Here is a 144,179-nt window from a genome sequence, read left to right on the forward strand (position 1 = left end):
TATTAATTTCAAATATAATTTATTATATTGATCAAATATATATTTTTTAATAAAATATTTATTAAAATTAAAAAAAAAAAATTAATCACTCAATTCACCATTGAGTGACCATATCTTAAGGACCAATACTATTTAATCAAATGCAGCACTAAAATCCCGAGATATATTCACTTTCAAAAAGTTCAAAAGTAATATGTTACTCTTTATTATTATTTTTTAAAATTTTATTAGAAAATAGAAGAAGAAAAGTGAAGGTTGAGTTTGTGCTGGGTGTAACATCGGATGAAGGTATGCCATCAATTGGGGTCGCACCAATTCTATTGTGAAACAAACTTTTGGGACCACCCTTGTGCTTTCTTCCAAGGAAATACAAGTCAGAGGTGCAAGAGGAAGCAGAGGAGGGTCCACCACGCTGCTGAAAGGTACCATTGTTGGCAATTTCTAGTTAGGTAGTGATGAATGATATGATGGCAGAGAATTACCAATTACGTCAAATATCTAAATTCTTGCAAGGGCAGGGTTTCAATCTCTTCTCTAGTTTTGGACAATTAAGCTACTATTCAGAAAGGAATTAAAACGAATAATGGTAAGTCTTGAAGTTAGATATATTTACTTGGTGAGGCCTTAATTATTATGATATATTTACTTGGGGAGGCCTTAATTATTATGATAGTATTTATTAATCAAAACATAGATAAAAAAAAAAAAGATATGAAAAGTATTTCAAATAAAAATAATTTTTATTTTATTTATTAAATTTATCTGTCAAAGTTTAAAAAAATAATCACGTGACTTTTTATATAAAATTGTCCAGATAAATTTATATTTTTTCTTTTCAAATAAATTTATTTTGTACCTTACAAATAAGAAGAAATAACTTATGTATCCCCCAATACATTCTAAAAAATTTAACAAATAATTTGCTAAAAATATTAGAATGCTTTATAGTTTTACTTTAATCATTTTATATCTTGAATAAATTTTTTTATAATTTTATCTTACTCATTTTAACAAATATTATCTACGTAGAATATTGAGCTTGGAATAACTAAATGAGATTCTAGCAAGATCCTTTTAACTCTTATTTTCGGACTTAGGGTAAGATTTCTTGGGCATAGACTGCTTTTTTAAATGGCCTAGCGATTGAGATCGTATGCGAGTTGGAACCTAAGGAGCCCTGGACTTTTGCTGCTATATAGACAGCGTTAGGTCGTGTTTGAATTTCGTTGCTAAGTTCTGTGATTTATCTCCCCTGCTGTAATTTTGGGATTGAGCTGCGGGGGCCATCAAGGTGAGGGATTTCACCTTTTGAAACCTAGAAGAGCAACTAGGTCACATATTGCACTTTTGCATATGGGACACTTGGTAAACTATATAGTTATTATTTTGTTTTTATTATTCTATCATTTCATCACTCCATTCTTTATAATAAAATAAAATTATGTTACTCTTTTTAGTTCAAGAAAAATAACAATCTTTATATTATATCTTTTACTCTTTTATTTTATTACATACATATACCATTTTATTTCTTATTAACCATTCTTTATTTTGGGAATGTAAATATGATCTATGTGCCAAATATCAAATTTACTAAAGACAAACTCAAGTTTAAGAAGAGGATGAACTATATGCATGTTCACTTGGGAGATTATTTTCAATTTTTGGGAGATTGTATAGCTCCAAGAAAAATAAAAGATAACCTCAAAACTTAAGAAACTAAATAAGTTTATGGGAGACTATCAACAATTTTAAAAAAAGGAAGAGGTAATCCTAAAGCTCGAGAGACTATTCAATCTCTAAGATACTGTCAACAGTTCTATAAAGAGGAAGAGATGACCTCAATGCTCGAGAGACTATTTAGTTTGTGAAAAACTGGGAAAGAAGACTAACGAGAAAGATTTCAGAAGATTAGAAGATTTCTCAAAGACCTCCCTCTTTCGTCTGAAAATCTCAAGCAAAACACAAATATGATAAATTTCAACATTCAAAAATCTCTTCAAGAATTCTATAAAAGATAGGCAATATCCACAAAAGTCCTAATTTTAATTGATCTTAAAATACTAACGACACTTATCATGAACTTTCAAGTTCATCAACAAATAGGAAAACCTATTATTCTGAAAAGATACACCACTACTACTAATTTAAAAACTCTACAACTTATTTCAGTATTCTTAAAAATTTGACTTAATTATCAGAGTATTTACATATGAACTATTCTGCACCCTTTGATTATGTTCTCTCTTACAAGATTGAGAACAAGCTGGTTAAAAATTTCTTGATTACAAATCTATTATTGTAGCATGGCAACAACATATACTTATATAATAAAAATAGATATCACAATTTCTGCTGATAACACCTAGAGATGCAAAATGTGCCGTGCTGAGCCAAATCATGGCCTGCAGTGCGGGCCTGGTGGACACGCCTGCTTTAAATTGATGTCTAAATGCACCCAATTGAAGTTCCTATGATTAAAGAGCCAAGGCCATAGTGGTAGATACCACTCGCTACATTTATAATTAAAAAAAGGGAAAGACGAGTTCTCGTGCCACAAATTAAGTGGTTGAATCATAATAAGTTGTGATTCGTATCAATAAATCATAAATTTAATTTTTTATTTTACATAATAAAATAAAATCTTTATAATTTATTTATTTTATTAAAATTAAAAGTACAACAATGAAAACTTGTATAAAGGCAGTAATTACAATAATGCAAGTAAATCAGAAGCCCTGCAATACGTTTTCAGCATTGAGCCACGTGCAGAAAGAAAGACAATTAATGGGTACTAACCAATCCAAACAGTATCTCTCCATAATCACAGGACAATTGCGTTGCATTGCAGTGACACGCCGCCGCCCTCCATGTTAGCCTAAAATCCTAAATGATGAAACTTAGGGCATTTTGGTACATGATTTTTTTTATATTTGTGAAAATATTAAGTTAAAATTTTATATTTTTATATTTGATATAATTTTTCAAAAAATTCTAAAAAAATAAGATGCTCCGAATTTATTTTTAATCAACTTTTCCACTAAAAATTTTTAATAGAGAGTTACAAATTTTGGATTTCTATATGAATTTAAAAAAAATTTAATAAATAAAAATATTAAAACACCCCTTTATCTTCTTATAACCTTATAACTCTTTTACGATTATTTTGTTAGAACTTCTTTTTTATAAATATATATATATTCATACAAACATATATATTATGTATATATATAATATACAATGTATAAAATATACATATATATATATTCATATAAACATATATATTATTTATATATATATATATATGATGTGTAAAAAAAATGATATTTTTTGACTTTTTAAAAAATTATGAGTCTTAATATTTTATATACTATAAGAAATTTATCATTTTTAAATAAAAAAATTAAATAAGGCTAATTTTAAAAAAATAATATGAATTTTCAAAAATATTATATTTAAACCAAACATAAGGATGTAAAATTTTTAGAAAAAAATACTTAACATTCTTAATAATATTTAAAATTAATTAAATATAGAATTGTATAAATTTTAAAAATTGAAAATTTATAAGAATATTATTAAAAATTATGAATTTTAAAAATTTTCCTCTACCACCAAACAACCCGAACTTTATTTAGCATGCGTTTGATTATAATGGTGAAATTTGGGTAGAAATAAAATGAATTATAGGGAATTAAATTGTAAGGAAAATGAATTCTTGAAAATTGAAAGTTTAAACTGTTTGATTGGTATAATTTTCTAACTAGAAAATAATGTTATTTTTCATCTTTTGATGTTTGATTAGTAATATTTTCTATAGAATTTAATCATTTTCTTGGCATTTCGTGTTTGATAGGCATTATTTTTCATAAAAAATGTATCATTTTTTTACAGAATTCAATGGTAAAAATATATTGAAAAACACTTAATCTCATATAAAAAAATCAAAATAATAATGTATTTATGTTAACTAAATCATTTTCTCAAAAAAAATGAAGTCATAATTTTTTTTTTCTAAATTTATTAATTTATACCTGATTAATGATTTTTTTTATTTTTTATTTCTATACACTTTTATTTATAAAAAAATTAAAAATAGTAATAAACACTCTATATTTATTAATTTGTGATGAAGAACAACAATAAAATAGAAATAAACCCAAACCCAGTCTCACCCTCTCTCAATCTCTCTCACCTTCTCTGTCTCTCTCTCGCCACTGCCGTTGCTTGGCATTTCTGAAAATGCAGAAGATCGGCCATGTCCGGCTCTACGATGCCGATGACAAGATTGTCAAGGCCTTGCCCAAGACCAATATCTTCGTCGTTGTCCATGTGCCCTACAATTAGATCCTCGCCATCGGTTCCTCCAATGTTGCTGTTGCCATCTGGGTCGGCCACAATGTTGTCGCCTACTATCTTGACACGCTCATCTTCATCGTTGCCATCAGTGACGAGCTCCTTACCATCGCCAAGCACAGTGGGTTTGGTTGCTTCAATTACTTGGAAAATTGGAGCTCATCTCCTCAAGAAATTTCGTGTAATACCCCGAGAGCCCAAAGAAGTTAGTATATATCGAGGATAGTGTAAGAAAGAAAACAACACCAGTTGGATACCTTTTGGGCTGAATGTTGGCAAAGAACTCCCAAGTTAAGAATGCTTGACCTGGGGCAATCCAAGGATGGGTGACCCCCCTGAAAAGTTCGTGTAGGCCCATCAGGGTAAGTTGTTCCGGATCTTCCTAACGTTCGATACGGGATGTTACAAATGGTATCAGAGCCGACTCTTGGCGAAGGCGGTCTGATGAGGGCGGGGAGTGGCGCCGGGGCTTGAGGGCCTGTACAAGGAGCGGCTTCTGGCAGGCTTCTAGGATGGCAGCCCCCAAGGGGAGAAGGTCTGGGACCAGTTGTAAGGTCGCATGACGAGGACGTCATGTGCTTAGGGGGGGAGAATGTAATACCCCGAGAGCCCAAAGAAGTTAGTATATATCGAGGATAGTGTAAGAAAGGAAACAACACCAGCTGAATACCTTTTGGGCTGAATGTTGGCAAAGAACTCCCAAGTTAAGCGTGCTTGACCTGGGGCAATCCAAGGATGGGGACCCCCCTGGGAAGTTCGTGTAGGCCCATCAGGGTAAGTTGTTCCGGATCTTTCTATCGCTCGATACGGGATGTTACATTTTGTTTCCTTGATTTGAAGAAAAAATAATCACGTGGGCATAAATGAAAAAAAAAATTTAAATAAAAAATCAAGTGGATTTTTTTTTTCCCGAAAAAAAGTGACTTTTCAAACGGGCCTTAATATAAAACGAGATTGGGAAGCAATCAGCACTGTTTTCCCACCGTCCGTATCGCCCATTTATTATTATTATTAAACTAGCAGCCTAATCTCGGCCCCACTCAGGAACAGTCCCACGTGCATAAACACGTGCACTTAAACAGAAAAATAATTAATCTTGATCTCTTTTGATTATGGATTCGAACCTTTCATGTATAGTTGTTTATATATTAAAAAAGTAAAAATTAATAGTCAATGGAAAATGCCCAAATTTATATTTTTACTTTCATATTTTTACTTTCATATTTTTTTGTATAATCACATAATTTTTTTTATTATTTTAATTATATTATTATATTTACATTTTCAAGTCAATTAAATCTTTTATATTTTGACATTTTTTCAAGTGTCAATTTAAATATTTTGTTATTTAAATTATACACTCGTACATACATTATTGAGTTATTTAAAAAAAAACAAATAAAGTGAGATTAGTTAGCAGTTAAATGTGAATTTTATTTGATTTATTAAGTTACAAATATTGTCATCAATTGTCTTCTTTTATTCTCACTCTGTTTTTTTTTTTTTACCAAACATATTATAATCATTTGAACATGATTAGATAAGAGAGTATCAATCAATTGAAAGAAATTGTCGCATAATCTATTTGCATTTTTTGCAAGATTACAAATTTATTAATAAGAAAACCCTAAATTTACAAAATTAGAAAGAGTAAGTTGAAAGAAATAGAGAGAGACAAAGAGAGATAGAGCTAAAGTGTTGACTCATCTTATTTTATTTTTTTTTCACATCAAAATATACGAGTTAAATTGATTTTAAAACATAGGTGTAAGTGTAGTTGAAATAAGAAAAAATTTAAATAATTATAAAAAAAATATAAAAATAAAAATATGAGTTTCACCATGAAAAAGAATTTGAAGTCTTAGTGGCTCATCCATCATGCCTAATGATGAGATTTCATATTAGATTTTCCCAAAGTTTTGTTTGGGAAATTTTATGAATAGAACACAAAATGCTGTCTCCTTTTAAGGAGAGTAGACAATAAAAAATGGAAAGAAGAGCAATGTAAATAGATGCAATAAAAGGATATTATAAATAACAAACTATTACACCATTTGGAAACAAAATACAAGCTGATCAATTGAAGGGCAAATTTAGTATTCCAAAAATTATTAAAGTCAAGAGATATCAATAAATTCATCATCTATTTTGACCAATTATAGATTGTATAAATTGTGACCGCATTCGAATTTATCCAAAAAGTAAACTAGGGAAAAAAATCACTTTCTTCAGGATTAGTCGAACACTTATATCATAAAAAAAAAAAATAATAACTAGGTCACATATTGCACTTTTGCATATGGGACATTTGGTAAACTATATAGTTATCATTTTGTTTCTATTATTTTTTTCATTTCATCACTCTATTCTTTATTCAAATAAAATAAAATTAGGTTACTCTTTTTAGCTCAAGAAAAATAACAATCTTTATATTATATCTTCTACTCTTTTATTTCTTTTTTTAGTGGAGATTACAAAAACTAACCATGTCTAAAAAAAAATAATTTTTTTTACCATTTTTCTGAAAAAATATTTTCAACTACCCAAATAAATTAATTACACTCTATAATTACTTTATCAGTTTTGACTCTATCTACTAATTTTGCAAATTTGTTATTTTATTTAAAACAAATTTTAACTTAACCAGTTTTGACTATGTCACATTTCCAGTTTAAATATCTTTTTTTTTTTTAAAAAAGGTAACTGTAGAGTGTAATTAGTTTGTTTGAGCAGTTATTTTTTTTATTTTAGAAAAATGATTAAAAATGATTATGTGTATTTGTTTTGAGTTAATTATGATTTCCCCTCTTTATTTTATTACATACGATTCTATTTCTTACTAGACCTTCCTAGGATCTCATTTAATTTTAATTTAATACTAATGTGTTAAAGATCAAATTTACTAAAGACAAACCACCTAAGAAAGGAAGAAGTATATACCTTTTCACTTTGGGGATTATTTTCAATCTTCAGGAGCCTATATGGGTCCAAGAAGAAAAAGAAGAGATAACCTCAAAATTCAAGAGACTAAATAGGTTTTTGAGAGACTGTAAACAATTCCAAAAAAAAGAAAAGGTAATCTTAAAGTTTGAGATACTATTTAGTTTACAGGAGACCGTTAACAATTTCATAAAAAAGAAGAGATAATCTTAATGCTCGAGGGATTATTTAATCTTCGAGAGACTTGAAAAGAAGACTAACGAGAAAGGTTCTAAGGACTAGATGTCTTCTTACAAACCGCTCTCTCAAGTTAAAAAGTCTCGAACAAAATGCGAATATGATAAATTTTAATATTTAAAAATTTCTTAAAGTATAGACATTATTCATAAAAGTTATAATCTTAATTGATCTCAAAATACCAACGATACTTATCATGAACTCTCAAGTTCCTCAACAATTGAGAAAATCATTCATGACAGGCCATTGGCCCATTACTATTTATTTAAGAGCTCTACAACTTATTTTAGCATCCTTAAAAAATTGACTCAATTGTCCGACTGTTCATACATGAATTACTCAGCACCTTTTGATTATGTTCTCTTTTACAAGATTGGGAATGACCTGATTAAGAATTTCTTGATTATAAATATATTATTGTAACAAGGCGACAACATATACTTATATGGTAAAATTTTAAATAAAATTAGATATCACAAATTTCTGCCGATAACACCTAGAGATGCAAAATGTGCCGTGCCGAGGCAAATCATGGCCTGCAGTGTGGGCCTACTGGACACGGCCTGTTTTAAATTGATGTCTAAATGCACCCATCCTAAGATTAAAGAGCCAATTAGGCCATCTTGGTACGTACCACTCACTACTCTTATAATTAAAAGAGGGAAGCCACGTGAAATGCAAGTAAATTAGAAGCCCTGCAATACATAGTCAGCGTTGAGCCACGTGCAGAAAGAAAGACAATTAATGGGTACTAACCAATCCGCTAAACCAAACAGTATCTCTCCATAATCACAGGATTAGGGACCCTCCATGGTAGCCTATAATCCTAAATGATGAAACTTAACTTCATTTAATTTAAAACGAGATTAGGGACACAATCTGCACTGTTTTCTCACCTTCCGTATCGCCCATTTATTTATTTATTATTATTAAACTAGCAGCCTAACCTCGGCCCCACTCACGAAGAGTACCACGTGCATAAACACGTGCACTTAAACAGAAAATTAATTAATCTTTATGTATAGTTGTTCATATATATTAAGAAAGTAAAAATTAGTCGTCAATGAAAAATGCCTAAATTTATATTTTTATTCTTATATTCTCTCTCTTTTTTTTTATACAATCACATAAATTTTTCGTTATTTTAATTATACTCTTATATTTATATTTTTAAATTAATTAAACTTTCCATATTTTAACATTTTTTTACGTGTCAATTTGACTATTTCGTTATTTAAATTATACACTTGTACATGTATTTTTGAGTTTTTTTAAAAAAAAAAGATAAAGTGAGATCAGTTAACAATTAGACGAGAACTTTGTCTAATTTGTTAAATTAAAAATATTGTTAGCAACTATTTTTTTTCGTTCTCATATATTCTCTTATTTTTTTCACCGAACATATTATGATCATTTGAACATAATTAGGTAAGAGAGCATCAACCCATTAAAAGAAGTTGTAAGCATTCATCTATTTGAATTTTTTGCAAGATTACAAATTTATTAATAAGAAAATCCTAAGTTTAAAAAAAAACGAAAGAGTAAGTTGAAAGAAATAAAGAGAGGCAAAGAGAGATAGAGCCAAAGTGTTGCCTCATCTCACTTTTATCATTTTTTTCACAACAAATGATATGAGTTAAATTAATTTTAAAATTTAGGTGTAAAAATGTAATTAAGATAATAAAATTTTTAAATAATTATATATAAAAATAAAAGTATAGAAATAAAAATATGGGTTTGGAAAAGAATTTGAAGTCTTAGTGGCTCATCCATCATGCCAAATGATGAGATTTCATATTAGATTTTCCTAAAGTTTTGTTTGGGAGATTTAATGAATAGAACACAAAATGCTTTCTCCTCTCTAAGGAGAGCAGACGATAAAAAATCGGAAAGAAGAGCAATGTAAATAGATGCAATAAAAGGATATAAATAACAAACTATTACACCATTTGGAAACAAAATACAAGCTGATCAATTGAAGGGCAAATTTAGTGTTCTTGAAATTATTAAAGTCAAGACATATCAACAAATCCACCATCTATTTTGACCAATCATAGGTGTGCAATTGCATTCAATTTATTCTACCCAAGAAATGACCAAAACTACTAATTGGAAATTTGAAATCCAATTGGAAGATTGTATGTTTGCATGTGTTATTGATTGTACAGAAATGGTAAAGCCCAGAAGGGTGACAGACAGAGAATGCTAGAGGTATTCAGATGCAAACAAGAAGCTGGATGAGACATACACCTTTGCTAATGTGGTGCCAAACCGCCAGGCCACGTACAAACGTTTCTAGGGATGCGTGGTGGGCTACCACATCATCACCGCCTTATTGACTTATTTGGCTATTGTTAGGCAAGTGAGGTGTGAGTGACTCATTTCTGAACACAGGACGTCTCAAGAGCTAAACACACAGTCACAGATAAAGAAAAGAGCATCTCGTGAGAGCTTTCCAGAGAGGCATACCTTCTCAAGGAATCTGATCCAAAAGCTCTTTACATCCAACTTTACTTTGCCAGCCATTTTTCCCTTCCTTCCTTAAAGTGTCATCCCACATATTCTCTCTGTTGAAGCAACCTATAAGTTCAGTTGAGAATAAGAATACATAGGAAACTAAAAGGGGAAGAAAGAGGGGAGAAGAACAGAACAGAACAGAACATAACAGATGTGTCACCCTGGTTTTCCTGTGATAAGCCTTCGGGAATTCTCATGGCAGCGGAGATGGGACGGCTTGACGGTGACCATGGCAGTCCACGGAAGGGCGGCACAGCAAGCACCAGAGGCTGTGGTGGAATCTGCCCCAAACGGTAGCGGTGGCGGGGGGTTAAAGCATTGCTTATGTTCACCCACAAGGCATCCGGGTTCATTCCGGTGCAGGCACCACCATGCTGAGTATGTATGGGGTGGCCGCAGCATACGAGCTGCAGCTAGGAGTAGTTAGTTAGCATGTTGTGAAGCTTGATCAAAGGAAGCATAAAAACAATATGGTAAGATTTGTTAAGTTGACATCCTACCGTTGCTGCAGCACCAAGATGCTTTCCTGGTTCTTTCCTTTCAGTATTTGATCCAATCTGTGACAAGAAAATTGCAACTTAATTCAAAATACTCTGCCACTAGAAAGTGTAAATATATTAGCAATGCTAACATCACAAACTCTGCAACCTTAGCTCTTTATAGCTCCCAAAATGCAGCACTCTTCAGTTATCTGAATTCTGCACTAGTTTGGCATCCGTTGGGTCATTGACGCTTGACTTTATAATGCATTGGAGGGAGCAAACGGCTTGGCCCTACGGTAAGGGTGAAGCCGGGTCAGGGTATCCTAGAGAAATCCTCGTCTACACTAGGAGATGTTTCTGCTCTGTATTCAGAAGCAAGAAAGACACAGTGCGTTAAGTGTTGCATGCACTAAAACGAATGGCTATTGATTGAGCAATATATACCCGTTGGATTAATATGCTTCACACCCAAATTTCTGCAGAATTGGACTCTTTAGTCTTTTAGCAACAACTTTATGCAGTGAACTTAACGATCCTGAAATAACCAGTCAGGCATGTATTGTTAACGAGAATATACAGTTCTATTAGCGATCTTCTTAATTAGGCAAAGATCATCTTCACAAACTATAATACAAGTAATATCAGTGCTGTGTGATTTGGAGAGAGGGGGGACGGGGGGAGCAGAATTTTCGTAAATCATATGGTAACAACTATGGTCAGCATACATCAATGATCAATCAATGCAAGAAAGTCCAACAAGGGCAGAGTAGAAGAAAATATAACTGTTTATATGCTCAGCTTAACCAGACTCATGCTCCTAGTTTTACGGCATATCTAGGTTGATTTTTGGGCTGCTATCATATTTTTAAACAGTCCCTGCAATCGAGCCCAAGTCATCTGGTTAGCAAAGTCATTCAGACCTTGAGCCACCAACCAACTCTGGTTTATATGAATCACATTACATCTAGAGATGTACAGTGGAGTGCAAGAGATGGCCACCACTCCAACACTAGCTTTGCATAATATATAAATTACTTTAGTGCGCGTGATAGTGCCGTACCTGAGATTTTGAGAGCTTAAGTCAAAATGTAAAAATTGACTTCCGAATCACATTTAAATTTTATTTTTTATAATAAAATATAAAAAAATAAACAAATATTCATTTAGACACATGGCGAAATAATGATTTATAAATATTCATATAGACACAAGGATAAAATATAAATAAATATTCATTTAGACATAAAGGAGAGAGAGTTCATTATGCAGATTTTGAGTTGGGGGAAATGATTTACATAGGTGTAAAATATCATTTAGACACAGGGACAAAACAGTCATTTTCTCTCAATTTTATGGGCCCTTAACATAATTGTAAGCCCTAAGGCAATGAACTCTTGAATTACACTATAAATCCAGGCCTGGCTCCTGGGAGAAGAAAGGTATATGCCCTCAGCAAGTTCTGAGCCAATTGAATCTCATAAAACGAACAAATCATTATCTAGCAAATTAGCGGTGGAAATCAAGTGTTCGTATCACAACAAACACATGAATGGGCCAAGTTCTATACATGCAGTTGGATGATTAAGTCCCTCTCTGTGCAATCTATAAACATGCACATTGAACAAGCGAGGGGTACATTCTTAATAAACCAATAAGAAATTCATATATCCCTCTCCAGTTTGATGTATGGCATGTTGGCATGCAGCGAGAGTTAAGGACAAGCTTAAACTAAGGTATAGCAAGCATAATTTACTGTTTCTCTCGTTCCTTCTCCTTCTTTGGAACATTCAAATCAGAGCAGCTCGTGCTTTCCCCAACCAAGAAAAGGGTGGGGAAATGACCAAGTATTCTCATCATTAGCGTTCATTAAGTCTCAATTCATTCGATCATCTAAAGCAGGATACATTATAACCAACCCTGGCCATCTCCAGGAATATGAAAATGTTCTGTTTCTAATCCCTTTGGCAAGCTTTTGTAAACTAATCCTCTTTGTGTTGGGATTTATATATTTATACAACTACAACAACAAGCAATGGTTGAAGAAGACGACACCACTACAACAAACCGAGAAGGATTGATGGTCGATTTAGATCGAGTCGCACCTGAACGTTGTCTGGATCGTACCAGCCCAATCTCTACCCTCGGCCCATGGCCCAATCTTGGCCTGCAGCCCCCGACTTGATCTCAGCCCAACCTTGACTTGATCCTGGCCCTGTGCCAGCCTGCATGCAGAAAAACCTCTCATTCTTTTATATAAGCTAGCTTGCTCATAGACCCAAGTATGTTCTTCTCTAGTCTACCAACACTTTGTCAATTTATTGTCTCACTTATTTGAGTGTGAGAGTACTTGCATGTGCCAGCCACCTCCCTATGGATCAATCGTCAGAGCCCATCCTCTATCACTGCAAGCTCACGTCCGACCATCCCTCTTTTGGGTCGGAAGGAACACTATCCTAAAATAGAATCGCCTTACATCGGCGATAAGCAGACTCCGCCGATCACCTTAGTAGGATAAAGCGATCTCTTCCGACAGAACAACAACCACAAAATACTGGAGTTGCAAGGTATTTGCTTTCTAGACGAAGGCTGGTCGAGGGTGGAAAAATGAAGGCTGACTGATGGAGGGTGTTTGATCGAGAGTTATTACAGAAGGATGGAGGTTCGGCTATATCCATCCGACTATATATATAGCCGAACCCGACATCGATGCAGGCAAAGTTGAGATAAGTCGAGAAAATTGTAAAACAGCTATAGGGAATTCAGAAAAAGGTGGAGAAAATTTGGAAAAAGCCTTCAGATTAAAGAAAAGAAAAAATAATATATATTATTAAATAAATTTTTAACAAAAATATATTATTTTATTCTTTTTTATCCTATTGATCAGCGGCGACGTGCGACCATGGGCTCGCCCACTCGCAAAATCTAAATGTCCGTGAGAGTCCAAACACACAAAAAATCTATCTTTTAGTGATGAATTTTTAAAACTTAAAGTTTCATTGCTAAAATTGGAGTCGCTAAATTTTAGCAACAAAAAAAATTTCCATCGCTAATCAGCAACAAAAAAAATCTGTCATCGTTGATTAAAAAAAAAATTAAATATAAATAAAAAAATATATAAATATATAAATTATATAAATTAAAAATTGAACGTAAATAGACCCTGCCATCCCCCCCGAATTTTTCCCGCTTTATTTATTTTAAAATTTTAAAAAAATACATTCCAAATATTTTAAAAAAAATTCTAAATATAAATAATATATATACAGAAAAATAATATATTATACTAAAAAATAAACATAAAATATGGTCTTTATATATATATAAATAATAAATAAAACTCCGAATTTGGAATATCCTACTTTCACGCAATTCACAGGGTTCAACACGCAATCGATATTTCACGATTAAGAGTGTAATACTTTTTGTAGTAGCGATCCTTATATATCATATTAACAATTGAAATATGGTCTAAAGAAAAAATCTCTATTTGATTGTGTTTCTTCTTATACCTATGAATTCCATTAAACCCATAAATAATACATTAAAAGACTCATTTAGCTCTTCCATTGTCAATAGATTGATTGTTTTGCTCCTATATTTTCTAAAAACAAAGAAGATCTCTGAGAGTTGTTTACTGAATCCGAAAAAAAGTATTTGGGTTCTCCTAATAACTAAAAAGTATAACATGTTTGAATCTAAATGGGGTTCGTGGCGGCGGTGGAGGAACTTGGTCGAAAAAAGAGGAATTCTAGTTATAAGATATCTAATGAAATTGTCGCTAGAATTGAAATATTATTCAAATTGAAGAATTACTTCATATATAAATAATATACTAAATAAAAAAATAATATATAAAAAATACTATATAAATTAATATTTATACCAAATAAACAAAAATATATATACATAAATAATATTTTTAGACTCCAACGTAATGTTAAAATAACAAAAAAAAAAAAAAAGATTCACGATTTATATGTTAGAGAAATAATTTTGTAAGTAAATAATTTTAAATATTTGATAGAAAATATCTTCAAAATCTAACAAATTTTGCAAGTAACTCTAAGTTTATTTGTACTAATAATTTTTGTATAGATAAACAATGATCGAGTACCTTTCATAATATCTGAATATGTAAATATATGTTTATGTCTTGTATCTAGATATATTTTCTTCTTTGTGTCTTATATTCGAATATATTTTATTTGTATTCGAATATATATATATATATATATTTAGTTTTTGCCTTGTATTTGAATATGATTTTCTTTGTTTGTTTTGTATTCAAATACATACGGAATATTCTGTTGCTAATTCAAACGGATATTAATTTTAATTTTAATATTTATTAATTTTATTTTGTTACTAATTCAAATGAAAATTTTATAAATTATTACATTAGCAGTTGAAATTTCAGTCCCCATTTTGATTTTAATTTGTAAGTTTATTTTTTTATTAATTTTGCAACTTAACGATAGAATATTTTGTCACTAAGTTTGAATTTAATTTGAATTTTTATAAATTTTACATTTAAATGTGAAAAAATTACTTTTCAAATGTGATTTTAAATTTAATTTAAATATTTTATAAATTTTATATTTTAGCAATGAAATAATTCAACCGCTAAAACTTATAATTTAATTTTTAATTTTAACAATGAAAGAATTCTGTTGCTAAAAGATTTAAATTTTAATTTTTTTCCATTTAATGATGCATTTGTTCCATCCATAAATAATTTTAAATTAAATTTTAATTTAAAGAATTTAAAATTTAATTTAAATTTGTTCTCATTTAGTGACGGAATTATTCGGTTAAAATAAAATTAAAATTTAATTTAAAATAATTTAAAGACAAAATTGCTAAAATATTTTAATTTTAATTTAAATTTTTTACCATTTAGCGGTGGAATTATTCCCTTAAATTAAGTTTTAATTTTATTTTTGTTTAGCGACAAAATTATTCAGTCGCTAAAAATTTTAATTTTAATTTAATTTTTTTTATTTAGTGATTGAAATATTCAGGGTTGAAAAAATTTAAATTAAGTTTTAATTTTGATTTCTTTTAGAGACGGAATAATTTCGTCACTAAATTAATAAATTTAATAAAAATTTTAAATTAAAAATTATATTTTAAAATTAAAATATAACGGCCCGCCTCCCGGAACCTTCTCGTGCACAAAAAGGATCCGTAAAATGGTCATTACTAAAATGATATAGAACAATAACATAACTACAACTCACACACAACCTTTACTAAAATTATAATATTTCTTTGATTATAACATCTCATAATCATCTTTACAAAACTATTCATCACTTGGGCCTACCTAGGCTTACATAACATACGTCAATCTCAAAAAAACGTAATCATTAACCGTAACATAAGTACAATGACACCCAGGATCTAGTTTTGGGAGAGTTCTGCACTTGCTATCCTGACTAGACGATCTGGACCCAACTTCGTGCGTACCCACCTGTTATTTCAGGATACTCTTACCTGGAATGATGTCAAGCAAACGTGAGTTGTGAGACTTAACAAGCTCATGAAAGAAAGGCTGAAGGGTACATACAAGACTCTTTTCATAACATCCCATGCAATTCATGCCAATGCAACGTCATGTCATGTCCAATACCTGCCTTACTACTATATGCATACACATATAATAAATTTCACATAAACGGTCCTTAGGGCCCACATAAAACATACACTGGCACCCAAGTCCAACACACAAACCTGTTAGCAGTCTTTTATAAGTTACCTCCATACCATTTCCTTTACATGTCCATTCTTGTCGCTCACAATATACTCTTTTGCTGTGGGTCTCACCCCAAGGTCTTTATGTCGCCGTGGGTCTCACCCAAAGGTCTTACCGCGGCCACGTTATAGACCACGCCGCCGTGGGTCTCACTTAAAGGTGTCAAAAGGGTCGGGCGGCCCGCGGGCTGCCTGGCCCAGCCCGTGACGGGCCGGGCCGAGCCCGGCCCCCATTGGAAGGCCGGGCTGGGCCAAAGAAATTGGGCCCACAGCCCGGCCCGTGGCCCGTTGGGCCCTTATGGGCCGGGCCCATGAGGCCCTTATGGGCCAATAAGGCCCTTATTGATTTTTTTTTTAATTTTGTTATTTTTTAGTAATTATTGATATTGGATACTAAAAAATTTAATTTCGCAATATATATAAATAATAACCATCAATTAATTTATTTAAAAATTTTAAATTAAATTTTTTATATATTTAAATTATAAATAAACATTCTCCTTTTTATATGTACATTATTTTTCATATCAATTCACAAGAAAAATTATAAGGCATATAGAATTTTGAAATATAAAATAATGAAATAATATTTAAAACTTAAGAATTAAGATAGAAAATATTTTAAAAAGAAACAAATTAATTTTTATATATATATTATTTTGATATTTATATATGTATATATTATATGTATTATTTTAAAAAAAATTATTTTAAAAAAAGAAAAAAAAAAGGGCCGGGCCCGCTAGGCCCTGTGGGCTAAGGGCCCGGCCCGGCCCCTTTGTAGGGGGGCCGTGGGCCGAGCCGGGCCCTATCAATGACAAAAGGGCCCGGGCCCGGCCCGTTTAAAAAGCTCGTGGGCCGACTCGGGTCGGACCGGGCCGGGACGGCCCTTTTGACACCTATAGTCTCACCCCAAGGTCTTACCGTGAGCCACACCTACCACCCCTACTAATCACCTATAACTACACATTTTCACCATGCAGTGCAACAATTAGGTAATGCAGCGACTTTTGCAGCATAAACGTGATGACAAGGCCCCCATAAACCAAGTATCAGGCCATGTTACGCCCACATAGGAATACACACATGCAATATGCTCTAAATGCACCGACTCACCTAGGGAACCCAAGTTGGCTCTTAGACTGACCGGGTCATGCAAATGCTCACACACAAAGTATGTCCCCAAGTGAATGCAACCCAAGTCCTATGCAGCATACACATCATGAGATGCACAAGCTAAGGCAGGAATCTGGTAGTACCAGCTCTTCTAGCCCGTCTAGCGTTTATCGTAACAGCCGATGATTGGCGCCCATACATCCAGTCATCAACTGCCACGACCAACGATCGACAGTCAGTGACTTTATACCCCATACCCTTAAGACATAAATAGACAACATTAAACTTAGTCACTTAAACTCATCATTTCGCTCACTTTATCCATAACAACATAGACACCATTATGTCATTCATGTTTTCGTCTCTTCTCATACACAGAAAACCATCTCCACATTCATAACAATTTATTAACATAATGCCATTAAACCATAATCAACTCTTCTAAGAACCTAGCTCCAATGAGTTCGGCATCATTCTCAAGGGAAGCGGAGCGATACGAGGCTCCGTGACGGTCGAAATGAATGACACCATAACATCACTGCTTAACTCATCCATTAACAATAAACCCATTAATAAAATATAAGTCATAAGGTGGTTACTACGCGGATTTATTATTATTTATGCGTAGAACCGAGTCACGGTGAGGGAGCGTTTAAAATATGAAAAATAGCGAAGACTCTTGCAGGAAATGAAGAACATGAGGAGAATGTTAGGAGCTTGCCTGTAGACGGTTGATTTCGGCCTCTCTTGTGCTTCCGATGCGAAGTAAAGCGTTTTGCTGCGTTTAATAGGACCATAGTTTAAATTAATTAAATTTGACCGCATAAAATTTATAATTTAATCATACAACGCTTCTACTAATTTTTACCCACGTACCCGATCACTTTCCATTTCAAAATAATCCCAAACCCTTTTATTTTTCCTTATTTATTTTATTTTATTTCCTTTCTTTTCTTTCTTTCCTTCTCTTCTCCTTCTGCTCATCCTTCTTCCCCGCCCCTCCTCCTGGGTGCCTTGCTTCTTCCTCTCTTTCCTTTTCCTTCTTTTTTTCCCTTTTCTTCTTCTTCTTCTTCCCGCGCATAGCTGCCTCGGCACACCAGTACGGCCGCACGCACCAGCACGGCCGAAAGCACCAGCGGCCACCAGCTGGTGCCTTCTTCCTCCAACTGCCGCCACCTTCGACCAGCGGCATCACTGGCTAGCCCCGCTTCCAACTCCGCCTCCCACGGCCACGTGCGCTGATGCTGTTGCCTGTGTCGTCCCTTCTCGTTGTTGTCGCTTTACTCAGTTGCCATGGCCGAGCTTCACTCGGCCAGCTCCCATGGCCGCCGCGCCTCTCTTTCTTTCTATCTCTCTCTCTCAGCTGAGCTCTCTCCCTCACCCGATCTCTCATCCCTTGCTCCCATAAGCTCTTTCTTTCTCTGTTTTAACTTCAAAGAATAAGGCACTGTTTCAATCTTGGCCTCCAAGCTATTCACACACACCACTCATACATACATATATATATATAATTAATTTAATTTCATTTAAATTAATTTGATTTATTTATTATTAATATGATTATTATTATTAAGATTATTTTTATATCTTATTTTTGCTAAAATAATTTTTATTTTCCTTAAATCCTCAAATGCTCAATACGGACCTCAAATATCGAAATTTAATAATTATCGTCTCCAAAATTTTGAGATATTACATTTCTCCCCTAAATTTCAAGATATTACATAAAATCACGAAAATTATTTAACGACTAGAATATCCGTCGTTAATTTTTAAAAATATTAAAAATTATTTAGCGATGGGTTTTTCATCACTAATTCAGTCGCTAAATTAAAAAAATTTATCTACTAAATAAACCGTCACTAATTCATCGTAAAAATTTAGCAACAATTACTCCGTCGTTAATTAGTGATGAAAAAATTCTATCATTAAATTCTATCATTTAAAATTAATTTTTTTTATAATAAAAGCCAAGTGCAAAGATTAAGTACTCTTGATATCTCTCTTGCACAACCAATGTGGGACAACACACGTATACACTCACATATAACACTTTGTTCTACAAAATATGAGCTCTAGTAAAGGTTATTCTACAAAATCTAACAAAATATGAGCTCTAGTCAAGGTTATTCTACAAAATCTTCCAATGGCTTTGGATTTCCCTGGATGCTCCAAAATTCAGGTTCCAACCAAAAAGCAATGGCAATCAGATATGGTTCCCAGTACAAATTTCATTTGGCCAGATATCTACAGATACTGAAAGCGATAATTCATTGTTAACGTTTACCGATAAATAAGGCTGGCAATGAGCTGAGCTACTCGTTAGCTGACTCAAGACTCGACTCGAAAATTGGCTCAATAAGTTAGCTCATGATACAAATGAGTCAAGTTTGAGCTCAAATATTTGGCTCATTTAGTAAATGAGTCGAACTTGAGGTATCATTAGCTCGACTCATTTGGCTCACGAGCCAACTCGATATATTTATATATATATATATTAATTTTATAAATTTATTAAATAAAAAAATATTTATTACTTAATACTCAATAATATAAATATATACTTAATAATTTTATAAATATATATTATATATATCGCATATATTATTTAAATATATATATACATAAAAATAAGGTAATAGTCAATTTCGACTCGAGCCGAGCTGAGCCAGCTCGTAGTCATTATCGAGCTAAGCTCAAGCTAAGAAAATCAACTCGAATCGAGTTATGAGCCAAGCTAAAATTAATCAAGCTGAGCTCGAGCTGGGCCTAGCTCGGCTCAGCTCGGCTTATTGCCAGCTCTACCCATAAACAACTATGAAAAGGAGGATTGAGTAATTGACACATACAAGATGCTTCTTCATCGAATCGGAAGAAAGTTGTTTGAATTAGCCTCGCGACATTCATTTCTAACACAAAACGAAATTCCTAAAACCAAAGTTCATACAGTCAAGAGAATTCAGAACAAGAAGCGGATGACTTTCGGCAAAAGCAAATTCAACGCATCGTGAATGACTTTCAGATAAAGCAAAAGCGTGGCGCTCACGTGCGGCTTCCCTCCGACCACCGTCTGACGTAGCTGATGAGGACGATCCCAGTAAAGGGTGTTAAAGTTCGCTCCGGCAAGGCATATTGACTCAGCGAGTCGGGCGAGCGTTGATTTTTTCTTTTCTTTTTTTTTTTTTTTTATGTGCTGAAATTTTGATTTAAATTAAAAATTCGATTTATGTAAGACCAAAAATTAATTATAGTTATTAAATATTAATAATAATATATTTTAATTATAATTTATAATAATAAATAATATTAATATTAATAATATCTAAAGTAAAAAAAATACATAATACATATAATATTATTTTAAATTTTATATTAAAAATAAAAAAAATACCGACCAAAGCTGTCTAATTCTATCCAAACCGAATAAATATCTATACATAAAAATCTAGATTGATTGGCCCCATTTAGAGTTAGATTTCGCCCCGTTACATATTGGAAGCTCATAACATATATATTAACAAAATACTTTGGGAGATAAATAAAAAATATTTGATATTTTAAATATTTTTAAATGTCAAATATCTAGGTAATTTTGGGAGATATATACAAAATTGTATTTAACATATAAAATTATAATTATTTTTTTATCAAACAATTAAAAATTAGAAATTTCTTCTAGCATTCTTTGACTAAACAACATGCATGGGAGAGATATATGTTTTCATAATTTCCGTGAAGTCCTTTTCAATATATATAGGGCATGTTTTCATTCAATTTCTTCCCTCAGTTTAATACAAATTTAAAATTAAAATATTATTTAGACACTTATTTATAATATTTTTAGTGATATTTATATATAATATAAAATATAACATATTATTAATATCCATTGGTGGACAGGGTATATGACTTATTCTGTCATCTTGTATTGATCATAAATCGTTTTGATCGTATCACAATTTAGTGTTTCCTAAACTATCATCCATTGCCTTTAATTCAAGAAATATTTGAAATAATATTATGTATTAATGTATTATATTGTGTTTGTGTGTGGTATTAAAATAAATATACCATATAATAATATAAAATATGATCCCAAATGTCAAATAATACGTCATGCATGAATCATGATACGACGATGACCGAGAAAAACAACCAATATTGCATTCATATTGATTTGCAGAGAGAAGCTTTAGACAAGTTCAGCCACTGAATATTGCATATGATCAGAAGACTAAATTAATCAAACAACACAATTAAGCTTGTATATATATTAATTTATTAACATATAACGTGTAGAACATACAGATCACACCGACGTCGCCTCCATACATATAGCCGAATCCGATGCCGGTGGAAAGAGAGCTAGGTGTTCATCATCGTGTGGATTCAAGAGGCTTTGGAGAAGGCATGGACTTGGATCTCTTGAACGCGGCAAGCGAGCTAGACCTGTGAAACCTGCACCTGAACGAGCCTTGATGAGTCGTCGGCGAACACAGGCAGTGGCCGCCGACGCCACCTTTCGGCGAACTCACCGCAGCATCCGCCTTGCTCTTCTTCGGAGACGCCTCGGTAACACTGCTGATGTTTCCATTGGAGGCCATCGCTCGATCGATCGATCTCTCTACGATCTCCAACGCAATCTAGAAATTAACCCCTAATTAATTATCATAAACCTAGCTTGGCCTCTCTCGCTCGCTCGCGCTCTATGTTATATATATGTGTGTGTGTGAAACGGCGATTTGAGTATCGAGATTTTATCCTGGAGCAGTACTGTGAGGTCAGGACTGGCAAAGGCAATCAAGTGGCACTGCTTCGCTCTCTATTCCTTTTGCGACTGTCCAACCATCCATGTCGGACTCTACACAAGGGCGCGACGTGAGTGGCTGCATGAAGAGATGAGGTTTCTCACGCGGCTTGCATGTACACGTGGCAGAACTTCAGTCTGAATCCATTGGGAATATAAATTTTTACGCCAATCAACGTCGTGTACTTCAGGGAGAGTTACTTTATCGCCATTAATGGGACGACATTTTAAATTTCGCACATGAATTTGGATTATTTGGATCGTGGGTCGGGTTGCGATTCGGATAGGGTTTGGACTTTTGGAAGCCTCAATATAACAATGGATTCTAATTGGTATGGCATGTTTGATTGAACATATTTTTTTATTAAAATAGTTATTTTTATTTAAATTTTAATTTTTAAAATATTTGATTAATTAAATTTTTAAATAAATTAAATTTTAATTTTTAATCATGTGATGACCTTTTTTCACTTTTGTTGAAAAATAAATTCTTGAAGGGAGGGGGGGGGGAGGAATAAATTTTCTAGTCAATTTGCACTCTCACTCTCGATCGCTTCTTCATCATTTTGTTTTGATTTTTGACTTTTTCAAAGATTTAGAAGCAAATTTGGAGCGAGAAAGGGGCTGTAAGCGAATAAGAGGTAAGGACGAACTGAGCAAGAGAGAGGGCAAACGAGTGAGTGAGAGAGAAAAACAGTGAGAGGTCAAAAGGTGAACGACGATGACGACAATGACAATGGCAATGATAGTGGCAACCAGGGATGACAGCAATTGTGATTGAACTTTCTAGGTGTATGTATATTTGATTATTTTTTTTAATATTTTATATATATATATATTTGATTTATTTTTTAAATATGTATATATTTGATTTATATATGCAATTAAACACTAAAAGTTAAAAAAATATAATAATTTCAAGTAAAAAATCAAGGCAATCAAACTAGTTTAATTGACATTTTTTTAAAATTTAATTATCCAAAAAATATTTTCTTTTTATGTAAATTCTATACTTATAATAAAACGCACCCTAATAATAAACAGAATCTAACTAATTCACTTTGACGAAGGGCTTTTTAGTTCTAGTTGAAAAGCAAGAAATAACTCAAATTTAATTTTTGGCTTAAATTAGGTCAGATTCGAAGAGTTAGGTATATTTGAAAATCTAACCCAAGACTATCAAAACAAGTACTAAGATGGCTCAAGTCCAAGCCAGATCCAGAGCTGATTCTCTCAGTTCAACCAAAAGATCAAATTCTATCATCCACATGATCTTATCTTGGTCTATATTTATCCTACAATTTGCTTATATCAAATTCTACAATTTGATTAGACAGTAGATTGAGTAGTGATCTATTTTTTTTTTTAAATTTGTATTATTATACCAATAAATTGGTTTAGGTTCACAGAAGGAATGGCGATTAATACTAATTTATTTTAAAAAATAAAATCAAATTATATTAGAAAAAATTCAAGTTAGATCGACTCAATCATACTCGTTCGATGTAGTCCTTAGGTCTACTTAACTCTATCAATGGCCATACCAGTTAAACATGTCAAATAAGTTGGCTCATTAGGCAAATTGTTTATTTAAAAAAAAAATTAAAACTAACATTTTAAATAGAAGAGTAATTATTAATATGTCCCCTAGATTGATTTTTAAGCCCCTTTACGGTTGTAGATGCAACCTGCTTCTAGGCCCGTTCCTGTGCTAGGAACAGCCCAATACCTAGGTAATGCAAGGTACTATATTTTCTCTTTTGAAAATTCTATTTGCAACCACAACCATGTTTTTGTTTTTGTTTTTCGTAGTCATTGAAAATTTTGATTTTTTTTTGAGTGATGTGATAACTCTCTAGCTAAATTTTTTCAAAAATATCCTCACACCTCAAAAATACATCCACAAATAAAATCACAACAGATATATATATTCATATATACACATAAACACATGCGCGCACACACATATATATATATATATTTACACACTTCACAACGCACATATACATATATATACGCACTTTGCGGCGGCCATGGCAGTCGGAGGTGCCAAGCTTCACAACCCACACATAGATATATACACACACGCACACGCGCACGTGCGCGCGCACACACACACATATAAAAAGCAAGCAGTGGCCATGACCGCCGAGCTTCAAGAATCACGCCCCCCCAAACCCCAGTGTTCGGGGGGCTTGAAGGCTCCCGAACTCCAGGGTTCGAGACCCTTAATGGCCTCTCGAACCCCAACGTTGGGGCGCATTGAAGGCCTTGAACATTGGGGTTCGGGAGCCTTCAAGCCCCCTGAACGTTAGGGTTTGGGGGGCGTGATTCTTGAAGCTTGATGGCCATGGTCGTTGCTTGCTTCCTATATATATATGTGTGTATATATATATTTATATTTGTATGCGGTGCATCTGTTAATGTATATACGTATATATATGTGTGTATGTTTATGTATACATGTGTGTTATTTTACTGTTATATTTTTATTTATTTTTTTATTTTCACTTGCATCGGATATGATATTTTTTGTTGTATTGTTTTTATATTCGATTTTTTGTTGTATTGTCTTTATTTTAGAAGGGATGGGTGGCGGGTAATTGATTGAGGGAAAAAGTGGGTGTGAGGGTAAAAATGAGTTTTTAAAAGAGGGTATTTTAGATATATTAAAATATAACTGCGAAGAATAAAAATGTGGCTCCGAATAGAATTTTCCTTTCCCTTTTGGCATGTTTAGTGACAATAATGCCCTTATTTGTACTAATTCGTAATTAATAAGAGTTATTACAAAAACTTTGATGGTCAGGGACTTGAACTTCACTAATCACTTATCAAAATAAGGCATTTTTTAAGTTTCCATTTATTGTTAATTTCATATAAAATTATTATTAATTTATGTATTAGGTGAATTTATGAATTAAGATTATTTATCACACTTATTTGTGAGTATTAATATTTTTAAATTTAATTAAAATTAGAAATTTGAACGATATGAGAAATGTAAAAGGCATATAGTCACTAAAATTCAAGAATTAATACATCCCAACAAAATTGAAACAATCTCATGAAGTATTAAAAACCACAAGACATGTAAAATTTAAAATTAAAAGTATATGTCGAACGCCCAACACACTTCAATTCAAATATCTAAATTAAAACATTATCGAAAGTCTATTTCGTTAAATATGATGTTAGGCTAGTGACGGTAAAATAATTTATTAAATTTTAATTAAAGAAATGATCGATCAATTTTACATATTAATTTATTAAATTACAAAATTAAAACTGACTAACCAAACTCAATTTTTTCTAAACCCCAAACCTCCGACATATCCCAAATAAACAAATCACATTTTGACAATTTAGATCAATTTGATTTTAACAAATTAAGCCATTTATACATTTTCTTTCTCCACACCTTAGTTGTTGTTATATCTACTAGTTGGAGCTTGCTATAGTGTACTTAATTCAAAATATAATTTGTTAGCTATTAATTACTCATTTAGGTAATATTTAAGATAGTATTATAATATTTTTTGTATCATGATATGAAATCATCAAGACAAGATTGAGAAATATTCTAAAATTCTTATCAAATTATTTGTTAATTTTTTAGAATATACTAAAAAATATATACTTCGTTTTTTTTATATGTAAGATTTAAAATATGTTTATTTAGAAGGGGAGAGATAAATATATATGAAAAATATCAAATAAGAATTTACATGATTTTTTATTTAAAAATTATCAAATAAATTTAATAAACATAATAAAAAAATATTTTAAATATTTTTTTAATTTATATCTTAATTAAAAAACATTTCGATAATTGATTAATTTGTGGGCTTCGTCCATCCAAATCCAATCCGACCTTATCATATGTTTGCATCTGACGTGGGCAATGACTAAATAGAAAGGGAAATGCCCATTGGCAGTGGCAAATTTGTGCCGCTGCCAGCTTGCACAGAACGATGACTTCGATTAAACTAAGAATAAAGCTAAATATGGTTAGATAATGATTAAACTTTAATAAATACAAAAGTCATTATCTTTAGTTCTTAAACACGATGATTTATTATTAATTAATATAATTATCTTTTTTATAATTATAATCTCTTATGTTTCTCAATATATATATGAAAAAGAAAACCAAGGAGAAGAATCGGCTATGGGATGAGGGCAGAGACAAACCGACTTACCAGTCAAACACTACAAAACCTAACGTTCCTCTCACTTCAAGTTAAGGCCGGGGTTTCATTTCAACGACAAACCTCTTTTTCTTCTTCTCTCTGGCGATCTCGCGAAATCTCTGTAAATAATTGATCGGATGGCGGGGACAGGCAACAAGAACATTCAAGCCAAGCTGGTGGGTATGTCTTCCCTTTGGTTAATGCTTCACTTCTCCTTCATTTCGGTCGTCTACTTAGCTAATTCAATTCGCGTGCTAACTATTTGTCTTGGGCTTTGGTAATTGCGCTTCAGTTGAATTGAATTAGATCGTAACTTGTTTTGAATCGAATTGTTACCTGCCATGATCGGACCAGGTTTTTTACTGTAGGATGGGACTTGTGGTGTATGACGGTAGCTAGAATCGTTGTTCTTGATCATGAATCATGATTTATTTTTCTATACGTTTATGAAGTTACTAATGTTGCTGGTCCTTGGAGTATGTCACACAGTTGTATGAGTTTGCCCCAGATTTGAAGAAGAAATTTACTTTTAAGGAATTAAGAGATCACATTAATGAAGGACGAAAGCCAGATGAAGAACATGACCTAAGGATATTAGTTACTGAAACGTTTTCTCTTCCCAGACTCCATTTGATCTTCTCTTGTTTCTATTCGTTCAGTTTAACGTCCATCAAGTTCACAATTTGGGGAAACGTATTAATCCTTGGAATGCTCTTGTTTCTATTGGTTGAGTTTGATGTCCATCAAGTTCATAATTTGGGGAAAATTATTAATCCTTGGACCGCTTTCCGTTCCAAGACTCCATTTGATCTTCTCTTGCTTCTATCGATCGAGTTTAATGTCCAACTAGTTCACAATTTGGGGACATTAAAAAATTATGAGGCTGTGATTAATCATCTTAGGTTATTTACCAAAAAGATAAGATGACTGGCCAACCTACACCCAGTTGGGCTTTCAACCTTAAGGTCAAGCTGGCTTGCTTTCCTTAATACATGAAGGAAAGCCATGTAGACATTTTGGGGGAATGCTTTTCTGGCAATTATTACAACCTTGGTTTTGAATGTGATTGATCAACTAATTCATAGCATGGATACTTAAAAATTTCTAACACTGTCAATCCTCTCCTAGGTGTTACTTGGAGACATGGGAACGGGGAAAACAAGTTTGGTTTTGAGATTTGTGAAAGGCCAGTTCTATGACAATCAGGTTTGCTCTGATTTTATCTTTAATCTGTTCTTCATTATCGTGTTTCCATCATGTAAGAGTCAAGAGATGAGTATGACCTGCAGGAACCAACCATTGGAGCTGCCTTCTTCACCCAGGTTTTGTCACTAAATGAAGCTACTATAAAATTTGATATATGGGATACAGCAGGACAAGAACGGTACCACAGCTTAGCTCCAATGTACTACCGTGGTGCAGCTGCAGCTGTTGTGGTGTATGACATCACAAGCATGGTAGCTGCCAAACTTCTACTAAATTTTGTTTTCTGGTCTCTTTTAATGTTGGCATTGTATAGGATCCATTTGCTAGCAAAATGGGAGGAGACTGAACTTTATGCTTAGGATTATATGGGGTTTTCCTTTAGATGCATAGTAAGGTTAATCTTAGATATGATAAGATTTCAGAAACTAAGGCCCCCTCGTGCTTGTCAATATAAAAGGAAAATTTGTTTGGGGAAAAGAAAAAGAAAATCATGGGCTGGATATCCTGACCATAATAAGGAAGATGTATTCCATGCAATCAATCATACATCACCAAATGTGTACTTGTGTGAATTTATATACAGCTTTAGTTAACTTTGTGTTTGTGTTTGTGTGCATGCGGATTTGCGTGTTTCTGCTCTAGCAGCTTGAAGTCTTCCTTATTTTTTTCCCCCTTGTCTTTTCTTCTTTGTCACAATTTAACTGTTGTTTATTTCTCAACGTTTGTTGAACTAAACTTCTTTTTTTAGGGCATAAGATGTTATACAGTGCTGGGAGTTCTGAGTACATCTAACAGTATTGTCATGGCTTACTGACAAAGTTCTTCTTCCTAATCCGGTTTGAATTAGGAAGCCACTAGCAAGAACAGAGAACAAAGAACAGAGAAGGATAATGAAGAAGAGAGGAAGAGAGTAAGAATAAGAGAGAAAGAGAGAGAAGATGGGAGAGATAAGAGATTAGAATTTCTCTTCAATATTTTGATAATCCATCCACGAGGGAATTGAGAAGCATATACAAGGCGCTAAAGGGGAAGATTCCCCTGCTGAGGTGGGCCCTACAACCCTCCATGGTTGTAACAACCTGCATCTACCCCTAACCTCTTGCACATGGCAGCTTATGGCTAGTAACTAACTAACCATAACATCAATTACAGGAGTAAAAGTAAAAAAATTGAAAAATATTGTAACCCATGGTCCCTCTCGTGACAATTTTCCCCTTCTTTACCAATTTTTTGTCCTCAAGAAATGCTGAGGAGATTGGCAGACCTTGGAAATTGCTTGAGCTGGTTAGGTAGGTACTCCCAAGTACTGCTATCTACCGGGCTATGCTGCCATTGTAGCGCCCCTTTCTCGGATAATCCCGCTAGCATAAGACATCCGAAAGGAGGTCATCACAAAAATGATATAGAACAATATAACTTAACATCACAACTTCTAACTTAGATATCATCATGGAAAGCCATAATATGAGTTTACATCATCCTGACACTATGACCCATACAAAATGAATACAAGAGCACTAATGGAATTAACAAAATAAAAATAAGAATCCCCTCTCAACATGCCCTTAGCAAAACTATTAACACGGACCTTTTTGTTGGGAACAGCTTTGTACACTACTAAACTTGGGCTCAAGCCGCACTAGATTCGCCCCCAACGATATCCTTACCCTTACCTGGAATGACAAAGATTAAACAAGGTGAGCCACGAGGCTCAGCAAGTATATAGGTGCAATAACGTAAGCAAGTATGGAGACATAAAAAGACCAAAGTAGAGTACCTCGATTCCATAGATACATACGTGAATCAATACATAAAATCATGATGCTCTTACTTGCCCACACCATAACCATCATGCCTTTAAGACACCAATCCATGCTCATGCATTATTTATATAATGATAGAAATACATGCGCCATATTGGCCCTCTAGGGCTCCACATCCATGTCACTATATGTGTGTGTATATATATATATATATATATATCAAAATTCATCAGCCACCCACAGTGGTGGGAGCATCACTTACCGGGTTTATGGCCGCCTCACCCGCGTTAGGCACTTAATGGGATATCCCATTACACACTTGTAGAACTTAGCTGTCCCGCCAGAATAATAATAAGAGGCGCAAAGATAATGGTAGTAATGCATCACACATGAGATTCCATGGACATGCTAACCAAGAACATTTCTTAACAACTTCCCAAACGTGATTATCATGCTTACTCCTGCAACTCAATTATATTTTTATTTCATGAATCCCATGTATATACATATATATATCTTCAATCCCATCCTAGCATTTTAGAGGATTGAGTGATATCAGAGGAGCATTTAATAACAACTTAGATCAACGATTATGCTTAATTTGGATTGAGGAAAGCCTTAATTGACTCAAATTGTAACCAAAGTATATGATATTATATATCAAATCAAAGTCCTCGAACACGAATCTCAATTTGGACTTCTACATCAAAAGTTATGGTCAAAACAGTACAAGGTGCGCAGTGCTGAAAGAAAGGGCTTAGTCGACTAATGGAAGGATTAATCAACAACAACAATAACAACATATCCAGCCTTTATCCCACTATGTGGGGTTGGCTACATGAATTCTAGACTTCCATGTATTTCTGTCTTTTGTCATATCTTTATTTAGGCTCATACACTTTATATCAAACTTTAATGTCTCTCTCAAAGTCTTCTTGGGTCTGCCTCTATCTCTTTTTTTGACTAATTGTTCCATTTCATCAACTCTTCTCACAGGAGGGTCTCTTGGTTTTCTTTTCACATGACCAAACCATCTTAGTCTAGTCTCTCTCATCTTCTCCTCGATTGGCACTACTCCTACCTTATTACGAATAACCTCATTTCTAATTTTATCTTTTCTTGTATGGCCGCACATCTATCTTAGCATCCTCATCTCCGCTACGCCCGTCTTTTGCTCATGCTGGTATTTGATTACCCAACATTCTGAGCCATACAACAAGATTGGTCTTATAGTTGTCCTATAGAATTTTTCTTTCAGTTTTAATGGGATTTTACCATCACATAACACCCCTGACTAAGGAAATTTTTAGTCGACTAATGCTTAGTCGACTGGACCGAGGGCTGGTACAAAAATTTGAGAAAACAGGCCTCTGCTGAGTCTAACTAAACCCAAAGATTAGTCGACTCAACGCACACAAAAAGCACGAAAAAGACCCGAAACACCCCAAAACGATCACCACTAGCTTCCTAACCCACAAATGCCATTCCTTGAAGTAAAAATGGGGTAAACAAACCCCAATGAAACACCAACAAGACCCAACTTCATGCCTACGAAAAGACCCACTAAGATACAAAAATGGAAACAACTGGACATTTTCATGGAAAAGATTACCATATTTACAATGGAAGCTTTTTGAAATGAAATGGAGAAGAAAGGAAGGAAATACTTGCACAACCCATGAAAAGAAAGTGCAAGAGAATTTGCCTTAAATGGTGCAATTCCAAAGAGATGAAGAGAACCTCCAAAATCTGAAAATCTCCACTTGAAGCTCCAACCAAGAGTAGAAAATTGAAGAAAATAGTAGAGAAAGAAATGAAGAGGAAGAAGAAGAGATGAGCGAGATGGAGAGCAAGAGAATTGGAGAGAGAGAAGAATAAGAAAGATTGTAGAGGAAGCAAGTGAGAATGGCGAGGGAATGGGCTACCATCCAACTCCAACCACCCCCTTCTTTTTTTCTTCCCAGTTTGCCCTTTTACACAACACACACACACAAACACCACTTTTAAGCCCATTTTAGACCTTTTGCCCATTTTATTTATTTTCCCCATTTCTTTAATCAACCCATATTATTATATACATGGGCGTAAGCCCAAATCAAGAGTCCACTCATATTAGGCCCAAGCCCATTTAGTCCACCACTTTGGACTCTTCTACACATTTAAACTCCATTTATATGGGTTATCAATTTTAATTTTACTTACATTTATCATCCCACGAAATTATTATTTTCATTAATTGCCTCTTATCAACACATAAATTATTTCCAACAATTAATTAAGGCAAAAACTCAAATGCCCGAAATAAATTACCAATAACGCCTAGATCCACTAATGGGTCGTTACGGCCATTTCACCAAGACCTAAATAAGATGAGCCCCTTGCTTGTATACCACCCTTCTCTCTAGTATGGCCTCAGGTTCCATCTTCTGGTTGACCTCTTTAGGAAGAATAGGCAGTGCAATGCTCACCGGTTGTATGTCCACTGACCTCTTTAAGAGGGAAACATGAAATACAAAGTGGATTTGCGATCCTTCTGGGAGCTGTAGACGATATGCTACCCTTCCCACCTTAGCCATTATGGGAAATGGCCCATAATACTAGGGGCTGAGATTAGACACCTTCCCTTGAGTAATGGACCTTATATGAGGGTACCTTAGTCTCAAATACACCTCTTCCCCAAGTGCAAACTCTCTCTTACTTCTTCTTCTGTCAGGGAATTGTTTCATTATATTCTGAGCTGATGCCAAATCCTGCTTCAATTGTTGTAACACCTTCTTCCTCTGCTGTGGATAGTCTTTAGTTGTTGCCACATTAGTTCCTCCCCCCATAGCAGGTAGAACAGGTGGTTTGTACCCGAAGAGGGCATCAAATGAGGACATTTTGAGTGACGTGTGGTGGTTAGTGTTATACCACCATTGAGACAAAGATGACCACCTATGCCACCCTTTCGATTAGGGGTGTCAACGGTTCGGATTTGTCCGGTTCTATAAAAATGCAGTAACCGAACCATTTTTAACGGTTCTGAAAAAATAAGAACTGTAACCGAACCATTAAATATATAAAACCAAACCATGACCAATCCGTCGCATCGGACCGGTTTCGGTTCTATCCAATTAACATTTAGCTTCTAAACATTTTCGCAAAAAATGAAATTACAAACAAATTTGTTAATTAAAATAAACCTATAACTTCATTAATGCTTCAAATCTTGAAGTAAAAGTAGAGCAAAATAATTCATAGACTACCTCATCAAATGAGATTACATCGACCATTTAGTATAGCAATAGCACATAAAAGTCTAGAAATAAAAGAGTTCATGAATAACAATAACCAACAACAAAAAAGAAGTAAACAAAAACTAGTAGATTAAAATTGCAAGTAATAATATATTTATGCGTATGTATATATATATACCCAAAAAATTATAATATATATACAAGTATAATATCGGTTCCGGTTCAGTTCGAACCACGGTTTGAAAAGAAAAACCAATAACCAAACCAAATATATTGGTTCTTAATTTTTCAGTACCAGAACTTAACCGTTGAACCATAAAACCAATCCAAAAGGCACGGTTCGGTTCGGTTTTGGTCCGGTTCACCGGTTTTCGGATATTTTTTGACACCCCTACTTTCGGTTGCAAAAAGAAAATACACCTTAAGTAGGTCTTTAGGCTTTGGTTCACCCTTTTGGTTTTCCCGTCAGATTGGGGATGATAGGCTATGGACATGTTCAATTTGGTCCCCATAGCCTTCATAAGCTCCTGCCACATCAAACTAATGAAGATTCTATCCTGGTTTGAGATGATAGACTTGGGGATTCCATGTAATTTCACCACTTGATCCAAGAAGGCTCTAGCCATCTCTTGAGCTGTATAGGGATGAGTCAACCCTATAAAGTGAGCAAATTTGGTTAGCTAGTCCACCACCACCAATATACTATCCTCACTCTCTGATTTTGGTAATCCCTCTACAAAGTCCATGGATGCACTAGACCATGCTTGGTTGGGGATAGGTAGGGGTTGCAATAGCCCCAGGTAAGCCGCTGTTTCAGACTTACACCTTGTAGGTGTCACAAGCTAGCACAAATTCCTTAACTTCTGTCTTCATCCTAAGCCAATGAAATAATTGCCTAATCTGCAGATAGGTATTTTGAATTCTTGTGTGCCCTCCCAAGGGAGACTCGTGTAGGGCTTGCATTGTTTTCCTCTTGAGATTTGCATTGTTTCCAATTACCATTCTGTCCTAATATCTCAACATACCCCCCACCAAAGTATATCCATCAGCCTCATTGACCCCCACATCCAATCTTTCCAACAACTCCTCTACCTTCTCATCAGCTTCATAGCTGTTTACCACCTCCTGGTACCACTTGGGGACCACCATGGTTATAACTGTTGAATTGCCTTCTTCATGGCACTTGGAGAGAGCATCAACTGCTATATTCTCCTTGCCCTTTTTGTACTGTATAGTATAATCTAAACCCATCAATTTGGCCATTCCCTTCTTTTGTAGTTGAGTTTGTAGTTTCTGTTGTAACAAAAACTTCAAACTTTCATAATCTGTTTTGATTATAAACGTACCCTCTTCCAAATAATACCTCCACTTGTCAACAACCATCAAAACCGCTATAAATTCCTTCTCATATATGCTAAACCCCATGTGTTTAGAGCTCAAGACCTGGCTTAGGAATGCCAATGGTCTTCCTTCCTGCATCAACACTACCTCAATATATGTCCCACATGCATCTATTTTTAGAACAAAGGGCTTACTAAAATCAGGCAGCTCTAGGACAAGAACCCTGCTCATAGCCCCTTTTAGCTTCTCAAAAGTTGCCGCTACTTCTGATCCCCAATTGAAACCCCCATTCTTTAAAAGATTTGTTAGGGGTTTGCTAATGACCCTATAGCCCTTCACAAACCGGCGATAGTACCTGATTAACCCTAGAAATCCCCTCAAAACCTTCACCATGGTAGGCCTTGGCCAAGACACCATGGCCTCTACTTTTCTTGGGTCTGTACTAACCCCATCCCTTGATATGATATGCCCCAAATACTCCACCTGCCCTTGACGAAAAACACTTTAGACTTCTTAATAAAAAGTTGGTTAGACCTGAGGATCTCAAAGGTGGTTCTTAGGTGAGCCAAATGTTGTTCAAAGGTAGGGTTATAGATAAGTATATCATCAAAGAATACAAGTATAAATTTTCAAAGATAGGGTTCAAGAGGGAGTAAACACTAAGCTTGAGTTGTGGAGAAACAATTTAGAATCTAAGGGATTTAAATTAAGTAGAAGGAAAATAGAATATATGGAATGCAAATTTAGTAAGAATGCAAGAGTGGATGGTGTTATAATAAAATTGGAAGACCAAATCATACAAAGAAAAGACCATTTTCGATATTTGGGATCAGTGGATATTTGGGATTAGTGATTCAAAAAGATGGAGAAATTCACGAGGATGTCACGCATAGAATTGAGGCAGGTTGGCTAAAATGGAGAAATGCATCGGGGGTGTTATGTGATGGTAAAATCTTATTAAAACTGAAAGGAAAATTTTATAGAACAGCTATAAGACTAGTTTTATTGTATGGCTTAGAATGTTGGGTAGTTAAATATTAGTATGAGCAAAAGACGAGTGTAGTGGAGATGAGGATGCTAAGATGGATGTGCGGCCATACAAGAAAAGATAAAATTAGAAATGAGATTATTCGTAATAAGGTAAGAGTAGTGCCAATTGAGGAGAAGATGAGAGAGACTAGATTAAGATGGTTTGATCATGTGAGAAGAAGACCAAAAGACGCTCCTGTGAGGAGAGTTGATGAAATGGAACAATTAGTCAAAAAAAAAAAGGTAGAGGCAGACCCAAGAAGACTTTGGGAGAGACATTAAAATTTGATATGAAGTGTATGAACTTAAATGAAGATATGACAAAAGTGAGAAATACATGGAAATCTAGAATTCATGTAGCCGACCCCACATAGTGGGATAAAGGCTGGATATGTTGTTGTAGGGTTCAAAAATTCTATTCATAAGAGACTGGAAAGTGGATGGGGCATTGGTAAGCCCAAATGGCATTACCAAAAATTCAAAATGTCCATGGTGTGTTCTAAAGACAGTCTTATGTATATCCTCGAGCTTCATTTTGATTTGGTGGTAGCCTGAGCATAGGTCAAGCTTAGAAAATAATTTGACATGGTGTAGCTCGTCCATAAGGTCTTCCACAAGGGATATATGGAATTTATCCTTGATGGTCATGGCATTAAATTGGCGACCGCTATGATCCATCTTTTTTCTTGACTAATAGGACTAGAGAAGCAAAAGAGCTTTGGCTAGGTCTAATGATAGATTGTTGTAGTATTTTCCTAACCATTTTCTCAATCTCAGTCTTTTGAATTGGGGGATAACGGTAGGATCTAATATTGATAGACTCAGTATTAGGTTTTAGGTTAATAGCATGGTCAAACATTCTGGTAGGAGGGAGGGTTGTGGGTTCAATGAAAAGATCCTCATACTCTTCCAACAATTTATTAATGAAACTCTAAATGGTGTACCTGATCATGCATTCCCTGGGGCATGCTGACTGTTAGGTAGAATTCTCCTTGTACTTCCTTGTCACCATGGCTCTCCTCTATGGCCACAATAGAGAATAGTTGTGCTAGCTGATTCCACTTGCCCCTAAATACCCTCTGTAACCTTTTCCTATTGATCATTTTGCATGTTCTAGCTTCTTTTCCCCTTGTTAACGTCTTCCTTCATTCTCTCTCAAAGGAGACCTCCATTCGATTAAAATCAAAACTAATGGGGCTTACCCCCTTCATCCAATCTACTCTAAGAACTACATCACCGCCCCCCAACTGTAGTAGTCTTAGATTTGCCTCAAACCTTTCCCCCTACATTTCCCAACAGAAGCTGTTGCAGGCTGATTTGCTTACCACCTGGTTCCCATTGGTTACTGTCACACTCAAGGGTGGTGTTCTCATTAGTTATCACTTTAATCTTTTGGCTGTGCTCTCATCAAGAAAGTTGTGGGTGCTCCCATTGTCAGTTAGGATCATAAGGTTACAACCTTTAACTTGACCTTCTACCTTAATGATTTGATTGTTGGCTACTCCTTTCAAGGCATGAATTGATATCTCTCCATTGTCCTCCCCAATCTCTTCATAGTCTTTCTGCTTTGCATCCTCCTATACTTCTTCATCCTCCCCTTACAACAGTAAGATTTGTCTCTTGCATTGATGTCCGGTATGATATTTATTCCCACATCGATAGCAAAGACCAGTTAGTCCCCTTTGCTTAATTAGTTTCCCTCCATAAGGGGCTGAACTTGATCCAACCACATTTTTCACCCCATTATTCCCTTTCACCATATCCGGGTTATAGCTCATTCCTCCTAAATTAGATGCCCCTAGAACCATCCCCTTCTGTTGCTGTCTTTGCTTCTTCATTAAAGCTTCCACCACCATCTCTTGTAGTTGGGCACTCTCAAATGACTGCTCCACAGTTTGGTGCCTCATCATTTTAACCATGGGTTGAAGCTCCTCACTAAGTCCATGTCACAACTCAAGGGTAGTTAGAAGGGTATTATTGTAATAAGGTTGTAGTAGTTAATATGAGGTATTTTGTGAGTTGTTAGGAGCACATGGGTGCTGTTTTCCAGATTTCATTTACTATTGAATAGCCTATAAATAGGCTCTAGTATGTAGAGAAAGATATGCTGAAAATAACATAGTGAATTCATATTTTCTCTCCTTACTTTCTCCCTCTCATTCTTCCTAATTCTCTCTCATTTCTTTTGATTCTGTTGTATATCTCCCTCCAATTCTTCTCCGTTTCACTCCTGAATCCTCCCCAATTCCTTCCTAGACCCTAGCTAAACCCTAAGGTCGTAACAAATGGTATCAGAGCTGGTCCTTCATCGGCTGTGATTTTGGTAAATTCGTATCAACTTGGTTTGAAACTCGGACGGCGATTTCGACGGTGGCTGCGAACATACGTGATCATGTGCAGTTGATTGAGGCGAGCGTAGTACTGTTGAATTTGGAATTAGCAAGGCTGAGACAATCATGCAGCTGTAGCAATCGCGAGCAGTTGCAAGCAACTCTAGCAATCGGCAGTTGCTGTAGAACTGGGAACGAATTGAACCCAGGCCAATTCAGTTCCAGCGATTCCAATGGAGAAATTGCCTCTCGACTTGAAAATCTAGGAGGTATTGATCGGTCGAGGAAGGTGAATCAGATCTTGGTGAATTCCGAGTCGCTAGATTAGGCGATTAGCGGAGGTGGTGTCCGGGTGGCTCTCGACTAATAATTGAGGCTCGGAATGGGATGAAGAATACAAGAAATGATTGTAGCAAGTAACTCGAGAGGTTGCTCCTGCATCAGAGATTAAGGAAGATTGCACAGAACAATGCCCTATGGAAGATCGATTTTCTGAGGCAGTTGATCATTTTAAGAGAAGGAATTCTGAAGTTAAGGATTGCTGAATTTTAATACAAGGAGGAGTTTCCGAAGGGATCCTTAGAGGCTGATCAAGAGACTACTACAAGCATTGATCGAGCAACGATTTAAACAAAGATTAAGGCATCGAAGAGAAGCCGATTGAAGCCGACATCAATTTCAACTGCTTTCAGTGACAAACTCAAATCAAGTAGGAAGAGGAGTTAGGTAGCGGAAGTTGCTTCAGAAGCAAGATAGTGGACGGTGATTGGGTGGAAACTCCGCTGGGGAATTTGATTCACATCGATCGGGGTAGAAAGCAACTAGTTGTAAGGCGGAACTGAACTCGAATTTGAATGGAGAAGCCGAGCAAAGCAAACGACGATCAGAAGTGAATCGGATTTGAAAGGCGAAGCTGAGGCACGATTGAAGCAGAGCCGTGGGCGATTCAAGAATTCAGGAGAATTTCAAGTAGATGTCGGTGATTGGGTAAGCAAGGACGCAGGCCTGAGGCGAATTGAAGCAGAGCCGATCAGTATGTGGTTGTCGCGATTTTAAAGGTGAAATAGACTGACAATTCCAATTGTGTGATTCCAGGTCCAACCGTTGCATGTGCAGTGGTTCTCGTGAGGTGAATCTGGAGGCTGAACCGGTTCAATCAAGTTCCGAAAGTATTTACACAACAGAAACGTTGTTATCCGAGTGGCGCAACGGGTTTTGGATTGGAAACGGATCTGGAAGGCAGAGTCAGGAGTTGATGTTGACCAGGAATTGTGGTAAATTAAGGTTTGAAGTTGAAGGCAACGCGGGGTGAGCCAGATGGAGTTCCGATCGGATGCAATTGAAAGGGGAAGGCGGCAGAATCAGGAACAAGTGGAGGATCAGATGGAAATGCTAGAGTTGGGAATCAGGGAGGAATGGATGGTTATATGGCCAATTTAGATCGAGCCTTTAGCGGGGTTCGGGAGGAAATTACTGGGTTCCGCCAGCAGATCAGCTAGCACTTGAACGCCTTGAACATGTTAGCTAGGCAACCTAATGTCCGCCTTCCGATGGAATTGACTCCCAGGGCTTCAGCGGTGCCCATTCTAACGACGCTAATGAATAGATAGAGATCACATGATCCGACAGAGGCAGAGGACAAAGTTGAGGCAGAGGAGGATAATTGGGACCAAGGGGTTGGCAGTAATCACTCCACCATTCCAGAGTCACAAATGGACATTCCCCCGTTTGAAAGAGAAAGACCTCAGTGGTGGATCCGACGGTGCGAACGGATGTTCTACCAACACCAAGTAGTGGAAGGGGAGAAAGTGGAAATAGCTGCAGTTTATTTGGATGGTGTTGCATACATTTGGTTCCAGAATTGGAGTTGGGGAAGGCTGGAATTGAGCTGGCCGCAGTTTGTAATTGACTTGTGTAACCGGTTTGGAAAAAGGACCAAGACCTATATTATCAGGGGAGCTTTTAAGGCTGTTAATCTGGAGATGCAAGAAGCTGATGAGGAAGAAAAGGAAGTGGAAGAAGGGATTGAAGAATTGGGGGATGGCAGTCCAACAGTTGGCGGCATCTCAAGCACCCCCACTGGTGCTGAGAATCCAGAGGCTAAAACCCTCAATATGACACCATTAAAGGAGGTAACTATGGAGGATGAAGTTGAGATGTTCGCTAGCAATCCGTAAGCCAAAGATCTTGGAATGGAAATGACCACCACAGCCTTAGATTGTGGAGATCTTAAATCTATTTCTCTTGAAAGAATAGGAATGGAAGGAGTTGTTGAATTACTTACTATGGACCAGGTAACTCCAACTGAGAAATCAGTCGACTGGGAGAAAACTTGTGCCTTAATAGAAGTGGATAACCAATGGAGGGCAATTCAAGATTGGTTAGAGGTTAAGGGAGGATGCTTGCATGATATTGATTACACTAAAACTTTCCAGCAATATGTTTCTGATTTGGAGCAATGGAGGAAGCAGAAGGATAAAGCGAAACAAGATGAAAGGAAGAAAGGGAAGGGATTCTTTGTTGAAGGGACCAAGACTCTTCTTGTTTTGCTTATTCATGTTTCCATTGGTGTGGCAGCAAGACATAATGTTGTTGTTGTTAAGGAGAAAGAAAAGAGAAAGTAAAAGAAAAGGGAAAAACAAGATAAGAAGAAGGAAAAACGAAGAAGAAACCAATGGGTGAAGATGGGCATTGGATAAAGAAATGATAGCTTGGTTGTAATAAGTTTCTTGGGGATAAGAAACCTTTCAAGGGGAGGGGAATGTCACAACTCAAGGGTAGTTAGAAGGGTAATATTGTAATAAGGTTGTATTAGTTAATAGGAGCTATTTTTTGAGTTGTTAGGAGCACATGAGTGCTATTTTCCAGATTTCATTTACTATTGAATAGCCTATAAACAGGCTCTAGTATGTAGAGAAAGATATGCTGAAAATAACATAGTGAATTCATATTTTCCCTCCTTACTTTCTCCCTCTCATTCTTCCTAATTCTCTCTCATTTCTTTTGATTTCTGCTGTATATTTCCCTCCAATTCTTCTCTGTTTCACTCCCGAATCCTCCCCAATTCCTTCCTAGACCCTAGCTAAACCCTAGGGTCATGACAGTCCACTCATGAAGCTTGACACAAAGTAAGCTTCCGAGAGGTGGGGATTATGGTTGATCATAAGGGATCTCAACTCTTCAAACCTCTGTAAGTAGGCTCCCATATCCCTAGTCTGTCTGAGCTTGTTGAATTTTTCTATAACGTCTATCATACTCCTTTCCCCAAAATGCTCACACAGTTTCTCAGAGATTCCTCCCAATTATAGTCTTCTCTCACCCCAAGGCACCCTTGAAACCATGCAACCATTACTTCACTGAAGTATGAAGTGGCTAAGGATACACTGTGCAATCTCGGGATGTTATACTAATTGAACATTCTCGCACATTTCCTCAACCACCACTTGGGATTAGTTCCTTCAAACATGGGAATCTCCATTCGGGGCATGGGAAACCCCAGATGATGGGGATTGGTTTGATCGTTCCTTTCTCTTTCCATCATCCCTTCTAATTCCTCCTTCGGATCTACCTCAATTTCAGAGGTTCCGTTCACCCTATTCCCCTGTAAAATTGGTTCAATCCTCTCTCTAGTCCTTTCTCTAGGGGAAAAATCAGGAGAGACCCTTATCGAATTCTGGTGAGTAAACATCACCATGAATTGTTGTATTTGGGCCCCCATTTCTTCTTGTATCTGCACGAGTGATCCATCCAACCTCCGCTTCATCCCTTTAATCAAACTCTCAATCTTGCGATCCATCGCCATGATCGCTTCATGATTCCAGGTGGTACCGATCTCCAGTTGATCGGCTTTGTTTTGGAATTTCGTCATAGTTGAGCAAACTTGCTACAGCAGTGACTCGAAATTCTTCATATGGGTTCCCTTCGCTCTGATATCAATCTGTCATGGCTTAAGCCTAACAAGGTTTTTCTTCCTAATCTGGTTTGAATTAGGAAGCCACTCGCGAGAACAGAGAACAATGAAGGATAATGAGGAAGGGAGGAAGAGAGTAAGAATAAGAGAGAAAGAGAGAGAAGATGGGAGAGATAGAGATTATAATTTCTCTTTAATATTTCGATAATCCATCCACGAGGGAATTGAGAAGTTTATACAAGGCGCTGAAGGGGAAGATTCCCCTGCTGAGGTGGGCCCTACAACCCTCCACGGTTGTAACAACCTGCCTCTACCCCTAACCTCTTGCACATGGTAGCCCATGGCTGGTAACTAACTAACTAACTATAACATCAACAGTAAAAGTAAAAAAATTGAAAAATACTGTAACCCATGGTCCCCCCCCCCCCCCCCCCCCCCCCTTCCCAACCAAAAACAGAAAAGGCCAATGGCCTCAAGTTTTTTTTTTTCCTTTTTGATGTCATAATAAAAAAAAGATGTTACATTTGATATGTCATCTTTGCTGTTTATGTTACTGTGGAAGAAGTTCAAACTTGTGGTGCTTTGGCTTCAGGATTCATTTGAACGAGCCAAGAAGTGGGTTCGAGAACTGCAAAGACAAGGTGAATTACTTATTTCTATAACGTCTATGTTGTGGTTGTCTTCTAATCTCATATAGCATGACTACAAAGCTTGTATTGTTTGGAACAAAGCTGTGCCCCTCAAATATTCTTCTTGTTGCTCTCCTGAATGTTTCCATCTCTTTTCTAGTGAATTTGAACTCTTAATAAAGTTTATAGTACTTGGGTGTTTTCTAAGGTCATTTTACCCTTCTTATTTTTTAATCGGTGGGGGAGGTCTTCCAAAATGTGATGGGTACTCTTGGCAATTTGCTAAACCTCAAGAGTGGGCAGTGTAATTGACTCAAAAAAATACCACAAATTTTTTAAGTTCATAAGAATTCTCAGTTCTAATTCTTGTGATTTTGAAAGAATGATAGAGATTAGACGCTTTACAGAAATAGTTCATACTCAATTTTATTTTATTGAATTGGAGCAAACTGTTCATTACTTTTTTTTTATATGTTAATCCATGTTCTGTTTCTCCTATTTTATTTGGTTAATTTCTTACCATGTCTGCTGTTAATATCGCACTGAATCTTTAGAGGCATGACCTGATTGAGGTCACTATGTCAAAATTGAAGATACAGATGCAATCACCACTTAACAGTCCAAATTTTTATAAATCAAGTCCATAAGGCTGAGAGAAACTTGTAAGCATTGAGGTAGGGGTTAACAAATAAGGTCATTGTGCGTTACAATTGTGATTTCTATATAGCTGGTTTGAGTAGATAATACATCTTCTTATGAACTAGCCTGGCAAGATGTTCATGATCAATTGATCTGGACTCTGATAAAACAGGATTTGCAAGGGCAGAGCCAAACAGCCTTTCATGTTATTGGTAAGGAGATGAACTTGGAAGCTTTTCAGTTTTTACTTTTTCCTTTTCTTATGTCTTTTTCCTTGAAATGTGTGGGGGGGGGGGGGGGGGGTGGTGGTTTGTGATTGGCAGTCGTACTCAAATTGGCTAGATATTATCAGAATCCCACAATAAGTTAAAACCATGGTGTTTCATATATGGTGACAGGCTCCACACTTGGCCTTCCTGACTTCTGAATTTGTGAAGCTTTTAAGTTCCGTCTACAGCTGCTTTTATGCTTTAATTAAAATTGCTACTCCTATTTAGCATGAAAAATTACATCTTTCAATACATTTAAAGGACATGACATTGAGCTCATTGTTAAAGTTAAGTTGGTGATTGTCTAGCTTGTAATGAAATTGTCTATTGCTGTTGTAGGAAACCCAAACATGGTAACATTTTTGGTGGCGAACAAGGCCGACTTGGAATCAAGTAGACAGGTGGACAATGAGGTGCTTGAACAGATTGTGTTTTTATTCCCCTTTGGGTTTAATTCATGATTATTTAGAACTTAAGTGCTATTTGTACATGGAGTTTGAACACTCTGTTGTACACTCAGCTTCACTGTATACATTCCATTAGACCAAGAGCACAAGAGTGTTTAGAACACTGGAGGTACAATGAAGTGAAGCTGAGTGTAAAATAGAGAGTACAAACTCCATGAACAAATAGATATTCATATTCACAATAAGCACCACATGCATGGTTGAAGGGCAATTTGATTGAGCAACTTGCCATCAAGAATGGATCTCTTGAACTTCAAGAAGGAATCTTATCTTAAATGTCTTCTGGTGATAAAGTTCCCGGGCATGGCCATTGCTGCTGGGAGCCATAATATGCCATACAGGGACAATTTACGATAACCTCTATTGGTGGTCGTTTCATCGATAAAGTTGCTCTAGTATAAAATGAGTTAGTTTTTAATTGGCATGGTTGCTTTTAGTTTAGGATACCAGAATATATGTATTAAAAAATTAAACATGATAGTAAATACAAAATATAGAGCATAGTGTATATTGTATAATATGAGATTATAAAATATTATTATTTAGTGCGCATTTGAGATTAAGTCCAATTTTGAGGGGGGAAAATGTGATTTTCTTTTCTCCCATTCATGCGAGAGGTTAGAAATGGTCTTTCATTATAAACTTTAGTGGCAATGGTAAAGATGTCTATTTTGAGCATGGGTAACACATGCATTGGTATTGCATAGCCTTACCTTACTGTTGTGACTTAATAATAGCGGGTGAACACTGGTACCATGAACCAGTGTACCCTGGTTTTACTGCAAATCTCTACTGTCTTTTGGTTTGTTTCAGCACTTGAAGGTTGGAGGTACCAAATTTCACTTGCGTTCATTCACTGATTTTATACACCACCAAACTCTGCAATTTGTTGAAGAGCTGATTCATTACTTTCACACATGCTTTAATTAACTCAATCAATCTGACGCACTTCCATATCTGGGGTGACTTATAACTTTATATTGCAGGCAGGAGAGCTGTATGCAAAAGAAAATAGATTGCTTTTCCTTGAAACTTCTGCAAGAACTGCACAAAATGTCAATGAGCTTTTTTATGATATAGGTAACTATATTGATTATAATTTTCGTGGTTTGAATATCTTCTCTCTGGCCACACTTGGTCTTCATGATTTCGTACGGGTTTCCTCTTTCTCCAATGAATGTACATTCTGTACTACTTACTGGTTCTTCAGTTATGTTGTTTCCTCCACATCAATGGCCATAAATAGAAATGACTAGTGAGTTAAAATTCATATAATCTACTCCACATGGTGGTATGAAGGCTTGATATCTTATTATTTCTCGGAATCAACGAGTTGGTGTGGCAATCTTCCTCCAGTGTATCAAGTTCACCCATAGTTTACATAAGGGTGTCATTTACTAGTTAGAGGCTTATAATCTACTGATCTCTTGCAGCAAAGAGATTGGCACAAGCTGCCCCATCAAGGCAGGGTGGAATGAAGCTGCATAGCCGATCACAAGAAGGGAGAAGAAGACTGTTCTGTTGCTCCAGCTGATTCCAGAACTCGGCGAACTACTTGTGCTATTTGTCGCCTAGCCAGTGTAAACTAAAATCAGACCTCACTCTTACTAAAAGCATTGTGTAAAATAGCTCAGGTTTTTTATGCTCACCCTTTGGTATTCTGCTATTTCTGCCTACAATTTAGTAGTTCTTCAAGAATTGAAATTTGCAAGTTCTTTATGTTCATATGGCTGATTGAAGAAGACAAGAAACAACTCTGGTAGAAATTATGGGTCTTATGAATCCTCTTCTTTTTTCTTTTTCTTTTTTTCCCCCCTGGGTGTAGCAAGGAATTGAACTGTTATAAATCTTTGAGTATAGAGCTTTTTTAGGTGAGTTCTTATAATTTATACTTGTGCTATCCAGATTGATTCTTATGAGTAACCTTTCAAGTAAGTAGAGTAGGGTAAATATTTTTTCCTGTAGCTAATGGCTAATATTTAGTCAAACGACTCATCTAGAAAAATGGAACATTTGGGGTACTCTCCACTTTTCTTTTTTTTATCATTATTCTGGGAGATTTCTATCCACTCTTGAGACTCAACCTCTTTATTTTAAGCTTAAACATATTAGATGGAGCAAATTGAATGGAGAGATAAATGGTGGGTCTTGTCTTGCCCTGAAAGTGACGTTTCTTTCTCAATGTCTAGAGAAGGCAAACAGGAAGTAGTCTGTCGTTATTCCAATTTCCAAGTGTGGACGTTAAAGTTCACAAGGTCATTAGCTGTATATGTTGATACGTAAATTTGGACACTGGATTGTGATATTTTAGTGATATTTATTTATGTATTAATATGTTATATATTTATATTAATATGATATAAAATATATAACATATATTTAACACAATTATTATAAATAAATATCTAAATAGCATTATATATATATATATACACGTACAAAAGAGAGTCTGAAGAGTGCATTGGTACCGACAAACGAGAACCATAGAAAACAGAGTTAGAGAGAGAGGGGCAGGGGACAAGTCTTCAGTGGGGAGAGAGGAGTGGCTTCGGTTAACGAGCCATGGTCGCGCCTGTCCTGCAACCGAAAAGCAGCTCTAACCAAGCCCTAGTGTCCCCCACTATTCACCTTGCTTGGCACGCTCAGTTTACCTGGAGATGATGAAGACACCCCACTGTGGCTGATGCACGTATCCAAATGTAGAGTGGTTATATTAGATGTTATGATATCATGGTTGCATATGTAGAATGTTTTTGATGGCGGAGTTGTAGATTCCGAATAGGGGCTGGATGCAGCAGCCTCTTCTGAGTTTGTCTACAGTGCTCCACATTCATTGCCACTCATTGCTCATTCGTATTTCTTTGACTAAACACAGTCTCTTGACAGCATTACCAAAACAGAGAAGTTATCCGATAATCAAATTTGCGGGACTAGTCTACTTCCTTGGTGGTGAAAAGGTCTAGTTTATATTTGTAGAAGGCTACCTAATATTATATGCACACAAAGATATAGCTAAACCATAACGCCGTGCTAGTATAATGAGGTAGTATCATATATAGTTGCACTCAATATTTTCTTACTTGCTTGGCCGGCTAGCATCATTGTCGTACATTGGGTTGCATATGTACACAAAATCGTCCACGCCGCAAGCTCTGTCGTTGCAGCCACTGGCACCACCAGCACCTTCTTGGGGAGGCATGATTCTGGATTGGCAAGTTTTCGCCATGTCCACTTCCACTTTGCTGATACCTGCAGGGAAGAGAATGCTTCTTGGAGCCTGGAGGAGGACGCCTTGCGCATAGAGGCTTCCGAGAGGGTGGCTTGCAGCTGGGTGGTTGGGGAGTTGCTGTGGCTGGGGGGAGGAACAGTTCGTGTAGGCGGCGGCGGCGGGGATGTTAGGCCCCCGGCGCTAGCGAAGAAGGAGAGAGCAGTAGAGCTCAGCCAGCAGTAGCAGGACCAGAGCTAGCACTATGACAAGGCTCACGGCCATTAACAGGATTTCCATAACCATCACTTCGGATTTATCCTTTTGCTTCCCTGAAGCCACCCTCTTCTCCTTCTAGGCACTGCAAATAGCGGGAACCAAGTGGAGGCGGAAAGGCTTTCATTTTGATACCCAAGGGTAAATTTGTCTTTTCACTCTCAAATTACAATAATAATAATAATAATAATAATAATAATAATAATAATAATAAACCACTCACAGTAAAGCATCAATTATCTTCTGCCGTGCTGGTCACATAGTTGGGTCGAGTCCTATTCTTTAGGTCTGGGTAACGGGCTTAAAATTTAAAATGGGCCATGAATAACTTAGTATTGGATTGGACACGTATATGTATAAATTAATTTAAATACCATAGTGGGATGAATAACTTAGTATTGCGTTCTGTACAAATAGCATATCTCTTCCGGCTATTCCCAATATTATAGTGGATGACTTGACCCTGTTTGCCACCTCCTTGGGCCATGTTAGGGTCTTGGACTCATGTCTTGGTCCTTCCCTTTCATTGCATAAATGTGGCATTTTGTTGCATAAAAATAAAACATAGTGGGTGGGCACAAAAATAAATCAATTATTGAGAATTGCACTTCACTATGCCTCATTCTATGCTCTCCATTAGATTAATTGATCACCAATTCCGTCAAATACAAGAAGCTAAACAAAACATTTGAAGGAAAAGAAGTGAATAAAGTCAGTGATCATGATGAAAATCAATTAATCAATTGGGTTACTGATGATTGTAATTTAATCATCATCAAATTAATTAATTAAACCATGCGTGCACATGGGTGCGGGGCGGGGATTAACCAATGAACTGATGATAATGCCTACCAAAAACACCTCAAGAAGGTGATGAGGAAATTGAACAAGAAATTCTCTTGGTGATGAAGCAACTGGTGCTGGACCATTCTCTCCAGCACGGCGTTCTGAGGGAGCAGGTCGCTGTAATAAAGCAAGGTCGTCACGGCTGCCGCCGGCTCGCCCACCAGAGACGCCAGCAGCCTCACCAGCGACCGGAACATCAACGTCGTCAGAGGCTGCAATGACACGAAAACAAGGCCATTGTTAGATCGCATCTACTGTTAATTTGTGATGAAAACTGAGAGTTGAAGATTGATCAACTGCTACTACTTGCCATGGAATTTGCAGGGAGAGAAAGAGAGAGAGAGAGAGAGAGAGAAGCAGTGGGATGAATAGTTCTGACAATTACCTAAGAAAGAAATTAAACTTTTGAGCTGCAGTTCAGACCTAACCTTCTCCCATGGGAGCAGGGGGAGAAGGTGGTTGGTGCAAGGGGTAGTTGAGTTGACTAATAAGGGCCAGTTTCAATTATATATGATATTGTCCCAAGCTGATCAGTGTTACATTAATTATGTTATTATTAGTATGATTTCAGACTCTCATATGTAATTTTCAATTGAATAACTTTGATTAAAAATAGTTTTTATAGTGTCATATAATATGATTATATTATATATCTACATGCTTACGTCACAACAATATTTTTATTATTCTTGATAGGGCAATTTTTAATTTTTGTTATCCATTTATTTTAAAAACTATTATATATTTACTGTTGAGAACAATACCACAATCTAATTCAATAATACGTCCTCTTATCTTATAGTATTCATTGGTGATTCGGGTGAGGTGAGGTAGATTTGATTATAGAAAATTGTTTAGCAAATTGATTAAAAATTTAATTAAAAATTATTTAATAAAACACTTAAATTCATCTAATGCACCCCAACTTTGAACTTTTAGGCTTCAATACTCACTTACCTAATCTAAAATTAGATATTTGACTAATCTAATCCAATAATACGTCCTCTTAGACCTAGTTGAACCAAGGGTTTATGGGTATAAATGAATTAAAAATATTTTGTAAGGTGAAGTGTTAGATTAATTTTTATATTTTAATTCGAGAGTCAAATTTACTCTCATATTTTTAAAAATATCAAATAGTCCTCTATATTTTTAAATTTGGGGCAAATAAGATATAAAAATAATGACTATAGTAACTCAGATCTTGTAATTGTAGTCACATTTATAAAATTTTTTGTAATTGAAAAATCCAACTTTACCTGGATAAGATGTAATTAAGAACCCCAACAACAAAGCATGTGTAATTTGGTCGAAGTTACAATTTGAGTTTACTTTGGGAGATTAGGAATTGATTTAAAATAAACTTAACTTCATCAATAAATACTTACAGAAAAAAAAAATTCATCAATAAAAATAAAATATATTATTAAATAACTTTTAAATGACATTCATTAATTAAGGTCGTAAGCGAACTAATATCTGCCATAAACATTTAGTGTACAAGCTTGATTTGAGTTTGTTCATACTTATTTATTAAGTAAATAAATGAATTTGAACAAAAGTCGATTCAATTCATTTATGTTCATGAATAAGTTTGTTCGTAATTTGTTTAAAACTTATTTTTTAATTTATTAAGAAGAGTATATATATACTCTTTAGATGAATTAGGGTTTTTTACCCCAAATATGTTAGAATTGTTATAAATATTTAAATTTGTTTTTTAAACTTTTAAATGTGTAGTTGTTTTGAAATAAATATGCTTTAAATTCATGCATTGTGCTACCTTAATAGGATGTTTTAATCAAATAATTGTTTAACACAAGTTAGAAATTCTTCTTAAAGAAAATATTTTTCATGTACGATTATAATAATTTATTCATGAACGAATGGATTTAATAACTTATTTATGAATAAATTTGATAAATTATTCATAAATAAACTCAATAATTTATTATTTATGAATAAATTCGTGAGCAAACTCAAATAAGTCGAACTCAAAACCTAAAAATTTATTTGTATATCAAATTTGAACATAGAGCTCGATTAAAAAAATGAGCTATTTTGTTTATAGCTCTAAAAAGCAGGGGAGAAAATATTTTTTTTTAACTCCAAGGACCAATTTGTTCAGCCGCCAAATGAGATTTGTGTATCAGGAAACGGTGTTCTTTGTTTTATTTGAAGTATAGTTCCAGTCAGGGCAGATCATGCATGAGTCCAAGGATAGTTCATAATTAAAAATAATTTTTTAATATAAAAAATTATAAATTTGACTAATAATTCAGTTAAAAAAAAATTTCGATCCACCCAAAATTTGTAACGTGTAATTTTATATTTCAAAAAAAAAATTTAGTCTCCCTCTATATAGATTTCTGGATCCATCTCTGTTCCAATCTTCTTAGCTTTCTTGCTAGGGCTCTTCAATGCGGTTCTTGTGATTTCTAGGTTGTGAAGTGTCGTTGCTGCAGGAGAATCAAACATAGCAGACATGGCTTGCCCAAAAACTTGCGGATATAGCTGGTAATAATCTAATAGTTTAAGAAGGCTCTCGCTTGTTTAAAGTTCAAAGATTCTTTGGATTGAAAACAAGATTATGTTTATTCAATCTTACTTAGATGATGTTGATGCGACAGAATCAGGAAGCAGTGGATTGCCCGATTCCAGGAGTATTTGGGATCTTGCCTATGATGTGGAGGACATCATGGCCGCGTACTTCCCTAAGCTATCATCACATGGAAGCAACATCCGGAAGGGGCCTCTTGGATTTATGTTTCTCAACAGCCAAATCTAAATGAGCTCTTGAACGATATAGCAAGACAAATTGGCTTGACGGAGGACTGCAACCGCAATTCCATGGGTAATTTATTCCAATTTTTAAGCCAAAAAAGGTATGTGATAGTTACTTGATGATATTTGGCAGATTGAACCAATGGAATTGTTTACAAAGTGCCATCCTTGTTAATTCCATGAACGGCAGTAGAATCACCATCACTTCTCGGGACAAATACATACATAGGTGTATAAATCCATGGGCAAAATTTTCTACATGAGTAACAACCCTTAGACCAAGAAAATAGTAGAAAACTCTTCTTTAAAATGGTCATGGCTGCCCCACACAATGACAAGGGTAGCAATCTTTCACAATTGGAAAATATTGGTGAGAAAATGGAAAAAAGATGTGGTGGCGTGCCAGTTGCCATGGTAGTTACAGCAGGCTTATTGTTATCAAGAGAAAGAGCCAAACATGCATGGCAAGGCGTGTTAAAGAATATGGGTCAAGATGAAGACCAATGCAAAAAGATCTTTGCTTTGAGCCAAACATGCATGGTACGAGCTTTGCATTAGGGAGGCTAGAAGTGTTGCTTTTATTATCGTTGAACTTTTCGTATTTGGATGGATTCCCAAATTTGGACCAACATTCGATCTATCTCAATATATAAACCTTCGTAAGCTACTTGTGCGGCTGTGCCCATACTGGATTTTCCACGATATGATAAACTTCCCCCATACCTCACCGAGCTTGGCCTTTGGGACACTGGACTGAAAATAGACCCAATGGCAATTCTGAAGAAACTACCTCAACTTAAGATCCTTATTTTAGACTTTTTAATTCATACCATGGCAAGGAGATGGTATACTCTGATGAAGCTGACAGCTTTCCTCAACTTGAGGTATTGAAAATTGGATTACTGTTTCTAGAGGAGTTCGTAGTTGAGGAAGGGGGAATGCCAAGACTCAAGGACCCTATCCTCATTGAGTGCTTTAAGGAAATAAAGGGGGTTCTAGATAGGATGATTAATACAATCATGATTGCCACGGGAAGAGGTCAATAACTTTTGTCCTGTTTCATTGGTATGCTACTTGAAGATTTGATTACAATAACTAGAGATGATCTATGATATTTGTTCCTTCACAGATATTTCTACTCACCAAATGAGACAATGAACCTCAAACAACCCTAACTCCTAGCACAAGTTTATGGCAAGATCATAAATGCAAGAGGATGACTAAGGTAGCTTGGGACACTAATGATAAGTTTGATTGGGAGGAAACTCAAACAGTTGAAGTCTAATGTAGATAAACTACTTTCATATTTTAAACACACCTCACTACTACACTGAACTCTCTACCAGACCAAGGTGGAAATATGAAGAAAATTTAACTAGGGTTTAAAGAAACAAATCATAAGGTTCAAAAGATGGTAACAAACTAAGAGAATGGGGATACTAAATTGTACACAATCATAAGAAGACAAATTTGAAGCATATTTATACATCTAGCCCCTGTTGAGATGTTAGTTAGCATACAGAATGTGATGAGCAAAGGCAAGAGGCATTCCCAATAATAATGACATTGCAAAATGCAAGACATTCACAAGCTTAGCTTAAGCTTTTAACTGTCCTATTTGAACATTTTCTCCATATTCTGACGATCAATATCCCAACAAAGTTTCTATCTACAAATCATTCTCCTATTTAGAGGTTAAAAGAGCACTGATACCTGAATTTGAAATTTTTGACTTCCAAACTCTGGCTTTTTGAAACACACACAGAGATTCAGACCACTTAAATTTAGTATTTAACACTTATTAAAAACAATATTATTTCAACAAATTTGTTGGTAATGTTAAACTTTAAACTAATGGAAGAGGTTAGTTGAAACACACACAAAGAGAACCTCAAATTTGAGTAGAAAACAAGAAATTTGAGTAGAATTTACTTGAATTTTTTAAATGCATAAATTAAAACATAAATATTTCATTTCAAAATAGATGTGAGAAGTAGAGTAGAAAACAAGGTTGAATAGACATATTAGGCTTAGTTTGGCTATGCGTTTCTTAAGAGAGCTTTTAACCTTTTTAGTTTTTAAGTTGGTTAAATTTTTTAAATTAGGTAGTGTTTAAACTGATAAAATATTTGGATAAATATGTTTTAAGTTATAGTTAAAAATTATGTATTTGATTTGTAAAAATTGATAAACTGTTAGAACTTAAAAAGAAAGACTAAAATAGACATAATATTGAATAATACAAATAAAATTTTAAAAAATATTAATTTTTAATAAAATAATTTATAAATTGATGTCCAATTGCTAAAATATTTACAATTACATGTTAATAAATTATATATAATTATTAAAATATATTAATACAATACTTTATGTATAAATTTAGATCTAATTTATACAAATCTTTAGAGATAATATATAAAATTCCTTATTTTTATATGTATATATATATATATATGAGAATTTAATTATTTACGGCTCTTCTAGTCCTAGCCTCCTTTATTAAGTGAGTGAGTAAATTTAATATATACTTATTGAATTTTAAAACTATAACTGTTTACTCACTGAACTTTAAATTGTTATTACTTATTCACTGAATTTTGCTTAACGTTAACCATTCATCACTCGTTATAACTCCGTCAGATCTTGCAAACAAAAAATGCCCACGTGGCTAATGAAATTTGATGTGACAAGGGTAAATTTAACATATCCTCACTAAATTTTAAAAATATAATTATTTATTTATTGAACTTTGAATTATTACTACTTGCTCACTAAACTTTACTTAACGTCAACCATCTATCACCCGTTACATTACTGTATGATCTTGAAACACTCGTTATATCATTGTCTGATCTTGAAACATATTAAAAGCTTTTTGTATGCCTTTGAGATCATTTGCTTCTCAAACTAAAAGTTAAAAACTAAACCAATGATTTAAATTAAAAAAAGCTATTGATGCAAACCAGAAGCAAAAAAGAGGTTTGCTTAGATTTTTTACCTCTATTCAAACAATGAAATTCACAAAAATGTATTTCATAATAAGATCAAGAGCTAAAAACTGATTATAAAAATTGTAGTTTTTGGTTTGTAATGGAGGTAAAAAAATCTAAGCATATATTTCTTTTTACTTTTGTTTTGTATTAGTAACTTTTTTAATTTGAATAATTGGTTTAGTTTTTGGCTTATAGTTTGAGAGCAAGTGATATCAAATGCATACAAGAAATTTTTAATATGTTTAAAGATTAGACGATAATATAACAGGTTATGGATGTTTGATGTTGAGTAAAGTTCAGTAAGTAAATAATAACAATTTAAAGTTCAGCGAGTAAGTAGTTACATTTTTAAAGTTCAGTGAGTGTATGTTAAATTTACCCTTACCACGTTAGATTTCGTTAGCCACGTGGGTATTTTTCACTTGCAAGATTTGACAGAGTTATAACAAATAATGGATGGTTGACATTAAGTAATGCTTAGTGAGTAAATAGTAACAATTTAAAGTTTAATGAGTGTATATTAAATTTACCCTTAAGGGAGCATATGTGTGTATATATATATATAATTATGTATATGTATATGATTCATCTAGATTTGATGACGAGGAGATTTGACTTGCAATGTTGGGCTGGGACGGCGACAGTGCTAGGCGGGGATGACGACTGTGTCTTCGTTGAGATCTGATGATGGCGTTGGGAGGCAACAACCATTTCTTTGTCGAGATCCAGCAACGATGTTGGGCTACGACAGTGCTAAGCATCTTGCGGTGATGGGCAACGATGACTACTGTTTATGGATGAGGAGATCTAGCATGTCGGTAATGGAGAAAGCGCTGAAGGGAAGATGGGAGAAGAGGGATAAGAGGTTTAAATATTAAAAATGTAGGAGGGTAAAATTGTAAATGAGTTGGTCAAACTGCATAGCTAGGTCCAGCTCAAGGCATATGCCACTGAGGCCTATGCCTAGGTCCCCCAAGAAGGTGGGGCCCCAAAATTGATAATTAATTATTATTTTTAAATTTTAATATTTTTGAGATGAAAAATTACTAATTCTATTTTAAGAAATTTTTTTAATTCATCCTTTGTTTATTTTGTTATTTTATTTGAAGGAGGAGGGTCCCCAACTTCTCAAGTCCACAGATTATTTTCCAATATTAGGTAATGTATAGTGAGATGTCATTTAAATGAGAAAACCCCAAATTTCTTAAGTCTACTGATATTTTTTCAATGTTAGGTAATGAATAATGGAGTGTAAACTAGTAACGCAACAAAAAAAAAAAAAAAAAAAGACAAGGAGTGACATTATTTTAGGTGGTCAATTTGATAATAGGCAATTAATGAAAATAATAATTTTATGGGATGATAAATGTAAGTGAAATTAAAATTTATAAGCTCTGTTATTCTAGGACTATGCGGAATGACCCTTAGATGATATATGCCTCTCTCAACACTCTCAAATCCACCCAGCAATTATAGGAATTGAAAAACAAAAACATAAGCAATAAAAAAATAGAATGAAAATAAAACAAAAAACAATCAAACCACAAGTAGGCGCGAATTTATCCTGGTTCGGTTTCCTTTGAGGAAACCTATATCCAGCCTTCAAAGAGCCCTCATAGCAGTCTTTATTTTCAGAAAGAAGATCAGTACATCACAGCCCTCATAGCCCACAAACCCTGAGTACAACACCACACTGTTTCCCCAAGAAAAAACCCCAAGACTTGCAGACAGTTTTCCTTTCTTGAACAATGCCTTGCACTCATAATATAAAGGACTAGAGCACTTATAGAATAGTTCTCTCTCAGCAGGCACCTTGCCCTCTTATTTATAGAGGAGGTGGACACACTTAGGCAACTAACTAACTTAGGGAAATTACATATTAATCCCAACAAAATGTACTAATTACACTTTAACCCTTAGCTGCCTAATTTCTTCAGCCGAGACTACTCCTTCATGTTCCTTTCCGGTTCTGCTATCTTATAGGACAAAACTCGAGGCAAACTTCAACAAGCTCATATAAATGGAGTTTAAATGTGTAGAAGAGTCCAAAGTTGTGGGTTAAATGGACTTGGGCCTAATATGAGTGGACTCTTGATTTGGGCTTAGGCCCATGTGTATTATAATGTGGGACAATTAAAGAATTGGGGAAAAAAAGAAAATGGGCAAAATGTCTAAAATGAGCTTGAGATGTGTTGTGTGTATGGGTTGTGATAGAGGGCAAATTGGAAAAAAAAAAAGAAAGGGGTGGTTGGAGTTGGATGGCAACCCACTCCCTCTCCATTCTCTTTTGCTTCATCTATAATCCTTATTCCTCTTTCTCCTCATTCTCTCTTGCTCTATCTCTTGTTCAGTTCTTCTTCTTTCTCTTCATTTCCTTCTTCTATTCTCTTCATTTTTTGCTCTTGGTTTGAGTTTCAAGTGGAGATTTGTAGATTTTGGGGTATTTTTCATCTCTTTGGGGTTGCACCACTTAAGGCAAACTCTCTTGCACTTTATTTTCATGGGTTTTGCAAGTATTTCCTTCATTTCTTCTCCATTTCATTTCAAAAAGCTTCAATTGTAAATATTGAAATTATTTCCGTGAAAAATGTCCGGTTGTTTTGTAGGTATGAAGTTGGGTCTTGTTGGTGTTTCATTGGGGTTTTTTTTTACCCCATTTTTACTTCAAGGAATGACATTGGTGGGTTTGTGTTACAACCCAATTTTTAATAAGTCATGATCGGCACTAAGCCTTAGGCTTAGCGGCCCCACCGTGGATTAGTAAGCCTCTTCTCTAGCTTAATTTAGTAAAAACATTAATATTACTGACAAAATATAGAGACATGTATTAAAATACTATATCAACTTCCTACAAAAATCTCGATATTTCATATACAACAGATACAAAAATGAATATCCATGATCTTGCTGTTATAAGTACATATACAGTCTCATATTGCAGGCTTTTGGCACAAATGTGTACCACAAAAATAAAGTACAAAAGAATAGACTCAACAATAAGTGTGCGTCTCCACAGAGCATCCTATATCAAATCAGGAATCAAAAGAGGTTTAACATCATACTAGAAGATTTGCTGGTCTAGTATTCAAAAGAAGAATTTCTTGAAAATATTTTTTTTAAAAAAAAGGTGTTGACATATATTTTTGTAACACTCCGCATTGAGGGATAGGAAGGACCAGGACAACTTACCCTGATGAGCCTACGTGAACTTCCCAAGGGGGTCACCCATCCTTGGATTTCCCCAATCCAAGCACGCTTAACTTGAGAGTTCCTTGCCTATATTCAGTCTAAAAGGTATCCAACTGGTGTTGTTTCTTTCCTTACTTATTCTCGATATATACTACTCTTCTTTGGGCTCTTAAGTTATTACACATATCGTGTCATCATCATGGGGCCCATAACTGAGGGTTAACTCTTTAGCTCTTGCCCTTCAACAGCCAGGAGCCCCACTGCACTTATGAGCCCCTCAGTGGTTGCACTTTGGGTAACCGATGTGGGACGAACTCGGTGCATCCACACCATCCCTCCCCGGTAGGTGTGGTGGGGCTCTATCGGCCCTTCCTTTATCGGGGGTTGTAGGGACCATTAGGGATAATTCCCACAGCCGACGGCAAATGGTGACACATATTTTTGTAACACCTCGCATCGAGCGATAGGAAGGTCCGAGACAACTTACCCTGATGGGCCTACGCGAACTTCCCAGGGGGTCACCCATCCTTGGATTTCCCTAGCTCAAGCACGGTTAACTTGGGAGTTCCTTTCCTACATTCAGCCCAAAATGTATTCAGCTGGTGTTGTTTCATTCTTTACTTATTCTCGATATATACTACTCTTCTCTAGGCTCTTGGGGTATTACAGACATCGTGTCATCATCATGGGGCCCACAACTACAGGTCAACTCTTTAGCTCTCGCCCTTCAATGGCCAGGAGTCCCATTGCACTTATGAACCCTTCAGTGGTTGCCTTTTGGGTAACAAATGTGGGATGAACCCAGTGCATCCACACCAAGGGGTGAGTCTTGTGGACTCGCGAGTATAAGGTATGCCATGCCCATTAGGAGAGTATGCAACAAAAATGATAGGACGAACATCAAGGATACAATAACATAATAGTAAGATGAACAACGAGTATATGTACCATAAGTTTACATAATTTGAGGTTTAAAGAAAAAAATAGTGTAGGAAAAATAGGTGTCTAAAGATAACCTTCATAAGTTGCTCACCTAACCACCTAAGTCTCCTATACTTTTTATATGCGATGCATTCACCAAATCTAAGGACACACTAGTAGAAACTGGCCTAGCGCTTATACAAACTTGCACACAAGTACATATATTGGCACATACATCATCATTACACTATAATACTATAATAGCTCACGTGATAGCAGTGTTGAAACATACTATTCATGTCTCTCTTGGCCTTGGCATGCCAAGCCTCATAGTACCATGATCTTTTCCTGCTTTGAGTTACCAGAGAATCTACTAATTAGTCCTCTAATAATGCAAATGATACCCTACTTAATGCATAAGTCATAACCATTTATCATTTCATGTGGTGACCAAAATGCACCATATCATTCAATATTTCACATATTCAAAGACAAGAAATTAGTTAGGGTATCACTTATAATCTTTCTGCTTATGTCCCTCCCAATAGGATGAAAATATTTCATGCATTTTAAAAACATTTAAAAGTGTTTTTCCATGATCCACATATAAAAATCATATACAAGTTATGCATGGAACAGTATATTCGTGCACAAAATAAGGTAATCATAACATATCATATCTACTCGCCTGGGAAGGAATAACTCAAGTCCGAATCTGGGGAGAAGATCAAACGAAATCCTGGGAATCCAATTCTACAATAAATAGAATAGGGTGGTCACTTTTGGGTAATAAAAATAATGACGTAATGAAAATTATCGAAAATCTTAATCATTGCCTAACACCTTGAATCCGTTATTTTATACATTGGTCTGCATAATATTTGAATTTGGCGCCATTGAATTCGTCGAGCTTAGCCATCAACTACGTCATTATGCCCCACCTTACATGCTACGTGTAAGTATATAGTGGAACTGCACACTCACTTATAGGCTGTAATAAGAATAATATATATATATATATTTCTATATTCACCCATAAACTAGATTTCTTTTAATATAGATAATATTTAATTTTTTTCTTTTTCAAAATACATATATATTTATATTTATAACTTAATTGGTAAACTTTTAAAAGCGTAATATTTAATTTAATTAGTGATTTAATAGATGGCTTAAGAAAAAGAGATTTGCAATGTGTTAGCCTCAAAATAAAATAAATCCATCAGAAATCAGGATTCGGGGTAAATCTAAGTCATCATCATAGGCTAGTCTAGAACACACTCGGAGTCAGTCTTGCTTGGTCTTGAATCATCTAATAGGGTTTTGTCCTTAGAACTCCGATTAACAAAGTGACTTACTAGTCATATCGCCAATTCCAAGAGATCTAAAGAGAACCCAAATTAGACTGACGTTGATATCCTGAGTAGGACCAACCTAACCAAGTTATCTTAGGTTCACGGATAAGCGACAAGCAGGGAAAACAAGTCGAGTGGGCCAGCCCAAGGGTTGCCACAACTAGGTTAAACCATACCCAACACATTGGGCCATCTTGTAACCCAATTTGACCCTGCCATTCTAGGTCAACACCTTACTCGATCTGCCCAAACCCCAAAAGCCCTCTTTTTTTTTCCTTCTTCCCGACATTCTGCTGTCACCGGTGACCGTCGCCCGTGACTGTCGCCGGTCGACATGATATGGCCGACCAGCATACCGATTTGAAGCCCTCGCCACAAACATCGACATATCTCAAAATGAGAGCCACCAGACGGTGAGATCTTAGCAGATCTAAAAATTAATTTTCGATTAACATAGGGATGCATTCTGGCCATCGCTGTTCACTATTCGCCAACCACACTTTTTCGACGATCGAAGGCTACCACGAGGTGCACTACACCAAGGGGACCAACATACCCAAAAATAACAAAGATCGGACGGTTAGATTTTCGTAGATCTAGGGTTTAATTTTCAGCCAAAAAATAGAGACTAGCTGCCAGTTGCCGCTGGCCACGATGGCCAAAGATTTCTGGCGATCTGAGACCATTATCCGACACCCTCGACTATTCTGACCAACATACCCCAAAAGCAACCAAATCCAACGGTCAGATCTCCGTAGATCTGAGTTTAAACATCCAACCAAAAACCCAATCACGCCGATATGTATACATCTCGTGAAACAATAGAAAAACCATCGAGGATTAAACCAAAACACTTACCTCTTTGTAGATTGGGGGCACTTAAACGGTGGAAGTGAAATTGGACGCAAGATCAACTGACCGGATAGCGAGAAATCGACAAAAATTCGAGAGAGAGAGAGAGAGAAAATCCAATCTGGGGGCTGCCCGAGCGCCCCCTCCTCCTTTTATAGTTTTAGTTTTTTTTAATTATTTTTTGATTTATTTATTTTTATAGTTATTTTTAATTAATTAATTTATTTATTTAGATCTTTACAGCTAGGAAGCTAGTGGTGGTTGTTTTGGGTCCATTTTGTGCTTTCTGTGTGCATTGAGTCGACTAATCTTTGGGTTAAGTCGACTCAACAGAGGGCTGTTTTCTCAGATTTTTGGCCAATCCTTGACCGAGTCGACTAATCAATCTGCTCAATCGACTAAGCTTTAGTTGACTATTTATTCCATTAGTCGACTATGCCCTTTCTTTCAGCACTACGCATGTTGCACTCTTTTGATCATAATTAAGATTTGTTTTTTTTTTTTTTTTGTGATCCTAACTTGAAAAGGTTTGATTTGGCGTATTTTGGGCACAATTTAGATAATATTTGACCTTATTAATACCTTGTCAAACACAAGTCCTAATTATTAAGATAGGATGTTTAACCATTGAATAAAAGATTAATGGCCATGATTAAAGTTATTTCTATGTGAATTCATGAGTGATGGCCAAGTCTTAGAGGATATATAACATTTATTGGAAAAAGAGTATGGGTGGTATATTGATTATGGGAATCGTTATGGAATTGAATCTCAATGAATGACATGAAATCATAGTAATGATTATACCTTGAGCTCATGAATGAATATGTTATTAAAATATTTAAATAGGCATGACGTTCATGATGTGTACATTCTTTAATGGAGTATGCATGTCATATTTATGTGAGACCTCGTGAGAATTTCATGGCATTATTATTTGTGCCCTTATTATTATTATTTTGGTGTGGCATTTATGTTCAGTGGATGAGAAAAGAAAAGGATATCCTATGGAACACCTGACGTGGGTGAGGTGGCTGACTGCACTTTCACCCTGCAATTAAAACACAATAAAAATACATTAAAACTTTTATATTTTTTTCTTTATTTTGGTGAGAGGTTTATATTCGTCAGTGTACGAGTGCAGTTGTAGTTCAAATTTAAATTTATATTTTCTAGATTAGTCTAGGTCGTCCACTAAGAGATTTATTTATGGCAAAAGAAAAAGAATGTCACACACACGCACACGCATTTGAAATGGCAACAAGATTTTTTTATGACTTTTTTAGACAACAGATACTAGGAAGTAAAGCAAGACATATGTTGAAATAAATACTGGACGTGAGAATATAAAATTGGATAGCACTTGAGTTAAGATAATTTCAGCACCAACCCGTTGATTCCCAAATTTTAGCAGAAAAGATTAGCGACATTAATTTAATTTCAGATATGAGGGTTTGCTATTAAATGAAATTAGAGATAATGATAGTTCTAGTTAAGCAATCCCCATACATGATATGCGGGATTCTAATTTAAGCAACCACCATAAATTCAATTGCAATTAATACACAAAATAACTAAATTAATCATCCGAATTTGGGTATGATAGCATTTCCAGTTCTAGTAACTCTCATACATGGCATGAAAGTTCTAAATTAGGCTTACGCTCCAATCCAAACCTAGTGATTTCTCAATAATTAAAACACATTCACACTGAAATTTAAATTAATATTACTCATTTAAAGCACAACTTTCTTTGGGAATCATTGGCGTTGGATATTGTCCTTGCCTTAACCCAAGATTAGATTTAGCTACTCATTTTCATTTAAAAGTTAATTGACAAGAATTTAAATGGCATAATTTAAATAACATAATTTAAATAACAAGAATTAAAATAGCATAAACTAACCGGCTATTTAGGCGGTGGATAATTAAAAGACAATAATTAAAATTACAGAAATTTAAAGGTAGAAATTAACTGGCCATTTAGGCGGTAGATAATAAAGTAACAATAAATGACATAATAATTTAAAAGAAGAAAGAAAGGAAGTAAGATTACAAGAGAAAACAAGAGAGAGAATAAGAGCAATTCTCTAAGAGAAACTCTAAGAACAAAACTAAACTTTGATTCAAATAATAACAACTTCTCACAAATGCACCCAAGTGAGCTATTTATAGTTCATAAGATGCAATACAAACCATACAATTATTCAACTAAACATAATTATATCTAATGGGCACTCACAAAACATTCACCTAACTTGTGGAAGAAAATTAGGTAAAAGACAAAAAAATATAAAAGACTTTAGGTGATGGACTACTCATAAGAATACAAAAGATTTTAGGTGGTAAATCACTCATAAAAAAAAATACAAAATAAAGAAAAGTCTTCTATAAATTGGGCTTTGTTGGGCCTTTGATTGGTCTTTGGCCTTTCTTATGTTGGATTCTATTTGATAGTTAGGCCAAGTGCACTTGAAATATCCTCTAGACTCCATAGTTGGCCCATGGATTTGAGCAACAATAATGGGTAATCCAACGTCTTCGATTTATGCCCCCTAATTAATTGTAGAAGTCAACTTCCTTGCTTTATCCTGTAATAATATGTAATGCAAATAATTATTTATTTTAAGTATAATTATAAAGCCAAAATGGGGATATGATTCATTAAGATTTAGGAAATATTGACCTCTCATCACACCCCCCAACTTGAATATTGCTAGTCCCTTAGCAATCAGATTGTACACCAGCCATGATCTAATCGCAATACTTGCATAAATATAGAAATTTCAAATTCGAAACCAAAATGCGTAGAGTAGAACATTCAAAATAAGTTGAACATTCAAAATTAGATTTTTGGTTAAAGGACATACAATCTTAGGAATATCAATCAGGATGACCAATACACGGACTTACTCCCTCGAAGTTTTGACTTTAATCCTTACTGTGAATTTTCCCTCCAATAAAACGATTCCTCAGGTGTACACATAAGGAGGTGCACCGTTATAAGAGTAAATGTAGAACGAATTCAAAACTCGGTGTCATCCCAAATACAAGAAACGTATTTTCATGAAAGAACAAAAAAATTGACATAACTTCATGACTGGAATAATGCCCTAGATAAATAACTTCTTAATTTAAACATAATTCCCTACTCCGAACTCGAATTCTGAGATCACATGATTTATAGCATTAAAAGGGATCAGACTGAGTTATAATGGGGTTATGAGGTTAATATAGGTTATCAAAGAAAAGGATAGAGTATGCAAATGGTGTGCTGGGATTTTTTTTTTCAACATTTGTGTTGAAACAATTATGCTGAATAGCTAAGAGAATTTTTTTTTTCATTTTTTTTTCTTATTTTTTTCTCTCTCTTTTTTTTTTAACAAGAAAATAGCTAGACAGACTAATTCCCAAAATCACACCAGGTTGGACAAAATTCATATGGTTATGGGTTAAATGAGGGTAACGAAAGAAATTGTACTACAAATGACTCACATGGGCTAGCAAGGGAGGTTAATATAAAGAAAGAAAAAGGTTAATAGGCCCAAAATAAAAGAAATTAATCCCCCTATCATGCTTCTACAAAATAATGTTACTCAGTCATCTAATTTAGAATTTGAAACCAGTTAAATTCATCCGTTATCATACTAGACATTCAAGGCGAATTGATGTTTTGAAGCCATTGAAAAGATGAGATAAACAATAAAGCATATTTAGAGTAAGTGTTATTTTATTCAGAATTAATGGTTATTAGGCTTAAACACTTACTTGGGTAATAGTCTCTACTTCTGTTGAGGGATCATACAGTGTACTAATCAGCTAATTACTATCACCTTTGACTTTATGACCGATAACCAATTTTTTTTTAAATTTTGAATACCCGATGAATGCAAATTACTTGTTCCAATGCATATACGTTTTCAAATAAGAAATCAATGCATTCATGTTTCGTATTGCAGACTTAACCAGCTATCAGTGCATAACTCCAAAGCTTTAGGAATAGTGTTATTTAAAACACAATTTTTTTGTTTTTTAATAAGAGCAGATAAAGATAATCAATTCACACAAGACTACAAGCAAATAATAGCAAACTCACAGCTAAACATGAACAAAATAATTCATAATTAGACCTTACACCCCTCAACTTGAATTGCAGTAATAAAATAAGGTTGTTAGGAATACCTGTAACTCCACAAGTTCATAGATTTACTGTGAACTGTTAGAACTCAAATAAACAAATGAGCATAACATATATTTATATTTTCACATAAAAAAAATTATGTAAGTCATAAGATAAACAAAATGCATCTCAAGAGTACAAAAAATACTCCTTACTAAGCCATTTTATCATAGACTTGCTTAACAACATTCCACAATTTTCTTTTTTTTTTAGAGAACACATGATAAAATAAAAATTTCATGCAAGTCATAGGAGATGCGTCTCAAGAGTACAAAAAGTACTCCTTACTCAACCATCTCATCATAGATTTGTCTACAGGGATAAATCTAAATTAATCGGACTCCTTTGGCGCTTGTTTCTGATTATCTTAGAGCAATATATCCGAGGCTCATAAGGATCGTACTGTAGAACATAAGCGTGTAATTTCTCTAGCAGCTCATTAATGGTGTATGCAGAAATGAGAATCTTTCTTGCTGAAAGAGAAATGAACTTTTGATCCACAGCCTAATCAAGAAAAGAGAGCAACCCATCGAAAAAATGGTTAACATTTAAAAGTCCAATAGGTTTGGTATGGAGATTACTCTTGGTCCAGGAGATTATACAAAAGATTTCTTCAAGTGTTCTAAAACCTCCTAGCAAAGTAATGAAGGCATGTGACTGATAAATCTTATAAGCCATGCACTCAGACATAGAAGTCGTTTCTATAAGTTGACCGCGTGTAATCCCAGAAATATGTGGTTCAGCAAAAGGGATTGGCATTACACCTACCACATATGATTTTTCAAGATGTGTAGCTTGCGAAATACAACCATTCAATCCACGACTTCTCCCTCCATATACCAAATTAATTTTTTTTTCTCCCAATTTTAGGCCAAGTTCGCTTGCTGTAAGTGTGTAACAACTATCCCTCCCGAGTTGAGAGCCACATAGTACACATATGGTGTTGATTCGACGAACTAACTAACCTTCCATTTATATTTGTTCTTTATGCATGCCCTGAAAAGAGATTTGGTGATCAAAAGTAGGTATACAAAAATTCAACAAGAAATAAACACAAACAAAAATTATGCATATGTACAAATAGTTGTGATTGTGGCTCACATCTTCCTCTGATTTTACGTCCAGAAACGACTTAAACACCTTCTATGAAGTGGGGATAAGCTTCCCATCCAATTTTCTTAAAGATTGGCAAACATGGTCGTTTTTAGTCAGATTCCCAAGACTATAGCATTGGTGGTCACTTATGAACTGGGTCCATAAAGCAAGAAGTTCTCTTTGCACTATTCCACACGGATGCGTCTCAAGAGTCAATCGGATATCATCCAAAGACTCCTTACTCAGCCCATCCTTTATGAAACTAATTTTGCCTTCTCGATTTATGGACGTAAACCCCACAGATTTGCATTGTGTGTTACATGTCCAACGAGCACATTTGTGACAACCATTCACTCTTTTTGCTCTTCGTTTCATCGCAAAACTACTCTTTCTCAAACTTGAAAAATGCTTAAAACTAGGTAAAGTTTCGCCTAGTAATCGAACTTTTGCTTTAATCAACCAGCGAATATCTTCAGGGATGTTATTATACATCAACATTCTAAGTCTTTCACACCTAACGGCATAATTTTTTTTCAAATCATTCATTGGGAGAGATGGATAGTAATTGCGAATTTTTGAGAGTTGAAGATCCATTTTTTTTTTATTAAAATACAACTATAATAAAATAAAACTAAAAATTATGAATCTTGCAAAATGAACGAGAGTACCTGATCGGAGAACAACACGAAGGAGATGAGACTGAGCTTGCTTGCAGAAGTGTGGCTTACTTCATACAGATATGGAGTCTCTTATAGAAAAATGGGCATCACTATTCTACACTCGGCTCGAGGCATGCCATAATTGTAGGGTCAGGCTTGGCGTCTCTTTTTTCAACGCTTGGTGCCTCATTTTTCAACATTTGGCAGTGTGCCTCTTCCTTTATAGGATAGTGTGATTGCACTACCCGAGAAAAATGGCTACCACTAGCGTCAATTCTATCTCTCTCAATTCAAATTTTTTTTTTGGGGCCGAATAAAATCATATATACCGCACAAGACAATATTATCAAGTCAAACAAAATTATTTGCACAATGGATCAATTTCAAACACCAAGAAATCAATTCTTAAGTATACCTTACCCCTCAACTTGAATTGCGCATTGTCCTCAATTGGCAATAAAATGATAGAAGATAGGTATACCTGGCGATCTTCAATGCATGAACTCGTATGCAATAATTTTATTTAGACTGCTAACAGAAAAATACTATTTAAGTAATGTAGAAAATAAACAATTTATATACATATTTTTATATACTTTTTTTTTTTTTTTACTATCTCAAATCTAGAGACATCCATTTAATCTAAATGGAAATGTGGTCTTTTAACGTCTGATTCCCAGACGACATAAAACTTCATTTACTCATTAGATGATGATGGATCATCCAAATCTACAACTCCTTAATTCTTCTCAACATTACCCTGGTATGATTTCAATCTATGACCATTGACTGTAAGAAGTTGTCTTGACTCCAGATTTTCTATCTCAAAGGCCCCATATTCTTAGATGGACTTGATTACAAAGGGCTTGACCCATCGAGACTTTAATTTTCTTGGGAAGAGATGCAATCGAGAATCGTACAAGAGTACCTGTTGCCCTACCTTAAAGCTTTTTCGAATGATGTGCCGATCATGCAACTCTTTCATGCAAACCTTGGCCAATCGTGCATTTTCAAATGCCTCGTTCCGAATTTCCTCGAGCTCATTCAATTGGAGCTTCCTAGGGAGGCCTGCTTCAGTTAGACTCTTGTTGATCTTTTGAATTGCACAATATGCTTTATGCTTAATTTTTACTGACAGATGACAAGATTTACCGTATACTAGCCTATAGGGAGACATTCCTAAAATTGTTTTGTAAGCTGTCCTGTACGCCCAAAGAGCGTCTACTAGTCTTAAGGATCAATCCTTACAATTAGCATTAATAGTCTTTTCCAATATGCGCTTAATCTCGCTATTGGCTAACTCGGCTTGACCATTGGTTTGGGGATGGTATGGTGTTGCAACCTTGTGCAGTACACCTTATTTTTTCATTAATCCTGCCACAACTTTGTTACAAAAATGGGAACCCCCGTCACTGATGATTGCTCGTGGCATCCCAAATCGACTGAATATATTTTCTTTCAAAAATTTTACAACAGTCCTATGGTCATTTGTTCTAGCCGGGATTGCTTCGACCCATTTGGACACATAGTTAACAGCAAGTAAGATGTATTCATGACCAAATGAATTAACAAATGGGCCCATAAAATCCATACCCCAACAGTAAAAAACTTCTAACACTTAAATCGAATGTAATGACATTATGTTTCTCCTCGACAAACTTCCTAACCTTTGACATCGATCGCAACTTGAACAGAACTTGTACACATTCTTGAACAATGTCGGCTAATAAAATCCACTCTGAAAATTTTTTGCAACTGTTTTCTTAACAGAAAAATGGCCTCCACATGCAAGAGTATAACATAAATTAATAACACTTTGTTGCTTATGATCGGGTATGCATCTATGGATGATTTGGTCAGGACAATACTTGAAGAGGTAGGGCTCATCCCAAAAGAAGGTTCTGACTTTTCTAAAGAATTTATGCCTATCTAGCTTACTTCAATGGTCTGGGATAAGACCAGTTGCTAGGTAGTTCGCAATGTCGGCATACCAAGGGACAACAAATGATGCATGAATAGCATTCACTTCAAACAATTGCTCATCAGAGAAATTGTCATGGATTGGTTCATCAAATTGTGTGAGATCTTGACCTGGAATTCTTGACAAATGATCAGCCACCACATTCTCTACTCCCTTCTTGTCTCTAATTTCAATATTGAACTCTTGTAGGAGTAAGATCCATCGGAGGAGACGAGGTTTTGCATCTTGTTTTTTGAACAGATACTTCAGAGCAACGTGATTAGTAAAAATGATCACTAGTGACCATACGAGGTAAGATCGGAACTTATCCATGGCAAAGACAACTTTTAGTAACTCTTTCTCTGTAGTGGTGTAATTCTTTTGTGCCTCATTAAGAGTTTTGCTAGCATAGTATATCACATGAGGTTTCTTATCTTTCCTTTGTACTAACATAGCTCCTACCGCGTAATCACTAGCATCGCATATAAGTTCAAATGGGAGGGACCAATCAGGGGATTGAATGATAGGTGCAGAAATGAGTGATTTCTTCAACTTCTCAAAAGAAACTTGACACTCACAATTCCACTCAAAAGGTATGTAAAGGGCTAAGAGGCGGCATAAAGGTCTAGCTATGCCACTGAATGAAGCGATAAATCGCTTATAAAAACCAGCATGGCCAAGAAAAGACTTAACCTCTTTCATGTTCCTTGGGGCAGGTAATTTTTGAATTGACTCAACCTTAGACTGATCAACCTCAATACCCCTGGAAGAAACAATATGTCCCAAAACACTTCCTTGAGTAACCATAAAATGACACTTTTCCCAATTTAGCACTAAATTCGTTTCTTTGCATCGGACTAGAATTTTCTCCAAATTTTCTAGACAACTCTCAAAACTGTCTTTATACACTAAGAAGTCATCCATAAAGACTTCTACCACATTCTCAAATAATTCACTAAAAATACTCATCATGCATCTTTGAAAGGTTGCAGGGGCATTGCACAGACCAAATGGCATTGGTCTGTAAGCAAATGTCTCGAATGGACATGTGAACGTGGTTTTCTCCTGATCCTCTAAGGCAATTTCAATTTGATTATATCCAAAATACCCATCTAAGAAGCAGTGGAAGGCATGTCCCGCTATTCTCTCTAACACCTGATCCAAAAATGGGAGAGGAAAATGATCATTTCTAGTCACAGAGTTGAGCTTCCTGTAATCTATGCACATTCGCCATCCAGTCTGGATGCGTGTAAGAATGAGCTCATTGTTCTCGTTTGCTATCATAGTGACTCCTGACTTCTTAGGTATAACTTGAGTTGGACTAACCCATTTGGAATCAGATATAGGGTAGATGATGTCAGCATCTAAGAGCTTCAACACCTCCCTCCTAACCACTTCCTTCATGTTTAGGTTTAACCTTCTCTGTATCTCTCTCACCGGCTTTGCATCTTCTTCCAAGAAAATTCTGTGGGTACAAATTAAGAGACTAATGCCATGCAGGTCTTCTATAGTCCAACTTAGAACTTTTTTATGTACCTTTAACAGATTCAACAATTGTTCCTCCTGTTGAGGATTCAGACTTGATGAGATCACCACCGGCAAATATTGTCCTTCACCTAAGAATGCATACTTAAGATTGTTTGGCAATGGTTTCCTTTCAGGTGCAGGTGAGCAGCTTAAGACATATTCAGTTTTCTCTCGAGAGCAATTTTTCTGCTCCAAAAATTCTTTCAACTCAAAATTTTCCTGAACAAATTCACAGTTAATATACTTCTCACTTAATGTCTGTATCAGATTAGTTTCTTTAGTCTCATTCTCCAAATCCGGTTGTTTGGAAACCCTAAAGATGTTTGTTTCCAAAGTCATATTTCCAAATGACAATTTCAAGATTCCATTCCTACAGTTGATGATGTCATTTGATGTGGTAAGGAATGGTCGACCTAAGATGACTGGCACAGGAGGCTGAGGCCCCTGATGTGGCTGGGTGTCCAAAACGATGAAGTCCACTGGAAAGTAGAACTTATCGATTTGTACTAGAATATCCTCCACAATTCCTCATGGAACTTTGACTGATCGATTAGCCAACTGAAGGGTCACTCTAGTGGGTTTGAGCTCACCTAATCCCAACTGTTGATACACACTGTATGGCAATAAATTGACATTAGCTCCTAAATCCAAGAGTGCCTGATCAACCTTTTGACTTCCTATGATGCATGAAATGGTTGGACAGCCTGGATCTTTGTATTTGGGAGGAGTTTTCAATTGGAGAATGGCGTTGACTTATTCGGTCAGGAATGTCTTTTCATGCAAATTTGTTTTTCTTTTGACAGTGCACTGATCTTTTAAAAATTTTACACATGAAGGTGTTTGTTTGATTGCATCCAATAGCAGGATGTTGATCCTCACTTGCTTAAACACTTCATATATATCTGCATTTTGTTACTCTTTTTTTCAAATGATTCAACATTTGTGGGAAAGGTGGTTTGGGCCTGTATTGAATTTCTTTGCCATCTTCTTTTTGTTTTCCATTTTTCTTATTTTTTTTTATTTTTCTCATTTTTCTCCACGGTGGATTCATGATCTTTTTGTTCTTCCTCTTCAGCAGCAGGTTGGTTTATCCTAGGATCAGTTGGTTTTTCAATTATTTTTCCACTTCTTAGGGCAGTCACTGCTTGCACTTGTTTTTGAGTGTTGGTTTCACTATTTGAAGTTTCTACTTGGTTGGTTTGCCTAATTGGATTAGGATTAGATTGGGATGGAAACCTTTCGGGTTCTCTCACACTCAATGCTTGTGTTAACTTGGTCAACTGGTTCCTAATATCTTCTATGGCTCTGTTTGTTTGCTCCTGAGTTTTGTCAACTTGATTATTGATTCCTGTTTAGCTTTGGATGAATTGATACAGAGTGTCCTCTAAAGGTCTCCTAAGAAGTGGCTGGTAGGTGTTGGATTAGAAACCTTGATTTGGTTGGAAAGATTGTTGTGCAGGAAAGAGTGGCTGAGAATGATTTGCAGAATCATTTCTCCAAGAAAAATTTGGGTGGTTTCTATTGTTGGGATAATATGAGTTGTAATTTTGGTTTTACCCGTAATAGTTTCCCCCTTGATTTTGGTTGTGCCTACCCCCAAAATTGTGTGGGTGTGCATTATTTGTTTGTCCATACAATACCTCTTTGAAAGCAGGTAATGTAGGACATTCCTCAGTCTTGTGATCTGTTGTGTCACAAACTGCACATTTTACTTCCACTTGATTAACAGACCGTGTTCTTTTGGTTTCCAAACTTTCAATCTTTCTTGTCAAGGCATCTATCCTACCATGCAGATCATCACTCTCACTCAGTTGGTACCTACCTCTGGACTGTGGATTTTCTCTTGAGTCATTAGAAGATAGTGGTCCAACCTCCCAGTTTCTAGTGTTTTCTGCTAGGGTATTAAAGAACTGGAATGCTTCATCTGGAGTCTTATCATAAAACTCACCATTACACATGGTGGACACTAGCATTTTCAATTGAGGACTGAGAGCATCATGAAAGAAACTAACCACTCTCCATTGTTCAAAAGCATGGTGTGGGTAAGCATGGAGAAGGTCCTTAAACCTCTCCCAAGTTTGAGCAAAGTTCTCATTGGGTTTGCACACAAAATTCTGTTAGAACATTAGGTTCTATGGCACACACCAAGAGGGGGGTGAATTGGTTAAATTAAAAAAAAAAATTCTTTTAAGATGCAAAGATACTTTCATATGGTGAAGTATAAAAATAAAATCTTATCAATGAATAAACAAAGTCAATAGAGTAAAGATGCAAACGTAAAAGAGAAAAGATGAAGAACAGTGAAGACACATATTTATAGTGGTTTGGCTTTCCAAGCCTAGTCCACTACCTTAGCTACCCACTAAGGATTTTCAATCAAATTCACTATCAACCCCCTACTCAACTCGAGTAGGTCATCTAGTCCGTGACTAGGAAAAACTTACAAACCTCCCAATATAATGGGCCCTCTAGCTTACGCTAGGACAATTACAGTAATTGTGAAAATGAGAGTCTAAGAGTACAAACTCTTAGTTACAAGCTCTCTCCAACTGATAAATTTAGGCTTACAATGAATGTAACAATGTATACAAAGCCTCAGAAATGTAAATACAGCGAGAGAAGATATTGATCGCTCGATGTAAAAATGAAAGCTTGGTGGTTGAAGATATTAAATGTTTTCCAACAGCCTTCAATCTGTTCTCCCAACCCATATTTATAGTAGATGGTAGATAGATCCAAAAATCCGACCGTTGTGGTGGTTGGGCGAGCATTAAATGCGCAAAAAACTAGCCGTTATAAGTTTCTGCAAAAGATATAGTCGACAGAAGAAAATACATAGTTGACTATTTTTACAAGTAAAACAAGACATAGTCGACAGACAAAAATGCATAGTCAACTATCTTATAACACAAATTTTCTATAGTCGACAGACACATAAATATAGTCGATAGATGTAAAAATATGAAGAGGATTTTGAATTTTATGAACAAAAATAGTCGACAGATGAAAAACCATAGTCGACTATCCTTACCTGATAGTCGACAGATGCCTTAAATAGTCGACAGATCAAACCAGTATAGTCGACTATCCTTATGCATAGTCAACTATCCTTAACAGTATAGTCGACTATTTTCAGGCATAGTCAACAGAATGAACCACATAGTCGACTATCCATTTTGAAAAAATGAAAACTTAACAAATCCTCATTTCGATTCTTTTGAAAGCAAGTTGAGATTATTAAAAACATATTTATTTTGAATCTAAACACACTCAACCACACTTCAACATTTCTCCTATATAAATTTTCATAACTTTTCTTCAAGGAGATTTAAAGATTGTTTTTCACATTCATGTAAATTGATTAAAAATAAACTTATCCATAAAGATTTACTCATAAAGATTTAGAGATTGATTTTCATATAGTCATTATCAAAACCACTATTTTATTATCCAAGACTAAAATATCAAATTCATGATTTTCCTTTGAAGGGTGGCAGTTCTATTGGCTGGGAAATATTTTTTCAAAAATGTCGTTTGCATTTCCCTCCAGGTTTTTATAGACCTAGGTGGAAGAGTGCTCAACCACATCTTAGCCTTATCCTTGAGTGAAAATGGGAAGAGTTTCAATCTTATGACATCTTCATTCACTGTATAATCCATGCAGGTGCTACACACTTCCTCAAACTCTTTCATATGAGTGTATGGGTTTTTAGAATCCATGCCATGGAAAGTTGGCAACAGTTGGATGGTGCCAGACTTGAAATTAAACCTATGATGGTTGATGGGAAGAATAATGCACGAGGGAGTTATTTGTCTAGGAGGATAAAGATACTCCCTAAGGAGTCTGATCATTTCCTAATCAATGAGATCAGGATCACCGTGGTCACTACCATGTGCAGACATAATGTGTGCAAGATGCATGTTCTCGTTGTGTTGAGACATCAGTGATTGGTATTCTATAGTTCTACCTGACCTCAGTATCATACACCATATACAAACAAAAATAAAGTAAAAAGAACAAAAATAAACAGAGTTACCGAATTTATCAGGAGATACTTATTCTTTTTTTTTTTCTTTTTGTTTTTGCCTCAATCTCCCCAGTAACGGCGCCAAAATTTGACTGCACTCTCACCTTGCAATTAAAACACAATAAAAACACATTAAAACTTTTATATTTTTTTTCTTTATTTTAGTGAGAGGTTTATACTTGTCAGTGTACGAGTGCAGTTGTAGTCCAAATTTAAATTTATATTTTCTAGATTAGTCCATGTCGTCCACTGAGAGATTTATTTATGGCAAAAGAAAAAGAATGTCACACACACGCACATGCATTTGAATTGACAACAAGATTTTTTTTGATTTTTTTATACAACAGATACTAGGAAGTAAAGCAAGACAGAGGTTGAAATAAATACTGGACGTGAGAATATAAAATTGGATAGCACTTGATTTAAGACAATTTCAGCACCAACCCGTTGATTCCCAAATTTTAGCAGAAAAGATTAGCAACATTAATTTAATTTCAGATATGAGGGTTTGTTATTAAATGTAATTAGAGATGATGATAGTTTTAGTTTAAGCAATCCTTATACATGATATGCGGGATTCTAATTTAAGCAACCACCATAAATTCAATTGCAATTAATACACAAAATAACTAAATTAATCATCCGAGTTTGGATATGATAGCGTTTACAGTTCTAGTAACTCCCATACATGGCATGAAAGCTCTAAGTTAGGCTTACGCTCCAATCCAAACCTAGTGATTTCTCAATAATTAAAACACACTCATACTGAAATTTAAATTAATATTACTCATTTAAAGCGCAACTTTCTTTAGGAATCATTGGCATTGGACACTGTCCTTGCCTTAACCCAAGATTAGATTTAGTTACTCATTTTCATTTAAAAGTTAATTGACAAGAATTTAAATGGCAAGAATTAAAATAGCATAAACTAACCGGCCATTTATGCGGTGGATAATTAAAAGACAAGAATTAAAATTGCAGAAATTTAAAGGTAGAAATTAACCGGCCATTTAGGCGGTGGATAATAAAGTAACAATAAATGACATAAGAATTTAAAAGAAGAAATAAAGGAAGTAAGATTACAAGAGAAAACAAGAGAGAGAATAAGAGCAATTCTCTAAGAACAAAGCTAAACTTTGATTCAAGTAATAACAACTTTTCACAAATGCACCCAAGTGAGCTATTTATAGTTCATAAGATGCAATACAAACCACACAATTATTCAACTAAACATAATTATATCTAATGGGCACTCACAAAACATTTACCTAACTTATGGAAGAAAATTAGGTAAAAAACAAAAAAATATAAAAGACTTTAAGTGGTGGACTACTCATAAGAATACAAAAGACTTTAGGTGGTAAATCACTCATAAAAAAATACAAAATAAAGAAAAGTTTTCTACAAATTGGGCTTTGTTGGGCCTTTGATTGGTCTTGGGCCTTTGGTTGGTCTTGGACCTTTCTTATGTTGGATTATATTTGATAGTTGGGCCAAGTGCACTTGAAACATTATTTAGACTCCATAGTTGGCCCATGAATTTGAGCAACAATAATAGGTAATCCAACGTCTTCGATTTATGCCTCCTAATTAATTGTAGAATTCAACTTCTTTACTTCATCCCGTAATAATATGTAATGTAAATAATTATTTATTTTAAGTATAATTATAAAGCCAAAATGGGGATATAATTCATTAAGATTTAGGAAATATTAACCTCTCATCAGTGGCCATATAGCCTAGTAGACGATGCTCAAGTCAATGAGTGGCTAATTGATTTTTTTATATATATGTATGCATACATGCATGTGAATGGATGGCTTTGAGAGCCGAGGTGATCCATGTAGATGGAAGGCCATGTGGGCCTATGCGATGTATGGGGATCTAAGTGATTATGAGAAATGAAATGCTACATAAATCCATAATGATGATAGTATGGAATGGTGAGTAATGCTATGTTGCCCACTGCTGGGCAACATAGCATTGCTGATGGAATGGTATTAATAATGAGAATTGAATAATGGGTTTAAATTGTATTTGGGGAGTCGGGTGTACTTTATTTCTGTTATTCATTCATTCATTCTTGGATCCATTATTATATATATACTTGCTGAGTCTTGTGGCTCATCTTGTTTAATCTCTGTCATTCTAGGTAAGGGTAAGGAGATCATTGGGGGCGAATTTAGTGGGGCTTGAGCTCAAGTTTAGAAGTGCATAGAGACGTTCCTAATAAAAAGGTTCGTGTTAGTAGTTTTGTTGAGGGCATGTTGTGAGGAGATTTTTATTTTGTTAAATCCATTAGTGCTCTTGTATTCATTTTGTATAGGCCATAGTACTAAGATGATGTAAACTTATATTATGGCTTCCACTGAGGATATCAAAAGTTAGAAGTTGTGATGTTGAGTTATATTGTTTCATATCATTTTTGTGATGACCTTATTTCGGATGTCCTATGCTAGCGAGATTATCTGGAAGAGGGCTGCTACAACACACATCATAATGCACAAGTTCTAAAATATCATATTTTCTTCTAAAAGAGCCACTAAAAGAAACCCTATGTTGCTTACCATATAAACAATGATCACATCGGTTTAGAGACATACCATTGGATAAGGGAATATCTGTCTTCTTACCTAGAACTTGCAACCCTTTTTCACTCACGTGACTGAGCCTCTTGTTCCATAGATCAGGAGAAGAATCTTCAACTACATTTAGCTCACTTTTACAAGCTTTTGCATAAGTCTTCTAGAGCATGCAACAAGCTTTTTCTCTAACAATAATCAAAGTCCCTTTTGACAATTTCCATTTTAGATCACTAAAACTGTTGTAATGACCCAGTCTATCAAGAGCCAAAATTGAAATTAGATTGAGGCACATATCAGTAATATACCTCACATCCTTCAACACCAATGAGCAACCAAGATCTATTTGTAAATAAATGTCACTAATCTTAACAATCTTAGATTAACTGGTATTTCCCATTTTTGTGATACCAAAATCATTTGCTCTGTAATTAACAAATAAATCTATATTTGAACAAACATGGAAGGAAGCACCACCATAAAAAAATCTATGCAGTACTAGAATCATCTACGTGTATGCATTAACCTTATACAGAAGAGAGCACATCTTCACTGATAGTTACAATAGCTATAGTGTTCTTACCATCCTCATTCTTCTGATTAATGTCTTCTTTTTACTCTCTTAACCAAATCCGACAATTTTTTTAATATGACCTATCTTTTCACAATGATAACAAACTGGCCTTTTGTCTTTTGATTTTGATAAACCTCTTGATTTGATGCGACTTCTATGCCTTTTATTCTTATTTCTCCCTTTGTCCTTTACAACAAAAGCATGTGTATGATCTGATCCTATGCGTACACCTGAAGACTTTCTTCTTGATTCTTCATTCTGCATATTGTCACAGAATTCATAGTCAACACATCATCTGGAGCAGAGTTACTAATAGTCACAACAAAGGTTTCCCAACCATTTGGCAAAGAACTCAAAGCAACAAAGCATGCAATTCACCTTCAAGGGTCATACCAATAGTCTCCAACTGATTTATGATATTTAGGAAATTGTTCAAATGCTCTATCATGCTATGTCGTCTCTGTATTTCATGTTGACCAAGTCTCTAATCAAAAAGGACTTTCTTAAAGTAGTCTTCTTCTCAAACATAGACTCCAATTTCGACCACAATTGATGTGCATCAATCTCCTCTGCCCTATGATGAAACATGTTGTTATCCACCCATAGTCTTATAGGTCCAATGGTATTTTTGTGCTGTTTATACCAATCATTTTCTGACATACCTTCTAGTTTAACCTTATTACTCTCAATAGGATCATGCAAATCTTTATAATAAAGGATATCCTCTATTCCAAGCTTTCATGTTACCCAATTATGATTGGTAAATCTAATCATAACACTACCAATCGAATTTTCTATTTTAATCCACACAATTCTACCTTACTCTGATACCACTATCGAGAAATATTCAATACACTAACACAAATATATTTTCTCTTTACCATGTGATTAAAATAGGAATTCAAGACAATCACTACAAGTAATAAAATATTAGAATAAATAAAGGCAACACAATAACACCAAGAATTATCTAACGTCGTAAAACTCCCCAATTTGAAGGGAAAATTGACAGCACAAACCAACAATTATACTATCACCAAATAATAAAAGACTATTTTTCTTCTCTAGATTTTTGCCCAAAATCAAGAGGTAATCCACAACATACCTTCAAGAAAAATTCTCGACAACCACATATTTTATCATTTATGTAATAATAAATGGAACCCAAAATAACGGTAAAAAAGAAGAAATACTCACCAAACACATGATAATAGAAAGCAGAAATTGAAGTAGAAAAGTGGCAGCTTCCTTCTCCAATTAATCAAGCAAGCAGCAGCTTCCTTCTTTCTCCAATTGCAGCGGCAGGTTCTCCCTTTTAAGTGCAGCGGCGGATTCCCTTCAATTAATTAAAAAACCCGTCCGTTCAAGCATCTATATATATATATATATATAAAATATATAATAAGTATGGACTGGACTCACTTATTAATATTAAATTAATATGGGCCAATGGCTTAATGGGCCAATGGCTTAAGCCCAACAGAATACGGCACATTCTAACTGCCAGTAGTATTTGCTGTCATAGAAGTGGACCTTGAATTTGACGATAATGGCAAGGTGGCAAGTGATCCCTTATGTATGAGTTCATGGGTACTTCCAATTAAACTTAAAAAACTGAACCAATTCTACATTTTAAACGAAGATTCAAATTAACAAGCAGTAGAACCATTCCAAATCAATCCCATTTAAGTTGGATTAGAAGAATAATTCCACTCAAACGCTTGACAAAAGGACTTGTCATCAATGTCACACTGTCAGTTTTAACCCGTCATTTAAATAAATATTAATGAAATATTACAAAACTAGTATAACAAATCGGGCAATTCTTCTGAAGTTGTGAAAAGGGTATGAAATTATCTGCCCAAAAGCTGGGAAAATCATAAACCAAAATCCTTCTTTGAGACATTCCATCAAACAGGTGATAGGCCAGACGAAAATGGTTAGATATAATCCATGGTCATGTTTGTGCAAGCAAAGGTAGCTCTAGCAAAGATAGGGCTTGTCGTATTTCAAGTCTAATACTTCAATAACATACCTGTGGTTGACTCTGATAAAAAACTTACCTTTGATTTTATCACGATCATTTAGATATTTTTTTGGAAGTAGTTTAAATTTAGAGTGAGTGTCAAATAAGTTATTGTATTTTATTTTTAAAACTAAGTTGATCACAATGTTTTGAAAATGGCTAAATAAATTATTTTATTTTAAGAGCACAAATAACAAGTGTACGAGTCATGTTTCCAATTGTGTATAATTATTATGATCAGGGATACACTTATCATTGTTAATAAAAAAATTAAAACACTCTTGATGTTAAAAAGACATTTATTGTAATAGCTGTGATTCAAAATCTGAAAATATAAAAGTTTTTTTTAACACTTTTTAAGTAAAATAGCAAAATTAATCCATAAATTAAAGTACAATCATTTAGTTGGGATTGCTTCTTCATCTCTTATGTTTTCTACTATAAATTTGTCTCTATTTAGTATCGCTGTATCTAACGTTTCTCATTTGGCTTTGGCCTATAACCTGTTTGATACATTGCCTCAAAGAGAGACTTTGACTTACGATTTTCGAAATTTCTGACAAATAACTTTATAGACTTTTTGCTGGATTAGGAAGCATTTTCATCAATTTTTTCTTAAGAGATGGGTTGCCAATTGACAGTGTGATATTGGTGAAAAGTCTTAATTAACTCAACTTTTATGGATTTGTTATAATTCTACTGATTATTTATTTAAATCTGGGTCCGATATCTAGAGTTGGCTCAATTTTTAAGTCTAATTCTAACTTTACGTCCCGCAAACTCCGACCTAAGATATCAATTGCAAGGTTGCCTTTGTGGCAAAATTCAGGGCCCACACTTGATGGCATCTTGATGCAAGATGCCATTTTGCATCAAGATGCCAACAAGATGCCATCTTGCATCAAGATGCTGGCATCTTGATGCCATCATCTTGATGCAAGATGGCATCTTGTTGGCATCTTGATGCAAAATGGCATCTTGATGCAAGATGGCATTGGCAGCTGTCGGCGTTGCTAAAGCGGAGATTGACTTGATAAATATTCTGGTCTTCTTGTCTTTGTTAAAAATTCCGGGAACTTGCTGGTGGGCTTCTTGGAAGCCCTATTTTTGATACTACACTTTCTTTCTTCTTCCGGGCGATTGAAGGTTGTTGCTTCCGGGAAATCTAACATGGCAGAAATTCTTATTTCAGGAGTTGTCCAAAAACTTGCTGATGTTGCAGGTGATCGAATAGCAGAAGAAGGCTCACGCTTGTCTGGGTTGGAAGAAAACATTAATTGGATTCGAGATGAGATGAGGTCTATTGAATCTTTGTTGGAAAAAGCTGATGAAGTAGAGTCAGTTAGCGGAGGATTGGCTGACTTAATCAGGAGCGCTTGCGATCTTGCTTATGATTTGGAGGATATCGTGGACGAGTACGTCCCTAAGCTATCATCACTTAGAACGAATGACTGGAAGGGGCATCTTTGTTGGCCTTTGAAAGCCAAAACTGTTCGTGACTTTGCGGTGGAGATTGAAGAAATAAGACGCAGGGTTGAGGATATCAATCGCAGGAGATGGACTACTCAAGTCCAAGATGCAAGTGGCTGTCCTGGAAAACAGGGATGGGATCCAAGAAGAACTTTTCCTCACACTGACGAAGTAAATGTTGTTGGTATGGACAAACACATTAAGGAATTGGTGGCCAAAGTGACGGATCAAGATTCAGAGCATCGTGTGATCTTAATTACAGGCATGCCCGGTGTAGGCAAGACAACACTGGCCAGAAAGGTATATAATTCTGTTCGACGAATGTTTGAGTGTTCAGCTTGGATTTATGTCTCTCAACGACCAAACCCAAATGAACTTTTACATGATATAGCAAAGCAAGTTGGCTTGACCGACGAGGAGAGCAAACAGGACTTGGAGGGTAATTTGTTTCGCCATTTAAACCTAAAAAGGTATGTGATAGTAATTGATGATATATGGCACACTGAACATTGGGATGCTTTAAAAATTGGCATTCCTGTTAATTCCATGAATGGCAGTAGATTAATCATCACTTCCCGATCCAAAGATATATGTGTGCGAATTGGTGGGCAAATTTTTTTACATGAATTGCAACCCTTAGACGAAGAAATGAGTAGAGAGCTCTTCCTCAAAGTGGTTATGGCTGCCCCACAAGACAATGATGAAGATGGTGATCCCTCACAATTGGAAAACATTGGTGAGAAAATACTAAAGAAATGTGCCGGTGTGCCGCTTGCGATAGTAGTTATAGCAGGCGTGTTGTTATCAAGAGAGAGAAGCATACAAGCATGGAAAGGGGTATTAGAGAGTATAGGTAAAGATGAAGACCAATGTTCAAAGATATTTGCTTTGAGCTACAAGGATTTACCTTCAATCTTGAAACCCTGTTTTTTATACTTCGGTCTATTTCCAGAAGATCACGAAATTTCCACGTTCAGACTAATCAATTTATGGGCAGCTGAAGGATTTATACATGGCAGTGGAGTAAGGGCAGTCGAGGATGTGGGGCAAGATTACCTAAATCACTTAGTTGATAGAAACCTAATTCAAGTTGTCAAGAGGAGGTTCAACGGGACAGTTAGACTTTGTCGTATTCATAATATCTTGCACGACCTTTGCATTTCGAAGGCTAGGGAGATGAACTTTTTTAACTCTCTCAATGTAGTAGCCACTAGGGCAGATTGCCCTGCACCACGCAGAGTCACTGCCTATAGAAATGATGGTGGCAACTTTGTTTTTCCAAATTATCAAGCTCCAGACCTTCGGGCTTTGTTATATTTTGATGATTTGTCAAGATATAGTGGGAAGCAGGTTAAGCTTCCTCTTAGAGGCTTCAAATCTCTTCGGGTGCTAGTAATAAAGTGCTTCACTCCGCTGAGGGATATTATGAATGAAATTGTGAAGTTAATACACCTGTATCACCTTGAATTGGGAGGGTGTATTGTGGAGCTTCCTCACGCCATAAGCAATTTGAAAAATTTGCTGAACTTGGATCTACATGAATGCCTTGAACTCATCCTCCCTAATGTCATCTGGAAAATGAAGCAACTAAGACATATTCTATTACCTCCTGAATGTTGGGCTCCTTCAGTCTGTGGGTTCAACTTGGATATCCATTGGTTCCATCCATCTGAAGTTTATTTACCAGACCTGCAGAGCCTCTATGGATTGCCTGTCAAACTTTTTGAGGTCAATTGGTTGCACAAACTTGTTAGTTTGAGAAGACTGAAAGTCTATTTTACAACTGAGCATATCATTGAGGTATTGTCAAGTGCAAACTCCCTGTCACAGAGGCTAGAAGAATTACATTTATTATCGCCATACGATACAAAAGATACTTATATGGCACAGGGATTATCTACTGAATTTAGATCAACATTGGATCTGTCTACATATGTAAACCTTAAGTTACTTGTGTGCCGGAGCCTCATGGTGGATTTTCCACGACATGATAAACTGCCAACATGCCTCACAGAGCTTATCCTTGAGTACACTATGCTGGAAATGGACCCAATGGTGACTTTGAAGAAAGTACCTAGACTTAAGATCCTTATACTTGGAAGGCATTCATACCTTGGGAAGAAGATGGTATGCTTTGGAGAAGCTGACAGCTTTCCTCAACTCAAAGTATTGAAAATTAATTCAGGATATCTGGAGGAGTTTGTAGTTGAGGAAGGAGCACTGCCCGAACTCAAGGACCTTACCCTCACTGGCAGCATACCGAGACTGAGAGTTCCAGATAGAATTAGAAATATAATCTTGATTGACCCAAACATATCAGGTCAGTAACATTTGCTGTGTTTCATTTGTATTCTTTTGATTATGGATATGTCTGTCCAATTCATTGGTTTACTGTTTTAATTTGTTTCATGTACTTGGAAATTATGCATTTTCCCCAAAAAAATATGGGGCTGGCTTTGTCACATGCACACATGTAAACTCCATCAGACGACTTCGTGTATACAAGTGAGATACGCGGTGATCCGTGACTTCATTTTGGAAGGTTTAAGTCCTTACCCAATTCTTTTACTCTTTCAATTATGCTTTCAAGAAAACAACTTAGAATAGATATTTATACCATGGATGATGGGCTTCACATGTGGTGATAATGCCATAATTTGATTGAATTTGTGATGTCTCACAGGTGACAGCATCATCTAAAGGATGAATATATGGGCTCTTGATCTTTATCCTGCTTGCTCAAATCTATTCTTGCGACATGATGTCTTCCGTTTGATTGCTTCTCATGAGAAGGAATGGTATTTGCTTTGTGATTTGGTATCTTGGTTGCTGTATTACCCTTAGATGCTGTCTGAATTTAGGCTTTGATGAATGTTCAATAAATTTACATATACTGATATCTTCGAACTGGTCAGTAGTCAATCAGATGATTAGTCCTGTATTCATAATTTAAAAAAAAAATACAAAATATTAATTGTAACGCTTTCCTCCATATTTAGAAAAAGTCCTGAATTTTTCATGAATTTACCAAGGGCTTATCTAAATTAAGATTGATTATTATTTATTAATAAGGTTGACGCTTATTCTCGTAAATACAAAAAATAATTTATTTTTAACTAAACCCTAAACCCTTAACTTTGTATACCAAAACCTTATTCTGGCGTCTTAGGCCAACTGAACAGATGACAATTGGACTCACAAAGTAAATTAAATTTGGATTCCATATTTGGTCCATTTGAGTTGACATTTGTCAGCAATGGGCTGTAAAATGGCTTGATGGCTGCTTGTTTGCATCCCTCCGCTCATATGACAGCCCAATACTACTTTCATCAAAATAGAAATGGCAACAAATATGTATTTGAGTATTCTATCATATATTTCTTTTCTTATACTCACACATCACACTCATGTTCTTCTATTAATACATTTGATTTTTTTAAGTAACATTACTCTAAGCACAAAGTTTCTTAATTCTAACAGTAACTTAATAATAAATGTGGGTTCACAAATTATGCCATTTGATACTTGGGTAAACTCAAACTAGGTCATCCAATTGTTCGGTATCAAAATCTATTGCATGATGATTAAAGTCTTGCCCAGTGGAATTAAAATGGCTAATAGTTGAATTTTTTGTCACTTGCCTTTTAACTTTAAAAATGACTAACACTGAAAGCCCAAAACCAATGGACCCAAATACATTGCTTAGACGTTGGTTGGTCGTTTGAATCATCCGATGAGATTGCAAGTGGAGTCACCCAAACAACTTATGTGGTGTGTATTCATCATCTAATTTTATTTTTTTTCTTTTAATTTTTTGGTTAAATAATAATAGTAAAAGTAAATTTCATACACTATCCTTAAGATTTGATTAAATTATATCGATTATTTATTTATTTTTTAAAAATGTCATCTTGTCTTCCCTTAACATTAAAAAAATATCCAAAGAAACCATTTTACCTTGTTCTTATACTAACCCAAGCATTCTTTCTCTTCCCCGTTTCCATCTTTTTTGTAGAACTTTTAAACAAATTGCAAATGGTATGTAGAATACTTAGATCGCAGTGGAATAATCAAATATAATTTGTCTAATAACCTCTATAGAAAAAAATTATAAAAGCTTTTTTATACGTCCACCCTTTATCCGCCCAAGGCTTGAATAGTGATACTGAAGACAGTATATGAGTAATCAAAAACTGATTTTGATTGTCGTGTATTTTTCATTAGGTTCTATACCTATTTATAGGTATCACACAGATATAGATATGTATATCTCTTTAGGAATTTGAATCTAATTCAAATTCTAATTACTTATCCCATTATATTGTTAAAATTCAAATACTAATGAATTTGAAACAAATTCAAATTCATAACATTTATCTTATCATTAGGGAACTTATCCTAATGTAACCACAATTATAACAATCTCTCACTCGGGTACATGGGATAATGCTCAACTTATCTCCTCATACATGACGTCAAGGGGTGTGACCTTGATGATAATTATAAGAGTACTATATCAAACAATCACCAATGCCAATATAGTACTGCTGCAAAAGAAATAAATGAGGGCAATGTCATCTATGCATTAGATAATAAATAACACATCTATCAAATGCTTCCAATCTCTAAAGAGTAACTCTGAACAACATTTGATCATCAATCGAAGTTCTTGCACTTATAACCATCACACAGATGATCGTCCAGACTATGAGATGCAAAACTTATATGATGTATAAATTATCTTTCCTAAAATTTGAATCAATCTATCTCTCGGTTCAACCATTTGCCCAATCATGGCCCACCTAGCTGCTTTCTTGCTGGCCAATTGGGTGACATGCTAAAGTAGTGTAATTGAACCTCAACTTCATGAAACAATTTTAGGTCAGAAGGCATATTTGAATAGGGTCCCACACAATGACAGAGAGAGAACAATCTTGTCACTTCCCTATAGCTGTCGTACAAGCGCATGCTGTATGATGTGCATGCTACGGTGGAGCTCCCATTAATCAAGGATGTCATACTCAAAACATCGTACAGATGTCGGCCTAGTCACCACATAGGCACTAGCCTAAGCCACTCAACTCATGAGTACTCACATCCTACTATTCTCAGGCTTAATATGGAATTCAAAATATATCCATATTCGATTTCTTCAAATAAATTTCATCTTAGCCATATTAAGGCAACAATAATGACCTTGAATATCCCTTATGTATCAAAGCACTTACATTGACCACATAAGTCCAAGAGTAAGCTGTCTCATCCTACACACCATACAAGTGTCAGGGCGATTGTCCGCATGAGATGACTGATCCAAGCTTGGTGACATTCACGAACATGTACAATTATTTCAATGTTTTCCATATTAACAACACAATGTCATATAATGAAAACAGAAAGAAGATAACAAATATCCATTAAATAAGATAACAAATATCCATTAGCATAAATCAAGATGAATGTTGTAAACAGTGATTAAATACAGAACTCAAATTCTACGTAATCCCATACGTTTCACATGAGATTCAAATACATTCCTACTTAGTGGCTTTCTCAATGGGTCAGCCAACATTTCAGTGCTAGGAATATAACTCAAGATCACTTTCTTGTCCCTGATTAATCCTCTAATGTAGTGATATATTTTTCTTATGTGCTTTCCTTTATCATGGAATTTGGAGTCATGTGTGAATTGCATCGCAACTGTGTTGTCCATACAAATCTTAACAGCTTCATCAGCCTCAACTGTTACCCTAAGCTCTCGAAGGAAAGCACTAAGCCAGGATGCATGTCTTCCATCTTCTGAGCTAGCCACATACTTTGCTTCCATGGTCAACTGAGCAACGCAATCTTGCTTCTTGCTTCGCCAAGAAATAGAGCCTGCACCAAGAGTGAAAACATATGTTGATGTGGAGACACTATCATCTATATCTCCGCTAAAATCAGCATCAGTGTAACCACGTACTTTTATGTCTCCACCTTGGAAAACTAGGACATAATCATAAGTACCGCGTAGATACCTCATGACTCTCTTGACAACTTTTCAATATTTCTCACTTGGATTACTTTGGTATTTGTTTACTAGCCCAATGACAAAGCAAATATCAGGACAAATACACTTCATTAGGTACATGAGACTCCCAACAGCATTGGCATATGATTTTTTTTCCATTAGTTTCCTTTCTTCATCTGTTTTAGTGCACTGACTAGTACTTAAGGTGCAATCTTTATCAACTAGAGTATCAACAGGCTTTGAGTTATCCATATTAAACCATTCAAGGATCTTATGAAGGTAAGTCTCTTGAGACAAACTCAAAAACCTCCTTGAGCAATCCCATGAGATCTTAACTCTGAGGATATAACTCTCTTCCCCTAAATTGTTCATCTCAAAGATAGAGGATAGCCATTCCTTAATGGTGTTGATCATCTCAAAGTTGTTTCCAACCAATAAGATGTCATCTACATATAAGGATAAAATAAAAAACCCATCTCTTGTCCGTTGGACATACATACAATGGTCTTCCTCCATCATGGTCAAACCTATGGAGGTGACGGCTTCATGAAACCATAGATACCATTGTCTAAACGAGTGCTTGAGACCATATATGGATCGTTTGAGACGATACACTTTGCCCTCCTACCCTTCAGTAACAAAACTGATGGGTTGATCCATGTATATCTCCTTGTCTAGTTCTCTATTGAGAAATGCTATCTTGATATCCATTTGGTGTAGTTCAAGATTTAAATGAGTGACGATGGCTAGAATCACGCGAATAGAGTCAAATCTCACCATATGAGAAAATGTCTATAACAAATCTACACCTTCTATTTGGGTGTAGCCCTTCGCCACCAATCGGGCCTTATACTTGTTGATCGATCCATCAGCTCAGTGTTTGATTTTCAAGACCCATTTGTTACCAATCGCCTTTCTATTTGATGGAAGATCAACAAGTTCTCACACCTTGTTCTTATCCATCGAGTCCGTTTCCTCTTTCATAGCTATCAACCATTGATCTTGGTTTGGGGAGGTTAAGACTTCTTCATAAGAAGTCGACTCAGTGTCATCCGACATGGCACACATAAGTACCCTTCCCTCAATATCATCGAAATAACGACGAGGGATATGCCGACGTTTGTTGCGTCGAATTGCTTGAGTCTCCAAGATACTGTTTATGGGTTCACTCCCACTAACTACAAGAATCCTCCCATTGACCAAAGGCACTTCCTCTTGTAACTCATACAATTGGGAGTCCTTATCAACCTCACTAATTCTTGGGAACTCATCCTTAAGAAACTTTACATCTCGAGATTCTATCTCAGTCAAACCCTCACTAGGATGTTCACCATACATGATGTATCATTTTGAACTCGCAGGATACCGAATGAACACCTTTTTACTGGCTCTTGGTCCAAGTTTTCCATACTTGTGGGACATGGTATGAACATACCTAACTGATCCCCAAGGTTGCAAGTGATCCAAGTTTGGACTTTTACTAATCCATAACTTGTAAGGGGTAGAAGGCACGAACTTGCTTGGAACACGATTAAGAATGTAGGCTATAATCATCAACGCATCTCCCCAGAAACTAATAAGGAGATTTGCCTGCACCAACATCGATCTAACCATTTCCAACAAAATCCTATTCCAGCGTTCTGCAACACCATTTTATTGCGGAGTGCCAGGAATTGTTAGTGTAACAACCCGTTAGTAGGTCTAGAAGTTTATTAATATTTTAATTATGGAAAATATTTTTGTGTGTATGAAATGATATGTATTAATGAGATGGGCCAATTAAAATAAATGGGTTTGGGCCAAGTGTTTAAGGCCAATAAAAGTAATGGGTTTAGAGGAAACCCATGGGCCTAAAATGAATTGGGCTTTTGATTGGGTTGGGCCATTAATAAAGTGGGCATTGGCATTATATATGTGCATTATATTGTGTGTGTGTAAAATTTGTGAATATAGAAGAAGGGATAAGAAAATGAGAAAAATATGGAAAATGTTAAAAGTGGGCTTAAGGATTTGTTGAGGCCCTTTGAAATGGGCCAATGAAATGGGCTTGGGCCCATGTGTTTTTATGAAGTGGAATGAAATAAATAGAAAAGGAAATGAATAAAGCCAAAAGTAAAAAATGGGCTTGCTTTTTGAATTAAGAAGAGGGTAAAATGGTAATTGGCATAATGGGTTTGATAAAGAAAAGAGAAAAGAAATGGAAATGTTGCAAAATGCCCAAATGGACCCTTGATATTTTGTGTGGTGTGTGTGTTGGGGAGGGGCAAAATGGGAAATGTGGTGGGGGTAGATGGAGTTGGCGTGAAGGCCACTCTTCTCCCATTTCTCTTCCATTTTTCTTCTTCTTCTTCTTTTTCTTTTCTCTTTCTTGGGTTTTCTCGGCAGTTTCCTCATCATCTTCATCTTCTTTGCTTCTCTTTTCTTTTCTATTAAGTGTGGTGGAATCAAGCTTAAGGTGGGGAGATTTTAAAGCTCTTAGAGTGCTTTTCTTCCCTTGTTTTTTAATAAAAAAGGCAAGCATCCCTTTTCTCTCCTTCTATATTTTAATGCATAGCTATGTCTTCATGTGTAGCTCGATTGTATTTTTGCATCTCAATGGTGTTTAAAGAGTTTGAGTTAAATGAATTATTTTTCATGTTTTCCTAAAGTTGTGGGTCTCTTCTCGAATCATTTTGGGTCCCATTGATGGTTTCGTTGGGGCTTAATCACCCCATATTTTTCTTTCAGGAATGACATTGTGGGTTTAGAAGCTAATTTGAGAGTTATTGGAGGTTTGGTGGCTCTTATTGTTAGTGAGCAAATATGGGAATGAAAAGAATTTTTAGCAAATGTTAGGTGATGTTTGTATCTGTATCCATTTTGAACGGATCTCTTCTCAGATTTCCTATGCTAACAGGTAATCCGGGAGCGGGCCCTGATATTTAGGTGTTGAACTATACCTTTTTCCTCACACAGACTTCTAAACTGATTAGAAAGATATTCATGGCCTCTATCGGTTTGAAGAGTTTTTAAGCTCTTATCCATCTGATTTTCAACCTCATGCACAAAGCATCTGAAGCAATCTAAAACTTCTGACTTGTGAGAAATTAGATACACGTAACCAAAATGTGAATAATTGTCTATGAAGGTAATAAAGTATGATGCACCATGACGTGCCCTCACATTCATAACTAACTCCAAAGGACAAGATGCACGTGAAGCCTTACCAAAAGGTTTCCTCTTAGCCTTACCAGCTAAGCAAGACTCACACATAGTGAGTCTCACTTTACTGAGAGATCCCAATAGACTTTCTCTCGTCAGCCTTGCTATCATTTCTTAGCCCACATGGCTAAGTCTTTGTGCTATAAATCACAATCAACATTTACAATGAAGAAGTAGAAGAAACTAAAGCAATAGAATGGTTATCATAAACATGATCCAAATTAAGTTTAGAAAAACCATCCACTGAGAAACCACTACCAAAGAATGTATCATCCAAATAGATGTTCACGCCAATATCATAGAAAAGAAAAGAATAACCTTGTCATAATAAACATGCTATCGATAATAGATTACACCGAACTCTAGGAGCATACATAACGTCCTTTAGGAGTAGAGTCTTTCCATTCTTCATCTTGAGTTGGAATGAACTAACTCTAAGAACTTCTTCTTGTGTGCCATTCCTAAGCGTGACGTATTGAGTTCTCGCTAGCACCCGGTGGTAATCCACAAACCCTTCTTTCTCAACACGTATGTGTCGTGTTGCTTCTGTATCCACAATCCACTCAGGATGTGAGTATGCAACTAATGCATGCGAGAAAACATGAATTAAAGGGGAATAAGAAGATAAATGTACCTTCTTCGACTCTTGACAATCTCGAGCAAAGTGACCATTTTTCTTACAATTTTAACATATTTCAATTTGGACAAGTCTTTCTTTCCACGTGCCCCATTTTTTGGCCTTCTTGCTCTTGCCAATCTTAGGTGTAGGACCTGATGCCCTCTATCCTTGTCTCTTGCGTTTGGACTCGAAGCCCTCACGCCTGTCGACTTTGGCTACAAAATCCGTCGTACGATTCGCTTCGATGCACTCCACCTCAAGCTCCAAGTGACGTGAAATATCATCAAAAGTTTTGATATTTTCGTTGTATGTCATAAGGAGCTTCATTTAAGACCACTCAGGGTCAGGCAAGGATCTAATCACCCCTAGGAGTTGCTGCTCATCAGTAAGCGCTACTCTCGCACTCTGAAGATCTCTGATAAGTGAACACATCACTCTCAAATGCTCAACCATGCTGTGCCTCGGGTCTTTGACATACTATTGAAATTTTAGTTATAAAGCATGAAACTTTGTTGCAGATGTCTAACCAAAAGTGATCTTCAACTTTTGCCACATTTTCATAGTAGTCTAGTAAGACTCAAACTAGCCCATGAGATCAGCCTGCATGCTAACAAGCATCACAAAATGAGCATAATGGTCCCTCTCTAGCCATTTGTCATAGGCTAGCTGTGTCTCCAAGGAAACATTTTCCCCTTGCGGTACGGGATGTGAAGTCTGATTAGTGGTTAATTTTGTAAAAAAATTGTTATAATTATACCCTTCTTTTGATCTTAAAAATGGCTTAAATTAGATATTAATATATATTTTATGGTTATATACAAGTTTAAATTGAAAAATGAATGAAATGAAGTTCTAAAGTAAAATTTTTAAAAAATAAAATAAAATAATAATAATAATAATAATAATAATAATAATAATACATATATAAATATATATAATATATATACATCAATACATGCGTGCATGTCATATATATATAATATAATCTAATATATATATATATGTGCCATGTGTAATACATATATATAATATATAATTTATTAATAACACTCAATTACTTGTTTGTAGGCATGAAGAAGGTGGGTTTGGAGACTCAAATTTGATTGAAGAATGAATAATTAAAGCTCATGAAGAATTAAAGCCTATGAAGAATTAAGCCTATGAAGAATTAAGACTCAACTTGAGTAACCCATGGAAGACATCATTTGAAGAAGGCTTAAGGATTATTTTTAATCCTAATGAAGATCAAAAACCCAATTGTAAAAATTTATTTTTTTATTTTTAAATATCTATTTTATGAGTGCTTTATTAGGTGTGTTTTTTTTTAGCTAAAATCAATTTAATTATTTGGTGTGTCTTATAGCTAAAATCTATTTAACATTATGAGTGCTTTATTAGGTGAGTATTTTAGCTAAAATTCATTTAATTTTATGTGTGTATTATAGCTAAAATCCATTTAACATTAAGTGTGTGAGTGCCCATTAGATATAATTATGTTTAGTTGAATAATTGAAATTGTGTGGTTTGTATTGCATCTTGTGGGTTATAAATAGCTCATTTGATTGTATTTGTAAGTGTGATTATTATTCTTGAATAAAAACTTAATTGTTTTCTTAGAATTCTCTCTTTGAGAATTGCTTTTGTTCTCTCTTATTTTCTCTATTATTTTCTCTTGTGATCTTACTTTCTTTCTTTATTATTTTGAATTCTTATGTCACTTATTATTACTTTATTATCTATCGTCTAAATGGCCAGTTAATTTATACTTTTAAATTTCTGTAATTTTAATTCCTATTATTTCAATTACGCCATTTAAATTCCTGTCAATTAACTTTTAAATGGAGATGAGTAACTAAATCTAATCTTGGGTTAAGGCAATGACAGTGTCCAACGCCAATGATTTTCAAAGAAAACTACGCTTTAAATAAGTGATATTAATTTAAATTTCAGTATGGGTGTGTAGTAATTATTAAGAAATCACTAGATTTGGATTGAAGCGTAAGCCTAACTTAGAGTTTTCATACCATGTATGAGAGTTACTAGAACTGGAAACGCTATCATACCCAAATCTGGATGATTAATTTAGTTATTTTGTGTATTAATTGCAATTGGATTTATGGTGGTTGCTTAAATTAGAATCCCGCATATCATGTTTGGGGATTGCTTAAGCTAGAACTATCATCATCTCTAATTGCATTTAATAACAAACCCTCATATCTGAAATTAAATTAATGTTGCTAATCTTTTCTACTAAAATTTGGGAATTAACGGGTTGGTGCTGAAATTGTCTTAATTCAAGTGCTATCCAATTTCATGTCCAGTATTTATTTCAACCTCTGTCTTGCTTTATTTCCTAATATCTGTTGTCTAAAAAATCATAAAAAAATCTTATTGCCAATTCAAATGCGTGTGCGTGTGTGTGACATTCTTTTTTTTTTTTTGCCATAAATAAATCTCTCAATAAACGACCTGGATTCATTCAGAAAATATAAATTTAAATTTGGACTACAACTGTACTCGTACACTGACGAGTATAAACCTCTCGCCAAAATAAAGAAAAAATATAAAAGTTTTAATGTGTTTTTATTGTGTTTTAATTGCAGGATGAGAGTGCAGCCAAATTTTGGCGCCGTTACCGGGGAGATTGAGGCAAAAAGAAAAAAATTATAAATGAAAAAAAAATAAAAAAAATATATTTAGATAACTATTAGTTACTAAACAGTGCAAGAGACTACGGTCAGGTATGATTATTGAAACATTAATTGATTCATTAGCATCATTATCTGTCATTGAATTGTCATTTTCATATTCTTCATGTCTTAGTATTTTAACATTTATGTGTCTTCTAATGCATTTGGCCATCCCGATCCTAGTGAGGGGAGGTTTTCTTTTAACTAGAGTTAGGGGGAGAATTCTTATCTGTCGAGTTACGACCCAGATTTTTACACTAATTACCCCAGTTCCTATGATCATTGGAATTATCCTTGGAACGATGACTCTTTGCTCCAATCTCATGAACCTTTCTCTCTAGTATTTCACCAATTCTAGTTAGAACAAGGGGTTAGATCTGATACTTATCAACCTCAGGATGAAAATTTTTTAGATGACACCCTTCAGGAGTTTATGCAAGGTCAAATGTGTTATAATGCACAAGTGGCCGAATTTCAAGAACAAACCACTAGGGCCATAGGTGACATTTTAGAACAATTGATTGAGCTTGCATAGACCTCGAGCGTGAGTGAGCCTGGTGAGTTTCCAAACTAACCCAATCAAAATTCTAAAGAGGGGAAATCGTCATTTAATGCACCCATAGGTCAAGAGTTGGTCCAATTTACATCTATCCCTAAGAATGATGAGCCAATTGAGAGACTTGATGAACCTATGATGGTACAAGCAATCATAGAAGAAAAATTGAATCAAAATGATGTGAGAAAAGAATAAACCTGAGATGAAGAAGAGGCTAAAATTCGAGAGCCAAAATGTGAAGATGTCATTAGTTTATCCACATTTAAGCCTAAATTTCTATCTTTTAGGCTAGTCGATATTATTAGGGATCAAATTAAACCAAACATATGTGAGGTGTTTGTGCAAATATGTATATGCATTCATGAGAAAAATCAATTTACATAATTTTGAAAATAACTTTAAAAGTGGTGTAGTGAATGGGAGATATTATACGATTAGGTGGGCAACCACTCATTTGATCCTTAATTGGAAGAAAAGAAAAAAAAAAACTCTAAAAAAAATAAAATATAAATATATAATAAAATAATTTTTTTAGATATATATATAAAGAAGTATATATATACATATAAGTTGTTCATTTTCTGCATTACTTAAATATTGTTTCTCTGTGTGCAGTCTAAATAAAATTTTTGCATACGAGTTCATCCATTGAAGACTGTCAGGTATGCCTATCTTCTATCTTTTTATTGTCGATTGAGGATAATGTGCAATTCAAGTTGAGGGGTAAGGTGTACTTAAGAATTGATTTATTGGTGTTTGAAATTGATTCGTTATGCAAATAATTTTGGTTGACTTGATAATATTGTTTTGTATGGTATATATGATTTTATAAAGCCCCTAAAAGATTTAAAAAAATAATAATAAAATTTAAAATAAAAAAAATAAAAAAAAGATAGAGAGAAAAGGGAGACAAAATTGACGCTGGTGGTAGCCATTTTTCTCGGGCAGTGCAATCACACTACCCTATAAAGAAAGATGCACACTGTCAAATGTTGAAAAATGAGGCGCCAAGCGTTGAAAAAAGAGGCACACTGCCAAATGTTGAAAAATGAGACGCTAAACGACGCCAAGCCTGACGATGCAATTATGCCATGCCTTGAGTCGAGTGTAGAATAGTGATGCCCATTGCTCTATAAAAGACTCCATATCTGTATGAGGCAAGCCACCCTTCTTAAGCTCAGTCTTTTCTCCTTTGTGTTATTCTTCGATTAGGTACTCTCATCCCTTTTGTAAAGTTTATAGTTCTTTACTTTCTTCTTATTATAGTTGTTTTAAAAAAAAATGGATCTTTATCTCTCAAAAATTCGCAAGTATTATCCATCTCTCCTGCAGAATGATTTGAAAGAAATTATGCTGCTAGGTGTTAAAGACTTAGGCTGTTGATGCGTAATAACATCCCAGAAGATATTTGTTGGTTGATCGAAGCAAAAGTTCAATTAGATGGCAAAACGTAACCTAGTTTTAAGCATTTTCTAAGCTTAGGGAAGAGTAGTTTTGCGAAGAAACGAAGAGCGAAAAGAGTGAATGGTTGTCACAAGTGTGCTCGTTGGACCTGTAACACACGATGCAAATCTGTGGGGTTCATGTTCGTAAATTGAGAAGATAAAATTAGTTTCATAAAGGATGGACTGAGTAAGGAGTCTTTGGATGATATCCGATTGACTCTTGAGATGCATCCATGTGGAATAGTGCAAAGAGAACTTTTTACTTTATGGACACAGTTCATAAGTGACCACCAACGCGATAGTCTTGGGAATCTGACTAAAAACGACCTTGTTTGCCAATCTATAAGAAAATTGGATGGGAAGCCCTATCCCCACTTCATAGAAAGTGTTTAAGCCGTTTCTGGACGTAAAACTAGAGGAAGATGTGAGCTACAATCACAACTACTTATACATACGCATGATTTTTGTTTGTATTTATTCATTTTTGAATTTTTGTATAGCTACTTTTGATTGCTAAACCTCTTTCCAGGGTATACAAAAGGAACAAACATGGAAGGCCAATTAGTTCGTCAAATCAATACCATATGTGTACTTTGTGGCTTTCAACTTAGGAGCGATATTTGTTACACACTTGCAGCAAGCGAACTAGGTTAAAAATTAGGAGAGAAAAAAATTAATTTGGTATATGGAGGGGGAAGTCGTGGATTGAATGGTTATGTTTCACAAGCTGCACATCTTGGAAAGTCATATGTGGTAGGTGTAATGCCAATCCTTTTAGCTGAACCACATATTTTCGGGATTACATGCGGTCAACTTATAAAAATGACTTCTATGTCTGAGCACATGGCTTGTAAGATTTATCAGTCAGACGCCTTCATTGCTTTACTAGGAGGTTTTGGAATACTTTAAGAAATCTTTTGTATAATCTCTTGGGCCAAGAATAATCTTCGTACCAAACCCATTGGACTTTTAAATATTAACTATTTTTTCGATGGGTTGCTCTCTTTTCTTGATCAGGCTGTGGAGCAAAAGTTCATTTCTCTTTCATCAAGAAAGATTCTTACTTCTGCATCTACCATTGATGAGCTGTTAGAGAAATTACACGCTTATGTTCCACAGCACGATCCTCATGAGTCTCGAATAGACTAGTCTAAGGCAATTAGTAACAAGCGCCAAAGGGGTCCGATTAATTTAAATTTATCATTGTGAGGAGTGCTCTTTTTTAAGATGGCTAAGTAAAGAGTACTTTTTGTACTCTTGAGACGCATCTAGTTATTGTACAACTTACAGGATTTTTTTTGATTGTGTTCCTAAAAAAAATTAATTAATTTAAAAAAAAACTGTGGAATGTTGTTAGGCAAGTCTATGTTAAAATGGCTAAGTAAAGAGTACTTTTTGTACTCTTGAGACCCATTTTGTTTATCTTATGACTTGCATGAAATTTTTATTTTAGTGTGAAAATATAAATATAAATATATATATATGGTATGCTCATTTATTTGTTTGAGTTTTAACAGTTCACGGTAAATCTATGGACTTGTGGAGTTACAGGTATTCCTAACAACCCCAGTTTATTATTGTAATTTAGATTGGGGGTGTAAGGTCTAGTTATGAATTATCTGGTTTCATGTTTAACTGTAAATTTGCTATTATTTGCTTGTAGTCTTGTGTGAATTGATTATCTTTATCTGCTCTTATTAAAAAAAAAATTGTGTGTTTTAAATAACGCTATTCCTAAAGTTTTGGAGTTATGCATTGATAGTTGGTTAAGTTTGCAATACGAATATGAATGCATTGATTTCTTATTTGAAAACCTATATGTATTAGAATAAGTAATTTGCATTCATTGGGTATTCAAAATTTAAAAATTGGTTATCGATTATAAAGTCAAAGGTAACAGTAATTAGCTGATTAGTACACCGTATGATCCCTCAACAGAAGTGGAGACTATTACCCAAATGAGTGTTTGAGCCTAATAACCGTTAATTCTGAGTGAAATAACACTTATTCTAAATATGCTTTATTGTTTATCTTATCTTTTCAATGGCTTTAAAACATCAATTCGCTTTGAATGTATAGTATGATAGCGGATGAATTTGACTAGTTTCAAATTTCAAATTAGATGACTGAGTAACATCGTTTTGTAGAAGCATGATAGGGGGATCAATTTCTTTCATTTTGGGCCTTTTAACTTTTTTTTTCTTTCTTTACATTAACTTCCCTTGCTAGACCATGTGAGCCATTTGTAGTACAATTTCTTTCGTTACCCTCGTTTAACCTATAACCATATGAATTTTGTCCAACCTGGTGTGATTTTGGGAATTAGTCTGTTTAGCTATTTTCATATTTAAAAAAAAAGAAAAAGAAAAAAGAAGAAAAAAAAGTGAAAAAAAAAGAAAATTTCTCTTCGTTATTCAACACAATTGTTTCAAAATAAATGTTGAAAAAAAAAATTCCGACATACCCTTTGCACACTCTACATTTTTTTTGACAACCCGTATTAACCTTATAGCCCAATTCCAACCCGGTCTGGTCCCTCTTGATGCTATAAATTATGTGATCTCAGAATTCGAGTTTGGAGTAGGGAATTATGTTTAAATTCAAAAGCTATTCATTTAGGGTATAATTCCAGTCATGAAACTATTTCAATTTCCCTATTCTTTCCTGAAAATACATTCCTTGTATTTGGGGTGACACCGAGTTTTGAACTTGTTCTGCATTTACTCTTATAACGGTGTATTCATTTATGTGTACACTTGAGGAATCCTTTTTATTAGAGGAAAATTCCATAGTAAGGTTTGAAGTCAAAATTTTAAGGTAGTAAATCTGTGTGTTGGTTATCCTAATTGCCATTCCTGAGATTGTATGACCTTTAATAAAAAATCTGATTTAGAATGCTAAATTATTTATTCGATTTTATGCATTTTAGTTTCAAATTTGAAATTTTTACATTCATACAGTTATTGCGAATAAAGCTTGGCAGGTGTATAGTCTGATTGCTAAGGGACTAGCAATGTTTAAGTTGGGGGGTATGATTAGTGGTTAATTTTGTAAAAATTTTGTTATAATTACACCATTCTTTTGATCTTAAAAATGGCTTAAATTAGATATTAATATATATTTTATGGTTATATGCAAGTTTAAATTGAAAAATGAATGAAATGAAGTTCTAAATAAAATTTAAAAATAATAATAATAATAATAATAATAATAATAATAATAATAATAATAATAATACATATATAAATATATATAATATATATACATCAATACATGCGTGTATGTTATATATATATAATATAATCTAATATATATGTGTTATGTGTAATACATATATATATAATATATAATTTATTAATAACACTCAATTGCTTATTTGTAGGCATGAAGAAGGTGAGTTTGGAAACTCAAATTGAATTGAAGAATGAATAATTAAACCTCATGAAGAATTAAAACGTATGAAGAATTAAGCCCATGAAGAATTAAGATCCAACTTAAGTAACCCATGGAAGACATCATTTGGAGAAGGCCCAAGCATTATTTTTAATCCTAATGAAGATCAAAAACCCAATTGTAGAAATTTATTTTTTTTATTTTTAAATATCTATTTTATGAGTGCTTTATTAGGTGTGTTTTTTAGCTAAAATCAATTTAACTATTAGGTGTGTCTTATAGCTAAAATCTATTTAACTTTATGAGTGTTTTATTAGGTGTGTATTTTAGCTAAAATTTATTTAATTTTAAGTGTGTATTATAGCTAAAATCCATTTAACATTAAGTGTGTGAGTGCCCATTAGATATAATTATACTTAGTTGAATAATTGAAATTGTGTAGTTTGTATTGCATCTTGTGGGCTATAAATAGCTCATTTGATTGCATTTGTAAGTGTGATTATTATTCTTGAATAAAAACTTAATTGTTTTCTTAGAATTCTCTCTTTGAGAATTGATTTTGTTCTCTCTTATTTTCTCTATTGTTTTCTCTTGTGATCTTACTTTCTTTCTTTATTATTTTGAATTCTTATGTCACTTATTGTTACTTTATTATCTACCGCCTAAATGACCAATTAATTTATACCTTTAAATTTTTGTAATTTTAATTCCTGTCATTTAAATTATGTTATTTAAATTACGCCATTTAAATTCCTATCAATTAACTTTTAAATGGAGATGAGTGGCTAAATCTAATCTTGGATTAAGGCAAGAATAATGTCCAACGCCAATAATTTCCAAAGAAAATTGCGCTTTAAATGAGTGACATTAATTTAAATTTCAGTATGGGTGTGTAGTAATTATTAAGAAATCACTAGATTTGGATTGGAGCGTAAGCCTAATTTAGAGCTTTCATGCCATGTATGAGAGTTACTAGAACTGAAAACGCAATCATACCCAAACTCAAATGTTAATTTAGTTGTTTTGTGTATTAATTGCAATTGAATTTATGGTGGTTACTTAAATTAGAATCCCGCATATCATGTATGAGGATTGCTTAAACTAGATAGGCACATATATTAATAAGATTATGTGTAGATTAGGTGATTAAGCGTGTTAAAGAAGAAGGAAAGGTTCAAGGTTCGAGTTGAGGGACGGGGTAAGTTAGAGTTAAGAGAAGACCTTGTAAGGGATGTGAAGAATCAATTTATAGTGATTTTTGAGATATTTTTAAGTTTCACAATAAACTTAAATTTATAGTTATTTTTGAGACATTTGTAAAAAACTTAATACATTTTTGGGGCACAATTACACGCGACATTATTATTAGTGTCATAATAGTTAAAATATTCTAATAATTAAGGTATTTTTAAATATCTCTTAATCTAAAATTTATTGTAGTATTTGTTGAGACTCAGATTTATTTACTGTTAGAATTAAGTACCTTTGTGCTTAGAGTAATGTTTCTTAAAAAATCAAATGTATTAATAGATGAATATGAGTGTGAATGTGAGTACAAAAATAGAGACGTGGTAGAATACTCAATACAAAATTGTTGCTATTTCTATTTTGATGAAAACAGTATTGAGCTGCCATATGAATGGAGGGACGCATAGAAGCAGCCATCAAACCATTTTACTGCCCATTGCTGACAAATGTCAAACTCAAATGGACGAATTATGGAATTCAGATTTTATTTACTTTAGTGAGTCCAGTTGTCATTTGTTGAGATGACCGAGTTGCCCTAAGGCGCTTGATTAAGGTTCTAGTCCGCAAGGGCGTGGATTCGAATCCACATTATCTGTTATCTTTTTCATAGATTTAGACAAAAATAAATTATTTTTTTGTATGTACGAGAATAAGTGTCCGCCTAGTTAATAAGTAATAATCAATCTTAATTTAGATGAGCCCTTTGGATCTAATATTCATTATAGATTAGGGAAGATGAAACAAAAAAAAAATAAAAATAAGAAACAATTAAATGTTGGCTTAAAGTTATAAAATATCAATGCTATAAGTATGAGGTTAGACTTTTATTTGGTTAATTACAAAAAATAATAATAATAATAATAATAACTTTTAGTTTATCTTTAATTTTAAACTTAATTTTTAATTTTATCAATTATGCATTAAACTTTTCACCTTTACTTTTTGTTGTAATTGTGATATGAAATTCAAATTTGTTTGTGATTGAAACTCCTGATTTTGATCGTGATTATGATTTTGAATTTGATTGTGATTAAGATATTGTTAAATTCAATTCTAAGTGAGATTTATCTTTTTTGGAGGAATATCCTTATTAATCATCTTCTAATCAAGATAGAATTTTTTGTATACATCCATAGATGATTTTAGGTCTACAAATAGGTGCTCGGGTCACATTAAATTTAACACAGTGTGTGCCAATATCACTTTTGTACTACTAATATTTGGTTAGTGATATTTTATTTTTTTTACCCATGATTTTTTTCGATTTGGGTTTTTCACGTAAAATTCCGTGTTTTAGTACGTAATTGATTGGTTTGATTTTTGTTTGTTTTCGATCCAATTTCATAACAAACTTGTATCAGAGCCATTGGATCAAACCACCAACATTTGACAGATCTTAGCCGTTGGATCATCATCATCATCTTCTTTTTTTTTTTCTTCAATTTGGGTTTCAAGCAGCAGTCGTCGTTGCCGCCAGCACTAGTTGTCGCCTCTGCCAACGTTGCTATCATCATTGACCATGCCCGTCGTCACCGTCGATTGCCCCGGTTTGACCTCTATTGCCATGAGTCGCAGTCAACCGCCCTTATCACCGTCGTCCTCTGCATTACAACGTTTTGTTTGGTTATTTTCGAAGCCTCCATCGACGATCTGCTTCTCCTCTGGCCGCCCATGCCTTTGACGTCGCCAATCATTAATGTCCTCATTTGGCCCCTTTGCCTCATCTTGCTTGGTCGATCTTTTTCTTTTGCATTCGCGACCGCTGTTCGATCTCCCTCCCCCACTTTCCATTGAGCTCCCTAATGATTTGCCATCTTTGTCGTCCTTATTCATTGTAACACGCTACTTTTTCGGACGTGTTATAACTTAAGACAATTTTGGGATAATAAATTTTTTTCTATTTAAAACTATGACTAAACCATATCATTTCTCATATCCATCCCAAAATTTTCATACATCTATCTCGAAAGAGAATAAATATCAAATGTGGAAGCTAGAATCGAACCTTAACTTTAATATTAACCATAAATATGGTTATACATCATCATTCCTCAAACGTTAATCATAAATCAGATCTTACATCATGGACTTTCAAAACTTTCAGAGTTTAAAGTAGCAGAACTTAAATACATGGGCTACATATTATACATTCAATTCATCATACATTTTGCTAAGTGACATTTCATGCTTCATTCATCCTCGTTTCTGCTACAATCCCCATCTGGAACGTTTGAATATTCCAGGGACAAAGCTCAAGTTAGATGATGAATCATCTAAGTAATGGTACAAAAAACCATATTTCGTGCATGGATGAAAAATGCAAAATATCATTTTCCATTTCATTTCGATTTGAGTCGACTACACCCAATTACTGCTCCTCATTTTTATAGCCTTCTTTCTAGACCAAGGTGTATGGGTGCACCATTGGTAGAGCAGTGGTGCCAGTCTATAATCCCAAACCCTTATATGATGCATGATCAGTAATATCATCGTGAACATATACACATTTCATCATTAATACATGTAAATACAATTTACATGATACATAGCATATCAAGTCATGTTAACATGATAAAAATCATAAAATTGGGTTTTGAATCGAACCACTTACAAATCAAGCATTTTTCATAATACTAAATCTAGTTGAGTAGTACCACTTATCTTCTCAACCTTATCGGGCTACCTCGATATTCGCACATTACCTTGAAATACGTGTATCTACTCGATTTGCGTACCCACCTCAAGATTCGCACAAGTCACCTCAACTTAAAGCTCAAAGCACTCTAATTATCACATTTATTTAAATAAGCATTAAAACCTATTTTTTCATAATTTCTTGCATTTTCTTTATTTTTCTCTGTATTTCTTCCTATTTTTTCTCAATAAATCCAAATAAATACATTCTTAACTATTTTCTCCAATCTTTTTCCACAACAATTCCTTATATTCAATGAACTTCAAAGGAAAATTCTAAAACTTACCTCCAAGCTTCGTTTGCAAGCAAAATAAGGTTGGTCGTTACGAAAATTGAGAAATCGGAAAGGCAAACATCAAAACTTTTTGCACAACCCTTGAGAGCATATTTTTTTTAGGAATTTTGTCATTTTTTGCACGTTTTTCGAGGCTCGAATGTGCCCTCAGGTGCCCCCAAGAAGAAGCCCCACGTGCCTGCTGGTAAATGGCCGCGAGTGAGCCCACGCTCCAACCTTTTTCCCTATCTCGGGCACACCAGAGATGCTGGGTTTCTCCATCAACGTTCTCTCCTCGCTGATTCGATCCAGATGGCACAAGTCTCGGCCTGAAAGGAACACCAGAAGGCCTCTGATTTGCCGGCCAAAGACTTGGCCTTACCATCCGCCTCTTTACTCTGGTGAGATTCGAAACCCTCTCAAACCATCACGAAAATACTTCAAAATCTCCAGATTTGATCCTCATCTCATGGGCAACAAAAGCCCCTTAATTTGGTCCCTCAATTCGTTCAAAAAATGGGGTCGATTTGAAGCTCCAACTTCTTTAAAATCCTCGGCCAAGCTCCTTTATTTATATTCCAAATCGAGTCGCAAAACGACCAATTTCTCATAACCTAAGGCCACTAATGTCTCCCTTTGCCCTATATTCGTCCAAAACCCACCAAAAGCAACCCCAAAAATTGGATTTAAGCGGCCAACTTTTTGGCCACTTTCGGTTGAAAAGTTTGGCCTTTTTCAACCATGCCAAGGCTGATTATCAGCTAAGATCGGTCCGGCCTTTCCTCGAGGTCCCTTGCCACTTTCTCGAGACTCTCATGGCTGAATTTGGTGATGGAATAGAGCTTGGTCGGCCATGGCTTCCAAGCTCTTTTGGAAACTACACTATCACCCCCATCTTATTTTTGAATTTCATTTTTTTAGCCCTTTCCACAAGGTCCCTGGTTTTTCCAACATTTTTGTTGAAACCTTTACATTCTAAATTTCTCATTTGACCCTCGAGATTCCAGAAAATACATCATTTCAACCTCCCTCAGAAAATTTTAAAAATTACACTTTGGCCCGGACTTATGCTTTGCTTGTAAAACCCCCTTGTTTCACCCAAAAACTACTTAAGGGTTGTTTATCAAGCCCACTTTGACTCTTTTAAGGGTTTTGTTGACTTTTCGAAAGTCCCTTAAGACAATTTGATTTTTCAGCCCAAATCATAGCTGTATTGAAAATCGTTTCTAATCCAATTTTTTTCGATGCCATAAATTATGCCTCGAAATGCTCGTTAACATCTTCTCATTTTCCTTGGATATCTCGGCTCCAGGGCACTCCCTGCAATTGATTCGGTCATTCATAATGGTAAGAATTTACCCTATAACCTCAATTTATTTGTAAATTTTATTTTTGCCCCTAAGATAATTTACTCTTGAGTCATTTAAAAAACTTGGGATATTACATTCTCCCCTCCTTACAAAAATTTTGTCTTCGAAATTTGTCATATATCCTAAATCTCCAAATTCCATACTCGAAATTAGCACTTGACTGATCAAATAACTAAGGAATAACCTACCTGATTACCTTATTTCAAATAATCCTGTTGTAGCTCTTCACAGGCGATCACATATCCCAAGGAAAACTATATCGTTTATAATCATCTCTCAACCACAAGACCTCTAGCACGTATATCCTATCCGAAACTTGAGACTGCCATCGCGCATATCAGAATTAAAACCCTTGGGTTGACTATGCTCAGCAATCCCTAGACAAGTACACTTGTCAACCACGCATGCCTTTTGAATTTCACTTTTAAAGCCCATAACCATATATCTCAGTCCTTGGGCCACGAGTCTCAACCTGAGCTCTCATTCAAGCTGATACACACATCATCACTTTTTAATTTTTTGCTTTTCACTACGTCATCCAATTGATATCTTTATATATATCACTTCTCTATTGCCAATTTCCCACGACATCGTTTATCATGCTTTGATATTTTTCTATCCTTAGCACATAAATCCATGATCTAGGTATATCTTGACTTTTTATCGAATTGATCCCCAAAGAAATATTTTACGTCATCAACTATTTCATCAAGAGATCCTTAAAATTTAATGATAGATTTTATTTATCTCTAAATCTTCATTTCGTAATTTAACTTTCATATCAACCGAAGTCTAACAATGTCTTTCAAATCTAGTAATACTAGTATCCTTGCATCGTTTGCTCATAACATTTGTTACTTAGTAGCCATACTACCTATTCATCCATATAGCCATAACTTAAATAAGTCCTCACACTTTCCGAAGTGATCCTCAAATAACATTTTATATCATCAGATTAACCATTTGATCCTCAAATTGTTTGAAATAATCCTTGAGTGATAACATTTCATATCAACCGACTCTAATCATGCTCAATCCTTAAGGCACCATCTCATGCCAATCATACTTTATCATATTAAAATCATCTCATCTCTTTCATTGCATTTGACCATACTTCACAAAATCTATTATTCTAATCTTAATTGACAGATCCATGCATCATGGTTTAACTACACATGTGACCATTGGCTCTGTTGACCTCTAGTCACTCATAGCATAGGTTCATTTGCCAACTTGCAATCTCTTAATTACTCAACCAGACTTGATCCTTGACTCCAAGAAATATACGTCGGGTAGCTCACCTTTCCTTAGCGTGATCTATACCTAATCACCTATTTGTGTTGCATTAACATGCAACCCAATCCTTTGAGCTATCACAAACCCTCCCTACATTCAATAGGTCATTCTCCCCTGACTCTCTTCACGGGTCTTGACATGGACATGGACATGACTTTCCAAAGTGTCCCATCACAACCCTCTGACAACAGCTTGCCAAACATTTTATTCGGAAACACCCTAGCATTCTAGTTCAAAACCCATGTTGCTCTATGTTTCAAAACATAGGGTCGGGACTACAAATATCCGAAAAGCCTCGACTTAACTTTCGCTTGTCTAGGTAATTTTCTTGTCAAAATTTTTGGAATAATAATTTTTTTCCTTATCCTTTTTCCTTTCTCTTCCTTATTTTCTTCTTTATTTTATCGTTCTTCTCCTTCTTCTTTCCTACATGCACGTTGCATCCAGTCGCCTCTGCACACCAGCTTGCCGACTGCCACTTGCAGCTCTACCACCGGCCGTTTCCAACAGCAGTACGATCTCCGGCCATCGCCACCTCCTGTGACCGTTACTCGCCATTGGGTAACCATCGTAGCCACCAGTTGTCGTCGCTCGCCTCTACTTGTAGCCATCTCTGACCAACGATCAGACCCATAGTCCTTCTGCCGCCGTCGCCATGCACCGAAACTCCTTTGCCATCGGCCGCTGTCGCTAGATCAGGCTTGCTACTACTGGGATCCGACCCTCCATCAACCACCACTGCCCATTGCTACCAGATTTGAAATCAGATCTGGGTTGATCTGACCCGATTAGGTCCAACCCGATTAGATTTGATCCGATCAGATTTGTTTAGTATTCAGATCCATCATGCCAAGATCCATCAGGCTAAGACCCCGATGTCAATGCGGTGCTTTCATAGTCTTGCATACCCAATGCACAAGTGTTAGATCATAACCCTTTGACAACAGCTTGCAAAACATTTTATTTGGAAATACCCTAGCATTCTAATTCAAAGCCCATATTGCTCTATGTTTCAAAACATAGGGTCAGGACTACAAATACTTGAAAAGCCCCAACCTTAACTTTCGCTTGTTTGGATAATTTTCTTGTCAAAATTTTCAGAATAATATATTTTTTAATTTTCATTTTCCTTTCTTTTCCTTATTTTCTTCTTTATTTTCTCTTTCTTCTCCTTCTTCTTTCCTACGTGCATGCTATGGCCAGTCGCCCCTACACACCAGCCCGCCGATTGCCGCTTGGAGCTCCATCATCGGCTGCCTCTAGTAGCCGTGCGATCGCCGGCCATCTCCACCTCCTGCGGCCGTTGCTCGCCATTGGGCAACTATTGCGGCCACCAGTTTTTGCCGCATGCCTTTGCTTGCAGCCATCTTCGACCAACGATCGGACCCACGGTCCTTCTGCCGCTGTCGTCGTGCACCGAAACTCCTTCGCCATTGGCTGCCATTGCTAAATCAGGCTTACTGCTGCCCGGATCCGACCCTCAATCGACCACCACTGCCTGTTGCTGCCAGATTTGAAATCAGATCTGGGTCGATCTGACCCGATTAGGTCCGACCCGATCAAGTCAAATCTATTAAGTATCTAGATCCATCATGCCAAGATCTATCAGGCCAAGACCCCGATCTCGATGCAATGCCTACATAGTCTTGCATGCCCAATATACCTCACAGTGCTTCTTTACCCCTTACTTCAGCCATGAGAAAGAGGCTATTGATTTTTCTGCCATCGACATAGTTTTTAGTGCCAAAAATGCCTCCATCCTCCTGCCTGGAGTTCAGGCAAGGGACCGATCTAAGGCTGTTGTTACACTCATTATTGAAGCTCTAGCTCGACTTTAAGATCTTGTTTATGGCTACGTGTCCCATATTCTTGCCCTCCAACAACATGTTAATGATCTGCAAGCTTACCTGATTTTATTGTAGGAACTTGCAAACCATTATACATATCCTCAACCACAACCCAATCCATTTCTAGAAAATGCCTCACTTCCTAGTTTCTCATAGGCTACTTCTTTACCTTACCCCGCTGATACTAATAGTAGCCAGTACCCACTCCGAGACGACGACGATAAACTTGGACTCATCGTGTTCGACAACAATCGTCGACACTGAGTATTGGCAAGATTATTGGTTCTATGATTTTACTTTTTTTTTTTTTGGTTTGTACTACTTCATGGTTTGATCTCTTGTAAATGTATTGAATATATGGAATGGATGTTATGTTTTGGGTACTCTAATGTCTCATTCCCTTGCCTAACCCTCGATTGCATATCAATATCCCAGCCTCTTGCAATGATTCATCAAATCGAGGTAAAGATACTGACTCTTAATTATCACCTCATTTAAAGCCTGATAATTTACATCCTCAGTCAAGCCACACATAACTAAGCATCGAATAACCTCAAGCTATCACTAGCAAACTTATTTATCAAGAAATAATTCCAACACATCCTGGTATTTTTCGCATGACCTCATTTTTCTTATGGTTTTTTACTGACCGTAAGTGCCTGTACCACATATTAATAGGCTTCTTATATTCATAACTTCCTATCATCACCTTAAATGATTGCCCCAAGATTTCTCACAACTATCGAGATAGTAGTCCATAGCCATACCACTTGCTAATGGCACACCTCGCACCCCAGTCCATTGGAACTTGGACCCTATACAAGGTACAAACCCTATTGTGTTGTTCCAGATCTTCAACATTTGATCATCTCCTATGCCATTTACTATGACGCTTTGGTCGACGGGTCTCTCCCGTACCTTACCACAAGTCATGCATCAACCCTTTGCAGTGGGTCCCTAGATCCAGACCTGTTCATTGTGAACACCAAACTAGTAGTGTTGTCACGTTGCAAGGGTTCATTGTCCCGTCTCTGCGAGTCACTTTGGTAGCACTACTATCATCTCTTTAACTGGCGTAACTCACACACCATTACTTGACCACCTTCGATCTCTTACTCGACCCAATCCTTTGGATCTTTAATCTACACATCACTCTTTCAAAGTCAATAAATGAACCTCAAAATATTTATCATCTAATCCTAACTCAACAGGTAGGCTATGTCACATCAGACAAACTATCCATGATTCAATCATTCTTGATAACTACCAGTTCCCTATCATTCATCCTAATAATTTCGACTAATGACCTCAAATCAACAGTCTCTAAATCTCATAAATCCATATTCATGGTTACTGATTCATCCTTATGTCCGAACCATATTATCGAAGCCTACTTTTCATCCGACCAATTGCTCTATCGCTTAACAAGGTTAGAATCCTCAAATCAATAACCTCTAAGAATTCAATTGACAACCCCGAATCTCCAGGTAGGGATTTCATTCCACGAAACATCAGTTTCTTTTTCCTCTTAGTCTCTACTTTAGGTTATTACTAACTGGCTCTAACCGTATTAGATCACCATAAGTCTCCAAGTTGCTATTCCTTAAATCTCCAAATAGGGTTATGTTATGAGAATCCTCAACTGAAATAACACCTAATCTCCAAGTCAATTTTTTTTAAGTCTCTAAATAAAATTTCGCTGACACGAACTATATCATAGTCCCACATGTTGACACTAAACTAAACATACATGACTCCTTCACGTGAGTCGTTTCCCTCGAGGTAACTTTAGCTCAATTCCTTTTTCACCTTATTTCATTATCCATCATCAAAATCAAATGTCGAAATTTTCAAATTCTATTCTCCAAAAACATTAATCAAACCACCCTAGGTTTATTATTTCCTAGGATCCTCGATTTACGCTAAATTATTCCTAACTCGATTATTCTCAATTTCCACTAGTACCCCTGAGTCTCCAATCAAGATTTTTACTAGTTCGCTCTGATACCAACTGTAACACCCCACTTTATCGGGTGTGTTATAACTTAGGACAATTCTGGGATAATAACTTTTTTTTCTATTTAAAACTACGACTAAACCATATCATTTCTCATATGCATTCCAAAATTTCTATACATTCATATCGAAAGAGAATAAATATCAAATGCAGAAGTTAGAATCAAACCTTAACTTTAATACTAAGCATAAATATGGTTATACATCATCATTCCTAAAACATTAATCATAAATAAGATCTTACATCATGGACTTTCAAAACGTTTAGAGTTCAAAGTAGCAGAACTTAAATACATGGGCTACATAACATACATTCAATTCATCATGCACTTTGCTAATGTTGTGCCATGAAAAAATCAAAGGAAAAAAGAAAAAAGAAAGGAGAAATGAGAAAATTTTCAAACTCGCTGAGAAGTCACTTCGTCGAGAGCTGATAACCGCAAGGTGGCTAGATGATAGCTACAAAGGCTAGCCCTACGGTAGCTAGCTAGGCTGCCCCGCAGCCAAGGCTGGCTGTGAGGCCCAGTTGCCTACGATAAACTCAAGCTTCAAGGCTCAGCTGCCTTGCGACAGCTTTTGTCGCGAGGCTGAACTGCCTCGAGGTAAGCTCAGGCCGCGAGGCCCAGCTACCTTGCGGCAAGCAGCCACAAGTGGGCTCGCGGCGGCTTCATGGCTATTTCCCCTTATTTTTTGGTTAAATCTGACCCACTCAGTAATCGACACGTGTCAGCACCCGTCATCCTTGAGAATCATGGTCTATAAATACCCAGCTACAGGACATTGAGGACTCCCGACTTTGGTAAAATTTAGACATTTTGAATGCGTCTTTACTATTTTAATAGACATTGGGATTCGAGATTGATTTTGGCATCGAAGGGTCTTCGCGGGGGAAGATTCCCGTGAGCCTTCTAACTCATTTTTCGAGCATCAATAGGGCCAAATCCTTGCGGCGAAGCTACTGGCGAAGGCAAAACCTTGCAGCGAACCTAGCGGCAAAGGAAAAACCTTGCAGCAAGACCTCGTGGTGAAGACAAAAGCTTGTGGCGAGACCTAGCGGCGAAGGCAAAACCTTGTGGTGAGATCTCATGGCGAAGGAAAAAGCTTGCTGCAAGACTTAGCGGCCAAGGCAAGACCTTGTGGCAAGAGCTAGTGGTGAAACTTTGTGGTAGAACCTTGTAGCGAAAACTAATGGCGGAACCTTGTGGCAAGAGTTAGTGGCGAAGCCTTGTGGCAGAACCTTGTGGCAAGAGCTAAAGACAGAACCTTATGGCAAGAGCTAGTGGGGAAATCCTTGCTGGGAGCATCCTAGCGGCTAACTCCCTTGAGACAGCTTCTCTCATGGCAATCTAACCTCACTCGACACCGAGCTCGAGCGGACCCCACATCACAAATTTTAATTGTTGTATTTTGGCAACAACAACTAAGTGTCATTTCATCCTTCATTCATTCTCGTTTCTGCTACAATCCCCATCTGGAACGTTTGAATATTTTAAGGGCAAAACCCAATTTAGATGATGAATCATCTAAGTAATGGTATAAAAAATCATATTTTGTGCATGGATGTAAAATGCAAAATGTTCTTTTCCATTTCATTTCGGTTTGAGTCGACCACACCCAACTGCTGCTCCTTATTTTTATAGTCTCCTTTCCAGACTAAGCTGTATGGGTGCACCCTTGATAGAGTAATGGTGCCAATCTATAATCTCAAACCCTTATGCGATGCATGATCAGTAATATTATCGTGAACATATGCACATTTTATCATCAATACATGTAAATGTAATCTATTTGATGCATAGCATATCAAGTCATGTCAACATGATAAAAATCATAAAATCAGGTTTTGAGTCGAACCACTTACAAATTAAGCATTTTTCATAATACTAAATCTAATTGAGTAGTACTACTTGCCTTCTCAAGCTTACCGGGCTACTTTGATATTCACGCCTTACCTTGAAATACGTGCATCGACCCGATTTGCATGCCAACCTCAAAATTCGCACAAGTCACTTCATAAGCCTCAAAGTACCATAATCATCATATTTATTTAAATAAGCATTAAAACTTGTTTTTCCATAATTTTTTGTATTTTCTTTATTTTACACTCTATTTCTTCCTATTTTTTCTCAATAAATCCAAATATATACCTTTGTAACTATTTTCTCCAATATTTTTCCACAACAATTCAATATATTCTAAGAACTTCAAGGGAAAATTCTAGAACTTACCTCTAAGTCTCATTTACATGCAAAACGAGGCTGGGCATTGCGAAAATCGAGAAATCGAAAAGGAAAATATCAACACTTTTTGCACAACCCTTGAGAGCATATTTTTCCAGGAATTTTGACATTTCTTGCACAATTTTCTATGCCCAGACGCGCCCTCACTCCCCTAAGAAGAAGCCCCACGCGCCTACGCATAAATGGCAGCGAGTGAGCCCATGCTCCGGCCTTCTTCCCTGACTCCAGCACACCAGAGATGCTGGGTTTCTCCATCAATGTTCTCTCCTCGCTGAGTCGATCCAGATGGCATAAGTCTCGGCGTGAAAGGAATACTGGAAGGCCTCCAATTTGCTGGCCAAAGACTCGACCTTACCATCTCTCTCCTTACTCTAGCAAGCTTCGAAACCCTCTTAAACCATCAAGAAAATGCTTCAAATTCTCTAGATTTGATCCTCATATCATAGAAAATAAAAGCCCCTTAATTTGGTGCCTCAATTCGTTCAAAAAATGGGGTCGATTTGAAGTTCCAACTTCTTCTAAATCCTCGGCCAAGCTCCCCTATTTATACTCCAAATCGAGCCATAAAACGACCAATTTCTCATAACCCAAGGCCACTAATGTCTCCCCTTGCCCTATATCCGTCCAAAACTCACCGAAAGCAACCCAAAAAATTGATTTAAGTGGCCAACTTTTTGGCCACTTTTGGCCGAAAATAGGCCATTTTCGATCATGCCAAGGCTGATTGTCAGCTAAGATCAATCCTAGGGCCTTGCCCTGAGGTCCCTTGCCACTTTCTTAGGACTTCTATGGTCGAATTCGATGATGGGATGGATCTTGGTAGGCCATGGCTTTCAAGCTCTTTTGGAAACTACACTATCACCCCATCTCATTTTTTAATTTCATTTTTTTAGCCGTCTCCATAAGGCCCTTGGGTTTTCCAACATTTCTTTTGAAACCTTTACATTCTAAATTTCTCGTTTGACCCTCGGGGTTCCAGAAAATACATCAATTCGACCTCCCTTGAAAAATTTCAAAAATTATACTTTAGCCCGGACTTATGCTTTGCTTGCAAAACCCCCCTATTTCACCCTAAAACCACCTAAGGGTTGTTTATCAGGCCCACTTTGACTTTTTTAAGGGTTTTGTTGACTTTTCGGAAGTCCTTTAGGACAATTCGGTTTTTCAACCCAAATTATGGCTATATTTTAGCTATACCGAAAATCATTTCTGATCCGATTTCTTTCGATGCCATAAATTATGCCTTAAAATGCTCATTAACTCCTTCTCATTTTCCTTGGACATCTCGGCTCTAGAGCATTCCCTGCAGTCAATTCGATCATTCATAATGGTAAGAATTTACCATATAAGCTCAATTTATCTGTAAATTTCATTTTTACCCCAAGATAATTTACTCTTGAGTCCTTTAAAAAACTTGGGATATTGCACTCACTTTGCTATTAGACTGCCGTGTCAACCACCATCGTTCTAGTTTTTTTCTCATGGCCCATCCCTGCCTTTGTCCACCATTGAAATTGTCAAGCTTCTCAGTTTCAGCAGACCCAGATCTCAATTTGGATATGGTTCTATCCGCTGAACCATCTAGACTCGCTTCAGATCTGATCAGCCAAATCCAATAGATTTCATATTTGTTTTTACCCAAATTTGGCTCAGATTCGATATTTTTTTATTCATTTTTAGTTGGGTTTATTAAATTATCTAATATTAGTTGGGGATTCTTTAATAGCTTCATTAAAGTACGATATTCCCTTGCTGGACTGGAATATCAAATTTTGGTTATAACAAGTTAAGGTGCATGCAATTTTGGCATAGATAGATTTAGATGATGCACTTTTGGGCTTATAAAAAATGTCAAAATCATGGAGCATTGATGAAAAACAGCGTAAAGATCGTAAGGACTTGTCTAAAATATATCTACATTTATCAATTAAATTTTGCAAGATTTTTTGAAAGAAAAAAATGTTATAACTCTATGGTTGAAACTAAAATAGTTGTGTATGACGAAGAGCTTAATCAATAAGTTACATTTCAAGCAAATGTTGTATTCTTATCGAATGACTGAAGGTACGTCTATTGAAAGCCATTTAATTTTTTTTAAAGAAATTGTTTCTGATTTAGAAAACATGGAGGCTAAATATGACGATGAGGATTTGGCTCTAATTTTGTTATGTTCTCTACCAGACTCGTATTCAATTTTTAGAGACACCATACTCTATAGTCGTGATACTCTCATGCTAGATGAAGTTTATGATGCTTTATTCTCAAAAGAAAAAATTGATAAGCAGTTATTGGGGAATTTTGAAAATCAGGGAAAGGGTTTGTTGATTAGAGGGAGAACACAAGGTAGAAACTTTGGTGGTAGAGGAAAGAGTAGATCCAAGTCCAGGAATAAAGAAAAAACATGTAATTATTGTAAGAAGAAAGAAGATATAAAGAAAGAGTGTTATAAGCTGTAGAACAGACTTAAGAGATAGGAATCTAACCAGAAAGGAAAACAATCAGAAACTCTTGGTGAATCCAATATTGTTGAAGATAACAGTAATGATGGGAAACTTATGTTAGTATTTAATGAGGTTATTAAACCTAGTAAAGATTGGATCCTCGACATAGCATACACGTTTCATATGTCTCCTAATAGGGATTAGTTTTCGACATATAAAACTCTGAATTCTGATAATGTGTTGATGGACAATAATTCTTCTTGTAAAATTGCTGGCATTGGAACAAATAAAATTAAGATGTTTGATGGCATCGTTTGAACTTTAATTGATGTCAGACATGTTCTTGATCTTAAAAGAAATGTTATTTTATTGAGTACTCTTGATTTAAATGGGAACAAGTTCATTAGTGAATGTGGAGTTATTAGGGTCAATAAAGGTGCTCTTGTTGTGATGAAAGGTACGAAACAGTACGATTGATTGTATGTTCTACAAGGTTCTACCGTTATAAGTGATGCTTTTGTTTCTACTTCTTCTTTATCTAATATTGATCTCACTCAGTTATGGCATATGCATCTTGGATATATGAGTGAAATAGGTATGGCTAAATTGAGTAAAAGATGACTTCTTGAAGGGTAGAGTACTGAAAAATTGGAATTTTGTGAGCACTGCATCTTTGGTAAGCAAAAACGGGTCAGATTTACTAAAGGCATTCATAATATAAAAGGTAAACTGAACTATGTCCATTCTAATTTCTGAGGTCCATCCAAAGTACCCTTTGTAGGTGGTGCCAAATATATGTTAACTTTCATCGATAATTTTTTTAGGAAAGTGTATTCTTCTTAAAATAGAAGACTGAAGTTTTTACTACTTTCAAGTAATGGAAGACTATGATTGAGAAACACACTAACAGACAGATTAAGCGGCTCCGTACAAATAATGGTTTAGAATTTTGTTCACATGAATTTAATGATTTTTGCAAGAAAGAATGAATTCTAAGGCATTTAACAATTCCAGGTATGCCATAGCAAAATTGTGTAACCAAACGGATGAAACGAACCTTATTGAAAAATGTACGATGTATTCTGGTTTATCTAAGTTTTTTTGGGTCGAGGCTACTTATATAACATGTTTTTTGGTTAATCGCTCTTCTTCACTTGCTATTGATAAGAAAACTCTAGAAGAGTTATGGTCAAATACTCTTGCAAATTATTCTGATTTGAAAATTTTTGGATGTCCTGCATTTGTTCATGTTGATAATGAAAAATTAGGAACCAAGGTCTAACTGATGTCACTTCCTTAGTCATAAGCTTGGTGTTAAGGGTTATAAGTTATGGGATCTAGAAGCATATAAAGTTGTGATTAATAAAGATGTTATCTTTGATGAAATTGCTATGCTTCGTGGTTCATCTACAGCAGAATCTAACCTTATAGGTCATTAGAGTTTTGATATTCAGGTGGAACTTGAAATCGACAAGAGTCAAACATCTGAGCCGTCATCATCTCAGATTAAGTCAAACTTGAAAGAAACTGCCGATCCATCATATTATTGTATTGCTAAGGATAGACCCAAAAGAAATATCAAACCTCCTCAGCAGTATGCTCAAGTTGATCTTGTTGGTTATGCTTTAAGTGCGGTTGAAGATATCCACTACAATAAATTTGTGTGGATTTTGGTAGTATTTCCCATAGTGTAGTTTTGGTTAGTATTTATCAGGAGATTAATTTTCTGTGATTTTGTTGGAAGAAATTTTTTTGGATTATTTCATATTGGAATTTTGTGTCAAGGTAGAGCTTGTTACAATTATAATTCGAAATTCAAATTTATCTGTGATTAAAACCCATAGTCTTGACTGTGATTATGATTTCAAATTTAATTGTGATTAAGATGTCAAATTCGATTTTGAGTGAGATTTATTTTTTCTGGAGAAATATCATCATTAATTATTTTCTAATTAGAATATAATTTTTTGTGTACATTTATAGATGATTTTAGGTTTATAAATATGTGCCCAGGTCACATGGAATTTAACACAATGTGTGCCAATATCACTTTTGTACTATCAATATTTGATTAGTGATATTTTATTCTTTCTGCCCGTAATTTTTCTCAATTTAGGTTTTTCATGTACAATTCTGTGTTCGTGTGTGTGGTTAATTGATTTGATTTTAGTTTGTTTTCGATCTAATTTCGTAACATTTTCAATTTTAGATCATGATTTACGAAAATGTTATGTTGCTCGCGTCGAATAATATAAAATTTGCCCAATGCAGGTAAATTAAGAGGAGGGGGTGGGTGTGGGCTCCATTGGGGGGAGGGGGGACCAGACAACCCCCTGCAGGTCCCCGTTGGGCAACATATTGTTGCGCGACGCGGGCAACATAACACGCCTGTATGATTTGTGCCATTACATTTTATTGTTAATTGTGCCAAGTCCTGAAATGATAGCAAGTTATTCTATCACACTCATTAAGAGTAGTTATAGCAAAAATTCATGAAAGATTCAGGACTTTTTTTAAACACTGGAGGAGGAGAGCGTTGCAATCAATATTTTGCATTTTTTTTTTAAATTATGGATACAGAACTAATCAGCTGATTGACTATTGACGAGTTCGAAGGTAGCAGTATATGTAAATTTATTGAACATCCATCAAAGCCACTGATAAATTCAGACATCTCAGGGTAATACAACAACCAAGATACCAAATCACAAAGCGGGTACCATTCCTTCTCATGAGAACAATCAACCGAAAGACATCATGTCGCAAGAATAGATTGAGGAGCAAGCAGTCTTGAAGATCAAGAGCCCATGTATTCATCCTTCAGATGGTGCTTTCACCTGTGAGACGTCACAAATTCAATCAAATTATGGACTATCACCACATGTGAAGCCCATCATCCATGGTATAAATATCTATTCTAAGTTGTTTTCTTGAAAGTATAATTGAAAGAGTAAAAGAATTGGGAAAGGACTTAAACCTTCAAAAATGAAGTCACGGATCACCGCGTATCTAACTTGTATACACGAAGTCGTCTGATGGAGTTTACATGTGTGCATGTGACAAAGCCAGCCCCATATTTTTTTTGGGAAAAATGCATAATTTCCAAGTACATGAAACAAATTAAAACAGTAAACCAATGAATTGGACAGACATATCCATAATCAAAAGAATGCAAATGAAACACAACAAATGTTACTGACCTTGTATGTTTGGGTCAATCAAGATTATATTTCTAATTCTATCTGAAACTCCCAGTTTCGGTATGCTGCGAGTGAGGGTAAGTTCCTTGAGTTCGGGCATTGCTCCTTCCTCAACTACAAACTCCTCCAGATGTCTTGAATTAATTTTTAACACTTTGAGTTTAGGAAAGCTGTCAGCTTCTCCAGAGCATGCCATCTCGCTCCCAAAGTATGAATCAAGTCCAAGTATAAGGATCTTAAGTCTAGGTAGTTTCTTCAAAGTCACCATTGGGTCCATTGTCAGCATAGTGAACTCAAGGATAAGCTCTTTGAGGCACGTTGGCAGTTTATCATGTCGTGGAAAGTCCACCATGCGGCTCCGGCACACGAGTAACTTAAGGTTTACATATGTAGACAGATCCAATGTTGATCTAAATTCAGTAGATAATCCCTGTGCCATATAAGTATCTTCTGTATCGTATAGCGATAATAAATGCAATTCTTCTAGCCTCTGTGACAGGGAGTTTGCACTTGACAATACCAAAATGATATGCTCAGTTGTAAAATAGACTTTCAGTCTTCTCAAACTAACAAGTTTGTGCAACCAATTGACCTCAAAAAGTTTGACAGGCAATCCATAGAGGCTCTGCAGGTCTGGTAAATAAACTTCAGATGGACGGAACCAATGGATATCCAAGTTGAACCCACAGACTGAAGGAGCCGAACATTTAGGAGGTAATAGAATATGTCTTAGTTGCTTCATTTTCCAGATGACATTAGGGAGGATGAGTTCAAGGCATTCATGTAGATCCAAAGTCAGCAAATTTTTTAAATTGCTTATGGCGAAAGGAAGCTCCACAATACACCCTCCCAATTCAAGGTGATGCAGGTGTATTAACTTCACAATTTCATTCATAACATCCCTCAGCGGAGTAGTGAAGCACTTTATTACTAGCACCTGAAGAGATTTGAAGCTTCTAAGATGATGCAGAACCTGCTTCCCACTATCTCTTGTCAAATCATCGAAATATAACAAAACCCGAAGATCTGGAGTTCGATAATTTGGAAAAACAAAGTTGCCAGCATCATTTTGATAGGCAGTGAGTCTGCGTGGTGCAGGGCAATCTGCCCTAGTGGCTACAACATCGAGAGTGTTAAAAAAGATCCCCGTGGCCTTCCTAAAGCAAAGGTCATGAAAGATATCATGAATACGACAAAGTCTAGTTGTCCCGTTGAACCCGCTCTCGACAACTTGAATTAGGTTTCTATCAATTAACTGATTTAGGAAATCTTGTCCCACATCCTCAACCGTCGTTTCTCCACTGTCATGCATAAATCCTTCAGCTGCCCATAAATTGATTAATTTGAATGCAGAAATTTTGTGATCCTTTGGAAATAGTCCAAAGTATAAAAAACATGGTTTCAACTTTGAAGGTAAATCCTTGTAGCTCAAAGCAAAGATATTTAAACATTTGTCTTCATCTTTACCTATATTCTTTAATACCTCTCTCCATGCTAGTATGCTTGTCTTTCCTGATAACAACTGTGCTCTACCTACAATGGCAAGCGGCACACCGCCACATCTCTTTAGTATTTTCTCACCAATGTTTTTCAATCGTGAGGGATCACCATCTTCATCATTGTCTTGTGGGTCACCCACAACCATTTCGAAGAGCTTTCTACTCATTTCTTGGTCTAAGGGTTGCAATTCATGTGAAAAATATTGCTGTCCAAAATTTCTACCTATATATTTGTGTCGGGAAGTGATGATTATTCTACTGCCATTCATGGAAGTAACAGGAATGACATTTTTTAAAGCATTCAATGGTTCAATCTTCCATATATCATCAATTACTATCACATACCTGTTTTGGCTTAAAATCTGGAATAATTTCCCAACTAAGTTGTGGTTACACCCCTCCTCCGTCAAGCCAACTTGTCTTGCTATATCATAGAAAAGTTTATTTGGGTTTGGCTGTTGAAAGACAGAAATCCAAGCTGCACACTGAAATCTTTCTTGAACAGACTTATATACCTTTTTGGCCAGTGTTGTCTTGCCTACACCGGCCATGCCTGTAATTAAGATCACACGATGCCTTGAATCTTGATCCAACAGTTCGGCCACCAATTCCTGAATGTGTTCGTCCATACCAACAACATTTACTTCGTCAATGTGAAGAAAAATTCTTGGATCCCGAACCTCTCTTCCAGCATCTGGGACTAGATAAGTCTGTTTCCTGCGATTGATATCGTCAACCCTTTCTCTTATTTCTTCAATCTTGATTGCAAAGTCACGAATAGTTTTGGCTCTCAAAAACCAAGAAAGACACCCCTTCCAGTCATTCGTTGTAAGTGGTAATAGCTTAGGGAAGTACGCTTCCGTGATATCCTCCAAATGGTAAGCAAGACCCCAAATGCTCCTGATTAAGTCAGCCAATCCCGTTCTTTTTGACTCTTCCGCATCAGCATCTTCCAGGAAACATCGAATGCACCTCATCTCATCTCTAATCCAGAGAATGTTTTTTTCCAACTTAGACAAGCGAGAGCCTTCTTTTTCTATTAGATTACCTGCTATACCAGCAAGTTTTGGGACAACTCCTGAAATAACCGCTTCTGCCATGTTAGATTTCCCGGTGGCAACAACCTTCAATCGGCCAGAAGAAGAAAGAAAGTGTAGTATCAGAAATAGGGAGAACAACTTCGAGGAAGCCCACCAGCAAAAATTCCCGGAATTTTTAACAAAGACCAGAAGACCAAGACTTCATTTTTATCAAGTCAATCTTCGCTTTAGCAACGCCGACAGCTGCCAATGGCATATGCCATCCAGATGCCATAAGATGTGGGCCCTGAATTTTCCCATAAAGGCAACATCGAAAGTTTGCGGATCGTATTTTGAGCTCAGTAATGCTCATTCAGTTGATCAATGTTATTGCACACGGATATTCTTTCACGATTGGATTCAAAATCTCTTCTTCAAATAAGTTATAGATAAACCTGCAAGAGCTCCCAGACCCTGAAATAGGCCTAGCCTTGCGATGGATATTGGGTTTGGTTCACGGTTGTGTGAAGGCACCCATCTGCCCTGTAATTTGGTCGTAATATGGTTGCTGCGCAACCTACAGCACAAGTGTGGCTTCAACTCATTGCTGAAAGCCATCTTCTTCTTCATAGCCATCTCTAAGGACTTCCTCATATGATGAAGTTGATGGAAACAAATGGATATATCATCTAATATTTTCTATCAATCAAATAAAATATCAAATAATAACAATGATAAAAAAAAAAACGAAAGCAAAGTTAGAAATAGCTTAATTATAGATCTAAGCACAGGCTCTCCTAAGAGCAAAAATACCTCATCTTACACTGGGTATTACGGCATTTTCCTACCAAGATACAACAATCTCTCCAAATATTCTTCTATAGTAGAATCACTCTTGCAAACTCCCTTTGTTCAGTATGCTTCAAGAAAATATATATAAATTATATAATTGTAACTCGTTGTGAAAATAAAGAGAAAAAAGAAATTAATTTTCTTCCTTCTAATATCACACATCTAGCAAGGCTTCAAATGAGAGAAAAAAGAGATTGAAAGTGAGTAAAATGTCAAAAAAACGTGTTTTTTTTTCCCCTTCTTTTCAAGTGTTGTGACATCCAAATAAATATATGAGTCCCCCCGCATAACAGTCCTCCTCATAAAAATAAATAATTAAATATAAAATAATCTTATGTAATATTTTTTATTTTTATAGAAGGTATAATAAAAAATAAGTTGGAGAATTTTTACTATGTAATATGTGTAGGTGGCTTCCGACTTGAATCTACACTTGGTATTAACACAACTTTCATTCGAGAGAATGAGAGTGAACAAATTTTGAACTCTATTTTATAATTCAAATTTAAATAAAAGTGACACGCATAGTATAGGAATATAAGGAGTTCTAGTTGGGTTTGTGCATGCACACGTACCTTGCTTTTCATTGAGTGTCCTTAAGGAATTACCCAAATTCCTATAGTAGCAACCCTACTACCACACTCAATTAGATGGGTCCCCTGACAACATTATGTGACCAACACCCTCCAGGAACATGCCATGAACCCATTCAAAGATTAACCTTTCCTAAAATTGTCGCAGTTTGAGCACTATCACCATAGAAATAGAACTAGGGATACCCCTCAAACAATATATATATATATAATTCAGTGCTCAACCCAATCATCCTATAATTTCATTTTATTCCCACTAAATCACATCTCCAATCGAAGTGGTTGTGTGTCCACTGCGATGACTAATTTAAGGGCTCCAGTCCCATTCCCCTTAACAACCAACTTCTCATTTAATCCTTTTGTTAAAGGATTTGCGAAATCCTTTTCCTATTTCAAAAAGTTTAAGGATATCACACATCGAGACAATAATTGTTTAATAAAATTATGTCTAATTCTAATGCGTCTCTTTTTCTCATTTATATTTGAATTTTTGGCTTTAGCAATTGAAGCTTGGTTATCACATAAAATAGAAACGACAGGCATAGGTCTACTGATTAAAGGTATATTAATCAAAAAAAAAAATTAGCTATTCGACTTCCATACATGTAAGATTAAGAGTAATAAATCCAGCTTCCATGGTAAACCTTGATATTATTGTTTGTTTAGTGGATTTCCAAGCTATTGCACCACCACCTAGTGTAAATACATACCCACTAGTAGCTTTAGTTTAATCAGAATTAGAAATCCAGTTTGCAACACTAAATCCTTCTAAAACACTAGGATATCCACAAAAATGAATTCCTTAGTTCATTATTTCATTTAAGTATTTAAATACTATTTCTTATGCAAACTAGTGATTAGTAATAGGGTTACTAGCATACCTACTTAATACGTTCATTGCATATACTATATCTAGCCTAATATAATTTGACAAATACATTAAGGAGCCAATTACTTGTGAATATCTATGTTGAGAAACATCACCAATATTTTTATGCAAATGAAAATTTCGATCATAAGTAACTGAAACAGGCTTTACATCATATAGATGAACTTTTTCAATAAGGTTTAAACATAATGAGATTGTGTAAGTATTATACCATTTTCAACAGTAATTTAATTCTTAAAATTACATTAGCTTGGCCAAGTTTTTCATGCCAAAATTATTACACAAAATATTCTTTGTTTGATTAATGACATCAATATTAGCCCCAAAGATAAGAATATCATCTCCATACAAACAAAGAAAACAAAGAAACAGATAGTTATCATCAAACTTTTTACTATAAACACATTTATCTACGTCATTAATAGAAAACCCATTAGAAATAGCAATATTATCAAATTTTTTGTGCCATTTATTTGGGTGTTTGTTTTAATCCATAAAGAAATTTTATAAGCTTGCATATTCTATCTTTTTAGGTAGGAATTATAAATCCTTCAAGTTGATCCATACAAATTTCTTCATGTAAATCTCCATTCAAAAATGCCATTTTTGCATCCATTTGATGATTTTCTAACTTATAAATAGAAGCAATTGCAACTATCATTATTATAGATGTTATATGAGTTACTCGTGAGAATGCATCAATGAAAGTTATATCTTATTTTTGATTAAATCCTTTACTAATTAGTCTAGTTTTAAATTTATCTGTGTTCCATCTGGTCTCAAATTTATCTTAAAAATCCATTTAAAGCCTATGATTTTACAACTAGGGGAGAAATTAGTTAAAATCCTTGTATTATTACTCATTAAGAATTCATTTCACTTTCTATTGTTTCTTTAAAAAAATAAGCATTGATTGATTTCATAGCATCATTATAAGTAATTAGATCATTTTCTAGTAGAAAATTTTCAAAATTAGAACCAAAACTTTTTTCAATTTTTCTTCTTTTACTCTTTTTCTGTGACAACCCGTTCCTCGGAGCTCCCGCTAGTATAGATGATCCATGAGAAGGTCATCATAAGTAATGGTGCAGAAGCTTCCTAAACAAGCACAACCAATCTCGAGTCAAAAGATCACATATGGGGACAACACTGTTGGTCCCTTAGGATATGACTACTTAAGAAGAGAGTGAATTGAGTAATTAAAATTTTTTTCCTTTTTAATAAATATTTTTGATTAATGATTTTAATTAAGAATATATATTTGATAAATATATTAAATTATGTTTAAGATTAATAACAAATGCAAGGCATATGATATAACAAGAATAAATAAAATGAGGTACAACACAATTTATAGTGGTTCGGTGTTTTTACACACACCTAGTTCACTCTCCCAAGATCTAACCACTTTTGGGGTTCCACTAAATCAAATTCACAAAGATTTCTACACTAGTTCATATTGAAAACTAGATACACATTTAGATTATAACGGGTTTTAGGTAATCATTACACTAAGGTTTCCACCCTAACTTACCTTGGAAAATAGATACACTTAGATTTTAATGATTTTAGAAAACTTATACAATCATTTAAATGTGTTGATGTGCGATAATACTTTAAAAGCCTTGGATTGCTTGGATGAAAACTTGAGAGCGTTTGGGATCTTTTGAGTGCTTTGGATCTGTAATAGAAGCACTTTTTATACCTCAAAAATGAGTTTGAGGGTATTTATAGGCTTTTGGGGCACTATATATTCCAAATGATCATTTTTCTGACTGTTAGGCCGAAGGTCGACCTTTCAAAGGGGAAGGGTCGACCTTTGCTTGAATTAGTAACGATCGAAAATTTGAGTGTTGGGCCAAGGGTCAACTTTCTATATACTAAGAGTTGACCTTTTGGTACACCAAGGGTCGACTTTCTGACACCTAGGGAGTTGACTTTCAAGATTTCAAGGGCCAACTTTTTGGTCCAGTTTTTGAGAAAAAATATTCTTATACAAATTAATTTCTTGAAAAATAATTTCAATGAAAAGTACTATTTTTGCTAATACATATACTATAAAAAAATATTTTATAAATTATTCAAAAAATAATATATTTAAAGAAAATACTCTTTTTGTTAATCACCAAAAATATTGAAATTTGTTTATTGAAAATTTTCTTTTTGTTAATCATCAAAACTTAATTATTATGAGTAAGTTGGCTCAACAAACACAACTCAACAAATCACATAATTTTGTGTTTCCATCGCCGGGATATACAACCATTCAAGACAAAAGATACACAAGAGTTAGGTGTCCACTAATTACAACATATCAAGCCATGATCACAACATATATATACAAGTCCCTAAAATACAAGAGTCCAATCAGAACTGGACACACAAACAAAAGACTCCCAAGACCTGGTCTTTAGGTGAGCTTTGTACACGTCTAATCCTCCAAATATCCACTCCTGCTAGGCTCACCCTCTGCCTTAGCTTTGCCTTTACCTAAAGTGATGCAAGTAAGAAAATGAGCCGCAAGGCTCAACAAATATAACGACAAGATATGGAAAGCATGATCAACAAGAATAAGCCACAAAGAAATGCAACCCAATACGAGTAAGCCATAATGCCCCATACAAGGTACACCTACCATGCACACAAATCTAAGAATAAGGGATAATACATGCACATATCCATATCCCGGCACTATATACCCAGATAATATCATACACTTGGGAACGGACAACTCCACTCCCAAGGCGATGGTCGAGGCCAGTTAGCTCCACCCAAGGTCTATATACATATTAACTGGCACTTGGGGTCAGACAACTCAACTCCAGGTTAACACCTGAGGCCAACTAGCTCCATCCAAGATCTATACACAACTTATGCCACGAGATTATTGAGGCCAGTTAACTCAACAGCTAAGGGTATGCTCCCATACGCACACAACCCTAGAGGATAATCAGCTCCACTCAATGCCTTGGCTCATCCATATAGCATACCCAAATTAACATATGTAAACAAACTTAAAATATTTCACCCAATTATCAAATTCGTGTAACCCTAAATCATGCACCAAATTGTACCCAAGAATGCCCAAATTAATCAACCCAAGAGCATCTAACAGAAGCTTTTAGAATGCATTTACTTTCGTGCAATTTTGGGCAATTTTTGATTCTCTTCAAATTCCTACAACTTTATTTCGAGCTCCATGTCCTTTTGAAATTGCACTTGGAACATTTTATTTAACAAATATCATGTTAATGCTTCATGCAATGCTGGACAGGATTAATAGAGTTTCGTTCATGAAGCTTTGCGTAAGTGAGATCCGTTGGGTAAATTTTGCAAGTTAAGTTGGCATAGCTAGTATATCTAAAATGGCAAGGAATCACCAAAACCATTATTGAAATATTCATAAAATGACAATGAAAACTTTTGCCGTGGAGACGCCGAGCTGAAGATGAACCAAGCTGTGAGCATAGTCAACTATGAAAAACGTTTTTACTTTTCTCTCCGATATAAATTTGAAAACTTTGATTCAACTTTGCTGCCCAGAAGTTGCCAAAGTTGCCTAATTTGAGATCAGGGAGTTAGATTGCAAATTTTTAACCATTAGGTCATCTGAAAATGCGAATTTCTAAGAAAAAAAGAGTAATTCTATTGTTTATATTATTATTTTTTACTCTCGGTACAAGTGGCCATTGGCCAGCCTTCGCGTGTGATTGTTGTGCAGCCTCCCTTGGTTTAAACTGCTAAATATGAGAGTTTGAGAGGAAAAACATTTTAACCAATTAGCAAGATAGCTAGTTATTTTCTTACATATTTTATGGGTGATAAAGTTTAATTGTATATATATTTTTATCTAATTTTTATCTTAATCTTATATTATTTTTCTTATATAAATGCGTGTTTATATAGATTTTACATTATTTTAATCTCTTTTTGTAGGAATCCAATAAATGATATTATTTCGAAGATTTAGGCAGATAAAAATATTATAAAATTAATTTTAAAATTAATATTATAATATAAAATAAACAAATATTTTAAATAATTAATATTACAATATAATTAAAGTTACTATAATTGATATTAATAGTATATTAAATATTATATTTTAAATTATAACATTTATATATATATTATATATTATCTTATATATATAATATTATCTTCTTATAATATTATATATATATATATATTAATTGGTGGCTGAGGCGTGAATGTGGAGATTAGGGCTCGCATGTGTATATATATATTATTATAATATATAATGTGAGCACATGAAAGTGGAGGGCTAGAGGCAGCCGAGCAAATCATCTATATAATAAAGTAAAAAGATTTTTGAATTGTCTACCACAAATGTGAGGGAGACATTTTTTAAATAGTTGAGATGGGTTTTCTAAAGATTCAATGGCTCAGATAATTTTTTTTTCCACTCAGTCACTTCCCCTTTCTATTTCCTCCTTTGTGGCTCTCTCACTTCCCCTTTCTCCCTCTCTCTCTGTTTCTCTTTTTCTGTCCCACTCTCATTCTCTCTTTCTCCCATCCACCCACCTCCCTCCCTCACTGCCTCTTTCTCACTCACTGCATCTTTCTCTCTCCCTCACACCCAACAACGCTAAAGCCGCCCGTCGTCACCCCTTTCTCTTTCCCCCATCCCCGCACAGCCCGCCTCCTCGCTACCCCGCCACCTCCAGCTCCATTGCCTCCGTATTTTGTGTGTGTATGTCTGTGTGTGCGTGTGTATGTATATGTGTGTGTATTTACATTCTGTTGTGTGCGCGTGTATGTATATGTGTGCGTGTTTATTTTGTGTACATTCTGTGTGCGCTATATTTTGTGTGTGTATTGTAGTAAATTTGTGTGCACTGTAGTCAATTTGTGTACATTCTGTTGTGTGTGCGTGTGTATGTATTTAGTGTGTGTGCTTGTAACTGCTGTAACTGTTATTCAATGGCTCATTTAAATCAAGCTATCTCCTGCTGTAATTGCTATATAGATGTGTATATTATACACATTATAATTTTTAGTGTGTGTATTTATACACATTAAATATACACATTAAATATACACATCTATCATCAATGGCGCGTAATTTTTAGATATGTAACTACTGTATACACATTAAAATTTTTAGTGTATGTATTTTGTGTGTACATTCTGTGTGTGTATGTGTACGCGCTGTAGCAACATTACTTGCATTAGATATTTATTTCTTTGTGTGTATTGGAACGGGAGGTGCTATGGCACATACCAAGAGGGGGTGAATTGGATATTTTAAAATTCTTGATAGAAATTGAAATTTTTTTGACTCAATTGAGGTTTTAGTGATTTAAAACATAAAATATATGAAATGATAAATGTAAAGCAAGAAGAATAAATTATACAAATAATTTATAGTGGTTTGGCTTAAATCAAGCCTAATCCACTACCTTAGCTCCCACTAAGGATTTTGAACCAATTCACTAAAACTTCCTACTTACACAAGTAGGCCCTCTAACTACACAAGTTAGGAAATACAACCTCCTACTTAAACCAAGTAGGCTCTCTAGCTACACAAGGTAGGAAATACAAGAAATGTACAATTGGAGAGAATCTAAGAGATGAATCTCTTAATTACAATGTCTCTCAAAAATGATACAAGGTTTGAATGAAATAATACAAGTTAAAATCAAAACCTTGAAAAGAGAAAATTAAAACACAAACAATATAAATACAAATGTGTATACGATGTAAGCTCAGCTTATTTCATTTCTATCCATTGGTCTTCTCTTGATCATCCTTGAATTGTATTTATAGGCTTCCCAAAAGATTGAAAAAAAATGTAGCTGTTTGTGACCATTGGAGTTTGAAAAACTAGCCGTTGGAAGTTTTCTGCAAAAGATATAGTCGATAGAAGAAAATGCATAGTTGACTATTTTTACAAATAAAACAAGACATAGTCGACATATAAGAATGCATAGTCGACTATCTTATAACACAAATTTTCCATAGTCGACAGACACATAAACATAGTCGACAGATGTAAAAATATGAAGAGGATTTTGAATTTTATGAACAAAAATAGTCGACAGATGAAAAACCATAGTCGACTATCCTTACTTAATAGTCGACAGATGTAAAAATAGTCGACAGAAGCCTTAAATAGTCGACAGATCAAATCAGCATAGTAGACTATCCTTATGCATAGTCAACTATTCTTCACAGCATAGTCGACTATTTTTAAACATAGTCAACATAATAAACTACATAGTCGACTATCCATTTGAAAAGATTTAAAACTTAACAACTCCTCATTTTGATTCTTTGAAAGCAAGTTGAGATTATCAAAAATATATTTATTTTGAATCTAAACACACTCAACCACACTTCAACATTTCTCCTATATAAATTTTCATAACTTTGCTTCAAGGAGATTTAAAGATAGGTTTTCTCATACATATAATCCATATAGTAGAGATTGATTTTCATATAGTCATTATCAAAACTATTTTATTACCAAAAGTAAAATATCAATCTCCCTCTTTTTGATGATGACAAAAACAAATATAAAAATCAATTCATTCATTTTATCATAGTCGACAGAATGAACTACATAATCGACTATCCATTTGAAAAGATTTAAAACTTAACAACTCCTCATTTTGATTCTTTGAAAGCAAGTTGAGATTATCAAAAAGTATATTTTGAAACAAAACCTAGGTTTTCATACCTTGCTTCAAAATTCTTATATTACAAATTTATTTTCTCATTCATATAATCCATATAGTAGAGATTAATTTTCATATAGTCATTATCAAAACCATTTTATTACTAAGAGTAAAATATCAATGTGCACATATGAAAATATATTTTTATATAAATTTTAGTCGTTCAATCGCAACCATTAGCAAAGCATGATGATTACCAGGAAATTAATTATTGGCATTTTGGCTTTTGGATAGAAGAGGTCCTTACTAAGGGGGAGAATTGTGAGGCAATTAACAGTCTATTATTAAGTATAGGGAATTTTTCCCATTTAGATAAGCATTTATACATGTATATGTCTCTGCAATATCTATCATCATCATGGCGATGGTGTTATAGGTCCCATGTATATGTGTGTATTTTGTAGTCATTTTGTGTGTGTATTGGAGTCATTTTATATGTATTTTGTACATTTTGTATGTATTTTGTGCATTTTTTAGAATGGGTGTGCAATTTGTATGAATGGGTGTGATGTACTCTTTTGTATGTATTTTTACATCTATATAATAAGATAGGATGATTTTTGAAAATGTCTCAAAAGAGAGACATTTCTAGGTTGGGATTATTTCAAAAACATTTGATGGTTGAGATTAAAAATTTTTCTGCCCACAATAGCCATCTCATTGTCTCTCTCCCTCTCCCTTTGTCTTTCTCTCTCTCTTCTTCCTACCCACCCATCCCCTCTCAAGGGGAATAAACTTTAAAGCAGAGCTTATGTATTTATGTATTTAACAGAGCTTTTGTCACGGCTCGCTGTGACATCTGGGCTCTTCAAAGAATGCCAATATCAGGAGAAACTCGGCCACCCTCGACATCGCCAGCGCTCTGACAAGACCTGCACCCCTCCACCGCCTCCGCAAATTGTATGTTGGTTCTCTCTTTCTCTAAGTGTTTATGTGTCTCTGCTGCTTCTGTGCATTATTTGAAATCGCATAATGAGAGAATAATAGCGCCCTTAGCGGCCAAATTTGAGGCCTCTTAACACTAACAGAAATGGCCTTATTGCACATATGCATATATATATATATTATATGCATAATTATATAGATAGAAGAGAGTAGAGAGAGACAATCGTGAAGCAGATTACATAAGCTTTATTTTATTTTATTTACCTTTTTTGCCCACGCATGGGGCTTGATTATTGTGAAATAATTTTTTCTTTTTTAACAATTATTATTAAGAAATATGTAAAAAAAATTACCTATAAGCTGATTTATGGTTGGATTAATAATATTATTTTATTAATAATATTTTTTAACTATGTGTGTGATTATTTAACTGTGTGTGCATGTGTGTGTTAACTGTGTGTGCGTGTGTGTGTGTTTATATTATGTATATGTGTGTGTTCTGTGTAACAGTAAAAATGGGTGTGTGTGAATATGGGTGTGTATATAAAAAGTGGGTGTGTGATTTGATCTGCAGGGTCAGAATAGTTTCAGATTCTGCTCAAAGTATGTACAAAAAACCTTTCAAGATTCACGGTGTGTGTATGTATCCATTTGCTTAAGATTCACTGTGTTTAATATAAGGGATGAGAGAGAATGAGAGCAAAGATAATAGGACAATGCTATACGGACGAACGGTTGGACGCACGACTTGACAAACCTGAGTAAAATTACAAGTTAACCCTCCATTCAAATTTACAATTTTACCCTCAAATTGGACGCCCTTACTCTGGCTCGCTCGATCTCTCTCACACTTTCTGATTTAGGGTTTTTGGACGAACGGTTGGAACCCCATTGCTATCGCACGGTTCTCTCTTGCTCGCTTTCTCTTACCGACTGAAAAGGCAATGCTATCGCTCGCTCGATCTCTCGCTCCCTCTCTCTTATTGCTCGATCTCTCCATTGCCCCATTGCTATCGCTCGATCGCTCACTCGCTCGATCTTTTACCGTCTGAAACCCCATTGCTGCCGACGAGGAGCTCTCTCATTGTTGCCCGCGACGAGCTCTCTCTCTCTCTCTGTATATTTTAACCAATCGCATCTCCTCCTGCCACCGGTAAGAAAGAAATATTTTTTAAGCAACTCGAAGCAAGAACCCGAATACAGAGGTATATTTTTTGTTAATGTTTTTATGTATTTTTATGATGCAAGTGATGTTATGTTTCTTCGTTTTTTATGTTTTTTGTCTGATGCATGGCACCTAAAGCTCGAACAAGAACAATGCATATATGGCAATCTGTATATGAGCAATCTGTGTATGGAAATATGTATATGGCAATCTGTCTATGATGCAAGTGATGTTTATAAAAATGAGGATATGCATAAACAATCGGGCATGATTTAATGATTTGATTCCAAGCATTTGGAAAATGATTTCGTTTGGGTCACTGCAGACATAATTGGAAGCTGCCAAAACCTCTGTTCATAGCTACCTATAAAAGTCATTTTTTGTTTTGAAAAGGCTATCATTTCTATTAATTTTTTTGCTCAGTTAGTATTATTATTAGACATAACATGCTAAATTGTTGTTGAGGTATGGTTGAGATAGATTGCTTGGGCTTGGTTGTCTTGGTTTGTTGTTAATACAAGTTGTAATGGTAGGTTTGAACTTAGGAGTGTTGAGGATTGCTTGGGCTTGGTCTGCTTATTTAGAATTTGTATATTTATGCAGTCTTTAAGACTGTGCAGTGCATTTGCATATTTTAGAAGACAATCAATTTTATTTTAGAAGACGAAGGAAACCAACAATGAGTGACATAGGTATGTTTGATTTTTTTCATTAGATTTTAATATGAAGGAAACCAACAATAATATATGTAACATTATATTCTGATATGATTTTTTTTTTTTTAAGAAGGAAATCATATTGTGCTTGCAGAATCATTTGAAGATAATGAGGAAACTTTCGTTAATAATGAGGAAATTACCAAAGATAATGAGTGTCCTGCATCAGAAGAAGAGAGTAATGTTGTCCCTAAGGTTGGAATGAAATTCAATGAGGAGAAAGACATTTTTGAATTTTACAAAAGATATGCTTATCATGTGGGTTTTCCCGTTAAGAGAAGGAGTTCGAGGAAGGGTGAGGACGGTGTTCTAAGGTATGTGGGATATGCATGTAGTCGAGAAGGCAAAAGAAATATTAAAGCTAGCACCTCTCTGAATCCTCAACCAACTATTCAGTTAGGGTGTAAAGCTAGGATAGCAGCATGTTCAGACGTTTTAGAAACATGGCGAATTACCATTGTCCATCTTGAGCATAACCATAAAACAAGTCCAACCAAATCTAGGTTATATCGATGCAACAGACAATTAAGTGAACATGTGAAGTGACAGCTTGAAGTTAATGATATAGCTGGAATTCCATTACATAAAAGTTATAACTCAGCTGTTGTTGAAGCTGGTGGATATGAGAACCTGACGTTTGTGGAAAAGGATTGTAGAAATTACATTGATCAGGTTAGGAGGTTAAGACTTGGGGAAGGAGATGCTGCTGCTATTCAAGCTTATTTTTCTAAGATGCAAGCCTTTTCTCCGAGTTTTTACTTTAGTGTAGATTTGGATGAAGATGGCAGATTAAAGAACGTCTTTTGGGCCGATAATAGGTGTAGACAATCATTTAAGGAATTCGGCAATGTTGTTACATTTGACACCACATACTTGACCAATAGGTACGATATGCCATTTGCTCCATTCGTTGGTGTAAATCACCATGGACAGTCGATACTTCTTGGATGTGGTATTATTTCCAACGAGGACACTAGGACTTTTGTGTGGTTGTTTAGGACATGGCTTGAGTGTATGGAGGATCAAGCGCCTGCAGGAATAATTACTGATCAAGATAGGGCCATGCAAAATGCTATTGAGATAGTCTTCCCTAACACAAAGCATAGATGGTGTTTGTGGCATATATTAAAGAAGTTACCTGAAAAATTTGGTAACCATAGTTGTAAGGCATATATTCTTTCAGGCGTACATGAGGTGGTGTATGAATCACAGAGTCCTGAAGAATTCGAGGAGGCCTGGAATTCAATGATTGAGAAATATGCACTACATGACAATGATTGGTTGTCTGGACTTTACAAAGAAAGAGGTCGATGGGTCCCATGTTTCATGAAAACCAGTTTTTGGGCAGGGATGTCAACAAAGCAGCGTAGTGAGGGTATGAACGCATTCTTTGATGGATATGTACACTCGAAAACCTCATTGAAGCAATTTGTTGAACAATATGAGCGGGCAATGAGGTGTAAAGTTGAAAAGGAGTTTCAGGCCGACGTAAGGTCTTTTTCTCAGATGGTCTCATGTGTATCGAGGTTGGGCATTGAGAAACAATTTCAAGAAGTGTACACAATTGCAAAATTCAAGGAGTTTCAAGAAGAGTTAACTGGGAAGATTTATTGCTCGATTGTGTCTACCGAAGAGGGACCACTTCGTACGAGGTATGAGATGCGAGAAGATATAATAATTGATGACAGAGTAAAGGAAAAAAAAATTTCAATTTTTTTTGAGAAAGATAGCTGTGATATTGTTTGCAGCTGTCACATGTTCGAGTTTAAGGGAATAATTTGTAGACATGCTGGCACAATATTGATCCAAAATGGTGTCAGATCAATACCTGAGAGATATATCTTACGGCGATGGAGGAGAGATGTCAGTAGATCCTACATGAGGGTAAAGATCAATTACAATGGTTGGATTAGTACGCCTAGCCAATTAAGATACGATCAACTGTGCAGTGCATTTGCTAAGGTAGCAGACAAGGTAGCAGACGACGAAGAGCGAACCCGAGCAACTATGGAGTGGATCCAATCTCAATTGAATGCATCAAGCCCATCCAATACAAATCCAAGCTATGGTAGTAATATATATGCTGAACACAGTGTGCAAGAACAAGTTCGGAGTTGTGGAGAGATAGCAATAGGTTCAAGCATGCAAATAATGGATCCAATATGCTCCCAGAGAAAGGGAGCCCCTAGAAAGCTTCGCAAGAAGGGCCCATTGGAAACACGTACAAAGAAAGCTAAGGTATGTGTTTTATGTATTTTTAATTGCTTTAGAGTAAGATGTTGTGCTTGAATTCCCAATTGTAATGAAAATTATTTTTGTTTGATGTCTAGGTGGGATCCTCAAAATCAAACAAAGGCAATGCCCCAATTCAAAACATTGTCAAAGATGCTCAAGTATTCAATCAAGCTTTTTCACAAGATGCACAATATCAGGCGCTTCCACCTTTTAACCACTCACAACAATTGATGGTAAGTAGTGTATAAAATTTGGGCAAAAAAATTATCACATTGTCTTTTGGGTTGATATACATACATCTTTTTACAGCTAGTTTCTTGGAATGTTGCTTACGGAGTGCCTATGGTGCCTACCTCTCGCACAGCCTATCCAATGTACCCGCCCCATCTACAGCCCAATGACAATCCACCAGAAATTTGAGATCATTGTATGTCCCTAAAACTATGTTGAGATGATTGGTTTTTGTTTTTCTCTCATTTTTGTTTTTACAGCAATAACCATCTCCAAACGTTAGCTTGATGTAGAATTAATGCTTGTATATTCTCACCCATTAGTTAGCTTGAACTAACGTTAGGTTCACTTTTAATTTCTTTTATTGTTAGGCTTATATTGAAGCTGCTGGCAGGTATCCCTTTCTTGTTTCTTTGAGCAGATATTATGACTAGTGTCCCAAATGCCTCATACTAAGATATTAGTGACAATTTTGTTGGAGATAATAATGCCTTGTAATTGAAATAATATATTGTCACATGACAGAAATAATGCCTCATAATGTTTCTCTTGCTCCAGCTATTATGATGCCAATTTGGAGTTGATTCCTTTTTGCTTCTCTGCATGGTTCATTATAATTCTCTAACACATTTTCTTGTATTTTTGTTGAAGCAAGAGACTTTTGTATGATTCAAGAGTTCTGATTCAAGACACTGTACGAGGAAATGAATTATTGTACTCCGGACGTAAACTAGTTTAAGTGAATTCGTGGTTTTGTGTAATGAATTTAATTTGTGGCTGCTTTTGAATTCGTGGATGTAATGAACTTTTTTTTACCCACTCCATCTACAATTGATCATAGGGTTTGATGATTTGAGGATACAGTGGTATGATCATCTACAATTGATCATATTTATAGGAAACTCCGTCTCTTTGGTCTTCTTTGCAGCCTCAACCTGCTGGCCCTTGGCGGCCATGGACATTGTGGTGGTGCTGGTGGTTTCCTATAAATATATAATTGCATGCAGCAATTAGCAGGTCTTGGGAGAGACAGAGGGAAGCTGTCTACCTTTTTGACGTTTAAAGGTTTTGAATTGCTTTGTTTGTTCCAGTTCGTTTCACTATGTATGTATGTATGTATGTATGTTTTGTTGAAGGACAGAGATGGCATGACAAAATTGATGAAGAGCTCATAGGCTTTTAGACTTCCATTTAAATTCACACATATATCTTCATAAATTGTATGTATAGATGGCACAGATTAGTGATCAATTGTACGAATAAAATACAATGTCTATAACTCCATTTCTATAACAGATGGAGATGATGATAGTATGTAACAGAATGATATTATCTAACAGAATGCATGCGGGTGTGTAGGACATGCGGCTATGAAACAGAATGCATGCGGGTTTTTTGGTTTTGGTTAATTTATAATTATAAAAATGTTTAATTTAGAAACTCATTTCCCAGTAGTTGAGAATCCAGGGAATGACAAAGAAAGCTAGATAGATGAAGACCATACTAGCAATGCCTGAATGCAGGCCAAAGTTATGCCAACCAAGCCACAACTCAACCAAAGCTGGTCACATCCTTACCCCACAAGAAAACCAAAGCTTCTTATAAGATGCAATTTCAAACAAGACAGCATTTTAACCATGCCAACAAGCTTATTATAGCTAATATCGCCATCAGCAAGCAAGTAACGCTTTCCAAAACTATGCCAACCAGGCTACAGCTAAATAAAACCAGAAAACTACTCGTATCCCGCTAAGACAGCATTTGAAACAGCAGCCACCAACATCAAGCCAACCAAAACCAACAAAGTGTGCTATGGGTTAATTATAAAATAACTAAAGCAAACACTAGAGAAAAAAATAACTAAAGCAAACACTTAGAAGCTAAACAATCCCATAACAAACAAAGTTTTGCTAACATAGACAATATTTTACAATAAAGCCAAATACCTAAATCTACTACTGTTATTTTCCGTTACCAATAGAATCCACAAAAAATAACTCAATCCTAACACTATTAAAACCCTAACAAATTTCATTTTCAATTGAAACTTTAATTTCAATTGAAGGTTCTCTTCCATTATATATCTATAGTCTTTCTTAAGCTTCAATATCTTTTGTTTTCTCCTTAAAGCTTTTTCTTCAAAAGCCCTCACTTGTTCTTGAAGTAATCTCTCATTTGCTTCTTTTTCTATCTTGTTCCGATCTAAAATATCCAGCAAAACTCCGCATAATGCTTTCTCACGACTGGTTCGTTCATCGTCGATCCATTGAAACCATTTGCAATCATCATCCTGTTCACCAGACCATCCAACAATCAATCTTAAGAAAATCATTAATAGTTATTTAATTTATAAGATAAACATTACCTTCCAGAATCGATATCGTAAGAATCTCCTTCCAGGATTAGATTTAGTCCATGAAGTATAGCTCCGAATTGGCACACCATGCTCACACATGATTCCTTGATGCGAGGTTGAAGAGTTGATTGAAATTTCACCCATTTCTAAATCGGACGCCATCTTAACTAAAATAATTAAATAGATTATTTTCTGAAATGGTTGTACTTGAAATTGAAAGTTTCATCACTATTAATATTCTTCCATTTATACACTAAAAAGTATGTAAATAACATGAATAAACAATACAAATTGTTACACTATTAAGGATGTCAAAAAATTACTGAGTGGCTCATAAGAAAGAAAATGAAAGACGACTCAGAGCCACCAGGGTATCAGTCTTCTCTCTGTAGCACTTACAACTTTGAGACCAGGAAATTTTTTGGATCATCAGTCCTAAATAAAGGGTTTTAAGAAGCATAGACATTTCTAAGAATATGCCAGGAGTGTGAATCTAAAATACTCTTACTGCAGAAAATGATCTTGTTACTTTTCTAATAGTTGTATACTTTTATTTTGGTCATCTCAATGCAATGTTATATCATTGTATTCTTAAAACTTTCTGTACCTGTGTGATATGAATTCCCTTGCTTGTTGGCATGGACTTTTGTTTGACTTTGATGTGAATTTGTGGAAAAAGTTCCAAACTGCATTATGTACTGAATGTTTACTACAAGTGTCTTAACAAATTATTAGGTGCATGATTAGTTTCATCACTGTTAATATTCTTCCATTTATACACTAAAAAGTATGTAAAAAACATGAATAAACAATACAAATTGTTACACTATGAAGGATGTCAAAAAATTACTGTGAGTGGCTAATATTATGAGTGAAACTCTACTATTAATTGTCATTTGTGATTTGCCTTAGATTATGGAGTCTATAATTGAAGTATCAATCCTAGTTCAATTAAGATAAACCTACCATATTTACTCTGTTTCTTTAAATGCAATTTTACCACCTATTTGATTCTACCAAACTATCTAGGAACGGCTGAAAAGATTTGGAGACGTTTAAAAGGACAAGGAAGTAGGTTTGGTTTTTAATGGGAAGTCATATGGGAATTATTTGGTGGTTAGATTTTGGAAACATCATTTGATATCCTATGTTTTGTTCACATTATGATAACCTCTTATGGTTTTATATATGCATCCTAATCGCCGTAAATAAACAAACAAATAGAGTAATTTTGTTGCTCCATTAATTCAGCTACCCAATAAACCAATGGAGGTAGTTCTGTTTTCCTGTTTGATATCCTGTTTTCCATTAATTCAGCTACCCAATAAACCATCATTTGATATCGAAAAACCCTAGGGGAAGCAAATATTCCATAAATAAACAAATGATAACGAAACCGGACCAACCTTGCTTCAATAAACCCTAGGGGAAGCAAGAGGTCCTTCAAGCCTAAATTCATGCATCACCCAATTCGTCTTTCTTCCCTTGGGAGCCCTCCCTTGGTATAAATATTACCATTGAACAGACATTTAGGGACGACTGGATATGTAGTCAATATCCTAGATAGGCAAACAACTTCTGCATAAAATTGCTCCTCTAAACATACAAAAATACATAAAACATAAAAAAACATACCAATCTTGTTTTCAAAGCTCATCGAGGGGCGTCCGATTCACTTCCCACTCGGGTTCTTGCTTCCACCAGAAATTTGAAAGCTCGGCGGCGGCGGTAGGGGGAGATGAAGCCAGTGGAGTGGGGGCGTCCGATCTATATTATTAGATAGTATTTTGGATACGTAAGAGAGAGCGAGCGAGCGAGAGATTGAAACAGAGAGTAAAAGATCGCGACCTAAACCCTAAATCAGAGAGATAGAGAGATCCGTCGGCAATGGGGGAACAACCCGTGATGGTGAGGACGGAGAGCGAGCGAGCGAAAGAGAGAGACAGAGTCGTCGGCAATGGGGGGTGAGGACGGAGGGGAGTGAACGAGAGAGAGAGAGAGAGAGACAGAGTCGTCTAAAATGGGGGTGAGGACGGAGAGGGAGAGAACGAGAGAGACAGAGACAGAGGACGGAGAGCGAGCGAGCAAAAGAGAGAGACAGAGTCGTCGGCAATGGGGGTGAGGACGGAGAGGGAGAGAACGAGAGAGACAGAGAGAGTAAGACAGAGCGACCAAAACCCTAATTTTTTTCATTGAGCGAGGATAGAGGATGAAGATTAACTCAAAATTGAAACCCAATTTATCGCGATATTTTTGTCTCAAAATATCGCGATTACTCAGGTTTGTCAAGCCGTGCGTCCAACCGTTCGTCCGTATAGCATTATCCAAGATAATAAATAAGATTCACTGTGTGTGTATGTATCTCTCATCCCTTCTCTCTCTCCTCATTGTGCTTATGTATATATTGTATGTAATATTGTATAGTCCCTGTATATAGTTTCTTTAGTTTGAGGCCTTAAGGGGGCGTTTGGTACACGAAAAATTTTAAGATTCTTGAAAATGTTAGGTTAGAAATCTGTATTCCCATATTTGGTATAACTTTTTTATAAAAAGAATCATGAAAAATAGGATTCTCAGAAATGATTTTAAAGCAACTTTTCCATAAAAAGATTTCCATGGGAGGAGTTGGGAATCTAAGTTTTCCATGAACTTGGGAATGTTTTTAACAAATAAAAAGACTAAAACACCCCTTACTCTTTTATAACCCCATACAAACATATTATATATATTATATTAAATATATTATATATACATATATATATATTTATATATTATATATTAAATATAAAAATATATTATAATATATTTATATTATTTATTATAAAATATTATATATATTAAAGTAAATATTCATACAAACATATATATTATTATGTATATATACATACACATGCATATATATACATAATGTGTAAAAAAATAACATTTTTTTATTTTCTAAAGATATTGTGGGTCCCAATATTTTATATAGTAGAAGAAATTTATCATTTTTAAATAAAAAATTAAATAAGGATAATTTTGAAAAAAGAACATAAATTTTTAAAAATATTATATTTAAACCAAACATAGGAATGTAAGATTTTTAGAAAAAAATACTCAACATTTCAGAGAATGTTTAAATTTATCCAAACATAGAATTGCATAAATTCTGGGAATCAAAGATTTCCAAGAATATTCCCAAGAATCATGAATCTCAGGAATTTAAAAACTTCTCTCGTACCAAACGCTCCCTAAGATTAAAATGATGGTGGAATAAATATTTTAGTTCCTGTATATAGTTCCAATACATATCCAATGATCGTGTATAAGTCATTCTGTGTCTGTATATAGTGCCTTTAGTTTTAGGCTTACCTCATAGTCCCCCTAAGATTAAAATGATGGTGGAATAAATATCTTAGTTCCTGTATATAGTTCCAATACATATCCAATGTTCGTGTATAAGTCATTCTGTGTCTGTATATAGTGCCTTTAGTTTTAGGCTTACCTCACGAAATGCGTATCCATTGTGTGTATAGTCCCTGTTTATATTTCCTTTAGTTTGAGGCCTTAAGATTAAAATGATGGTAGAATACATTAGTGTAAATATAGTGATTTTAATATTAATATAGTGATTTGTTAAACGTATAATATAGTGATTTTTTTATTGTTTTTTTAAGAAAAAAAAGTGACATATTATATTTGTTAATAATATTAATACAAATATAATTAGTTTTGATTTTAATTAGGGTGAAAATCTCATTTTTATTCAAAAAAACAAGAGATGTCTCTTTTTTGTTAAATAAAGCAGTAAATAAACAAACCAAAGATATTTTGAAAAATAGATCGATCTTCATTTGATGTTATGTTTTATTCTATTATTTTAGAACAAACAAATTACATATTTAAAAAAATAAATTTTAATTTTTCATTAACACTTTTTTTACTCCCAACTGAAAACTTAACATTTATTTTTACCCCTAAACTTAATTATATATGTTTAATTAATGAGATTAGGGAGATGTTCATGAGAGCAAGGAAGGAGAGGGGAAAAATAGGCAAGAGGAAGAGAGAGTAATGTGAGAGAGAGGGGGGGAACAGTGGGTTGAGAAACTTAAAAAGAGAGGGGGTGTAAGCACAGAGGGAGGGGCGACGAGCAGGTGCTTGCGGCGAGGGGGCGACGACGAACGAGGCTCATGGCAGTGGCAGGACGAAGGGAGCGATGGTCGGTGAATGGTGCTTTTTAGGCGATGGGTTATTTTAGATAGAGATTGTGTGGGAGAGAAAGAGAGAGATAGATAGATAGATAGAGAGAGAGAGAGAGAGAGAGAGAGAATGTGGGATGGCAGAGGAGATGAAGAGACATGGGCGATGGTTGATCTGGTTCGGTGGTGCGGCAGCGAAGGACGACAAGCAGGCGTTGTGAACGGCAAGGAGTCGACGAGTGGGGGTGACCGGCGGGAGAGGTGCGAATCGGGAACGGTAGTGGTGGGGTAAGGGAGGGTGATGACAGACGACATTGCTTTTTGTTGTGGAGGGGTGCGAATCTGAGTTCAGTGCTTGATTATTTCGTATTCAAATTCAATGTTTGATTTTTTTTAGTTGCACCATACCTTCAGGCACGGGTTATCCCTAGTCTATATAATAAGACAAAACAATTTTTTAAAATGTCTACATTTCAATGGCTATGATTTAATGTTTCAGATAAATTGGTTAAATTAAATTATTTCCTACCCAGTCACTCCCCCTCTCTCTCCCTCTGCAACTCTCTCTTACTCGTTGTCTCTCTTTCTGTCCCACTCTCCACCTCTCTCTCTCTCTTTCTCCCACCCACTAGCCTACCTCACTCGCTGCCTCTTTCTCTCCCTCCCACCCACCCATGCCATAGCTAGCCCCCGTGTCGCCCCACTGCCCGTCGTCGCGCCTCCCTTTTTCCCCCATCCCCGCCGGTGGTCTCAGTTCCACTGAGAGAGGGAGAAAGAAGACAAATCTGAGGGAGGCGATACCATCGGAAACCTAGATGGGCAGAGGTTGTGGCCGGAGAAGATAAAGAGACAAGTGCGATGGCAGATCTTGGGAGGACGATAGGGTCCGATGGTGGCTGAAGGAGATTGGTGCGGTGGAGTTGAGAGGGAAAAGAACAGAGGGATGCGCGGAAAAGGCGGTGGCTGCATGGCTGTGGCTCGGCAGTGACCGAAAAGTGCAAAATGAGGTGGAGCGACACTCTAATCACTTCGGATGCTTGATAATTTGTTTGTTTTTACTTCTCTCTCTCTCTCCTCCTTTCTCTCTGTATTTATATACACATAGGCACATATATATAGAATAGAAGATATATACACTCACTCTCTTACTCTCATCGCGGCCGACGACCAAACACACACCTATGCATACACACACACCCCCGTCGTATATATATATAAACAGATGGAGGAGAGGTGGGTCGGAGAGGGGTCAATCTCTGTCTTCTTTCCCACTGGGTCGAAGAAGAGTGTGTATGCATGTGTTCGGGTAATACAGTAATATACATACATACGTATAGACTGATGAGTTCATCAGAAGATATGTTGTTTTTGTCTTTGTTCTCGGCTTTTGATCTTTTCAAGTGGTGAGTTCATCAAAGGATATTTCACTGTTCATTGGGGATATGAAGACAGATTTGCATTGGGGTTTAAAAAATTTTGAATGTCTTTTTTGGGTGAATCTTATTGGGCAAGTTGAATTTAATTTCATTGAAATTTTTTTTGAATGTCTTTGTTATAGGTTCCATCCTCCTGTTGAGATTTTGAATCTTAATATTTTAAGATTTTGCAAATTTTTTTTTACAGAATTTGAAGTATGTTCCATCCTCCTCGACTTTTGAATCTTAATATTTATACACACACAGACACATATATATAGAATAGAAGATATATACACTCACCCTCTTAATATTATTTACATCCTCCTATTCAGATTTTGAAGAACGTTCCATCCTCCTGTTGTGCCTTTGCATAATTTCAATAAAATTCCCTTTTCTTGATGCATAATTTATTTTCAGCAATTTGGTGTTTCTGTGTGTGTTCGTGTAAGGGAAAGCTTTTTATCTTTCCTTCTTTTCCCTTTTGGGTTATCTCTTACCCTTTGTGTTTGTTTCCTTGCCTAATTTACCTTCTGTCCTATATCTATATTTTTTAATAATAATAGTTTCATCTTTGTTTTCTTTTGAATATTTTTTAAAAAAAAAAAATTCTCCTCCTTTACTTTTATTGCCCTACTTTATGTTGTCAGGGCTGTGTCCATCATATTCATCTCCTGCAATATATGTTCTTTCTTAGGATTCACATAGCATCTTGTGGTTATCCAATTTTAACATAGTTATTAAATTTTTATTTTTAATAAATTAATTATTAATTCTTAATTCATTGTCACAATGTTAGCCCTTAAGGTTAACTGTCAAAGTATAAGCACAAAAGATTATGTTATGATAACTATTCAAGTTTGTTATTTATAATTATGTTTTTTCTATATGATATTGTGACACAAATATAAATTATTGATTAGACTTGAATGCCATGAGCAGTGACTCTACTCGAGTTCATGAGTCCCAACTCATGGGACATCAATTTAGAATTCTATAATGAATTAAAGCTATAGTGAGAATTTTAATTTAATTTTATTATTGATGTGATTGTTATTATTTGACCAAATTAATTTTAATTTAAAAGTCGAGACGTGGGTTTAAAAAAATACCCCACTTTTTGTTGTCTTATTTAGAATTCTTTTGGAGTTCAAGTCCACCACAAACAATCAAATTTTTATAATAAAGTGAAAAATATCTAAAATGTATCATAGATGCATTTTGATCCTATGATTGAGATCAAATACCTAATATATTTTTACTCCCAAAACCATCCCTTTCTCACTGCCCAACACTCATTGCCTCTCTCTCCCTCTCTCATTCTTTCTCTCACGGACTCACTCACCCACAATGGTCGACCCTCTCTCTTTCTCTTTCTCTTTCTCTATCTCTTTCTCTCCCCTTCTCTCTATCTCTCTCTCTATATATAGATAGCCTAATGGTGGTTGGTGGGGTCGATTGCAGCAGTGACCGATGATGGAGCCTGAAGTAGCTAGCGGCCAAAGGTGGCAGATGACGAGCTGGGCTTACGGTGGAAAGCCGATCAACAGCTAGGTGCGGCGACTAGAGGCACAACTGATGGCGATTAGATGCGGCAACATTTGGCAGCCAGAAGTAGCAAGGTCGAACGGCGATGGCGGTTGGAGGTGAGCTTTGGCGAAAGATGGTAGGTGGTTGTGTTGATTGCGATGGTGTCCGATGGTGGCTAGGGGGCGACAGATGGTGGCGGGGAAGGTTGCTGTGATGGTCAACAAGGGCCCAGGTCGACGATTGAAGGCAGCTAGCGTAGGTGATTCGGCCGTGCATGAAGGAGAAGTATGAGGAGGAAGAAGATGGCAAGGAAAAAAGAAAATAAAGAAAGAAAAGAAAAAAGGGGAAAAAAGAAAATATAAAATATAAAAAAAATGTGGGGAAATAGCATTGTTGATGGGTGGGTTTTGGCGCAAAAGAGGCAGCCAAAGAGGCGACGTGGGTGTGAGCTATTGCTGGGTTTCTTTTCTAGATTAATTGATCTAAAAATAATTATTTTTAAATTATTTGCATCATATTAGATAATGTAAAATTAGTATTGGTTTGGTTGGATTAAACCTTTAGTTGGTGTTGTTTGAAAATTTTTGATGGGTGGGTTTTGAGGGTCGGGTCCTATTCCCATTGTTTTTTTTTTATTTTTTGTAAAAATATTTTTTAGATAAAATATTTAGAAAAATATTTTTAGGTAAAATATTTAAAGTTAGAAACATTAATCGATATTTAAAGTTTAAAGTAAAATTAAAAACATTACACTTATAATTTTTTAGATAAAATATTTAAAATTAGAAACATTAATAGAAAGTAATTTTTTTTTTATATAAAATTACTTTAATCGATATTTAAAATTAGAAATATTACACTTATAATTTGTGTCTATTTACATATGATTGTTAATAAGATAAAATTACAATTATAATTTGTGTTTACTCGACCACTATAAAATAAGAGAGGAATTCATATTTGACCTAATTCAAATGTATAAAATCGTTACTGTACTTTTCATAGAAAAAAAATGTTTTTGACTATTCAAACAAACTAATTACACCTTATAACCACTTTTATGCAAGATACCAAAAATACTTTTAATGAGATTTTAAAATAGAAAACCCACATTATCCTTAGTCTCTTTTACTAAAATACCCTTATCTCTTTCATATAACTTTTATGCTCTCTCCTCTTCCAACATTCACGTTACTCTCTTTCTCTCCATTATCAAACTATCAAAACTCAATAATTCTTCATACATTCAATCTTTTTGTTGGTTGGGTCATTCAATCTTCTTCATCAATCGAAGCGACCTTACTGAAGTCCCATTCAATAAGTTTTTTTTCTCTCCAACAAACAATTTCACTCAATCTCAAGATATCAATTTGATTTGTATTTGTTTTATTTTTTAAGATAATTTTTGTGTTCACATTACTTATTAAGACTGTGTAGAATTATTGTGATTGTGAACAGAATAAATTTTGATAGATATCATTCTAAATCTGTACTAATTTGGGTGACAAAAAAAAATTTCGGAACTGCACATCGTTATCGGGTTTTGTAAGCTGCAAAGCTCGATCGGGCTTTGTCCCATCGGGCTTTGTGGCCCACAAAGCCCAAAAATAATTTTTTTTCAATTT

General features: G+C 35.3%; 4 protein-coding genes and 2 long non-coding RNA genes across 9 annotated transcripts; 4 read left to right on the forward strand and 2 right to left on the reverse strand.

The window, feature by feature from the left end:
- Nucleotides 1–10,168: 10,168 nt before the first annotated feature.
- On the reverse strand, nucleotides 10,169–11,162 carry LOC127806566 (uncharacterized). Its single transcript, XR_008024443.1, has 4 exons — nucleotides 10,977–11,162; nucleotides 10,699–10,894; nucleotides 10,551–10,607; nucleotides 10,169–10,457 (listed from the first exon to the last, which is right to left on the reverse strand). It is a non-coding gene; the product is annotated as an uncharacterized LOC127806566 (long non-coding RNA).
- Nucleotides 11,163–26,374: 15,212 nt separating this feature from the next.
- Nucleotides 26,375–45,106, forward strand: LOC127806084 (ras-related protein RHN1-like). 3 transcript variants are annotated; one of them, XM_052343090.1, is made up of 7 exons: nucleotides 26,375–26,582; nucleotides 27,531–27,608; nucleotides 27,692–27,859; nucleotides 41,810–41,858; nucleotides 43,094–43,167; nucleotides 44,208–44,301; nucleotides 44,655–45,106. In XM_052343090.1, the coding sequence occupies exons 2-7, from the start codon at nucleotides 27,546–27,548 to the stop codon at nucleotides 44,753–44,755; spliced, it is 549 nt and encodes a 182-aa protein (XP_052199050.1). In that variant the 5' UTR covers nucleotides 26,375–26,582; nucleotides 27,531–27,545; the 3' UTR covers nucleotides 44,756–45,106. The 3 variants fall into 3 exon arrangements, with proteins under 3 accessions (XP_052199050.1, XP_052199049.1, XP_052199048.1); XM_052343089.1 differs by having other exon boundaries at nucleotides 26,375–26,578; nucleotides 43,094–43,155; XM_052343088.1 differs by having other exon boundaries at nucleotides 26,376–26,578.
- A 4,811-nt stretch (nucleotides 45,107–49,917) lies between these two features.
- Nucleotides 49,918–75,970, forward strand: LOC127806217 (uncharacterized). 2 transcript variants are annotated; one of them, XR_008024374.1, is made up of 3 exons: nucleotides 49,918–50,065; nucleotides 50,179–50,433; nucleotides 75,247–75,970. It is a non-coding gene; the product is annotated as an uncharacterized LOC127806217 (long non-coding RNA). The 2 variants fall into 2 exon arrangements; XR_008024373.1 differs by lacking the exon at nucleotides 75,247–75,970 and adding an exon at nucleotides 53,922–54,382.
- A 3,243-nt stretch (nucleotides 75,971–79,213) lies between these two features.
- On the forward strand, nucleotides 79,214–82,769 carry LOC127806759 (toMV susceptible protein tm-2-like). The gene is made up of 3 exons (XM_052344252.1): nucleotides 79,214–82,066; nucleotides 82,234–82,288; nucleotides 82,430–82,769. The coding sequence occupies exons 1-2, from the start codon at nucleotides 79,447–79,449 to the stop codon at nucleotides 82,272–82,274; spliced, it is 2,661 nt and encodes an 886-aa protein (XP_052200212.1). The 5' UTR covers nucleotides 79,214–79,446; the 3' UTR covers nucleotides 82,275–82,288; nucleotides 82,430–82,769.
- A 32,849-nt stretch (nucleotides 82,770–115,618) lies between these two features.
- On the reverse strand, nucleotides 115,619–118,969 carry LOC127805988 (toMV susceptible protein tm-2-like). Its single transcript, XM_052342907.1, has 3 exons — nucleotides 116,288–118,969; nucleotides 116,065–116,119; nucleotides 115,619–115,924 (listed from the first exon to the last, which is right to left on the reverse strand). Exons 1-2 carry the CDS (start codon nucleotides 118,884–118,886, stop codon nucleotides 116,097–116,099), a joined length of 2,622 nt encoding a protein of 873 aa, XP_052198867.1. The 5' UTR covers nucleotides 118,887–118,969; the 3' UTR covers nucleotides 115,619–115,924; nucleotides 116,065–116,096.
- An 11,600-nt stretch (nucleotides 118,970–130,569) lies between these two features.
- Nucleotides 130,570–133,261, forward strand: LOC127805708 (protein FAR1-RELATED SEQUENCE 5-like). The gene is made up of 6 exons (XM_052342460.1): nucleotides 130,570–130,582; nucleotides 130,680–130,920; nucleotides 131,197–132,258; nucleotides 132,355–132,844; nucleotides 132,937–133,074; nucleotides 133,151–133,261. Exons 1-6 carry the CDS (start codon nucleotides 130,570–130,572, stop codon nucleotides 133,259–133,261), a joined length of 2,055 nt encoding a protein of 684 aa, XP_052198420.1.
- Nucleotides 133,262–144,179: the final 10,918 nt, after the last annotated feature.

Source organism: Diospyros lotus, chromosome 7 (assembly GCF_014633365.1).
Source record: "Diospyros lotus cultivar Yz01 chromosome 7, ASM1463336v1, whole genome shotgun sequence".
Classification (NCBI taxonomy): domain Eukaryota; kingdom Viridiplantae; phylum Streptophyta; class Magnoliopsida; order Ericales; family Ebenaceae; genus Diospyros; species Diospyros lotus.

What these genes read in the sequence shown, in the direction of transcription:
- LOC127806084 (XM_052343088.1), top strand. Translation starts at nt 26,540, where the DNA reads ATGGCGGGGACAGGCAACAAGAACATTCAAGCCAAGCTG. An exon ending in GCCAGTTCTATGACAATCAG is followed by an intron (nt 27,609 to 27,691) that starts GTTTGCTCTGAT and finishes TATGACCTGCAG; the next exon opens with GAACCAACCATTGGAGCTGC. An exon ending in TGTATGACATCACAAGCATG is followed by an intron (nt 27,860 to 41,809) that starts GTAGCTGCCAAA and finishes CTTTGGCTTCAG; the next exon opens with GATTCATTTGAACGAGCCAA.
- LOC127806759 (XM_052344252.1), top strand. Translation starts at nt 79,447, where the DNA reads ATGGCAGAAATTCTTATTTCAGGAGTTGTCCAAAAACTTGCTGATGTT. An exon ending in GATTGACCCAAACATATCAG is followed by an intron (nt 82,067 to 82,233) that starts GTCAGTAACATT and finishes AAACTCCATCAG; the next exon opens with ACGACTTCGTGTATACAAGT.
- LOC127805988 (XM_052342907.1), bottom strand. Translation starts at nt 118,886, where the DNA reads ATGGCAGAAGCGGTTATTTCAGGAGTTGTCCCAAAACTTGCTGGTATA. An exon ending in GATTGACCCAAACATACAAG is followed by an intron (nt 116,120 to 116,287) that starts GTCAGTAACATT and finishes AAACTCCATCAG; the next exon opens with ACGACTTCGTGTATACAAGT.
- LOC127805708 (XM_052342460.1), top strand. An exon ending in GGTGAGGACGGTGTTCTAAG is followed by an intron (nt 130,921 to 131,196) that starts GTATGTGGGATA and finishes ATTACATAAAAG; the next exon opens with TTATAACTCAGCTGTTGTTG. An exon ending in CACGTACAAAGAAAGCTAAG is followed by an intron (nt 132,845 to 132,936) that starts GTATGTGTTTTA and finishes TTTGATGTCTAG; the next exon opens with GTGGGATCCTCAAAATCAAA.